We start from the raw sequence: 120,606 nt of genomic DNA, 5'->3' as shown, positions 1-120,606 counted from the left end.
AGAAAATAGCACACATGGTTACTTAAAATAGGTCATACGACCAGTAATAAACTTTTAATCTTAACTATTTATATTAGTTGTGGTCCTTTCGTCGATAACAAGAACTTTAAGAAAACATATACGTAGAAAATTGGAAAATTAGGTGGGTAACGTGTTTCGTCACGCATGAACGCAAGCTTTCTCAAAAAGTTTCACCGTTCAAAACGAAGGTTTGGTATGTCTTAATTTAATTAAACAATAATATAATCATATAAATATAACGGTATATACCTAACATATGGAGAATGTCAATTTCTTATACTTTGGTAGTTCTCTTATGTTTAAACTTCTATTTTGGTTGAGACCTTAAGGCATAAAGTCAAGCACACAGTAAAAGCGTATATATAAAGTTTCAACTCAAATAATGTGTTTTACAAAAATGTTAATTTTTTTTATCAACAAAAAATTAATTCAATTAAAAAAATATTTTAGAGTGTTTCAACCTTATAAAAAAATAACTTCATTTTAAATCTAAAATCAACATAAAGTAACCCAATTCATATATCGTATTTGATCCAAAAAAATATAAATTGGGCTGTATGTTGATTTCATTTGTAATTTATGTAAAAAATGTTGGTGCGGGGGTTGTTTATAAAAAGAGGGTTTTACTTTAGCAACATGACACGTTTGCTTTCATGGTTTTTTTTATTCATTTATTTCTACTTTTACGTAGTTTTCTAATGATATATATAATCTATGCGCAGTTATCAAATATTTCACGTGGGTTAAAACTAACAAAAACCAATGGTTTTCCCCTCTTGGGGTATATATACCATATATTAATCTTTCTTTTTACTCTTCTTTCGTTCTTTTTTTTATTTCTCTTAATATTATTAGTTTTTATTTCTGACTTCTCTTTGTTAAGAACTATGGATTCAAGATGTAATTAATATTTATACCCAAAATATTTTTATTAACTGACAATGTATAGAATTTCATATTGATAATATATTAACTTAACAAAACAATCCATTTCTCCATCATTCATTTCCTTAATTCACAAATAACTAATATTTTAAAGTTCATTCATAACTTATCCACTATTTTATAAAATTTAATGATCTAATCAATACTCATTGGATTAAAATTAACCTAATTTTTTTTTCTACAATTAAACCTTTCTTATATTTATTTTTTATTTTTTTAAAATATATTTCAAAAATTTGTTTTAGATAATGAAAAGTAATTAATTTTTAAAATATACTACCTTCAATGCTCTCTCTGTACGTACATACACACACATATATATATATATATATATATAAAAGGAAATAGGATTTTTTGTTATCCTAGATATGTGAAACATATGTCCACTTTCAAATGGATTAATTGTTAATATTGTTTTATATTATTAGTTTATTGTTAAAATTATGAATGAGATATTCACCTGTTTCTCATAAAAGTAAAACAAATAATTCAATTTTATTGTTGGTTGGAAAATGATTTATTAAGTTATGAGTAATATTATTAAATATAATTATTAATAAAATAGTTAATTGCAATAATATCCTTGAAATAAAATTTAAATTTATAATATCATTGATTAAAATTAACCAATTTAACTATTTTTATTATTTTTCACAAATTAAATATTTTTTCTTTCATACAAGATGAATTGAATATCTGTTCATGAAGAAATTATTAATCAATAGATTAAATAATTTTTTAATAGATCAAAATAAATTATTTGTATTTAATTTATCATAATTTGACTTCACTATATTAGATATGAAGTTTTTTCTACATTACGATTTTATAATATTGTGGACTTAGAATTTTGTGTGAGAGAGTTTTGATAATTTTCTTTTTGTCTTATTAGAAAAGTAAGCTGAAACAATATTTTTGTCTTATTAGAAAAGTAATCTGAAACAGGAAAAAAAATGAAAGTCAAATACATAATGGAAATATAGAATGTTTCAGCACATGAAAATTTAGAACTTGCCACTGACTGAGATTTTTCGTCCTATATATGCAGTAGCAGAATAAAACAGCTTAAAACATATAATATTTTAACAATTGTTTTAAGGAAAAATATAAAATAATTTGTCTTATGAACTAAATTAACTTATCGTTAAGTTAAAAATAAAATTTTACAGAAAATTGTGTAAAAAAATTATACAAATGAATTTTATCTTAATAAAAAATAGTTAATATTAATTCTTTTAAAAAAACTTAGAGCTGTATTATTTATTTGGCCACAGAGATGTTACGGATGGTTATGGAGATGGTAGGTTTGATATACCAAAAGAAGTTGAAAATTTCAATATTCAAAAGTAATTTATTCTTAATTTCTAATTTGTTTTTGACCCTTTCAAGTGTGTTCATCTTTGTTGATGTTGCAAATTTGGCAACTGCAAATTGTCACATTAATACATCAATGATACAGACTAAATTTAAGCTTTGATTTGTTTGTTCGCCTATCTTGGCCAAAAAAAAATCTGGTCAAATTTACAATTTACAATTTATAATAAATACAATTGAGGTTTTTATAAGATTCATATGCGAGTTTAAATAGGATTAGATGCAACTATAAATTAAAAAGTTGGTATAATTTTTTATACTTTTTTATAATAATAATAAATAATATTAAAATAATAAAATAACATCATATATGGTATATGTATTTAACAATACTACTTAGTATAAAACATGTCATATATCTCTATAAGATTAAAAAAATAGAGAGAGCCTAACAAAATATTAAATTCATACATTAGAAATTTAGAAAGTTATAAAAAAGAGTAGTCACAATTTATAAGAAAAGATTATTGGATCTAATTTTAAAAAAAATGTCACGATACATACTAAGTTTAAGTTTAGATGTGATTTACAAGAAGTGTGGATCATATATGAAGATTAAACACAATCTGCATAAGATGCATAAGAGCAAAAAAATCGTTCATCGTATATGAAGATTATACTGATAGGTATCAAATGAGTCAACATTTAACCGATCGATTGGGTTGAAACACATTTAAAACAGTTATAATAAATATTAATTAAGACACTCGCAGAGACTTCATGATAATCAGGACCACATCCTATTAAAATGGATAATGTCCCATGAAATCAAGGAACCTCCCTAGAATTCAATTAACAATAATATTTGATAAATTCAACCATCGTAACAGATAGCTCATGACCAAACACTATAAATAAACCATCTGCAAATGAGTAATGTACGTTTTTTTTATTAATATATACTCTAAATATCAAGCACTTACTTGATCGTCAGAGTATCTTTTGTTGGTCAACCCCGATCGAACACCAACAAATTGGGGAATGACCCTTAAAATCTTAATGAGTAAAGTATTGAAAACCAAAAGAGTGACCGAATCGACACTAACGATAATTGTTACAGTCAGTCTTAGGTATTATTTAAGTCCACTTTGTTTATACAAATACAAAGATTAAACACAATCTACACAAGCAAAAGAGAACATGCATTACTTGAAGAGTAGACAAAAAAATTGTATAACAAACAAGTGAAAAGAAAGTAGACAAAGTCTACACATGAAAATCACAATATATATTTGTAAATGCATGAACATCTAACAATCACACAAGTTGACTCACATTTCGGAGATGATTTTGACACAACCGGTCTATTTTACAAGTTTGTATGCTCAATTTAATGTATCCTATATTAAGTATGTTGAGGGTAATTGTAAAAATCGTGTAGTGAAACTTATGCAAAAAAATATGAATGTTCTATACATTACAAGAAAATCATTGAATAGAAACCAATTTTAGAAACAAAAAATAATTAGTTGATATATTAACTAAATTAGAGACCATTTTAGAGACTAAATTTTTTTTTTGATTTCTATATTAGTTTATATTTTTTATAAATAGTTTCTAAATTGGTATCTAATTAGCTATCAAGGTTTTTGCTACCAAATTTAGAATCTAAATTGGCAGTTAAAACCTTGGTAGTTAATTAGATATCAATTTAGAAACTATTAATCAATAATAGAAACTAATTTAAAAACCAATAATTTTTTTTCCTTTAAAATGATTTATAATTTAGTCACTATAATAATTAATTATTTTTTATCTCTAAAATTAATTTATATTTAGTGACTTTTACGCAAAATATGTAAATCCTTGCATGCACAGATATTCATAAGTTTTTAGGATTAAATTAAAAGATTATTTGTTATACTACTCAAAATTCATAATATTCTTTTATATTTCAAATTACACAAATTACACAATCCGAACTATAATATAAAATTTGTATTTCATATATTGTATAATCTTAAGTACAAAATTTTGTATTTCCGTAAAAGAAAGCATGACTCTCCTTGGTTTGAGGTACCGAAGCACTACCATATCCACCTAGAGTACTATTAGCATTGTGAGAAGTGAAAGTGTTAGAAAGCCATTTGGTCCTTTCGTCCCCAAATTTAACAGTACGGGAATGAGTAGGTGGGAAAGTAAAAATAGTTTCAGTGGGTAGGAGTCATAAGAGTGATGATGAATAGAAGGATGAACATGGAACAAACCTTGGTCTTCCTTCCCCACGTGAAGCTTATTGGGGCCACTGCTCCCAGCCCAAACCTTATAAAGAGATGAAGAAGGAGTGTGACTGAGAAGATGAAGAAGATGAAAATAGTAATTTTACCACTCTTGTGGGAGTGCAGGATGAAACCATAGGGGTGGAGAAGGAAATTTCCAAGAATTGGATGTTAAGATTTTAAAATTACATCTACAATATTTATTTAAAAACAAAAGAGGACGGTCCAGGAAATTTAAAAGATAAAAATAGACCCCAGAAAATATGAAAAAAAAAACATAACATAATATGGTAAGGACTGAAAACAAAAATGTCCTAATGTTGCTATTTGCCTATGTCAAAAATTGGTACTTATATTTAACATTACTTTTTTTATTTTATTTTAAGAAACCTATATTTTAATACATAGATAAAAAAAACTTATTTTTTTATCATATCATGGGGATAATAAAGTTTGAAGTTTTTTTTTATAAATAAAGTTTTCATGTTAGGCATTATTATGCAACTTGACATCTCAGCAAAGTTGACACCCCAAGTAACAACAATCATCGACCATCACATAAAAATAATATTAAAAAAAGAAAAAAAAGGAAAATACAAAAAAAATATGGTGAGATTAGACCAAAACCGATATGTTAACAAAAATGATATATAGGTAAATTATACATATTCATAAAGAACTCTAAGAATATACTAAATGGAAGTCTATTATACTAATGAAATGAATCTCTATGAATGAATCCTAAGTTAGCCAGCTTATTCGCACCGCACATGCATTCCCTCACGAAAAATATGAGTAACCCTAAACCTTATTTGTCCACAGTAATTAAGACAAGTGTTCCACCGATTACGAAGCATCCACGAAATCTTAGTCCTAGACGTAAATGCACCACTAACCAAGACATAATCACATTCAAGCCATACATTAGTAAAACCCATCTTTTGAGCTTCCTCTATAACATATATAACTCCATAAAACTCGACAACTAAAGCAATCTGAACGTTAATAAATGCAGAAAACCACCAATAAACTCCCTCATACTCCCATAGAAAATACCTCCACAAGTAGCAAGACCAGAATAACCCCTAGTCGCACCATCAGTGTTAATTTTAACTCAACCTAGTGAAGGAAACTCTCATCTAACAAGAAGATGACGAAAAACTTTACCACTACGAGTATTAATACCAAAAAAATTAATCACATCGGAATCCAACATATCATTTTTCATTAAAGCTTTAGACGAATTTCCCACTAGACACGTGAAATCTTTAATGACCGAAATAGCCCGAGAAACAACAATCTTATCCTGAAATCTAGCATAATTCTTCATACGCCATATCATCCAAATAGATAAGTGATTACAACAAACTTAATCAATTTAACCAAAGGACCATCATCACTCTTAATAAAAGAAAGAAGATCATCATTAGTAAAGAAATGAGAATTAATAAAAATCTGTCGAACCCAACTCCAAATATGTAAAGCAATAGAACATTCAAAAAAATAAATGTGGAATAGATGCAAACCTCTATTATGAATATGCTTATCTGTAAGAAGCTGCCCATGAAAAACTTTCCAGAGTACTAGAGTTTTGGAAGGAGGAATATATGAAGACCAAATGATTTTACCCCAACCATAGGGAACTCTTGGATCTAAGAAAAAATCCTAGCCGATTTAAGAATGAAACGACCAGACTCATCTATAGTCCAATTAGGAATATCATGTTCCTCCCTAATCATTAGTAAAAAGATGAGGCATATGCTTTAAAGACAAGAGAATATTCCAATCACAACCAATCCAAAATTGGGATACTGTATCCGGAATACTAGCACCATCAGATAATCATGAAATGTTTGATAAAGTAGTAGAATACCATTTATCATTCCAAAAATTAATAAGTGTACGTGTATCAATAGTCCAATTAGTATGATCAAGAATGGTTTCTTAAAATTGCTTAATTCTAGACCAAATAGAGGAGGATCTATAAACCATTTTAAGCTTATATTTTGATTTAAGAACTTCCTTTTAGGAGAAGAGACCAATACTTATTATTATAAGTAAAATTCCAAAGCAAGCTTAAGAAGATACACATTATTTTTATGATGGATGTTAATAATCTTCAAACCTCCATTATCAAGAGGAGAACAAATCTTAGCCCAATTAACTATAGTTATGCCTTTTTTTAAAATATCACTTGTCCAAATAAAATTTCTACACCACTGCTCGACTTGCTTAAGAATTGAAACATGCCATTTATACACATTAAAACTATAAGCTAGAAAGCCAATAATGACCGTATTAACCAACTGAATTTGACCCATCATGCTAATAGATTTTCCTTTTCAAGATGCTAGCTTCAATTTGAATTTATCCACCAAAGGTTGCAGAAAACGAAACTTTGGAGCACCAACAAAGATAGGCACCCCTAAATAATTAAAAGGTAAACAACCATGACTACAAGAGAAAAGACGTTGAATTTTGACAATAAATCTTGTAGAACTATCCATGGTGAAAAAACTACTCTTAGAATTATTAACATATTAACCTGAAAAAATCATCATATATTTTACTGAAGTACTTAAATTTTTATAAGAGACCTATTATCCTAAAAAAAAACAAAAATGTCTTCTATATGTAAAATACGAGAGAAAGTGATATAAGTTTGAAGTTTGTACTTCATGCAAATCATATAAACTTCACCACTATTAAGGTACTTGACCCTAAATTTACAGATAAAATTATAATAATAGGTAACTTATAATTTTTTTTAGATAAATAATGAGTGAATTATAAAACTAAAAGTGTAATATCTTATAATAAAAAATATAGGATAAAGAAAACATTATAAAGACAATTTTACATGATTTATAAATAAATAAGTGAATTAATTATAAATATACTAAACTATAAAATATATAAATGATACAAGAGATTATAGTAAAGAAAATAAATAGAATATAAGGACAAAATAATAAATATTGGGATATAACTTCCTCCACAATATACTCAATTAGGATATTATTTATCATGATAATCTTTATAAAAAATTATAACAAATAAAAGTGAATAAATCTATTGAGTTCTAGATAAATTGTGAAGAGTTATATATAATAATAATAATAATAATAATAATAAGATGTATATTTTTCTTTGAAATTTGTATAAATAATATAAATCTTTAGATTATTGACTTGTTTATTTTGATCAAATCTATTTAATAGATAAGATTATTTTATTCTACGTTAAGAAAAAAGATTTGATATTATTTTTCACTTTAATATTGGATGCATATTTTATCAAATGTTATTGTAATGCAAAAGATTTTATCCTATGTTAAAAAAAGATATTTTTTTCCTAAAATGTAAAAAAAAAAAAAAAAAAAACTTCTTTTACACTTTAAATACTGTGGTTAGTGCATATTTTACGTGTTATTCCCTTTTGCGTTTTTTAGTAAGTTTTATTAAATAAATCTATTTTGATTTCATTAAAAGCACTCAGTTTTGTTTCCATAACTATATCACTTTATTTGCAACACAAACACACCACGCTGACAACCCTAGAAATCAATTCCACATTATATAGAAAAAAAGAGCAAAGTTTTAATTATGTTAATGTGTATTCGTATTATATGTTTTGCATGTGCAAAAAAGTATAATTAATATAACTATTTTTGTGTGTAAATTATTCTAATTTTTTAAAATGACAAATATTTGTTGCAAATCAAAATGAGTCATTAGAATTTTTCTTCTATGAATATACTCAGACTATATTTTGCAACAAGATGAACTTGTTCTTACTAATTATACATTGAGAAAAAAATATTTTAAAAATTTAGTTTAAATTTAATAATAGACTATTTAACAAAATACGCACTAATGATTACAAGAAAAATTACAGAAAAAGTCAACACATACTAGAAAATTTATTGATCCTTGAAGATGACATTTCTGACATCCTGACAAAATGTATCACATAGTTCACTTGAAAATCCAGTAATAGCAGTTCTACAGCACGAGCATGAATCATAGTACCTATCCATTTGTTTGATGTAATGTTACTAAAGATTTTATTTATAATATTCATATTTGTTATTTTGATAATGTTTTGAACGGTGAATATGATATATTGAAACTTAATAAGGAATATTAACACTATTTTTGTTAGGTTCTTTTCTTTGGTTTATGTTGTAACCATGCTATACCAGTGATAATAAAGGAGAATGAAGAAGTAAATACATTAAACCATTTTACATTTTATAGCACTTACAAACATATATAAGTATGGAATTATTCTGATCCGACATCAGCTTCCCAGGCCACATCATTCTCTATAAATGTGGGGGAAAAACAAAAAATACAAAATTACAGTATAAAAAATCCATGTTTTTTTGTTATGTTCTTCTTCCATTATGCTATAATTGATGATGCTGTTGTTGTTGAAGGTTGACTAATTTAAAGTATGGTCCATTTTTATTCTCTATGAGACTTGAATGAGTCCCTTGCTCAATTATCTTTCCATCCTGTAAAACTGAGATTTGGTCTGCATTTCTTATGGTGGAGAGCCTATGTGCCACCATAACTGTTGTTCTGTTCTGCATTAATCTGTCCAATGCTTGCTGCACCACACGCTCTGACTCCACATCAAGTGCACTAGTGGCTTCATCAAGAAGCAAGATTTCAGGGTTCTTTAGAACTGCTCTTGCAATGGCTACCCTTTGTCTCTGGCCACCAGATAGTTGCACTCCTCGTTCACCTACTTTGGTGGAGTAGCCCTCAGGAAGACCACTGATGAAGTTATGAGCATTGGCAAGCTTAGCTGCTTCAATCACTTCTGAATCAGAGGCACCTTCTTTTCCATAAAGTATGTTTTCATAAATTGATGTGGCAAAAAGAGCTGGCTCTTGTTGCACAAGACCAATGTGTCTCCTAAGAGATTTCAGATTAAGTTTCGTGATGTCTTTGCCTGTAACAGTTTCATTTATTATTGTTAGAAGAATGTTACAGGCACCTTGCTTATGCATGCAAATGGGTCCACAAAACTTACAATGAAGATAAGAAAGTAAACTAAATTGACTCTTTCCTTTATGTTTTATGCAGTCCAATTTTTAGAGAAATAAGAAAAGTTTTATAAAAAACTTTGGAAAATTTATCTTATGATAATCTGTTTATCTGTGTATTGAACAAAGTATTTGGAGCTCGAAATCTTACCATCAATTAACACCCTTCCGGATATTGGATCATAAAATCTGAGGATAAGGGAGATCACAGAGCTTTTACCAGAACCACTTTGCCCCACTAGAGCAACACTCTTGCCTGCGGGAACTCTTAGACTGAAATCCTTGAAAATAATCACATCTGGCCTTGAAGGGTAGCTGAAATTGATTCTTTTGAGGTCAATTGTTCCCTCCACTGTTTTCAATTCTTCTCCTACATCTCCTACTATTCCTGACTTTCTATCCATCACTTCAAAAACTGATGCAACCATTTGGTTCCCTTTCAAAAGGTCTGGGGCCAGGGCCAAAGTCTCCCCCATAGCCAGTGCTGTTACTATCAAAACCATAAATGACTTCATAATTGATTTAAAGCTAGCAAGCTCCTTTGCCATCAAAGTAGATCCATACCTGCAAAAGTTTACACTCTAAGCACAAATGTAACCAGCATTTGGTGAGAGATTAATCCTACAAGTAGCCTATTTAAGACAGAATAAAGTTAAAACATCTACCACAAGGCAAGGCCATAAGATGAGAAAATAAAGAACTGGGAAACGCCATAGAATATGCCAGCAATTTGGCCTCGTTTAAATGACCGCTTAGAGGGGTCAACAAGCTCATTAGCATAAAGGTCAAGGACCTTTTCTTCAGAACAAAATGCAGCGACAGTGCGTATATTGCTCACAGCCTCTCCAGCGAGCATGTTGGCTTTTAGATATGCTTTGCTCAAGTTGCCACCATATCCTTTCATAAAAAGTTTCTGAAATGAACACAGGGAAGTGTTAAAACGCAGACAGATATGCTAGTTCTTTACTGTTGAAATGTTAAATAAGAAGGAAAATCACCTCACTGATATGACCACTAATGACAAAAGGATATGTAGCTATGACAATAAGTGTTATTCTCCAGTTCAAGATGAAGGCAATAATAAATGAAGCAACAACCAAACCAATATTCTGTAACAGAATTGTTGAGCGATCAACGACTATAGTTCTTAACAATGTTGCATCAGTCTCTAACTGCGATGAAAGCATAGAACTTGTGTTGTTTGTATCATCAAACCATCCAATTTCGTTCTTCAAGATAGCTGCACCCAGATGAAAAAGGGAACTTAATTGAGAGAGAGATCATCATGTTTGAGCCCCGATAGCTATGTATATAGTTTTCAGCTTTATATATATCAAAAGTAAAAAAGGCAATAATATATTGAATACTGAAAATACAAATGCCCCTTCAAAACATAATTCATCAGAAAATGGATTGATCAATTATATTACTGACCATGATTCACCGAATCCTTAAAATGTGTAACAACACATTATATACACTACAAAATAATGGACTTTTTGATACTTTCTCATTCAGTGTGAAATTGATTGGTGTAAGAAGCTTGAAAGGAAACATTTCATGACAAGAAATGTGCACGAGTGATGAAGAAAGTAATAATCAATTGATAAAAATTACCTGAAAACATCTTTTCTCTCACACGAAGGGTAAGTCGCTCTCCCATGATTCCAAAAGAAAGATGTTCAATAGCATGGACAGTGATAGTTATAACTGCTCCTCCACAGAAGAGGAAAGCAATTTTTTTTACTTCGCGACATGTTGTGTCCCAGTCCATATAGTATGATACAAGTGCATGAGAAATTCCAAGTGCAAAAAGTGGCATTTGTGCTCCAGCAATAAATGCGCATAAGGTCCCAAAAACCCCATAAAACCAGTCAGGACCAACCATAGAATACAGTCTTGCTGCTGAAACATGCCTTTTCTTGCCAGAATTTTCTGTTTCTTCAGCACAAACCCGGCCAATAGAGTCTTTATCTGATCGAAAACTACCTCCAAGGCTGGTGGTTGTACGGGATAACTCTCTTGAGTAGGTTATGCTGCAATCAAAAGAAATATATAATCATAAGCAGCATGTTAATGGAATTGTAATCCAAGAGGCAAATGTAAAAGACAACAGAAAGGTTAGCCTACAGAAAACATTGAACAGAAGACAGAAGCTTGAGGATTCTAATGTCAGATTTCTCTATAGAGTCACTTTACTCGACTCAAAAGTTAGACAGATAAATGTAACACTTTCCAAATAATACCATTACAAGATGGATATCAATACCTCATAAGTTACATCATACTGAACTAATCAATATGAGATGAAGAAACAACATTTTAGTTTTAAAGGAGTTTTAAACTAAAAGTATCAATTAACTTGTACTTTATGTTCAAAACTTTCATCGAAGAAGCTTTACATTGAAGTGTCCCAATAAAAATGAGAATGAAGTACCTTGGTTGGCGTCCCATGCTAGGACCAACTGATGGGAGGCGTTGCAGAGAAGCTGCCTCCTGGAGTTGAACGAGAGATGCGTATACACTAGTTGGGTTAGACATGAGCTCTTGATGGTTACCAGTTTCCACAATCTTCCCTCCCTGTACAACAGCAATCACATCTGCATTCCTAATGGTAGAAAGTCTGTGTGCCACTACAACAGTTGTTCTCCCAACCATCACACGATCAAGAGCCTCCTGCACACTCTTCTCGGACTCAGCATCCAGAGCACTCGTTGCTTCATCCAACAAAAGGATTGATGGATTTTTCACGATTGCACGAGATATTGCAATCCTCTGCTTTTGCCCTCCTGAGAGTTGTATTCCTCTCTCGCCAACCTGAACAAAAATGACTTAGTATCACCACAATCATCTCTCAAGGAAAAGAAAAACTCCACTATATCTACTTTGTGATGGAAAACCTCTTAAAGAACATACATAAATCATATATCTTACCTGAGTGTCTAGTCTATCAGGGAGATTGCCAATGAAAGACTGAGCATCTGAAAGCTTCACAGCACGCTTTAGTTCTTCGAGAGTGGCATCATCTTTTCCATAAAGTATATTCTCCTTGATGCTTGTAGCAAAAAGGGCGGGTTCTTGGTTAACCAGCCCAATTTGCTGCCTAAGCCATTTGAGATCAAGTTCCCTGATATCATTCCTGTCTAACAGTATCTGACCAGAAAGTGGTTCATAAAACCGTTCAATCAATGATATGACAGTGCTCTTTCCCGAACCACTTCCTCCCACAAGGGCTACAATTTTCCCTGAAGGAATGTCAAGAGACAGGTTGTTGAATATTGCTACATCTGGACGAGATGGGTAACTGAAACAGACATTCTTAAACTGGATGTGACCCTCCAATTTGCCCAACTTGCGACCGGTTTTTGAGCTACTTTTGCTCACTGTGTCCCTTTCTATCATCTCAAAGATTGGATAAGCTGCTGCCTTTGCTCGAATGAATGCAGTGATATCTGGTGCTGCCTGCCCAAGTGACCTGAGAAACAAAACATGACCTTCTTACATACTGTAATGTAGAAAAAAAAATGTGTAACACGAGATACAACCTTAAATTAGATCAAATCCATAGGTGCATGTGCTATCATTGAATTTCATTATATCAGCCTTATCTACCCTTCATTGCATGTATGTGCATGTGCAGATTTTTGCATGAAAATTGAAACAAAAAAAAAAACAAAGTATACAACTTATTCTACGAGGCACAATTATTATCAACTCTTATAGGATATCTTGTAAAAGATAGAAAGAGCTTACAGGCCAGAGATCACAACATTGAGCATAGTAGTGAAAGACTCGCCTCCATTTGCAATATTCTTGTGAACAACAATACTAGTGAACCAAACAAGCAAAGCCCACGATAGAAAAAGGACACAATGCATTGAGCCCAGGCCCAGGCCCTTTGCCAAACCTGCTTTTCTACCGTTTACATAAGTTTTCATGAGAGCAGCTTTATATAACTTTACTGCTCTTTCTTCTCCGGCAAAGGCTTGAACCGTTCTAACATTACCTATCACCTGAAAATCACAAAGTGTACAACATTGGGCCATGTCTAGAAGAACTAGCCACACATTATTGTTGCTACTATGATTGAAATTCATGTAAATAAGACAGTTTTCACTCTTAATTTAGTGACCTTAATTCCTGCCAATCTAATCTTCTGCATGAATTTCAATTAATAGTTCAAAAACATGTTAAAGAGTTTAATGATAACATATAATGTGTTGCTAGTTAGCATTGTTTAATGAACTATGGCAGCACCCTAAATAATTCAAACCGTATAGGTAGCAAGATTTTCTTTTATTGTACACCAGAAAGTAGAAGACAGTTGAAAACATTTTGTCAAAATTGTTAATTAATTACCTCTTCAGCGATTTCCCCAGCTCGAACATAGGCTTTTCGAACTTTTGCAATAAGGCCAATTGTGACGTATGCATAAAGACCTCCAGCAAGGGCAATCAAAGGTACAATTGAAAGCGTCACTAGACTTATCTGCCACACTCTAACAAACCCAATAATAAACCCTGCTATAAATCGGCTTATGTAGTGCATGAAGTTCCCCACCTGCAAATTCCAATCTTCAACTGTGATCAATCTTTTTACCAATGATAAAAGCATATGCATTCGTTAATTTTTAAAATACTTATTTTAGAAGTAATTCTCTATCCATGTAACGAGAAACACATCTAACGAAGTACACAGGAGAAAACCCATATGAAAAAAATAATTAATTTAGAATGTGCAACACCTTTTACAATGACAATAGGTTAAGTTAACAAGGTTTAATTGTCTTCTGATAAATAATTAATATTGAACTCTTCAAATGTTGCTCCATTATTTAAAACCATAGAAGTGGTTCAGTGAGGCACGGTGGTGGCTACGTGTCTGGTGAGAGGTCACACAACTAGTGTCGGTAGATGCTCATCATAATGGCATTCATCCTGAAGTAAGTGTTCGTTTTATTGGAGGCACATGCAGCTCAGCTAAAAAGCTCAAAACCTTAAAAACAACGCAACCATATCGACCGGGGGCATAAATGCTATCGAATGCATTAAATCCACACTGTTCGATTTTCACATATCAATGGTGTCAGAGGCAAAACAAAGGCAGAAGAAGGGTAGAACATAACCATATATAAGAAACGTCAACTGCTGAAGTTACTTTTCACCGCTTCAAGTGAAAGTCCCCAACCCACTGGCGCTGTTACCCACAGAGCATTTATTATATCTTAACTAGGTCTATTCAATGTTCTTTTTCAAAATATTTCTATTTTCAAATCTATTTTTCAGGGACATTCATTTTACTCTCATTACCCGTTATTTCTATTATCACTTTCTTAATGTTTTACATTGCACGAAGACAAATCTTCTTAAAAAAAAGTTATTTCTCTTACTGGTCTGGGGAAGCTGAAGAATTGGGGAAGGCTCATACACTAAAAATAGACCGGAAAAAGGTGAAGCGGCAATTAATAATGATTAATGAAAACCATTTTCACTAGATATATAGATTGAAGAAGCCAGAAAAAAAAACTGAATGAGGTAAAATTGAAATTGACAAGGGAATGAGATGATTAACATGAAACATATCCAAGAAATGCATGGAAGCAACAAGAAATATTAATTGCTTAAAATGCATACCTTCTCGGATAGTGCATCTTGAACAATGATAATGTCACTGGTGATGGCAGAAATAACCTCTCCCGTTGATGCTTCAGTGTCAAATAGGCTTATATCTTGATTCAACATTGACTTCAAATAAGCCATTCTCATCTTTGCAGCTTGACGTTCCCCAGTATGCATCCAACAAGCCACCTCTATATATATATAATCAATCCAACATCAATACTAATTATATTCTTTAGTTACTAAGATTTGATAAATTAAATCAACTGAGATATATAATACATGATTTTTGACTTGGCAATTTCCATACCTGCCCAAGATGAAAACAATATTGCTATACTTAGATACACAAAATCCAAAGAGTACTGCAAAATTGACAAAAAGTACCACATTTAAACATGCAGCTGGTAAGATAGTAACATTTCTTTAATGCAATAATTAAGTCCAAATTAGCCTTCACTTGATAGAAAACATCATAGTGTTGTTGTTTTTTTCCAGCCAAATAAGGTTAATTTGGAAGAGGACAGAAGAAAAGGTTGTTAGTTGTTGCTACAAACCTTGGCAACTTTGTGAGAGGCTTCCTTGGGGAAAAGATAGGCCAAGCCTATGACATTGATCAACTTGCCAAAGAAGATAAAGAAAACGGGAACAGAAGCACCATGTATACATGCCCCAACAGATCCAATGGTCATTAAGACACAGTCATAGAAGTCAGCAAAAGAAAAGAGTTTCAGTATAGAAACTTTGTGTTCCTTTTTGCTCTTAGCATCCACGGCCGAGTCACCGGAGAAGGTACCCCGGTCTGACATTTTGGCCAGAAAAAGAGAGAGAAAAAAATAGGAACAATCCTTCCCTGAAAAGTAAGCAAAAACTGGTAGTAGCTAACACCAGAAGGTGCCCTGCAAACTGCAATGTACGGTTGCAAAAGGCAGAAAGTGAAGATGAGAGAAGGGGAAAGAGGAAATGGACACGAAGTGATTTTGGTTGTGTTGTTGTATTGAAGAACGTAGCTAACGTGGAGAGAGTAGGAATGGGGTAGGAGGTGGTGGATGTGTCATAATATACAAGGTAGAAAAGAAGATGGAATATTTATTATCACCGAAGATCGATAGAATGTAAGGTTCACATTCAACTTATTAAGCTAGTAATAATAGTAACCTTAACATAATTATTATATAATAATATAATATGTACATTTTGATTTTGTTGTTTGTTACAGTTATTGAGCTCTTTCTTGGGTCATTGCGTGAGTGGTTCATACACTGATGATGATGAGCTGTGACTTTGCAGTATGCAAATGGACTCTCTTTCTTCTCTGTCTGCATTAAATTACATTGAGAGGTAGTTGTTGGAGTTTGCTATATATGTTTGCACGCAGAGTCTCCAAATAAGTTCAGCCGAGCTTGGCTGAGTCCGTGACTGAGATTCTACCATAAACTGCAACTACACAAAGCAAAGGAAGAAGGAAAGGAACCATTCAAAACCAAGCTCTGCGTGTTGCATTTTCCTTATTTCTAGCATATGAGTGCCAGATGCATAGTTCATGCAAATAAGGATATAATTACTGCAATAGTTTTGAAAAAAAAAACAAGATTCAAATATTTAAAGATGTGAAAACAACTAAGTATTAATTTTTGTTTTTACTTCTGTTGAGGTCCAATCTACGTGTACGTAATAGATTAACTCAACTCATGACACTATCTACTTACACCACAAGAGTTGACAAGGTCAAATACCTAAATGTAAGGTCAAATACCTAATGTAATCGAGTTTCTGATATACATATCCAGAAACAATAAATCATAAGTTGACTTAAGACAAAATTATTATATTTCTACGCTTTAAGCAAAGTAATATTGTCTTTCTAAAATCTTTATTCTCATGCAATACAAATTATTTAGTTCAACTTAATTAGACACTATAAATATAACCAACGTGATTGTATAAAATTTTTATTATATATTATTTAGTATAAGCATGTACTTAATCGATGCTGAATCACCTTTTCCGTAATTACACAAGAGACATGATTGAAATGTTATTTACTGGTTAAAGTATGAAAATCAATGCATAAAACTATATAATAACAATCATAGCAATACACAACAAGTTAGGTTTTGGTGGGGTTGGATATGTCGTGAACTGACTTCTTCATAGTTAGGTTTGGTCTTTTAATTTGCTTTTTTTTTATATACATGGGTTGGGGCATTTCTAGTATCTTTTTATTTTATATATTTTTATTATTTTTTATTAAGAAAACACAATAACAAAGTGACTAGCACAAAAACTAGACAATACTGGTATTAATACTCTTGCTAATTATAATAATGTAGAATGATTAGTATTATTTGACATTATTTAATGATAAGAAGAATGTGTTTTTGAAAGAAAAAAAAAATCTAGGGCATCCTTGATTGAATAGATTCACGTATCATATGTAACCATCATGTCCATGTGGGTGGGTGGCTAAGGAGAGGGATTTGAAAGCCCTATATCTTAATTAATCAAATACTAACCAGAATAAATATTTTTTTTCCGTTTTACTATTGAATTTTGGAAAACATGTTCATAATTAACATTTTTCTTATGGTATCACTGGCCATGAACTTTTTTCGTATCCAATAAAATCAAAGCCCCTTCAATTTTTGGATTCCATTGAAAACACCGAACGTAAAAGCAAAAAGAAAAAATAATTATATATGTTATATATAAACATTACCCTTACGAACTTATATTTATCAAAATAATATTTTATGAGTTGAACTAAAATATAAATGTTAGAAATGGTGTCATATTTGAATTTCATGATTATTAGATATTTATATAAGTTATCTTTATGTTAATTGTTTAGTTAATCAAAGCTTCTTTTAGAAGGTTTAATCAATCATTAAGTCCACCCGTGGAACTCAATTCCATATCTACAAGAACTACTTATAAACACTTTTGTATGGGAAATCGTCACTTTAAGAAGACATTACTCAACTAATCACAAGCCTAATTCAAATTAATTTCACATTTATATATATTGAATTAAAAAAAGGTTATTTAGAGAAGACGCAACACGTGGACAGAGAGAAAAGATATATCATTTTATTTTATCCAAACAGGTTATATTGCATGGGTGCATATAAACAACAGAAACTGTCACGCCGTAACATAAAAATGTAAAGTCACCGAATATTCGGATGCTCATAACATCTTCTACATGTACTTTCACATACCCTGCCCCATACCATGATAAACTTGTGTTCTTCTTTATTATTTGACAACCAAAATCAATATGCACAAAAACCAATCATCTCTCCTCATTTTGTTTGTTGTTGCATTGGGCATTGCAAAGAGGAATTTCTCACAAATTATGAAGAAAAAAAAAGCATTTGGGTCCGAGACTTGAATAGTCTAAATGCAACTTTAATTGCCTCTACCCAACCGTTTACCTATATTTTTTAATGCATTAATAATTGCTTTACTTTGCCCCTTCTTTTCCACAACTCCATCCAATGCTTGTGACACCGGTATCTTTTGGTTAATATAAAATATTTTTGTGTTTATATATAGTTGACCACAAGATGAACCAATAATAAATTAAACAATCTCTCATCCTATCTTTTGAAATATTGACACTTTGTCCTCCAATGGGGTGAGTTAAGAACGCATGCATATCGTACAACCTATCATATTAATTACATAGGTCCCTATTAAGTACTATTAACAAAGAAAATTAACAAGAAAAATCTTTATACACAGATGAAGATGAAAGGATGAGTATGGATCACTCATTTCAATCATTTACTTATCATTGTCATGTTGAACCCTTTAACATGATTATATTTGTGTTAATTTTTCTGGTTTCTCTCCTACGTTTTTTATAATGAAATATAGTTTGAGATTTGTTTCACCTTGAAGACTAACATGTAGTCTTTCTTAGTCAAGAGAACAATTTCACCTAGTTTAGTACAAAGAAGATTAAACCTATTTTTTGATTCTATATAGTATATATATAAGATTTTATTTTTTGAACATTTTATGTTTCTGTATGATAGTTACAAGGTAGGATGTGTTTAGATTATTGTTAATATTGATTTTATCTTGAGTTTTGCATAAATACTATAATTATGTGGATTGTAATTTTTCTTGTCATTTTTAGGAGTGTTTTTATACATAATCTTGTACACAGGTTGAGTATCGCATGTACCATTTTATTTATAAATTTTTTTTATTGATTAAAAAAAAAATTAAAAAAAATAAAAGGTTATGAAGAAGTATGAGATGGTAATTGTGTGGTAGTGGTTAGGATGGTAGGGCTTAAATGGTGAAATGGAATTAAATAGAAAGATGGACATGGCACGTTAGGAAGAAGAATATTGATGCCCTTCTAATGGGCATGAAGGGTATGTTGATCTTGAACAACGAACAACGAACATAAAGTGATGATAATTGCAGAAGTAGTAATCAATAACACAAATGGTTGAGGTATTCAAGTTCGGCTTGCAATAGTGGTTGAGGCAACCCATAAATTTTTGCTAATTAATGCACTTGTGGAAACTGATTGAGACTACTTCTCACGCTTTCTAAGTACTACTAACTCTCCATTATTAACTCTTATCTACTACATTTACCTCATTAATATTTCACTAATTCATTCATTTCAATTCCTAACTTAAACTTCTTCATTGCTTCCTTCAACTAACTCATATAAATAATTTGCTTTTTATTGCAAAAAAAATCTTATTTCATTTCATTTCAAATTTAAAAAAAACATACTCATTCATAACCACATTTAATAATAAAATTTAGTCATAAAGAAAACTCGTTAATATGTTTTAAAATTTAAATAATATATTAATATTACATTGAAATATCTTGATTATAAAAAATTACATGATTTAAAATTATTTAAGAATTAAAATTAACAGTACGTTTACACTTTTTATTCTAGGAAAATCTGTATATTATGCGTCCAGGAAATTTTAAAAAAAATCATTAATCTAAATATCCTTGAAGAAATTTGATAGATGTACAAATTGGTTTTCGACAAAAATTTATAAGAAGTAAACAATAATTCTTCATCCTGATTTTCATCAACCTTCACAGGTCTCTTGTTCTTGTACTGTATTGCATTAAATCATTAAAAATGTCTCGACCATAATAAGTAGAATATATAAGTTTATTTTTTAATGGGTTTTTGTGATTTCTCTCTAATGTGCCTTCAAAATACATTGATTTTAATATATAAAAAAATAATATATTTTAAATTATCAAAATCAATATATTTTAAAGGTACAACTGAGGAACAATACAAAAAACAAAAAATCTAAAATATAAGAAAAGTTATACTTTTTTTCCATGGATAGAACCAATATTTGTTTTTGTCTATTACCGGACAAAATCATTATTAGACTTAATTAGACTTAATTACAGGAATATAATCACTATTAATGAGTCTATAATTAGACTTAATTATAGGAATATAATCACTATTAATGGGTCTGGGTCTATAATTAGTCTTAATTACAGATGTTATGTTAGAAAAAGAATCTGTACGGTTCTGTACGGTTCTAATGCTATGGTTATATATATATGTATCATTGCTATAGATGAAAGACAGATTGAATAAAACAGAAAATATTCTTTCATGGTATCAGAGCACACAACTCTGATACCCGACAAACACAAAGCAAAGGCAACGGTGCACAACCATGGCAGATGCACTAGAAAAGAATAATGCCAACAAAGCAGAGCACGAAGGAGGAGGTGCTAAGAAGACCTACTCGCCATATGATCTCAACGCGAGTGACAATCCCGGAAACATAATCACGCAAGTCCAATTGCACGGAGAAAATTACGACGAATGGGCAAGAGCAGTAAAGATCTCGCTTCGTGCCCGGAGAAAATGGGGCTTCATTGATGGAACACATATCCAACCAGAGGATGAGGCACCCGACCTTGAAGATTGGTGGACCGTGCAGTCCATGATTGTCTCTTGGATTCTAAACACCATTGAACCAAGCTTACGATCCACAGTAGCATATGCTGAGACTGCAGATAACTTGTGGGAAGACATTAAAGAAAGATTCTCAGTCGTGAATGGACCTAGAATTCAACAACTAAGGTCGGACTTGTCAAGATGCAAGCAGGAGGGAATGGTGGTGGCAACTTACTTTGGAAAATTGAAGGTCCTTTGGGATGAGCTTGCTAACAGTGACAAAAGTCCATCTTGTACGTGTGGTGGTGGATGCAAGTGTGGGATTGGTGCTCAGTTGGAAAAACGAAGGGAGGAGGAGAAGGTTCATCAACTCCTTATGGGGTTGGATGACGCAAGCTACGGGACAGTAAGATCAAACATTCTGGCCTCAGACCCATTGTCGTCTCTGAACCGCGTATATGCTATGTTGGTACAAGAAGAAAGAGTGAGAATGATGGCCAAATCAACGGAAGAAAGGGGGTTGGTCGTGGGTCTCGCGATGCAGGCCAACTACAAAGAAAAAGGGCGTGGAGATATGGTAGAAAAATTAATGACGTGCAGTCATTGCGGTAAAAATGGTCACGACATGAAGGGATGCTTCCAATTGATCGGATATCCCGAATGGTGGGGTGACAGACCAAAAAGTGAAGGCAAATGGAACGGCAGGGGACGCCAAGGGATGCGAAACAAAGGTAACCCGACACGTGCAAATGTGGCACACGCTAGTGGAAGCAACAGTCAAGCCAACAATGACGACAAGAAACTTGAGATGGCAGGTCTGACCAATGAACAATGGAAGGTACTGGTTGATATGATCAGCAAACAAAAATCAAATGAATCAGAGAAAATGACTAGTAAGAGCATTTGAGATTTGTGGATTATTGACAGTGGGGCATCAAACCATATGACCGGGTCATTGGAAAATTTGAGTGAAAAGGAAACTATACAAGGGTGCCCCGTAGGGTTACCCGATGGTGAACGTGTTCTAGCTTGCGAACATGGAACAGTGACTCTTGAAGAAGGACTTGAATTGAAAAATGTCCTTTATGTTCCCAAATTAAAATGCAATTTACTTTCAGTACCTCAATTGACGGATGAAGAAAATTGTGTTGTAACATTCACTGATAAATTGTGTATTATACAGGACCGCACTTCGAGGACGCTGATTGGAGCAGGTGAACGGAAAGATGGGCTTTATTGGTATTGTGGGGTACGGAAGACTCAAGCATGTCATGTCAAGATGGAAAATCAACTAGCACTTTGGCACCAAAGATTAGGACATCCGTCATTTAAGATTGTGCAAATGCTTCCTGATATAAGTGGGAAATGTACTCGTGATGAGTTGAATAAAGTTTGTGAAAAATCGAAACAAACGAGAGATAAGTTTTTCTTAAGTGCGCATCAAGCTTTGAATATTTTTGATTTAATTCATTGTGACTTATGGGGTCCTTATAAAACTCCTTCATCCTGTGGTGCTTCATATTTTTTGACAATTGTGGATGATTGTTCACGGGCAGTTTGGATCTATTTGTTAAAAGAAAAAACAGAGGTATCAGTGACTTTGAAAAAAAATTTCACACTCGTTGAGAGGCAATACAACAAATGTGTTAAAATGGTTCGCTCTGACAATGGAACCGAATTCATGTGTCTAAAACAATATTTCATTCAACAAGGTATCCTTCACCAAACTTCCTGTGTCGGGACCCCGCAACAAAATGGACGCGTCGAACGCAAGCATCGGCATATTCTGAATGTTGCTCAGTCATTACGGTTTCAAGGCAATCTTCCCATTAAATTTTGGGGGGAATGCGTTTTGACTGCAGGCTACTTAATCAATCTCACACCATCCTCCATTCTAAAAGGAAAAACCCCTTATGAAGTGATCCATGGATGTGTACCCAGTTACGCGCACTTACGAGTATTTGGTTCATTATGTTATGCTCATAATCAAAATAGACAGCGGGATAAATTTGATAGTCGTAGCCGAAAATGTGTGTTTGTCGGGTATCCATATGGCCCAAAAGGATGGAAATTATTTGATTTGGAAACAGAAACTTTCTTTGTCTCTCGTGATGTACATTTTTTCGAAAATAAATTTCCATATTTTGAAGCCAAAAAGATGGACACTGCACCACCATTGCAAAACCCAATTATTGCCAACTCTTTAGAAACTGGAACGGACCCACATTTTCTTCATGAAGTTGCCTCCTCAAACCTAGATGAATGCATCGTCAACCAACCCATTGCATCTCCCATCCCAGCCAAGGAGGATGCTACCCTCACAGATGACTTCGACCACACTATCAACGACTCCGATCCGTGTATAGAAGCCTCGACGCTACCCGCGGATCCACCGCCGCGTCCGACGGAGACGGCGCCGTCGGTTTCTTCACCACCGCTGACGGCCGCGGTTCCCCTTGGGCGAGGGCATCGCGCGAAGCTGCCTTCCGTACGGTTACGCGATTTTGTCGCAGCCACCACGATACCGTCAAGCCCCTCTGTTCCGTCACCTCCTTCAACAGAATCCTCAGGTGTTTCGTATCCTATACATGATTTTGTGAATTGTGATTCCTTTTCTAAACATCATCAAAGTTTTCTTGCCTCTTTACACACCGAGCAGGAACCCCTGTTCTTTTCTCAAGCGGTCCGAGAACCCCGGTGGCGTGATGCTATGGCATAGGAGATTCATGCTCTCGAACTCAATGACACCTGGAAACTCACCGCTCTCCCTCCGGGAAAGAAGGCACTTGGGTGTAAATGGATCTACAAAATCAAATACAACTCGGATGGAACAATTGAAAGATTCAAGGCTCGATTGGTAATTCTTGGCAATCATCAAGTGGAGGGTTTGGATTACAACGAGACGTTTTCTCCTGTCGTAAAGACGGTAACCATTCGCACAACTCTACCAGTAACAGCCGCAAAAGATTGGGAGCTTCATCAGATGGACGTTCACAATGCGTTTCTCCATGGTGATCTTGATGATGAGGTTTATATGAAACTCCCTCCTGGCTTCCAAGAATCTCAACCAGGGGCAGTGTGCAAGCTTCAAAAGTCTCTATATGGCCTCCGACAGGCCCCCAGGTGTTGGTTTGCTAAACTATCTTCTTCTCTCACTCGTTACGGCTTCCAACAATCCCCGAAGGATCATTCCCTGTTTACTCTCAATAATAATGAGATACAGTTGGTTGTGCTAGTCTACGTTGATGATCTTGTGATTGCAGGGAATAATGGTACTGTCATCCAATGTTTTAAAGGCTACTTAAATCAATGCTTTCATATGAAAGATTTAGGCCGCCTCAAGTACTTCCTGGGGGTTGAAGTTGCTCGCTCCCCCAACGGAATCTTCCTTTGTCAGAGGAAATATGCCTTAGATATCATTACTGAAGTCGGATTGTTGGGTGTGAAGCCCGCCACTACACCATGTGAAGAAAATCACAAATTGAGCTCCGCTACTGGTTCTTTTCTTTCTGACCCGGCTACTTATCGTAGACTTGTTGGGAGGTTAATTTATCTGTGTTTCACTCGACCTGACCTTGCCTACAGTGTCCAAGCTTTATCTCAATTTATGCAAAATCCACGCTCCGAGCATTGGCAAGCTGCTCTTCGTGTTGTTCGATATTTAAAGGGGCATCCAGGACAAGGAATACTCCTACCTCGAGAGAACAACTTACAACTCTTTGGGTGGTGTGATTCTGATTGGGCAAGTTGTCCACTGACACGGAAATCTCTCACCGGATGGTTTATTCAACTCGGCACTTCCCCAATCTCTTGGAAAACCCAGAAACAACAAACGGTTTCTGCCTCCTCTGCTGAGGCTGAATATCGATCAATGGCTAAGACCACCCGAGAATTAAAGTGGATTAAAGACATTCTCGCTTCTCTACATGTTCCTCATCCTGACCCAATTCGTCTTTATTGTGATAGTCAAGCAGCACTTCACATTGCTAAAAACCCGATCTTCCACGAACGCACCAAACACATTGAAGTTGACTGCCACTTGTTCGAGATGAAATCATTCACAAGCGCCTTCTTCCATCCTATGTGCCCACACATACACAACTAGCTGACCTTTTCACCAAAGCTCTCGGTGCTAAAAAGTTTGGAGCCATCTTGGTCAAGTTGGGCATTCAAGACTTACATGCTCCAACTTGAGGGGATATTACCGGACAAAATCATTATTAGACTTAATTAGACTTAATTACAGGAATATAATCACTATTAATGAGTCTATAATTAGACTTAATTATAGGAATATAATCACTATTAATGGGTCTATAATTAGTCTTAATTACAGATGTTATGTTAGAAAAAGAATCTGTACGATTCTAATGCTATGGTTATATATATATATATATATATATATATATATAATTGCTATAGATGAAAGACAGATTGAATAAAACAGAAAATATTCTTTCATTGTCCATTCAAAAAAACAATAAAAAACACAAAAAAATATCATTTTTTATTTTGTAAAATAATAAAAATATTTAAACCGAAGAAAATATGCAAAATATTTTAATAAACTCGAATAGAAAATTGAAAAAAAAAAATGTATAAATCTAGAGATTGTTGATCAGTAGTATTTTGGATTTGCCTCCTTATAACTAAGTAAATTCTGTACATCTCGAAATTGCCAAACTTTTAAATAAGGTTTTGAAATTTATCATTTTTTCATCTAAATTTTTAAATTTAAGCATATACTACATTTTAGTCTCTAAAGATATATTAACACTATCACTTAATTCACATTTTAATTCAAATTTTAGACTGACAAATTACACATTTAAATTTATTAAAAAAAGTTCTTGATTGTATAAATTAATGTAACAACAGTTGTAAAAACAAAAATGTGGTTTACTTCTTCACATGAAAAAGATATACGTTTTGTACTCGACAAATCCATTCCCTAAATATGCTTAGAGTGAATTTAATGCTTTGCTTTGTTTTTCCCCTTTTCTTTCATTTACTAGGGGGTCCTTTCAACATTAAGAGATATTTTTTAAAAGATGTAGAAAAGTAAAAAAAAATCTATTTTTCTTATTTTAAAAATTATAAAATAAAAGATTCCGTATTTAAAAAAAAATAAAAACCTGTGGGTATACTCTTCTTTCTTTATTACTAGGTTAATAATAATTTTTATTAAATAAAAATTAAATTTAAAAATAAAAAATAATTAATTATTATATTAACTAAACTAATACTCTTTTATACACTATCATCAATTATTAATAATTAAATTAATTTCTATTATTAATAAATAGTTTATAAATTAATATCTAATTATCTATATCAAGATTTTAGTTATAAATTTAGAATTTAAATTAAATAATTGGTAGCTAAACTTGATAGTTAATTACATATCAATTTAAAAATTATTTATTAATAATATAAACTAATTTAAATACTAATAGTTTTTTTTTATCTAATATAGTAATTAATAATTTTTTATTTTTAAAATTGGTATTAGGTATTCTTATATTGTCTTTACACTGTTTATATATAAACATCTATATAAAAAAAATTAATATTAACTTATCAAAGGAAGCTTCTTTTTCTCTTAATCTCTTTTAAGTTGTTGCTCAAATTTCATATTTCAATCAAGTGTAAACATAATGATAGTCTTCAAATGTGTGTGGAGGCAAGATAAGAAGAAATTTCCAAAGTGAAAGATATTGCTAATCAACATTAATTGCCATGTGCAATATTATTTCACAGAATGTGCAAGGTTTTGCTTGGGTATCACCGTCATTTATTTGCATGGTCCTCAGTCATGTGGTGAAGATGATGATGAATATGAGGGTGTAACTTCAATCACTCTTGCCAGATAGCTAGCTCATTGCAGAGCATATGATATATACCATCACATCACATTTTTTATCTGTTTAAATTACACACTATTTAGTATTTGTCCTATGCTAACTTTTTAATTCTGTTCAGCCGTCAAAACCTAGTTATAGGTTCAACCCCATGCCCAAATACCCAACTACTTGAGTAGAGTAGAGTTTATTAATATTTATTTATGACATGCAAAGTGGGTCACATATTTAGGTTACATCCATCAAGTTCGAAAGAGAATAACTATGCATAAACTTGTACTCTATAGTTCCTTTCTTTCTGTATGAAGAATTTATTTTAAATCACTAGCTTGTGCCATAAATTATGTGGGGAGCAAAAGGTTTTTTTTTTTCAATAGTAGGTAAAATTGCCGAGTTTAAAAAAAAAAAGGAGGTGGGGGGTTGTCAAAGTTAGGCCTTGTTCAACAAGAGAGACCTAGATAGTCATTGCTATGTGTGGGAAAATGTGGGGTTAGTCTTACATTTTATTTAAAAATTGTATAATAACGTGTGTGGAGATGCTACATTATTTTTCAAGTTAAATTAACAAGTAACATATGCATTACAAATAATCTATATATAAGCCTATTTTATGAATAACATTATTTCTTCACATGTTATAAGATATTAACAAAAAAACGCTTCTAAGAACATCCCATAACAAAACAACAAGGACACATAGAATACGTTTGTAAGAAAGCATTTTTTCTAAATCAAATCAGAGAAAACAAAAAGACAAAAAGCCAAGATTCATATTGATAAATAATTCATTAACATATAGTTGATGGTTTTGTCAACATAACAACGTGCAAAGGATGTTATAGTTGAGAAAAAAAAATCATCAAAAATTATAATTGGAGTTAGTTTTGTTGGAGATCCCACGTCGAATAGAGATTAGGACATTTCATCGTATATAAGTGGGTGCAACCCTCACTCTATGAGCCGGTTTTATGGGGTTGAGTTAGGCTTAAAGCCCACTTCTTAACAAGTTTCCAACAAATATTATACTGAGCTTGATGGGGAGCTATTGTTATAGCTCCCAAATAGGCCTTTCAACTCTCAACCTTTACCATAACCTACAAAACCGAAAAACTACCACAAACATAATAACATCAAAACACTCTTGTTTAGAAGCATATTCCTACAGATCTTCCTTACCCACCTCAGGTTGCTACCTCGTTGAAGAATTTGACACAACAGATAAAAATCTCATACAACCCAAAATGACAACAATCCACATGCATATCCAAATTTTGTTTCCTTTTTTCCTTAGATTACATATATCAAACTGATTAAAATGCAGATTTGGCACATTATAATGCACAAAGGATCTGCCAATCCACTTATCACATTCTTGTCACACGTTGGTAGCCACCTTACAGTAAAAAACAATGACATTGTGTCTCTTGCTGAGTTTTGCATAAAAAGTAGTCTTTGACCTACCTGAACGCCCTAGCTTAGAAGAAGCTTTAGATATGCATATTTAGTTGTATGTATTGGATTTGTCATCCCTCCAAAGCCACTCATCATTCCCTTGATTTCTCATTTTAACTCTTTAGTTCATTCATAAATGAAGCCACCGTCTCATGCTCCCATTCAAACCACTATCTTCTCTAGGCTACTTTCCACTGCCACTGATCATCACCCCAAGTTCCAAATTTATCCATTGTCCCTTCTTTACTTACCGATTTTGAAAATACCCTAAATTTTCTGATTTATCATAACCTGCTTTGTTTTTTGGATTTTCGAAGCAATCAGTAGGTCGATGCATAAGCATGAATATTCAAGTTCATCATAGTTTAATATTTTTTTTATCAATATCTATTAGGTGGGAAAAATTTATCATAATTAATTCTGGTTCATAATTAATAATGGTTCTCTTATCTGCACTTCAGTTTCTAGAATTGAAATCACAATCATCGCATCCCCTACATGTCGTTTGAGTTGTGAAACATGAAACACATTATGAATTTTAGATTGGGAAGGAAGTTGTAGCTTGTATGCCACTGCTCCTATCTTGTCGTCAATTGGAAAAGGACCAAAGTATTTCGGTGCGAGCTTAGCATTCTTTCGGAAAGCTACCGAAGTTTGGCGATAAGGATGCAACTTGACATAAACTATGCCACCAATTTCAAATGTTTTATTACTCTTGTGTTTGTCCGCTTATTGTTTCATCCTGTTTTGAGCCCCTTTTCATGTGAAACTTAATCAATTTCAATGCTTCTTATCTCTTTTGCAAGCTTCTATCAACTAATTCAATTCTTGATTCACCTGGAAAATAAGGGAGATAAAGGGGAGGTTGCTGGCCATACACCACTTCATAAGGATTGAACCTAATGACACTCTAGTATGTAGTATTATACCACCATTCAGTCAATGATAACCATTTATACCACTCGCAAGGAACATGTAAACACATGCATCGCAAAAATGTCTCCAAACATCTATTAACAATCTCTGTTTGGCCATCCGTTTGTGGATGATATGCAGTAGACAATTGAACCTGCACACCTTGAAAAGCCATTAAATCCTTCCAGAATTGACTCACAAAAACTGCATCTCTATCACTAGTAATAGAGTCAGAAACCCATGCAATTTAAACACATTATCAAGAAAAGATTGGGCTAGTTCAACAGCAGAATAAGGATGACTTAAAGACATAAAGTGGGTTGATTTGCTCAACCTATCTACAACCACATAATTGACATTTTTACCATTTGAAGAAGACATTCCTTTTATAAAATCCATTGTAATATGCTGCCAAATTCTTCCAGGTATAGGTAAAGGTTGCAGCAGTCCTGGAGATGCAGTTGCATCATATTTGCATTGTTGGCAAATTTCACACTGCATAACAAAAGATTTGACATCTTTTGTCTTTCCTTTCCAATAAAAGACAACTTGCAATTTTTTTAGAGTAGCATCTCTACCTAAATGGTCACCCACAGCAGAAGAATGTAACCAAAGAAGAATATCCCTTCTGAACTCAACATATTTGCCCACCACTAATCGGCCTTTTCTGAGCATAATACCTTGATGTCATGTATAATGTCTATGAGTGGCTGCCATAGATTGGATATCATGTATGAGTTGTTGTAAGAATATGTCTTGTTGCCATGACAATATAATTTTTTCCATTAAGTCAGCGTTAGGAGTAAGGGTAGTGATAACCATGTTTTCCACTATATCCTTCCTAGATAAAGCATCTGTAGCCACATTTGTATGACCCTGTTTGAATTCAATAGAGAAATCAAACTCCATGAGTTTGACCAACCATTTCTGCAGGAAGGGTGTGATCAATCGTTGACTCAATATGTATTGGAGATTTTTATGATCCGTTTTTATAATGAAGTGAAGAGAAAGCAAATAATGTCTCCACTTTTGTACTGCAAAAACCAAGGTTAGCAATTCTTTTTCATAAGTGAAAAGAGATTGTTGCTATGAATTCAAGGCACGACTAATAAAGGCTACAGGATGGTATTCCAAACTAGCTTTTATATTCTGAAAGGTAGCTTTAGCTTCTGCAAACCAACAGAAACTATTTTTCTTTAACATATTTGTTAAGGGTTTAGCAATAGTTCCTTACCCTTTCACAATTCTTCTGTAATAACCTGCTTAGGGGTGGCAAAGCGGGTTGGCCCGTCCCGCATAGGCCCGCAAAATGCAGGCCAGTTTTCGTGACCCGCCCCACGTGCGGGCTGGCCCACGGACTTGCGGACTGACCCACATAACTTTTACAAATAAAATATTATATATATATATATATGTAATATGAAATTATGAATTAATCAAACCTGCGGTGTACTAGAAAGTATGACAAACAAATACACCTCACAAATTCTGAAATTGATTATACAAGGTGGCCAAAAAACAAGTACACATCATCAATAGTTACAAGATATTTGATGAATTCAAAAACAACACTGAATAAATAAGCAACTGACATCAATTAACAATCAAGAGCAGTTATCACATCAAACACTTGTTATGCAGTTGTTATTATGTCATCTTCTTCAACTTCAAGAACATTAGATGCAACCTTAGAAGAGCTTTCATCTACTAGTTTTTTATAATTATAATCTTTTCCATCATCTGCATACATTTGAACAATGATAATGAAAGAATGAATTTACCCTAAAAAAATTCTTGCTTCCAAAAATAATAGAATAACAATATAATTGGTTAAAATAAATAAATTACCTTCAAAAAATTCATGCTTCCAACTAGAAGTACAAATAATTGCTTCCACATTTTCAGGCAAAAGAGAATTCTTATACTTGTTAAGAATTCGAGAACCAATGCTAAATGCATATTCTGATGCAACTGTGGTTATAGGAATACTCAAAAAAATCTCTAGTCATTAAAGCAAGATCCAAAAAACGTTGACTATTATTTTTCCACCACTCTAACACATCCATATGCTCCAAAAAATCAAAATCCAAAGTTGGCTCATTCAAATAAGTGTCAAGTTGTGTTTTTCCACTTTGATTAGCTACTTGAAGCTTACGCATTTTTAATTCCTATTATAGATGTAATAAGTTAGTAACATGGGGCAAGTACAACAAAAACTAAAAAATGAACTGAAGTACATTCAAGTAAGCAACTTACATAAAAAAAGACTTGGTTTAGAAGTAGACGAGGATGAAGATTGTCCTTGCTTACGCTTTAGAGTATTTGATGTTGTTGCTCTCAAACCTTTGCTAGAATATTCGGCAAAAAGTTTGTATAATTTTTGCTTGATGTTTTCCAATTTCAACTCCCAAGTCAATGAATCAATTTTTTCAAAGCAAAAACTCAATGTTTCTAACTTCATCCTTAGGTCAAAAATTGCATCAAATGCAAGTACAACACTATATCCATCCCAATATTTTTGAAATTTGACTATCATCAATTCAGCCATATTCTTAATTAGTGCATCTTCATCTTTCACATTTTCTATCAACAAGCTTTGAATTTTCCAAACTTGTAAAAAATACAAGTTGGAAGTTGGATAACTTGTAGCAGAAATCAAGGTAGTGATATCATAAAAGGGTAACAAGAACTTACAAATTTTTTTCCTCTCTCCCAATCTTCCTCTGAAGGGCAATATTTATAAGATTCATCAACCAAGTGCAAGCTTTCAAAAACACGTTGATATTTAAAAGCACTTTTAAGCATAAAGTAAGTTGAGTTCCACCTTGTAGGGACATCAAGACACAAACCACATGATGCATCAATATCACTAAACTTTTCCAGGCATTGTTTGAATTTCACCATTCTACTCTCTGAACCCCTCACATATTTGATGTTATTTCTAATTTAGTTCAAAGGCTCACCACGCACCTTTAAATTTAACATATGTGCACAACAACGAACATGAAAGAATTCACCACCACATATCAAACCGTTTTGTAAAAGAAGTTGGCTTCTTAGAGTATTTTGGAGAACATCATTAGTAGAAGCATTATCCAAAGTGATAGAAAATATTTTTTTCTCTAATCCTCAATCTTGTAAAAAATCATAAATTTTCTTAGACAACTCAAAACCTGTATGGGGGGCGACATATGACAAAAGTTGAGTAGCTTGCTATTTAACTTCCAATTTAGGTCAACAAAATGAGCATTCAATGATATGAAACCTTCAGTATTAATAGATGTCCATAAATCAGAAGTTAAGCATATCCTTCTAGGAATAGAAACAAGCAATTCCTTAAGCATTGTCTTTTCTTTGGTATACATTCTCTCAATATCAGCCTTAACAGTGTTTCTAAAAATCATAATTGCATCAGGACACAAATAGCTTATCCAAGTCCTAAGTTCGGGATACTCAACAAATTTATGAGGCAAATTATGTCTAATAATTAGATTAGACAATAATTCACGATGTACAACTTGATCTATCTTTTTTCCTTTCAACTTTCCCTGCATATCTAAAATCATTTGACCCACATCTTCAGTTTTTCTTTTATCACATTTCATAATATGACAATTTAAATGAGAAGTGCCATATTTTCTTCCACCAGTTAGATATATTCTATTGCAACTATTGCACCTTGCCCTTTCTTTTCCATCTTTATCCACCCCAATCTTAGTAAAGTACTTCCAACAATCAGTGGTGGTAGTCTTATCCCTTTTCTTTTTGTCACCTTCAACAGTTTCGGATTGGTTTTCAAAATCATCTTTTTCAATTTCATTTTCACATTCGGGAATATTAATATCCTCTTCTTCAGGCCATTCCAATTTCAAAATTAAGATCATGATTAATTAATAGCATAAACATAAGAACCTATCTAAACATAACCATAGATACAAAGAGATAAATGCAACAGAGCCAACATGATGTAGAATTTAAAAATTACCCCAAAGTAGAAAGTTGTCACCTACAAAGCCAATACTATAACAGATACAAACAAGTTGTTGCTCCACAAATCTTGAATTACCAAAATCCTAAAACTGCAGAAAAAGGTAATGGAAAAAAAATATTCTCATGAGTAAAAATGGCGTTTGCAGATGGTGGAAGGTTAAGGAGGAAGGGATAGAACCTGGAGGAAGACGACGGTGGAGGGCGACGGTCGCAGATGGTGGTGTTGGCAGTGGAGGACGACGGTCGGAGAGAAGGAATCGGGAGATGGTGGTCTCAGTGGTGGAGGTGGTCGCAGATAATGGTGTTGACAGTGGAAGACGACGAAAACAGACAGTGGTGTTCGTGGAGGAAGAATGGCAGCGGCGGCAGCTGTCGCTCGCAGTCACGGATGCTGTTTGTATTTTAGAGTTTCAAAATGATTGTGAATTTGGGAAAGAAAAAAAAAAAGGACACCAGCAACAACACATGCACAGCACACATCAGGACTCACATTCAGCAGCGGGTTGACGGATCAGCCTGCCCCACCCCGTCGTAAGCTCGCATGGGCCGCGGGTTATGCAAGGCGGGCTTAAGTGGGTTGGCAGGTCAAAAAAGGGAACCCGCCCCGCGTTTTTTTGGTGCGAGCTGCGGGCCGACCCATGCAGCCCGCCCCGTTTTGCCACCCCTAAACCTGCTAGCCCAAGGAATCCACACAATTGTTTAATTGGTTTGGGCATTGGCCACTATTTTGCAGCCATAATCTTTTCTGGATTAGTGACTACTCCTTGTTTAGAAATAATGTGACCCAAGTATTCTACTTGTTCTACTCCAAAATAGCATTTAGATTCTTTTTTAAAATAGAGATTGTTGTCGCATAGTCATTAACACTTGTTCTAGATGAATCACTTGATCTTCCAATGTTGCACTGTAAATCAAGATATCATCCAAAAATATTAACAAAAATTTCCTTAGGAATTTGCTAAATACCTCATTCATTAACCCTTGAAATGTTGTTGGAGCATTGGTGAGGCCAAATGGCATAACTAAATGTTCAAAATATCCAGCATGAGTCTTGAAGGTTGTTTTATGGACATCGGCTTCATCCATGCGGACTTGATTGTAACCAACTTAGAGGTCAATTCTTGAAACGAGAGTTAATCCATGCAGCTCATCTAGAAGGTCATCCACAAGAGGTATAGGAAATTTTTCCTTTACAGTTTGTTTATTAAGGTCCCTATAGTCAACACATAATCTCCATGTACCATCCTTCTTGCCCACCAAAATGACTGGACTCGCATAAGAACTGATGTTGTTTTGAATAACCCTACTCTTGAGATACTCTTGAACCAATATGTCAATAATATCTTTCTACTGTTTAGCATATTTGTATGGTCTTTTTTTTACTGGAAGTGCATGACGGACTAAGGGAATGCGATGGTTATGCCCAACTATGTTTGGTGGCAAGGTGGTTGGCTCCAAAAAGATATCTTGGAATTGCAGCAACAATTCTGCAATCTGTGTAATCTCTGGACTGGGAGAAGCATGAGTTGTTAAAGAATGCAGCAGTGTGACATCTTATGGAACACATATATGAAGCATAGAGATATGAACCCCCGAATCAATTGTTTTCTCCAACTATTTTCTTCGTACAGTTTTCAGTCCTTCTTTAGAAGACCCACGCAGTACAAACTTTCTTCCTTTAATCGAAAACTGCATAATTAACTTTTCAAAGTTCCAAGTAATATCACCCAAGGTGATTAACCATTCTATGCCTAGGAGTAGATCACAACAACCTAACGAAAGTAATAACATATCAGAAGTAAAAGCAGTCCCTTGAATGGTCCAAGAAAGTTGTTTTACCATAGAGTTTATAGTGACCTTTGCCCATCTGCAACTGATAGTTGTCGTTTTGTTGTCAAATTAACATGATTCTAGCATAGACTTGTCTAACACTAGAGAGATGATATTGTAATTGTGGTCAGATGGCCCTAAGTCGTCTCCCAAAGAATCCAATAGTAAAATCAGTAGATCAATATTTAGAATTTATCTACAAGCAATAAAAGTTAGCAATAACAATAATAATAATAAAAAGGGGTTGAAATAGTTGTGCAAAAAATATAAAAGAGATTTGAAACAACAAATAAAAAGCGATTGATCCCCAAGTTCTTCCACCATTGAATTCTTCACAGGTTCTCTAAAGATTAATCTTTTCTCAATCCTCCAACAGAGTTAAACCAGATTGAACATGCGTCAATCTAATTCAACTGAAACTCACCAGTAAAACATGCGTCTACTGGTTTAATCAATACCCACTTTGTTTCATGTGTATACTCCATGGGAATGCTTACCTCCTCTCTCTTGAATCATGCGTCCAAGAAATTAATTAGAACAATGCGAACTAACTAAGAAACAAAAGTTTAAGACAAGGAAGACTCTCAATCATGCGTTCAAGTACAACCTCTCACAAAAACTAGTTTTCCAGGAGATTAGACAATAAAAACAACTGCTATAGAGAATTAAAAATCAAAACTTTTATTGAACAAAACCTCCGAACTCAATGGAAAATTACAAAGGAATCAACCAAAAAGGTTTAGCCTTCCATGCGGAGGCAAACCAAAAGAATTACAAAAATGAAAATAAACTAAGAAAACCCTATGAAACTCTCCATTTCTCCTTGATGTTAGTATCCTTTTATAGGCTTTTTTGCTCCAAGGATCTTGGGAAAATATTGTAATTTATATTTTGTTAACAGTTTCCAACTTTCTAGAATTCTTGTATTTTGCAGAAGATTTGCTTCCAATTCTGTTTTTGAGATATTACAAATTTTATTTTCTCTTCTCCTCAGAATTTGTTTTCTGTTTTGGTTTAAGAAGCAACTTGGACTTTTGCATATTTGGCCTATTCACAAAGGTAGATGTTTCCTCGAGATAATTTACTCTAAAAATACAAAAATAATAGTTAAGGCTCAAATAAACCCAATTATAAGAATATCAATTAAAACAATGGACTTATTTATTATTATAGTCCAATAATCTATGATTAAGGTTATTGAGTTTGAATAAATATATGTTCATCAGCAACCACCACGTTCAAGGGCGGAATTTCTTTAAGTAAGCAACCCATTTTTGTAGCCAATTGGGCATCAAGAAAATTGTGGGTGTTGCCATTGTCAATAAGGATGTGGATTGGTCGTTTCTTGAAATACCCCGTTACTCTCAGTTTTAAAATTTGCAACACCCATAAAAGCATGAACACAAATGTGAGGGTCCAGGATCCGTGAGAAAATTTTGAGGTGAATCCTCCTCCTCCAAATCTGATGATCGATCATCATTGACTTCACATGAATTTCTAACTTTTTGTGGGTTAGAGCATGTGTAGGTGTAAAAGGTTCATCACAAAAATAACAAAGACCCTTAGATCTTCTTTCACTCATAAAAGCATGTGTGAGGCTTTTGTAGGGTTGCGAATTGAGTTAGGTTCGATTTTTGGTAGATGTAAAATCCCTTTTGTTGGAAGAAGGAAGAGATAAGAGTGGCTTGGTTACAACATTGTTCTTGGGAAACTTCAAGAATTGTTTAGGTGGAGAGGCAGAGGTTGTTGCAGATTCATTTAACTTTGTTAGTTGTGCTGCTTTCAAAACGGTGGTCGGCTAGAACATCTGAACCGTAATCTGAATGTCATGTTTTAACCCACTCAAGAAACAACTAATTTTATATTCTTCGAATAGGTGTAATCTAGAAACCACGAATTCAAAAAAATTCTTGATATTCAGCAACCAATCCCGTCTGTTGCAAGCGTAATAGATCCACCATTGGGTCATCGTAAATAACTTTGAATCGTTCTGTCAACACTGCCTTAAATTCTGTCCAAATAATGAGGTTGTCCAGGGAAAAAGATTTCACCATAGATGTGTGCCATCGTAAAGCTTTGCCTTCAAGATTAACAACGATGAGCTTTGTTTTAATCTCCTCAGGCGTACCGTCAATGGCAAAGTAAGTTTTGCAACGATAAATCCATTGCTTCACGTCATCATCATTATAGCGGGGAAATTCGATTCAGGCCAATCTTGTTCCACACGAATAAGTGGAAGAACTGCGGTGTGGTTGCGTCGGTTGGAAATCTGGGCAAACAAGATGAGTCTTGAAACATTCTTGAACGTGTTCTGCCATAGCGGAGTCCAGTGTTTATCTCATGGAGGTCATTATCTCCATGAATCTTGCTTCCAATCTTGCTTCGAGACGATCTTCTTGTTCAAGTAACAATGCGGTTTGACTACGTGTTGCTTCTTCCATACTCTTGATAGGAAGGTGCCCACCTGATACCACTAATGTAGTTAATTCTATGAGCTTAAGGTCACTGGAAGGATTTAGGAAATGAAGGGAAGTCCAATAGAAGAATGGATTCCGATTTGTATTGAGTTAAGAGGAAGAATTCAGGAATTACAATTAAAGTTTTTTTCTATGTTCTTTCATTCTCATAAGAGCCTTATATAACTATCTATACAACTTCCTACCAATAGGAAAACATAACAGAAAAACCGAACAATGTAACTGTCAAACCTGAAATACATTTATCATGACCTGCTTTGTTTTTGGATTTTGAAAGCAATCAGTATGCGGATGCATAAACAAGAATATTCAAATTTATCGTAGTTTAATATTTTTTTTATAATATCTATTAGGTTAGAAAAAGTTATCATAATGCTTGCAAAGCAATCCCAGTCCCAGCTCCATAGATGAATCGGAACCCCCCAACACCTTACCATACTCTTCTATGTCCAATGCAATCTTCATTGTTCCAAGGGATATAATTTTAAAGAACCCTTCTAGCCAATCTTTGTTTTCCATAATAGCCTCTTCAAGATTTTGCTCCCATCTCTCAAAAGAAGCATAGTATCACCCATATACCTTAAATGAATAAAGTTGCACAAGAAGAATCTAAGTCAGTACGGGAAAATGATTATTCATGAACTTAATATAAGGTTAGTAGTTTATCTTACTATTATCTATTATCTAAGTAAAAAACATAATTTATCTTTAAAATAATTTTTTTAATTTGTTGTAGAATACATTTATAATTTGTTGAATTTTTGTAAATAATACGTAAAAAACAACTAGTTGCATGTATTTATGACATTATTATTTATAAATGTCGTTAAATAGTGTCCTAAGATAATCAATTAATAAATAAAAGTATTATATTATATAAATATATGTTGAAAGTACATTAGAATTCATGACAAAAAAAAATATTAATAATATATTCAATAAAAGAAAGTAATTTTTTTTATTAACCAATTTCCTTAAATATTTTTATAACATTTACATTAATTTATTTATCAACTTCTTAATTAGTATCCCTTTCTAACGTCAAGATGTGAAAATGTTACATTTTGTTTTCGATTAGAACAAAAGCAAGAGAAATTTACAAATTTGGATTAATTTTTTTTTTCTATTTTTATAAAAATAAATAAGTTTTTAAAAAATTATAAAAATAAATAAGTTATGTGAGAAATAATGATTTTAATTTGAAGAAATCATTATATGCACGACTTCGATTTTGATGATTTTTTTTTCGAATAAAAAATATGTTCCAAAAGATGATTTGTAATTTTTTATTTTAACTGTGTTTTGAAGCATGACTTGTGTTTTTTTTTTAATTACACTGATTTTTTTTTTCTTTTTCGTTTTTTAATTTTTTAATTTTTCAATTTTATTATTATATTATTACTAATATTTATTTAAATTAAAATAAAAGATCATTAATTACTTAAACTAATTAAATATTTATTTAAATTAAAATAAATTATATGTATTATATTTAATTACAAATAATTAAATACATAATTTCAAAATTAAATAAATAAATAAATAACTTAAATTAACTAAATATTTGTTTAAATTATAGTAATAGACTATTAAATTAGATTCAATTACAAATAATTAAAAATACAATTTTAAAAATAAATAACATAAACAAATTCAACATGCATTTGCTTCTTAAGTTTAATTTATATACCATTATCATATATTCAATCAGATTTTATTTTTTTTCTTATTATAGAAAATTTATCATTATAATTTAATTTATTTATAAAATTTGTTTTTATTTATTAATAATTAAATATAATTTAGATAATTTATTATTGTAAGTTATTTAATTAGCTTTAATATTTAATTTTTTATAATGTAAACAAATATTTAATAATAACATAATAAAAAAATTAAAAGACTGACACAAAATTATAATAATTTGAAAAGAGATAAAAATAGTCATAAGTCACAACTTCAGTTAAAAAAATAATAAATTATAAATTATCTTGAAAGCACCACTTCTGATTGAAAAAAATAAAATCATCGAAAGTGATACATGTGGCCAAGACTTTTTCAAATTAAAATGGGTGGCTTACCCTTTTTTATAATTTTTTATAACTTACCTGTATTTGTAAAAACAGGACCCCATATTTGTAAATTTCCCAAAGAAAGTCAACTGTTCTCATAAATGTTTTAAAAGCCCACTTGCAAAAGACTATAACCATAGTTTCTAAATGCCGTTCATGAGTGAAGCACATTTGTCCACAGTTTTTTTGTTAACGTCCTCAATTTTGTTGGGATAAGATTGTAACTACCAGGAGAAACTCAGTAAAAAAAAAACTACCAGCAGAAACACACTCAACTAGAAATAGCAGTGGACAGTACTTCAGCAGTGGAAACTGTGTAACTCTTGTTATCGTCCTATCAATCTCGATGCTTATAATCATTCCGTTAGATTGTGTGTGTGTAAGCTAAAACAACTGGTTTGCACTTTGCCCCTTTCCATTTTTAGTAGAGAGGTACATATGCTTTAAATGAAAGTTGTTGCACCACTTAATTTCTGCATTTGAAGCAACTACATAATATGAAAGAGAGGAGTAATCTACAGCCCAAGAAAATGGGCAAAATCCAACTAAAAACTTTAAAATTCTGACGATGCTTGTTGGAACAAACAAAAATACAGAGAAAAGCACGAAAATCATATTAATATCAATTTATTCTCACGCCTTTACCAAATTCAATTGGCTCTATTTAGCAAGAAAAGCATACGAATTGTGTGATACTACTACATGGAAAAAAAATCTTTAAAAGTTTAGTAATTAGTAGTTAGTGAGAAACGCTTTCACATCCTGCAAACTAGATGTATTCCAAATCTCTTCTAATAAACTTAATCTTCTAATCTTTTTTTCCTTTTGAAAAAGGAAGAATAACAATCATTTAACCTATAAAAACACTCCGAAAATGCAGAGAGAACTTAAGTATAGTACAACTATTAAGGACCAATTGGTTACATGAGTCTACCAACATAGGTAGCTCGGGGATATTGCCGTTGCAGCTGTTGCCACTGAACGAAAAGTTGATCAGCCATCCGGAACTTGTACAGGAGCAAGCCACTCAAGGAGAGCCTTCTCACTCTTGCAATACTCTCAACATAGAAAATTGATGACCATCTGATTCCCAGTAACTGCACAAGAGAAGCTTGGGCTATTTCAGTAGCATTAGAAATTATCAAATGAAGTAGATAAATTAAATTATGGAACTGATAAAAAATAACGAGAGGAAAGAACCTTAAATATGAATGCAATTGCACAGAGGGGAATGCAAGTTCCAGGTCCATTACAAAGTATCTGGATAGTAGCATACAGAATTACCTCAAATTTTAACAGTAAAAAATAATAACAGAAGCAAATAATGTTTGGTATGGTACCACTTCAGGTCTAATTTTAATCATTAGCCAAAGCGCGTGAACCATTGCAATTAATGTAGTCCAAATTGAGGTTATATACGATTGACCAACTTCCCTACTCCGATATATCTTCATGAACTGTGCAGTATCGGTGACCCTTGTTGCATTCTGCAGTAAAATTTATGTCTGATCAGAATCTGTAAACCAGCAACAAGCAGAAGTGAAAATACACAGTAAGATATATTATCTTTTTCCAGACCCAAGTCTGCAACTGGAAAAGATTCAAGAAAAAATCAACAACAAAAAATATACCATAAAAAATGCAGACACTTACATTATTTTTTTATAAATTCCATCAAGGTAGCAGCTATTAAAAACTACAAACTTCTTGTAACAATAAGCTAGTTTACACTCCTAGATACCTCTTGCAAAAAGCCTACATTGCAGCATTGCTTTTGGTCTACCTTATTGCAAACAACAGTAATCACGTTTGTATCCAACAACAATAATTACTGTCACGTCCAATTCTACAGGACTTCAGCCAATATACTATCCCCAAACAAAAAGTTCTATTTCCCTATAACTACCAAATGACAATATATGACATAATATTTTGAGCACCAATTACTAAAGGCATTAACATACCTCATTTTTTATCCATATATAGCAAAAAAGGGGCATCGTGTTAAAAACTATCCAATTTTATATTGTAGAACTTCCCCACCCGCCCTAATAAAAGGTACTTCTTCAAACAAAGTAAAATATAGAACCTCAGTAGCCAGGGAGTTTTCGAACAACTGAGCTTTTTCGAGACTCATATTATCAGTAGCAGCAGCAATGTAGAATCTTGGATTAAATCTATCTTTTCGTAACACTGCCAATAGATTAAGCATCTCAGCAGTATGACCACCTACAGCAGATAAAACTATTAGTTTCTGGAATTGTCATGAGATGTTTTAATATGGATGAAAAATAAGGGAAAGTAAGTTAAAACCTGATCCTAAAATAATGAGGGTACTGACAGGTTTTGAAGCCCTTTTGCTCAAGGGCCTGCGACTGTGATATATGACATAAAGGAGACGAACCAAAATCAAGGAGACAACAAAAATGGCACTTGAAAAGACAGCAATTGAAGCCACATTAGAGAACCCGCAGCCATTGCATTTGTCCATCAGAGGTAGGTTCAAGATTTCAGTCAGAGGTACGCTTACATCTTCACTGCAGAATTCAGGAGAAAATCAATGTTGTAGATATTATTAGTTTCATAAGCAATTAAGCTTGTATTTATACTTGCAAGTTGTAGTTCTGTAAATACATTAATGGAAGAAGGGATGCATTGCTATAACAAACACATGGAAGAAGACTAGATTTTACATAAGCCAGTATAGGAGACAAGACAAAAGGGCAGAAACAGAAATACAAATAAATGTACACACGCACACACGAAGTTATGATGATGATCTTGCCAAATCAGATTACCATCCCGAGTACAAATCCCAGTCACCAACCATCCCCTCTCCCTCAATTTTTTTGTGAAATCCTTGAACTTAACAATAGTATCCTCAAGATCAAGACATTTAGCACGATATTTATGTACAACTAAAATCAACTTTAGAGCCTAATAGATATTATTGCATATAATGGGGGAAAAGGTTAGTACTACATCAGTTTCAGGTCAATACTATAAATGGGAAATAGAGGTGGCAATGAAGGCTGAGAGAAATACTCACAAGATCAAAATATCAAAATAATAATAATAAAAATAATAACCACTCTAGAAAAGTTGAGAAGGAATGCAGAGAAAAATATTAAAGAATGTAAAAACTTGGCCAAATCCCAAAACATTACGGCTGGAAACCAATAAGCATATCATGTAGTTCAGTTTTAGAGTACCAAACTACTTTCTTACAAAACAAGTTTGGAGTTTTTCAGAACCAATTTGAAATTGGTTTTAGAAACCAGGAATTGATTGGTTCAAAGCCAATTTTAAATCTGGTTCAATTACAAACCTGGTTCTGATCTAAAACCAGTTCCAAAAGCATGAACCAATGACCTGGTTCTAAAACCTGGGTTTAGGTTCAGAACTAGTTTCAAAATTAGTGTTGAATATTTTTTTCCCAACAAAACCAATTTTAAATGGAAAAAAGGGAAAATATACCCTGTACCGAAGTTTTGTCGTTGAATCATGATTTATGAAAGTGTGCATCATACAGTGTTTCAAATGGTGCGATATGGCAGAGGGCTGAAATTTCGGCATATAAACACGCCATTGCAGCCTATGACACTGCCAAAACGGGCATCCCTTCACAAATTGGAGAGTTAATAGCTCCCAACTCTTAGCACGTCATAATTGAGAGATCAAATAACTCTATTAATACTGGATTTCAGCACAATAATATTTCAAAAACAGATTTCAACGAACAATGCGAGTGCATGTTCAGGAAGTGATTCCAGTGAATAACACCAATAATAATACAATAAATTAATTAAAATCAAGCAACAATTCCCAATCTCGGAATTTAAATAATAATACGAGGGAAGTAATTATAAAATTAAGAAGAGTAATTTACAAAAAAAAAATCCAGAAAGAAATAACAGCATAGAAATCTATGAACGATTTTACTCACTGTGATCCAATAGAAAGATTAAGAAAGAACGGATCTTACCGAAGACGATGTTAGCCAGATTTATGGCGGCGCAAGAACACCTCTGTTCTCTACTCTGCTCCTGGTGGCGTTCCGATTCGGTTCCAGGGTCTCTTTCTGGATACAGAAGATGTAATTTACCGAATCCCTGTGAAAATTTGATACGTGTTCCACAACTTTTACCAAAGGAATCATAAGTAAATTTAAGAGGATATATTCTTACATAGAAATTGAAGTCAATTGATAATTGCAAGAGAAATTCACACTCACATTCTGAATTTAGTTAATTATTAATTATACTCATTATTCATACTTCGAAAACCAATATAATATACCTAAACAATATAAAATGGCATTCAGTGTAATTAAATTATTTTGCTGTTTTACCTTTAATAATATTTTAAAACTATAATATAAAATTCATAATAAAATATGTTCGTATAATAAAATGAAAAAAAAAACTTAAAACATAATAAAGTAAAAGAAGAAAACAGAAAATAAATTAATGTATAATAGAAAGAGAGTTCACATAAATTTAAAAGAATAATTATTCATATTTTAGATATAATTAAGAGATAAGTATTAAAAAAAAATTACATAATTTTTTTCCTTTATTACAACAGCGAGAACATGTCAAAAAGTGAATGTGTGTTCACACTTTTATCAATTAAAAAATACATAATTCTATGAGTAATTAATTAAAAAATAGAAAAGTAATATAGTTTCATAAAAATAGTATTATTTAATTATATAAAAATGGTATTATAAAATTATATAACTTTTACTTCTGAAAATAAAATTTATTTAATTGTTTTAAAATAAAAATATTATTTAATTATATATTTTATTAAATAAAAAAATATTTTTTAATTATTAAAAATAAAATTGTCCAAATTAAAAGATGGTAAACTAATTTATCAAATAGTATATCTCTTTATATAATAATATATGAAACTGACATAACACTAAATATTAAAAGAAAATAGAAATTAAGTGTAATTTCAACTTATAGATGTCTAGGGTTTGAAGCCTGGCCCAAAAATTCATTTTTAAATAAACTGGTAAATCTGGCCCCAAAATAAATAAATGGCCGGATTAAAAATATATTCTGCTTAAAGTTAATTAACGAAAATGTGGTATCCGATTATAAGATATTCTTAAATAGTTATCAAACTGTCCAATTATAAGATATTCTTAAATGCTGAAATAAGTAAGAATTACATTTTAAAAATATTCAATGAGTAAAACATAAATTGAGTGAGTACTCACGAATTAAGTTATACTTATGTTTTGGACCTCTTTACTGATTTTATATGCCATTTTTAAAAGCTAGTAACCCTAGTACTGTGTAATTATATATCTTATTAAATAAAAATGTATTTTTATTTATTAAAATCTAAATTTGTTTAATAAAAAATTAGGATAAAAATAATTAAAAATATTAAATATATAATACTAACCTCTTGCACTTGTGTATATGCATTTTTATTTTTATTATTATTATTATTATTATTATTATATTATTATATATGTATTTGTATCTTTTAAATATTAAATATTATTAAAAAAAATAAGTTATAAACATTTTCTCTCATCAGTTATGAGTTTTAACATACAATTTTAATAATTAAGTTAAATTAAAAAATATATTAAATAAATTTAAATTTATAACACAATGAACATAATTATATTAAAGCAATTACATAATATGTTTCATTCTCAAAGACATGTAAATTTCTAATTTTGATTTGTTACTAATAAAAGAATAAAAAGAATAAATATAATAATAAAAAAAAATAAGATGAGAAAAAACAAATCATAAGCTCAGAATACATTTATCCTTCCCCGTTGCAAAAATTTGAATAATCTATAAATATAACAAATAGAAGGCACTTCCAGGGTAAGTTTTAAAAAAAATTCAAAAAGAAAAAAATTCAAATTTTAACTAAAAATAGCAAGCTGAAACTCATTCTGGAAGTGACAAGTGGCACTCTATATGACTTACACGTGTGCAAAACCCCATTTCTTTAAATACTACCTTTCTTTATATACACTTTCAGCCTTTCTCTCTCCTATTACTCAACTTCCCCGATCTCTCTTCGTTTTCCCTTACATTTGGTTTCTTCTTCTTTGGGTTTCCTTTATGGTTCTTCATTTCATTTCTGCTTTCTCCTTCTCCAGGTGACTATTTCTTCCGTTATGTGGATTCTGTTCATCTCATTTACGATTTCTTTGTTCCACCGCATAAATATGAAAACTTTTTTTTGTTTTTCTTATCAAAGTTTCGTTCTTTTCATGTTTCTGATGATTTTTTTCTTCTCTGGGTTTCCTGCACGGTTCTTCTCTGGGTTTTCCTGCGGTTCTCTCCTATTTCTCCAGGTTATTATTTCTTCTTTTTGGGTTTTTCTTATCAAAGTTTCGTTTTTCTGATGATTTTTTTTCTTCTTTGGGTTTCCTGCACGGATCTTCTCTGGGTTTCCTGCGGTTCTCTCCTATTTCTCCAGGTTATTATTTCTTCTTTTTGGGTTTTTCTTATCAAGGTTTCGTTCTTTTCATGTTTCTACCGTTTATTTGCCTCTTTGTTGTTCACATGGTTGATTCTGTGTTTTCACATTTACGATTTCTTTGTTCCACAGCATAAAAATGAAATATTTTTTGGTTTTTCTTATCAAAGTTTCGTTATTTTCATGTTTCTACAGTTTATTTGTTTCTTTGTTGTTCACATAGTTGATTCTGTGTTTTTTGATAATTTTGACAGCATCAAAATGATATTCATCTACATTTCAGTTTCTGCAGCAACCAGTAGTGGTAGTGGAATGGATTTTCAAGCACCAAGGTGAGATCTTTTCCTTCCTCTGTTCGTCTGTCCTCATGTTTTTTTTCCATTTTTCACTTTTCTGTTGATTTAATCTTTTCTGAAGTTTTTCCATCTACATTTCAGTTTCTGCAGCAACCGGTAGTGGAAGTGGAATGGAATTTTCGTTCATATCAACCATGTTCAAGCACCAAGGTGGATTTTGTTCATCTCATTTACGATTTCTTTGTTCCACCGCATAAAAATAAAATCTTTTTTTGTTTTTCTTATCAAATTTTCGTTCTTTTCATGTTTCTACCGTTTATTTGTTTCTTTGTTGTTCACATGGTTGATTCTGTGTTTTTTTTATACTTTTGACAGCATCAAAATGATATTCATCTACATTTCAGTTTCTGCAGCAACCGGTAGTGGAAGTGGAATGGATTTTCAAGCACCAAGGTGAGATCTTTTCCTTCCTCTGTTCGTCTGTCCTCATGTTTTTTTTCCATTTTTCACTTTTCTGTTGATTTAATCTTTTCTGGAGTTTTTCCATCTACATTTCAGTTTCTGCAGCAACCGGTAGTGGAAGTGGAATGGAATTTTCGTTCATATCAACCATGTTCAAGCACCAAGGTGGATTTTGTTCATCTCATTTACGATTTCTTTGTTCCACCGCATAAAAATAAAATCTTTTTTTGTTTTTCTTATCAAATTTTCGTTCTTTTCATGTTTCTACCGTTTATTTGTTTCTTTGTTGTTCACATGGTTGATTCTGTGTTTTTTTTATACTTTTGACAGCATCAAAATGATATTCATCTACATTTCAGTTTCTGCAGCAACCGGTAGTGGAAGTGGAATGGATTTTCAAGCACCAAGGTGAGATCTTTTCCTTCCTCTGTTCGTCTGTCCTCATGTTTTTTTTCCATTTTTCACTTTTCTGTTGATTTAATCTTTTCTGGAGTTTTTCCATCTACATTTCAGTTTCTGCAGCAACCGGTAGTGGAAGTGGAATGGAATTTTCGTTCATATCAACCATGTTCAAGCACCAAGGTGGATTTTGTTCATCTCATTTACGATTTCTTTGTTCCACCGCATAAAAATAAAATCTTTTTTTGTTTTTCTTATCAAATTTTCGTTCTTTTCATGTTTCTACCGTTTATTTGTTTCTTTGTTGTTCACATGGTTGATTCTGTGTTTTTTTATACTTTTGACAGCATCAAAATGATATTCATCTACATTTCAGTTTCTGCAGCAATCGGTAGTGGAAGTGGAATGGATTTTCAAGCACCAAGGTGAGATCTTTTCCTTCCTCTGTTCGTCTGTACTCATGTTTTTTTTTCATTTTTCACTTTTCTGTTGATTTAATCTTTTCTGGAGTTTTTCCATCTACATTTCAGTTTCTGCAGCAACCGGTAGTGGAAGTGGAATGGGATTTTCGTTCATATCAACCATGTTCAAGCACCAAGGTGGATTTTGTTCATCTCATTTACGATTTCTTTGTTCCACCGCATAAAAATGAATTTTTTTTTTTGTTTTTCTTATCAAATTTTCGTTCTTTTCATGTTTATACTGTTTATTTGTTTCTTTGTTGTTCACATGGTTGATTCTGTGTTTTTTGATACTTTTGACAGCATCAAAATGATATTCATCTACATTTCAGTTTCTGCAGCAACCGGTAGTGGAAGTGGAATGGATTTTCAAGCACCAAGGTGAGATCTTTTCCTTCCTCTGTTCGTCTGTCCTCATGTTTTTTTTCCATTTTTCACTTTTCTGTTGATTTAATCTTTTCTGGAGTTTTTCCATCTACATTTCAGTTTCTGCAGCAACCGGTAGTGGAAGTGGAATGGGATTTTCGTTCATATCCATCTTTTTTTTTCAGCATCAAGGTGAAATCTTTTCCTTCCTTGGTTCTCATTGTTGTTTTCATTGTTTATTTTTTTTGCTGATAAAATCTTTAATGGTGTTTTTTGTGTTTATTTCATAAATCTCATACATGTGTTTATTTTCTTTTAGGATCTTTATCATAAGGCCAAAAAAGCTTCTGTTAAATTTGGTTGTGGATGGAGGAAATTTTGTCAGATACATGCACTGTGTGAAGACCACAAATTGATCTTTGAAAGTGGACTAACCCCAATTCATATGATGGTGTTGTTAGTGCTTCAAAATTCAATATTGTATTCAGAATTTATTTTTCCAAGGACAATGTTCTGATTATATAGATTCAAATACTATTTTAGATAGATGTAATTTGCAAATTGTTGTAATGTCGAGTATAGAAAATTAATTCTTTACTTTATTTTAGTTATCTATTTTGTTTTAAATTTTGTTTTAAATACATGGTCAAATTTTGTAATCTAATATTAAATATTTTTATGGAATGTTATTTTGTATAGTTTACTTTTAAAAGAGACATTTATTTAATGTATTTAATTTTTTTATTCGCATTAATGTACTCTTCAGACAAACTTTAACCTTAAGATTATTCGCATTATATTATTCTTCAAAATTCAAATTCAAATTCAAATCTATAAATACATTTAAAAGTCCAAGATCATTAATTACCTTTTTGATTCAGATCTTCTTCTGAATCATATCTTCTTTTTCTGACTTATTTTGTTGTTGCCGCACACTTTTTTTGAATTCCAAGATTATTATTATTATTATTATTATTATTATTATTATTATTATTATTATTATTATTATTATTATTATTATTATTATTATTATTATTAATCTGCAAATATTTAATTTTTGATATTTTCAAATTGTTTAATTCCAAGATCATTAATTTCCTTTTTGATTCATATATTCTTTTTATGACTTCTCTGCTTCTGCCCACTTATTTTCAATTCTCAGATTTTTATTATTAATAATCTTCAAATATTTAATTATTCATATTTTCAAATTTTACAATTCCAAAGATCATTAATTACCTCTCTGATTCATATATTCTTTTTCTGACTTCTCTGCTTCTGCACACTTATTTCCAATTCCCAGATTATTAATTACCTTTTTGATTCATATATTCTTTTTCTGACTTCTCTGCTTCTGCCCCACTTATTTCCAATTCCCAGATTATTATTATTAATAATCTCCAAATATTTAATTATTCATATTTTCAAATTTTACAATTCCAAAGATCATTAATTATCTCTCTGATTCATATCTTCTTTTTCTGACTTATCTGCTTCTGCCCCACTTATTTCCAATTCCCAGATTATTAATTACCTTTTTGATTCATATATTCTTTTTCTGACTTCTCTGCTTCTGCCCCACTTATTTCCAATTCCCAAATATTTATAGATTCATATTTTCAAATTTTACAATTCCAAAGATCATTAATTACCTTTCTGATTCAAATCTTCTTTTTCTGATTTATCTGCTTTTTGCACACTTATTTTCAATTCCTAGATTATTATTATTAATAATCTTCAAATATTTAATTATTCATATTTTCAAATTTTACAATTTCAAAGATCATTAATTACCTCTCTGATTCATATCTTCTTTTTCTGACTTCTCTGCTTCTGCACACTTATTTCCAATTCCCAGATTATTATTATTATTATTAATATTTTTCAAATATTTAATTTTTCATATTTTCAAATTTTACAATTCCAAGATCATTAATTACTTTTTTATTTGTATCTTCTTTTTCTGACTTCTTCTGCACACTTATAATTCCAAGATTATTATTATTACTAATAAACTTCAAATATTTAATTTTTCAGATTTTCAAATTTAAAAATTTAAAAATTTCAACAACATTATTAACATTAATTACCTTTTTTTATTCATATCTTCTTTTTCTGACTGCCACACAATATTTCTGATTCCAAGATTATTATTATTATTACAAATGTTCAAGTATTTAGTTTTTCAGAATTTCAAATTTTAAAATTTTAACAAATACCATTAGAATTTAAAATTTATAAATATCAAATACCATTAAATACATGAAGTTTTCAGTCATTTAGATTTTTCAACTCATGATTGTGGTTTTCCTGTACTCCTTTGATTGTTATTTCAGCTCCATGTGAAGTTCATTTATTTTTGTTTGGGTTTGTTTTCTTAATAGTCAAGGTAGGATCACAGGTTTGTGGTTAACAATGAGGCTGAAAGGGAATAAAGGTTTCATCTTTTGTCTTTTTTAAGAGAAAGTGTTAAGAAAGTTTGTATTATAGATAGATTCAAGTCAAACATATCCCATTTGGTTCAAAACTTTTCTAAACTTTTAAGATCTGACACTCTAAATCCTTAATCTAACATGTTCCCACATAAAAATGAGGGCTACATAATAATAGTCAAAGATTTTCATTTCTTGAAGTCATCTTTATCATCAAGGGGAATTGGTCTGTTCCTCCAAAACACAGCAAGAATACTCTCACCGAGCTGCATGAAACCATACTTTCAGTAAACTTAGATCTGATTTTAAACCTTTACCCGCGTGCGTTGTATTGGTTTTTTTGTTTCTATTACCTTCTTGGCTTAAGTCATTAATGTTGTTCTGTGCTCTTTGTATCCAACCTTTTCTCTTCTTTGATTTCCTTTCCTTTTTCATGAATCTGTCAACCCCACAGCTACTTTCAGAGGTTTGTATCTTCATTTTCCTGTTTTGCTAAGTAAGTATTAAAAAGTTTTCATTTTTTCAAATATCATTTTGTAGAGATCTGATTTTATACTTCTGCCCACTTTCTTTCATTTGGTTCTTTTGTTTTTATTACCTGATTATGTTAAGTCATTATCTCACTTTTTCTCCTTTTTGATTTGTTTACGGTTTCAGTAATCTGTCAACGGCACCGCTACTTTTATAGGTTTGTTTCTTGATTTTCATGTTTTCAAATTGATTCCCCAGTATATCAAGCACCAAGGAAAGATTTTTTCCTTCTTTCGTCCGCATGCAAAAGCAAGAGTCTATGGTTATATGAAATTGGTAAGATTTCTCTGTTAGGGTTTCCACTTTCTGTCTATCTGTGTATTATTTCAGAAATTTCAAAGTAAGGGTTTTTTTTATGCTAAACAAGAATCCTCTTTTTCAAATCTCCTTTGAAAACGTACCTAAAATTCCATTTATTTGCATAGAAGGGTTTTCCGATCATGCTAGCAATTTCAAAAATTGTGTACTTTCAACCTTACTTTTCAAATTCAAACCACAATTTCATTAATCGCAATCCTGGAAGTTGAAATGTTTGCACTTTTTACAATTTCGATTTTTTATAGGTTTAATCTCTTCTATATGAAACCTGACATGCTTAACTTCGTTTTTGTCATTCATTGAACTTTTGTCATCCATCTTTATTCTTAGCTAAAAAAACTATATCCGATTTGAAAATTGGAATGTTTGTTTTTGTCTCACAATATTGTTATACTTTATTATGTTTTCTTACTATTTCCACCTATTTCACTTTGAAATTGTAAATTTGTTTTTTTGATATTTTTGAAAATAATTTCGTACCACCTCCTCAGTATATATATATATATATATATATATATATATACACACACACGTATATGGGTATGTTTTGTGTTTCACATTGACCATTGCATTCTACATTTTCCTTTTACTCAAAGGTCACCCTTACAATGTCTGTGTCAAGACAAAATACAAATTGTGTGAAAGATGTTAATCCACAAAGTGAAAATTGGATCCTGATAGCAAGGGTTATACGTTTGTGGTTTGTTTCTGATTTCAAGAAAACAAAGTTTCCATTCTCCATGGAAATGGTCATACAATACAAAGATGTAAAATACTTTATCATTTTCTTTCATATTTTTTTTATTACAGTTTAATGTAATTTTTATTAATCATGCTTAATGTTTGTTGCTATCTTTCAGGGTGATAGAATTCATGTTTCCGTTAGAAGAACTCTAATTTATAAATTTCAAAATGATATTTTTTAGGATAAAGTTTATTCCTTCAATTTCTTTAGTGTGTATACTAATTCAGGATCTTATCGCACTACCTGTCACCAATACAAAATCAATTTTCAGTTTGGAACCAAAGTAACCTCTATTGGTAATGATCTGGTCTCATGTCCAAAACCTCATTACACACCAATTTCTGTGTTAAAGGCGCCTAGATTTGATACGGACTACTTAGTCGGTTAGTAATATTCTTTTACTTGAACAGATTTCTTTGAACATGTTTTTAAATGAATATGTTTTTACATATGTTATTGGAATATTAACTGGTGTGGGAACTGAAAGAGAGCTGAATAGATCAGGGTCAACAACTAAGTTAAATGCCTTTTCTATTGAAGCTGATGGGTAAGCTAATATTTTGTACCATAACTAATCCAAAATATTTGTTCTTACAATTGTAATTTTAACTTACAACAGCTACCACATTGAGTGTACTTTATTTGGTAACTATGTTGATGAGCTCAATGCATTTCTGTCATTTGGAGAGCTGGAAAATATTGTCATCAGTGTGCATTTTGCTAAAGTAAAATTTTTTCAGGGTATGTGAAGTGGTGAATTTCTAATTTATTTATATTTTTTATTTTATTATTTTATTTACATTATATTTTAATGTAGACAAGGTTTTTATACAAAATTGCTTGGAATGTACGAAAATAATATATAATGATAAGTCTAAAGATGCAACCGAACTCAAGAAAAGGTTAGTTTAATATATTATTTTTCGATAATTAAAATGTATGAACCTTTCTAACTACAACTTTTACATCTGTAGGATGATTGAAAGTACGGATTCTCCTACACAGGGACTCAGTCAATTGTGTGACTCTGGAAAACAGAATGTTGAGGATGAATTCATCACCTTCATTCATAGAAATACTATAAAAGGCCTGAAAGATTGCAAAGAGGTATTACTAATGTTTTTTAACAGTTTATTGAAATCGATTATTAATATTTGAAGATCATTTTTTTTTCTTTTTACAGGAAAGCACTTTTGTTATCTTAGCTACAATAAAACATATTGTGACTGATGACGATTGGTGGTACACAGCTTGCTTATGCGGTAAAGTTGTTTACCCTGATTCCAAAATGTTTTTTTGTGAGAAATGTAACAAACATGTTATCAAAGTCCAACACAGGTAGTGTTTGTACTTGCATGAATTTATTTTTAATTACATATTACATATTTCTTAATACTTATTATATTATTATATTAATTATTTTTTACTTATTTTAATTAATAATTTGTTAATAATTAACTATTAATTATTTTCGTTAAATTATAGATATAATTTGTAAACCTTTATGTATTTTATATTTCAGGTATAAGCTGAAGCTGCGAGTGATTGATGAAACGGATTCTACGACTTTCGTTCTATTTGACAGGGATGCCACTACACTGATCAATAAATCTTGCGCCGAATCATTTGAAAGTCATGATAAGGTAAATTATCGAACCATGCATTTGTTTATTTATGCATATAAGAAAAGGTTATTATATTCATTGATATTTTTTTTTAATATTTAGAACGGTGATTCTGGTGTACTACCAAAAGACTTTGATCTTTTGATTGACAAAGTTGTGTTGTTTAAAGTTGGTTGTGTTAAAGATCAATCTCTTAGGTTTGATCAATCATTTTGTGTCAAAAAAGTTTGTATTGATGATAGTACTATACAAAGGTTTTGTGAAGGTCGTGTTGAAAATGTGGTATGTTTCCTAATTTGAGTGTATTCTTACTTACATTTTACCCTTAAATTGGTTATTTGTACTGTTTTTGCTTAATTTAATTTACTTATCATTTTGTGAAGGAACTTCATTCTCAGAAGAAAAGACTGTGTACTATTAAAGATGTCCAACAGGATGAGTCTTCTGTACCACTTTCTCAGGTAATTATCATTTAAAGTATTAACTTAAAAAAGTGAATAATTTACTCTTACTAATATGTTTTGTTATCATCGCAAGATTTATTTAATAAATTCTCCACTGAAGTTGCTGAATTGCAATCTAAAACTATTGATTTAGGCAATGATAGTGTGTTAGGTACTGCTACTGAATTTGTTGTTCCACGGGTTACAAGAGATTTTGCTTCACCTGCTCACACACCTGATGATGATATCCCGCTTAGGGTATTAAGGAAAAATATCAAGATCGAAAAGGAAGTACTATAATTTCATACTATTTCTCTAACGTTTTGTAACTTGAATGATTTATTTTCATGTATTGTAGACTTTCTTTAATTTCTATGTAGAACATGTTATGATGTATTAGTACAATTCTATTTTTAAATCTCTTTATGTAATATTGTTAGTTTCATATGTTGACATTATCTTTGAGGTACGTACTGACTTTATAGTTCATTTTGAAGTTGTTATATTTTTGTTTTTTTTTCAATTTTATGTCTACATTTTAATTTATTTAATGAGTTTGTTTTGTGTAATTCATATTATTGCATACTTTTTGTAACTCTATTTTGTAACAATGGTTCTTTCATTAAATATCAGAATCGTAATGGTAAGTGCCTCGACTTTTACTTTTTCTTTAATTCATAAATTTATATAGAATTATATAATATTTTAATAATTATAATTTGTATTTTTTTTTAAGGTTATTGAAATATTGTTTTCCTTTCCGAGGGAATTTTTTCCTTTATTACAGGTATTGTTTTCCTTTATTAGAGTTATTCTTTTTTCGTCAATTCATTTTTTATACATAATATCTTAGTATGTGATAAAAAATAAATCTTTGTGTAATGATATGTTTGTCCTTATGAGAAAGATTTTTTTTAAAAAAAAATTCCCCTTACACTCAACCTCTAAGGATTCAAACGGATATAGACGATAGCATTAACTACGTGTCAGAGCAATTAATGCATCACTTCATTTTTTAATTTTTATTTTTGCATAAACGGTCTCTTTTGTATCTTTTACACTTTTTTCAAAGTATTCATTTCATCTTCTAAGACTAATTTATTAAAAATTATGGATAGAAGTAATAATTACAGAAGTTAAAAATATTATATTTTAAATTCAATATGAAATTATATTTTCAATTTTAAATTTTAATTACAGGTATGTTATTTAATGTTAGACGTTTAAGTATTTAATTTAAATATATGTATATATATAATATGATATATTAATAATAATATATAACATATATAATATATTATTTAATATGTTTAATATATTTTCTATATTTTATATTATATTTATTTTATACTTATGTATATATTTATTTATTTATTTATTATTTATTTAGATATAATACAGTTTTATGTTCACTATTTTAATTTATTATTATATAATGCTAATTAATTATTAATTATACGTGTCATTAATATTCATTTTATTTATCTATTGAAATAGTTGTATTTTTATTAATTTTTTATTTTGTTAATAACTTATTTAAACTGAAAAAACACTGTTGTATAAGGCAATGTAAAATGGAAACGTCAAAGAATAATTACAGGTAACAACTAACCTACTATGCTTTTTAAAGTTTTGTCTTTTCATATTTATTTTTCTTTACTTTAATATTATTTATTTATTTATTAATTATGAATATTTTTTCTTAATTTATTTTACTATCATTATTGGATTTTAATTATTTTTTTTTATTATTTAATTTAGTAACTGAAAAGACATGTTGCTTCAGAGGAAATTTAGCGTAGATTTGTGACTGAAAAGGTATGATTGCTATATATAAGTAACGTAGGGCTTTCTATTACTCACAAACCTATTGTTATTAGTCTTTTATACTTCTTCGCTACTTCCATTATCTTCATCTTTCTTTTTCTCATTGTCATGGCTGTCATTCCTGAAGAGATCGTAAAACTTTGTGGTAAAGGTTTATTTACAACAGTTAACATTCGTGGGGAGGTATGTTTTTGGTTCTGAAATTCCTTACTTTTCATAGTTTTTTCAGTTCTTTGAGTATTTTTATGGTTTTAAAATGGATAGAATGGACACGTGGATCGTGCATTCGCCATCGAGTTTGAAAATGAATTGGAGGAGGAATGGACCCTCAGCAACAATCAAGGCAATATTCATATAGTATATTATAACAAAGATATACTTTGTCCCCAAATTGTGTATGGATGGTCCCGTCTGAGTGATTTTTATGGGTTTAAAGGTGACCACAATATATTGTTTCGTTACGTGGGTAATAACTCCTTCCATATAACTATTTTTATGGGGGATTTATGTGAAATGATTTTGAAAAAATTTCTGAAGGAAGTTGAAGGGAGGTTGCCGCTCAACAATGGCCCCTTTATACATTTTGGCTTAAAGTTGAGTTCAAAACAGGTCTTTGGAGGATATGTGGTAAGTTTACCATCCTTTCTTTTTAAATGGATATTAATATATTCTATTTCTTTTATTAACTAATTATTAACTAATATTTTCGTTATTGTTTAAGGATCTGCCTTCTCCTTTTTCTGAATATATTCGTAGAGGGAAGTTCAAGAAGGTTAATCTACATGGATGGCTACAAGTTGTTGAATGCACCATTTTCAAGTCCAGGTTTTCTTCCAGAAGCGTTACACTCTGTAGCGGGTGGAAACAATTTTGTCGTCTTCATTCTATTCGTGAAGATGACAAAATTATATTTGAATGTTATAACAAGAAGCCCTCTTCTGATATCAGGGTTCTACTACTGATGACGTGTCACTACAAAAGACTTAGTGCTTAGGATAATCAGTTATTGTTTTGAACTATATTAATTTGTTTAAGTTAATTTATTTTTGCAAGTATTGCTTCTTTTTGTTGGGAAGTATCCAGTTTCCACTTTGAGGAAACAAGAACAGTTTATTTTGTTTACTCTTTATTTTTATTTGATTGTGGTTCTGTTTAATTAGCTCATCTTATTTCTTTGTATTTATTGTTTAGTGTTTCTTTCTTTTCAATATGTATATGTATATATATGCTTTTAATTTTTCATTTCTTATCTGGCATATTAATAATGTGTTGGCATTTCTAAATATGCTCAATGCTATAAGAATTGCCAGTATATTAAAAAAATCATAAGTCTGGTTTAGATTGTGGAATGCATGCATATTAATTGGATTTTCTATACAATGTTTATGTTTATATTTTTTATTATTAATTATTAGTTTATTAGTTATTGTTGTATTAACTATTTATTTTATCTCGAAACCTTTTGATGTACATTTGTTTGTTTTTCTGTATCATTTTTCTAATTTTTTAAAATTTTTATGAATACTATTTCATTTTCAAAATATTTCTTATATATTTCTGGAGGTGACTTCATAGTTCAATATGAATTTGCCTACAATCTGTTTCTATTGGAAGAAACACACATTTTTTTATTTACAAGGACTTGATTTGGTATAATGTAATGAATTATACTTTTACTTGCACTAATTATTTTGGAGTATTTTTTTTTGCAGGTTGAACTTAACGAAGGAAGTTGGTCTTTAATACTTTATTTTTTATGTATATATATCTTATGGGAACATAGTATAAGAAATCGTTTTATTTAATTTAAATTAGTTTAAATTGTAATGTATTGTAATTTACAAGTCATTGTAAAATTATGTAATTTTAATGTTAATTTTTTGTGTGTATTATATTTAATTAAATTAAATTTAAACTTCTGAATTTCACTATTTCTATATTTCTATATTTCTATATTTATATATTCCTCACTTTCACAATTTTTATATTTAACCAGACTTATTATAATGTTAAAGTTCAATAAAAAAAAGTTAAAATGTTAAATAGCATAAAAATATTATTAAGAAAAATTAAAAAACCCGAAGAAAGGAAATATATCTTATTTTCAAAAAAAAAAAGTTGTATAAAGTAATATTTAAGAATTCGAGAACTTTCAAGTAATCATTAGTTCCACACTGACTACAAATTTCGAAGTTAAATTAAATATTAAAAATAAAAACAAATTAAAATAAATATAATATTAGTGCAGATTCAAAATAACTTAATAACACAATTTTCACTGTAAATCATTAACAAAATGACTGAAGAAGTTTCTGGAAAAGCACATAAAGTTGGTTCTCCTAATATTAGTTCAAACTCATTTGTCCCTTATCATCTTCATCTTCTTCGACATTCATAAGCCAACTGATATCTATTTTTTACATTTTAGAAACAACCTTTGTCTCAACATCTTCTTTTTGTTCATTATATTAGATATCAGATACCAGATCTGCTCTCCATGGTCTACTATGTTTCTGCTTGGTTCTGGAAGATACAACTGAAACGCTGTAGAACGGAAAAGGTAATTAAAGCTTGGATTTTTTTCATTTCGACCATAAATATTAATTAAAGGTGCATGCATTTAAGACATAAAAACTCTTTCTTTTCTTCTTTGATTTCCCAGTATAGAACTTGGTAACAATAGGCACTGTAGAGGTATCCATGGAATGGAAAAGGTAATTAAAGTTTGGATCTTTTTTCATCCTAACCCTAAATATTGATTAAAGTTTCCATTTTTAAGTGTTTTAAGTTCACAGATTTAAGGTATATACATTTCATAAAAAAAATGTGCTTATAATAATTATTTTAAGTTCTGTTTTAGTGAAATTAGTAAATACAAAATGAGAATATCTGTTTTAGTCACTTTTTTTTGCGGTATACATATACTACATGTTCTTGCATGTTGTGTATTATTTCAGATATATCCAATGGAAGGATTCCTTTTTTTTGTTAAACAGAAAAGCTGTTCTAGAATGGTGCAAAAGAAAGTTAGCCAAAGTTCCTTTTTTTTGCTTAATAGGGTTGTCAGATCAGGGTATATTTTTTAAATTGATGTACTTTATGTTTCTGTTTTTGGAGGTTGCTTCGTTCTTCTGTGGTTTAAGAGATGATTGTTCCTAGATAAATGTCCGTCCAGATATATTACTATATTTATTATTTACTATATATATTATTATATATACAATCTGATAAATTTATTCCCTACAGATTTCCTTTTTCAAAAGTCAACCAACAATTCATTAATGAGAATGCTTAAAGTAGAACGTTGTTCTTTTGCACTGGAATAGGAAATTGTTTTCATATCTTAAAAGTTAAGTTCCCCTTTTTCACAACAACTTCTACATATGCATTGCATGACCTTTCTTCATCGAACATTGATACTACCTAAATTTTTAAATTTTTTATTGTTCTTACATTTCGAAGTTTGATTGTTTATTATGCAAAATATAGAAAAATTGTGCAAGTGTTATCCCTTTTGAAAGGTAAATTTTTGGTTTAACATTTTTAAGTATTAAATATAATTATTATATAATTATATAAATAGATATGATTATTATATAAAAATATTACACATTTTTTTTCAATATTTTAATATTTAATTAATAAATTTATTATGTCAAAGTAATAACATAAAAGGGAGTTTCGTGCGTGACCATATACCGTCAAAATTGGCGCCAAAACAAACGGCCAAAACAAACGGCCAAAACAAAGCTACTGTGAACAATATATTTTACATACTTACTCCTGAAAACAGTACATACTTTTATGGCTGAAATAATTGTTCTTACTACAATACTCCCTAAAGTTCAATCATTCAACTTTCAATAGTTATGGAGAAACTGAAGCAAAATATTAATAGAAGAAATAGGATTGTTAGCCTTTCTCAAACAAATTCTAATGCATCAGATATAGCAACTACAATGTATATTTATATTTTTAAGTGTCATATATACATACATATAGATATAGATATATATTTCAAAATTATTTTCAGAAAACAATTTCATAGTCTATTATCATCTATATATAATCAACTATCACGCCAATTTATGGTAAAAATATATAAAAAATAAATGGTATGTTATAGTTCTTAATAGATTTATTGTTTGTTTATGATTTGACCTATTTTTTTAAATGATTTTTATTTTCCAGAGAGTCAAAATCCAAACACAACATGCATATCTGAATCCCGCAATGGTAAGCATAACTTTAAGTATATTGTTTACTTCAAAGTACTCTATGTTATTTATTTATCATTTTCACTGTAATTTTTTTTTTTTAGTGCTCGCAGTTGATAAAGGAAAATATGCCAGAAGAAAAAGAAAAAATATATTGTATGAATTGCGAAGAGAGAATGTCAAAACAACATGTAGTCAACATAATTACCTTTTTTTTATCATTAATAATACTAAATGTCAAAATTTATCCATGTATTTTTATTTTGAAACAAGTTAATCCAAATGCAATACACTTAACTCATAATTCTATGAACTTAATTTTACTGGTATCTAATTTTTTTATTATATATATTTAAAAATTAGGTTCATAAAAGAAGTTAATAATCAGTTATGATGTAAGAGTGAATCAACTCTCAACACAATTTATGGTAAAAATATATAAAAAAATAGATTGTATGTTATAGTTTTTAACAACTTATTATTTTACATGGGTTTTATTCTCCAGAGAATCAAAATCCAAACACAACATGCATATCTGATTCCAACAATGGTAAGTGTAACTTTAAGAATATTCTTTACTTTCAAAGTACTTTATCCTATTTATATATGATTTTCGTTGTAATTTTTTTTTATTTTAGTTCTCGATGCTGATAATGGAAAATATAACAGAAGAAAAAGAAGAAATATATTATATGAACTGCGCAGCAAAAAAGTTAAAACAACAAGTAGTGAAACCTAAATACCTTCTTTTTATATATATTTAGATTTAAATTTAGATTTAAAATATAATTAACATTATTTGTCATCCCTTTACCTTATTTATCACCAATTCTGACTTATTGTTGTAGGTGGAAGTACTCCTAACTCATGTGAAGATCTTGGTTCTCCAACATCAGGAATTATGATAACAAATATCCCTGTTTATGAGAAGTTTACTCCCAACAATCAATTAATGCATTCAACAACCAAAGTATTGTCATCAATGAGTACTGTTAGTAATGTAGAATTGCTTCAAGGTTAGTGAAAACGTATTATAAATTTTATTCATTACAATTTAAACTAATACTACATCAATAAACATTTGAATTTTTATATATACTGTTTTTGTGGAATCAATTTTTTTTTTATATTAATCAGATGTTGCCAAATCTGCAAAGGTAGAAGGGGGAAACTTCATTTATGATCAGCGAGAAAAGGTTGATCAAACAAGAGGTAATAACAATGACATTTTATTTCATTTAACTCTCGCAATATGTCATTCAATGAAATTTGTAATTATATTACTAAAGTCAAATCTTATGCCTAATTTATTTTTTTGTAGGTCAAACTATTGTGAACTCAAGTAAGAAATTTTTGTGTCAAACTTCTCAAAATACAAGCATAAATGATTCTATCTGTGCAAAACTGACTCCTGATAATGAATTCAACACCATGCATTCAATTCCAAAGGTATTGTCATCAATGAGTACAATTAGTAATGAATAATTTGGGCTTACAGTGCAACTTCATGGTTAGTTCTAATGGATCATTCAACTGTTTTCATTACAATTATAGTATTATTACAAATATACAGAGAGTTTAGATTTATTAAGTATAGTACTAATTTATGTTTTACTATATTTTTTCTAAATCAGCTGAAATCATTAAGTAGTAATAATTATCATATATATATGATTCAAACACACTCAAATGCTAAAGTTCTTCAAATCATTTTTCAAAGATTAACTTTAATGTAAAATAATTTATAAGTTCTTATATACTGATGTTAATTGATTTATCTTATTCGATCACTCATTGAAAGTTTTTGTTGTAGGTCAAAGTACTCTTAAATCAAGTCAGGATTTTGCTTCTCAGACATCTGGAATTACAGGCTCAAATTTCCTTTCTTCTCATAAGCTTACTCCTAAAAATCACTTAAACATGATGAATTCTACTACCAAAGCAATGTCATCAATGCAAACAATTACTCATGGAGACATTACCCTCACTCAACTTCCTCATGGTTAGTTTACGATCAATGATTCGTTATATTTGATTACAATATCTAGCAATAACACATTATAATTTTATTTCTTTATTTTTTGAAAAAAATATTTTTTTTTCTTTGATTTTGTGCACATTTTGGTAAAGCTGCAAAAGGGTGATCAAGCTAGAGGTAGTAGAAATATAGACTGAATGAAAATTCATTTAATGAAAAACACTTTTTTAACCAAAATCATTGTGTTTCGCAATCAGTGACCCCTAAGAATCATTTGAACGTGATGGATGCAACTTCTCAATCATTGTCATGTTTACAAACAATTTGTACTACCCCTAAATTTCAAGGTTAGTTCAGGAAACCAATGTAAATTATTTTTCGTTGATCTTTTTTGTCAATTAAATTTCAAAATCATACTCATGTTTTAGTACTAATTAATTGTTGCTTTGGAACATATTTTTTCCAGGTAATTCAGTTGCAGGGAGTTTAGGGTATGTATTTAGTAACACACTAAACTTACATAACAAGTCCGGTACACACAGTGTTGAAATCATTGAATCAGTGACTCAGAGATTGAATTTTGACGAAGATATCCAAAATGAAGAAAATAATGGTACTAAAAATTGTTAATTTATAATTCTTTTTTTTATAAATTTTGTAACAACCACTTTCTTTTATTATTTTTTGTTTCAGATGACACCAGACAAGTTTATAGTTCTGAATTATATTCAAAAGCTGAAAATGAAGGTGCATATCTTTAACTATAACTTCTTCACTTCTTCATGAAACTAAATCAATTTATATCAGAAAAGTAATAGATCACCTTTCTTAATTTTCTGAAAATAGCTACTGTTGAATTTGGACAACCTACTATTCAATGTGAATACTGCTTGGGCGAGGTTTGGTATGAAGAAAGATCTCAGAAATCTAAGATTTATGTTAAGGTTGATTTTTCTATTTGTTGTCAAAAGGGAAAAGTACAACTCCCTTTCTTACAATAACCTCCTAAATTGTTGTTAGATTTATTAAATGGGAAAGATAGTCGAAGTCAACACTATCTACAAAATATTAGAAGTTACAATAGTATGTTTTCATTTACTTCAATTGGAGGGAATATTCACTCTTCGATAAATGATGGATCTGGCCCTCCTCAAGTTATTCTGCATGGACAAAACTATCATAGGATTGGAAGCTTGCTCCCTAATAGTGGATCATCTCCTAAGTTTGCACAACTTTACATATATGACACTCAAAATGAAGTGTCAAATAGATTATCTCACTTTGGGTATGCGTTATTTTTAGTTACTTTAATGACTTACTTTCTATTTACTGGATTAATTCAAAGATCATTTTTAATGATATATTTTTAAAAATTGCATGTAGGTCAAAAGTGAAAAATGTGAAGTTTGACAAATCCTTGATTGAAGATCTTACCAAGATGATTGATGACAACAATGTTTTGGCAAAAACTTTTAGAAGAGTAAGAGAATTTCTACATGATGATGTAAATTCAGATTTTGCATTGAGGTTATTTAGACACCGATGCAAAGATCCAAGAGTGTACAATACCCCCTACAACAGATGAGATAGTTGCATTATTGTGGGTGATATGAGCAACATGGATGTAGGGCGAGATATCATAGTGAAAAAAATATTCAAGACAAATGTATAGACTCCATGAAACACATACAGCCTTTATTCCATTACAATATCCATTAATATTCCCCTTTGGAGAGGATGGGTATCAAGAATAGATTCCAATACGAAATTCTGGAAGTAATAGCAGAGAACGTAAGAGAAGTCGTATTTCATTAGGGGAATTTATTGCATTTAGAATTCAAGAAAGAAATGTGGAGTTTGGGAATATAGTCCATTCACGTCGATTGTTTCAACAATTTTTGGTTGATGCATATACAATGGTTGAAGCTCAAAGATTGTCTTTTATAAGGCTAAACCAAAAAACAATCCGTTGTGATATTTTGCAAGGTGTACAAGAAGCAATGAATCGAGGAGAAACAAATTCTTCTGCAATTGGAAAGCGGATAGTTTTACCTTCATCTTTTACAGGAGGAATGAGATATATGTTCAACAATTGCCAAGATGCTATGGCCATTTGCAAAACATTTGGATATCCGGATTTATTTATCACTATTACCTGCAACGTAAATTGGTCAGAAATACGTAACTTTGTTACCTCAAAAGGATTAACTGTTGCTGATAGGTCAGACATTGTTTGTAGAGTTTTCAAGATGAAATTAGATCAAATGATGATTGACTTCAAAAAAATGACTATTTTGGCAAAGTTAATGCAGGTAATCCACATTAACCCATATTTAACAGTTTGTTTGCTATATTATTATGTATTACATTTTGAAGATTTTTTTTCATATTCTTTCAGGTATGTACACTGTGGAATTTCAAAAAAAAGGGGTTTACCTCATGCCCACATACTACTGTGGTTGGATGGAGAGAATAAGTTAAGAAATCCAACAGATATTGATGGAGTCATTTCTGCAGAATTACCCGATGCATTTTTATATCCTAAATTGTCAAAGGCAGTGACAACCTACATGATACATGGCCCTTGCGGTGTAAGTCGAATAAGTTCACCTTGCATGATTAATGGTAGATGTTCAAAATTTTACCCAAAGAAATTTAAACTGTTGACTACTATTGATGAGGATGGATATGCATGTTATAAACGTCAAGATAATGGAACATTCATTCTTAAAAATGGAATTAAGTTGGACAATAGAAATGTTGTGCCATATAGCCCTTTGCTACTACTGAGGTATCAAGCCCATGTTAACACATAATATTGCAACAAATCAAATTCAATCAAGTATTTGTTTAAATATGTGAACAAGGGTCCAGATAGAGCCAATTTGAAAATTACTACTGCTGATAAAGACTCTACAGAGACCCCAGTTATTGATGAAATTAAACAGTATTATGATTGTAGATACATATCTCCATGTGAAGCTGTGTGGAGAATATTTGCCTTTGATATCCATCATAGATGGCCTCCAGTTCAACGATTAACTTTTCATCTATTGTACGAGCAACCAATTCTTTTTAAAGACAATGAAGACATTGATGAAATATTGAACTTCAATCAACATAAAACAACAATGTTTTTAGCTTGGTTTGAAGCTAATAAAATTTATCCACTGGGAAAAAATTTGACTTACTGTGAATACCCTAGATATTTTGTTTGGATGGCAGACAGAAGAGAGTGGAAGCCAAGAAAAAATGGTGTTTGTATTGGAAGGTTAACATATATTCCTGCAGGGTCAAGGGAATTATATTATCTGAGGTTATTGTTGAATTATCAAAAGGGTTGCTGTAACTATGATAATATCAAAACTGTTAATGGTTTCATTCACAAAACATATAAAGAGGCATGCTATGCAATGGGGCTATTGGCAGATGATAAAGAGTTTATTGATGCAATTATAGAGTGCAGTGACCTTGCTTCAGGAAATCAGTTGAGAAGACTCTTTGTTACCCTTTTAATGATGAATACTATGTGTAGACCAGATGAAGTGTGGAACAAAACATGGAAGTTGTTATCAGATGATATTTTATACCAAAAAAGAAAGGAGTTTGTCCTACCAAGTATAATTTTTTTTTTATTTGAAATTTATAATTTTATAATTGCTATATGACATATAATTTCTTTTCTAGGTCTTAGAATTGAAGATGCTCAAATTCAAAACCTTTGTCTTCTACAAGTAGAAGAGTTATTAATTTCAAATGGTAAGTGTTTGAAAGATTTTCAAAGTCTGCCAGAACCTATTCATTCTGATTCCTTTATTTATCAAAATAGATTCATTATTGATGAATTGAATTATGACAAAATAGAAATGTCTGAAATGCATTGTTCTCTTTTTCAAACTCTTACTCTTGAGCAAGTGGAAGTCTATGAGAATATAATGACAACAGTCCTGTCACACCTTGGTGGTTTTTTTTTCTTATATGGTTATGGGGGAACTAGAAAAACTTTCATGTGGAAAACTTTGTCCACTGGTCTTAGATCAAAAGGGTTTATTGTTTTAAATGTAGCTTCTAGCGGTATAACTTCTTTGTTACTTCCAGGAGGAAAAATAGCTCATTCTACCTTTTGCATTCCTTTTGTAATAAATGAAGAGTCAACCCGCAATATTCCTCAAGGAAGTCTTAGGGCCAAATTGTTGATCAAAACGAAATTAATTATATGGGATGAAGCCCCAATGATTAATAGGTTATGTTTTGAAGCCCTAGATAGAACTTTAAGGGATGTCATGAGAGCTGTAAGTGAAGAAAATGCTCTTAAACCTTTTGGTGGTAAAGTAATTGTATTGGGAGGAGACTTTCGTCAGATATTACCTGTTGTCAAAAATGGATCAAAGTATGACATTGTGAAGGCAACAGTAAATTACTCTAACTTATGGAAACATTGCAAAATCTTAAAACTTACAGAGAATATGAGATTAAAGAGTGATACATCAATTCAAAGTAAAACATAAATAAAAGAGTTTGTTGATTGGATACTTCACATTGGAGATGGAGATATGGAGTTAAATGAGTTGGGACAAGGAATGATTGAAATACCGGAAGAGAATTTAATTTTAGATGTTGAACAACCTTTACTGCAGTTTTGAGTTTGTTTATCCCTCCTACATAAACAATGTGACATCTGATGATTCTTTTGATGATGGTGCAATATTATGTCCAACAAAAGAATGTGTGGATCAAGTGAATGAATTCATTTTATCATTAATACCAGGATCTGAAGTTACTTATTTAAGTTCAGACAGTCCTTGCGAATGTGAAGAACAAGAAAATGCTCAAGCTGAGTGGTTTACAACTGAATTTTTAAATGAGATCAAATGCTCTGGAATTCCCAATCACTGTGTTAAATTAAAAGTCGGAGTTCCAATAATGCTTCTAAGAAATATTGATCAAGCCAATGGACTTTGCAATGGAACAAGATTACAAGTAACTCACTTGGGGAAAAATGTTATTGGTGCCAAAGTTATTACTGGGAAAAATATAGGTGATCAAATATTTATTCCGAGAATGAACTTGACTCCTTCAGAAACAGGTTTGCCATTTATGTTTCAAAGAAGGCAATTTCCAATATCTTTGTGTTTTGCCATGACAATAAATAAAAGTCAAGGTCAAACTCTGAATAAAGTTGGTCTATATCTATCCCGTCCAGTCTTTACACACGGACAATTATATGTTGCTCTTTTAAGAGTAAAATCTAAGAAAGGGTTGAAGATATTGATTTTGGATGATAATGGTATTGCCACAAATTTCACTACTAACGTGGTTTACAAAGAAATATTCAAAAATGTTTGAAGTATTAACTTACAGCGTTACATATGAGGTATGAAAATTATTTAATTATTTGAAATATATTTTTATTTATCATATATTTTTTTGTAATATATGAACAACAATTTAAGAACTGATATACACTATCTCTGATAGGTTTTGATCAATGTTTTAGTTTGACACAAATATTCTTGGTCATCTTGAAAGTATGGTACGTATTTTTTATCAATTTTAGAATGTGTTAGATCTTATTTTGACATATCTTTGTCAAGGTTGGTTAATTTAATTAATGTTTTACATGAATTACTTATAAGAAGAAATAGTTTTGTAAAATTAAAGTTCAGAAATGATGAATCTCTAAAGCACTTGATGAGGTATGCTTACTTAAATTATTAATTTACATAATTTATTATTACTATTACAAATTTCGTGTATCTATTTGTGTACTTAATCTTTTATTCAGGCTCTTGAAAGGCAATGTGAAATTCTTGATTTATGGAGTCAAATTCTATTGAGGGTTGCGTACTGGATGATCATATCTCATTCAAGATATTAAGGACAAATATCAACATTGATTCAAAAGGAAGTAATTTTAATGAAGAAATTTGATGTAGTATTAGCACTGCTTGGACAGTTTTACAGTCTATTCGTTACTCTCTGCATATTATTTAATTTATATTCACACTATATTTTGATGATTTGTAGAATTACTCTTTCACATTTCTTTGTATAATGTTTCGGTTTCATCACAGGACACAATGTTTCAGGTACTCTTAATATTAGAGTTAAAACAATTTCTTAAATTTCAATACGTTTATATATTATATATATATAAATTTTTATTATTATCTTATTTTAATCAGTATTTTTTTTTATAACTGATATAATAAATTTTTATCTTGAATATTTCAGGTGAGTTATTTGTTTCAAGAACCTTTATAGGTATTGTCATCATTTTTGTGTACATTTTAACAGTTTATTTTAATAGTAATAACTATGTGTTTTATTAATTTTTAGCGGTTTTACTATTTGGACAGTTTTAATTTCTTTGTGTAATGTGTTGGTTTCATCATTGGACAAATTGTTTCAGGTCTCCTTAATATTGCAATTAAAACAATTTGTTATAGTAATTACGTTACTTTAAAAAAATTATTTATAACTGATATAATAATATAATAAAATATTTTTCTCAAAATTTTATGTAACATTGTTTATCTTTAGAAACTTTACAGGTGTGTCAATTACATTATAGTTATTCTTCAAATACATGTACTAAATTGAATAATTAATTATTATTTAAATGGTCGATAAATTGAATATAATATTGTTACGACAAATTGCATGCTCTGTCTAACAATGATTTGTTATTTAATCATGTTCTGTTTTTATTACTTATAACTTATACCTTAAATGATTATATAAGTTATTGTGCTCATATTATATCAACATTATGGTCAACAAGATAAAAGGTAGATCATTTCTTATTTTCAAGCCTTTTGTTTATTGATACATGGTTGCATTAAATAGGTATCAGAATAATTAACTCAATAATTTATTTTATTCTTTTTGAGATAGAGTGTGCCCTTTGTATTTTCCTGATACACTTTTTTCGAAATTTAATTGCTTTTTCCTATGTAAAGTTGATGAAGCAGGTAATCATTTCATCTCAATTTCCAAATTTTAGGATTTCAAAATTTATTTTTTTACAAAATAATTTATTTTAAACATTATTTAAATTTTAACCGTTGGATTTACATGCTTATTATTATTATTATTTATGTCAAATAATTATATGTTGTGAGAATTGATTTTTTTTCTGGGACGAATTCTTTTTATGTTATATTTCTCATCATCAAACTTCTTAAAAATGAACAAATTCATTATTCAAAAATATTTATTAAATAAAACAATTTTTTTAAATAAAAAAAAATATTTAAAGGCTTTATTTATTGATACATGCGTGTTTTCCATATATCTGATAGCAATCAACTCACAAATTTACAGATTGTACTTTTTTAGATTGAGTCTGACTTACTTGATTTTGTATTTTTTCAGATACACGTGGCTAATGTAATCTCTCTTACACAGTTGTCAAAATATTCATTTCTCTTCCCTTTTGGTAGATATAGATAATCATTTCAACATTAAACATTAATAGTTTAAATTTAAATTTCGCTTCCCAACAATCATTTCTTTATATAATTAAAATTTAATTCAATTTCAATATTATTTAAATTTAACTTTATTCTTATTATAATTAAATATTAAAAAATTTATATACATAATATATAATGTTATATATATATATATATATATTATAATTACGTATTCTGTATTATTATATTGTAGTATGTCTGTTATAATTCAGTTTAATTGTTATTTTTAATATTATTAAATGATTATTAATTAATTAATGATGTACTTGAAATGAAAGATACACTGGACAAACCAAAGGTCATAACATTGTGGTGTTTTTTATTATTCACAACCGTACTCATTTCTACCAAATCTTCTATAAAATATCCTCCTCTGCTACTTTTTTTCTGGTGCTCTACTACTTTCTTTCTAGTGGTTTCTCTAATATTCTTTTTCTCTCCTACTGAGTTCTTGGTGTTTTCTCCACTACTCATTTAATGGCGCCCAGTGCTGAAGAAATCATTAGACTTCAAACAAGAGGAGTCTTTTGGTGCATGAACAGCCGTGGTGAAGTATGTATATTTATCTTTTTTTCCAAAATTTCTTCTTTTCAACATTTTCTTCATTTCCTGACATTTTTTTTTCTTTATTTCATAAAAAATAGCTTGGTTATTTAGATCGGGCTTTCGCCATCGAGTTTCAAAAAGAACTGGGAAAGGAGTGGACCCTGGCTGATTCAGAAGGAAACCTCCATATAGTGGAATATAACGAAAATTTATTGTCGCCGAAAATATTGAGTGGATGGTTTAATTTATTTGATTTTTATGGTTTCATAGATGATAACTACATTTTATTCCATTATGTGGGTCACAACGCCTTCCATATAACTGTTTATATGGATGACGTCCCTCAGAGTGGAGTAAATCGTTATTTGGAAGAAATTGAAGGGAAGGAACCCTTAAGCATTGGTCCCTTTGATCATTTTTCCATAAAGTTGTCTCGATTAAGTATCAAACTCAGTTATCTGGTTAGTATAAAATTGATTTATTTAAAAATGTTTTGTATTTTATTCTACTTCATTTCTATTTTCTTATTATTTCAATATTGTTGTAGGATCTTCCTGCTAAATTTTCACAATATATTCGACAAGGGAGATTCAACAAGGTTACTCTGCATGGTCTACTAATGGATGTGGAATGCAAGGTCTTGAAAGGGAAGCCTCCTTCTAGACGGATTAAACTTGGAAAAGGGTGGAAGAATTTCTGTAGTCTTCATTCTTTTCGTGAAGGAGACAAGATTATCTTCGAATGTGATACGAGAAATCCTTCTTCTCATATCAGGGTTTTGTTACTTACTTCTATTCACCATTTAAGTTATCCTGCATAATTTCGTTTATTATTCTCATAGCATAATAGTTACCAGTGACTAAGAAAGTTCATACATATTTATGTTTCTGCTTGGACTTTTTTGGAAAACTGAACAGTTAGGTACTCTTTATGTTTATATTATATTCACTATATGTTTCTATTTAGTAGTGTTCATATTCTATTTGTTCCTCTGTTTATTACAAATTTGTTTCATTATCTGGTATATTTATAATAGGTTGGCATTATTACATATGCTTAACACTATAACAATTGTCAGTATATTAAAGTCAGAAAAATCTTTTATCATATTTTTTATTATATATATTTTGTGTTAATATTACAGAATGCTTATATTCGTTTTATTCTTTGTATATTGTCTATTATTAATTAGTCATTCAAGTATTAATTGTTGCTTTTTTTATATATAGAAACCTAATGATGTATATATGTTTATTATTGTTGTATGGTTTTTAAGATCTTTAGTTATTTATATAATAGTATTTCATTATGTTTTAGTTGTATTATATTACATTACATTTTAATTTAATTTATATCATTAAAGGTGAATTCATAATTTAATATGATTTTGCCTACAATCTGTTTATTGAAGAAACACACATTTACTTATAGTTTTTTGTAATAATTGTACTTGGTATCTCCTTAATTCTATTTTTTAATTGCAAAGATTTTTTGGAGAGTTTATTCTATTTTTTAATTGCAAAGATTTTTTGGAGAATTTTTTTGCAGATTAAATTACAGTTTGAAGATAGGTGAAGAGGACTTCACCATAAATACGTAATGGATACATAGTATTAGATAATTGTTTATATAATAATGTATTTGTTCAAATTATTTTATTGTATTGATATTGTATTGTAATGTATTTATTATGGCCAAAATATATTCATGAATTTTTAATTACTTATGTTATATTATATTAAATTCATTAATATACTAAAAGTATATAAATTTATACTATTGCAATATATTTAATTTCATTTCATCAACTTAATAATTTATATATATCTAAATAAATTTATTATTTTTAATATTAATATTTAAATATAAAAAATTTGAAAAAGTCACGTGCGTTGCACGGGTCAACGTACTAGTAAATATAACAAATAGAAGGCACTTCCGGGGTAAGTTTTAAAAAAAATTCAAAAAGAAAAAAAATCAAATTTTAACTAAAAATAGCAAACTGAAACTCATTCTGGGAGTAACAAGTGGCACTCTATATGACTTACACGTGTGCAAAACCCCATTTCTTTAAATACTCCCTTTCTTTATACACACTTTCAGCGTTTCTCTCTCCTATTACTCAACTTCCCCAGTTTCTCTTCTCTGGGTTTCATGTGGTTCTCTCATATTTCTCCAGGTTATTATTTATTCTTTTTGGGTTTTTCTTATCAATCGTTCTTTTCATGTTTCTGATGATTATTTTCTTCTTTGGGTTTCCTGCATGGTTCTTCTCTGAGTTTCCTATGGTTCTCTCCTATTTCTCCAGGTTATTATTTCTTCTTTTTGGCTTTTTCTTATCAAAGTTTCGTTCTTTTCATGTTTCTGATGATTTTTTTCTTCTCTGGATTTCCTGCACGGTTCTTCTCAAGGTTTCCTGCGGTTCTCTCCTATTTCTCCAGGTTATTACTTCTTCTTTTTGGATTTTTCTTATCAAAGTTTCGTTCTTTTCATGTTTCTGATGATTTGTTTCTTCTCTGGTTTCCTACACGGTTCTTCTCTGGGGTTTCCTGCTGTTCTCTCTTATTTCTCCAGGTTATTATTTTTTCTTTTTGGGTTTTTCTTATCAAAGTTTTGTTCTTTTCATGTTTCTGCTTTTTTTTTTTCATCTACATTTCATTTCAGTTTCTTTTTTTCATCTACATTTCATTTCAGTTTCTTCCGCAACCACCGCAACCAGTAGTGGAATGGATTTTCGTTCATATCCATTGTATGTTCAAGCACCAAGGTAAAATCTTTTCCAGGGTTTGTCCTCATGGTTTGGACTTCCACTCAGAGATATTTTTTTGGGATTTGCTTATCAAAGTTTTGTTTTTTTCATGTCTCTGCTGATTATTTTCATCTATTTTACGGTTTCTTTGCTTCTTTGTTCTTGACATTGTTGATTATGTTTTTTTTTTACGTCTCATGGCATAAAAATGATATTTTTTTTTTCTTATCAAAGTTTCAATATTGTCATGTTTCTGCGGATTATGTTCATCTCTTTTACCGTTTCTTGCTTCTTTGTTCTTCACATTGTTGATTCTGTGTTTTGTTGTTACGTTTCATAACATAAAAATGATATTTTTTTTGGTTTTTCTTATCAAAGTTTCATTATTTTCATGTTTCTGCTTATTCTTTTCATCTCTTTTACCACTTCTTTGTTTCTTTGCTGATAAAATCGTTAATGGAGTTTTTTTTTACTTAGGATTTGGACTTCCACTCAAAGAGATCTCCTTTTTGTTGTTAAACTTTCTTTGGCAAATTTTTTACACCTTTTTTTCATCTATATTTCAGTTTGTGCAGCTTCCTGTAGTGGAAGTGGAATGGATTTTCGTTCATATCAATAGTATGTTCAAGCATCAAGGTGAAATCTTTTTCTTCCTCTTTTCTCATAGTTGTTTTCATTGTTCATTTTTTTTTCTGATAAAATCGTTAATGAAGTTATTTTTGGGCTACTTAGGGTTTTGACTTCCTCTCAAAGATGTGCATGCAGCAAAATTTTGTTGGGATGGAGGATATTTTGTCAAATCCATGCACTTTGTGAAACCACAAATTGATCTTTCATAGTGGAATTCATATGATGGTGTTGTAAGTGCTGTGAAAATTCAAGATTGTATTCTTCTGAATTTAATTTTCCAAAGACAATGTTTTGATTATAGAGATTCCATTACTATTATAGAGTTATGTAATTTGCAAATTGTTGTAATGTCCACCGGAGAAAATTAATTGTTTACTTTATTTTAGTTATCAAGTTTTGTTTAGATACATGGTCAAATTTTATAATTTCATATTAAATATTATTATGGAATGTTATTTTGTATTTTTTATTTCAATATTTTACTTTATAGTTTACTTTGAAAAGAGACATGAAATGTGTGTTATTTGTTTGTAATAATGTGTTGGCATGAATAAGTTAAACTTCATAAAAAATTATTCTTCAATTTAATGTATTTAATTATATTTAATGTATTTAATTTTATTATTCGCATTAATGTATTCTTCCGAAAAACTTTAACGTTAAGATTATTCGCATTATATTATTCTTCAAAATTCAAATTTCAAAATTCAAATTCAAATTCAAAATTCAAATTCAAAACTTTAATGTATTTAATATTCAAAATTTAATATTTCAAGATCACTAATTACCTTTCTGACTCATATCTTCTTTTTTCTTACTTATTCTGTTGCACACTTATTTCCAATTACAAGATTATTATTATTAATCTTAAAATATTTTCAAATTTTACAATTCCAATATCATTAATTACCTTTCTGATTCCTATCTTCTTTTTCTGACTTCTTCTGCTGCACACTTATTTCCAATTCCAAGATTATTATTATTATTATTAATTTTAAAATATTTAATTTTTCATATTTTCAAATTTTACAATTCCAAGATCATTAATTACTTTTCTGATTCATATCTTCTTTTTCTAACTTCTTCTTCTGGCACACTTATTTCCAATTCCAAGATTATTATTATTATTAATAATAATCTTCAAATATTTAATTTTTCAGATTTTAAAATTTTAAAATTTCAACAACATTAATTACCTTTCTGACAATACTTTCATTATGTTTTCTTACTATTTTTGTCCTGTTATTTATTTTCTACTTAAATAAAAATATAAAATTTATCAATTTTTCAACATCCTAAATAAATATAAATTCACTCAATTTTAATGACATTCTTAAATAAAAATCGAAAATCAATAAAGTTAGTAGATTATTCAAAATTCTAAATAAATACATATCTCAAATAAATAAAACATTTATAAGTTTTCAAAATACTCAATAATAAAAAAATATTAAATTATTTTATTTCCAACTTAAATAAAAAACTAAAATAAAGGAAATTTATAGGATTTTCAAAATCAAATAAATATAAGTCCAAAAAATATTTAATGTCATTCTTAAATAAAAATTCAAAATAATACAATTCCTAAATCATTTAATCTCATTCTTAAATAAAAACTGAAAATCGATAAAATTTCTAAATTATTTAATGTGATTCTTAAATGAAAATCTAAATTAATTAAATTTTTATGTTTTTCAAATTTCTAAATGAATACAAATCCTAAATAATAAATAACATTTATAAAGTTTTAAAAATCCTAAATAAATACAAAATCTAAATGATTTAATATTTTAAATAAATAATTTTTTAAAATAAATTAAATTTCTAAATTATTCAAAATCCTAAATGGAAATAAAAAATGTCATACTTAATTTAATGGAAATAAAAAAAATCCTAAATTATTTAAAATTATAAAAGAAATACAAATATTAAATTAATAAATGTAGTACTTAAATAAAAATTTGCAATAAATAAAATACATAAATTATTGAAAATTAGAAATAAATACAAATTCTAATTATTAATGTCATACTTAAATAAAAATTTATAATAAATAAAATTCTTAAATTATTTAAAAATATAAATAAACACAAATCCTAAATTATTGAATGTCATACTTGGATAAAAATTTATAATAATAATATTTTTAAATAATTTAAGAATTTTAAACACATAAAAATCCTAAATTATTTAATGTCCTACTTAAATAAATAATTTTTTTAATTATTCTAAATATCAAAATAATAATAATTATTATAAATTATTTAATCCCTATTTAAATGAAAATTTGAAATAAATAAAATTTCTAAAATATCCAAAATCTTAAATAAACACAAATCATTACTTATGTCATACATAAATAAAACTTCAAAAGTTTTTTAAAATCCTAAATAAGTATAAAATCATAAATTATTTTATTTCCTACTTAAATAAAAATTTAAATTGTTCAAAATCTTAAATAAATAAATATCTAAAGATTTGTAATATCATTTTAGGATAAAATCAAAAAATAATTAAAATTTATAAATTAATCAAAATTCTCAATAAATTCATATCCTAAATTATTTAATTTCATTCTTAGATAGAAATATAAAATTAATAAATTTTTACATTTTCTAAAATCCTAAAGAAATATAAACCCTAAATTATTTTATCTCCTAAATAATAATCTCAAAGAAATAAATTTTCTCAAATTACTTATTTGAATATACTTATCTTTATTTCTTATATATTAATATTTCCATTGTATTATAGGATGAGTCCTTTTTTACATATAACTGTTTATTGTTACTAACTTTCTTAACAAATTTTGTCAGTTTGTAATACTTTAATTATTTATCTCTCTGTATTATTTAGGTTCATGTATTGTATATATTATTTTAGTCTGTTTATTTATTTATTTATTCGCATATGCTAATGATTATTTCTTATATATTTGTAATTTTTTTTATTTTGTCACTTACATATTTATATATATATATATATATATATATATATATATAAAATAAATACAAATACTAAATAAGTGAATGTGATACTTAAATAAAAATTTACAACATATAAAATTTCTAAATTGTTTAAAATTTTAAATAAATAAAATTCTAAAATTATTCAAAAAAATATTTATAAATAATATTTCTAAATTATTTAATACCCTACTTAAATAAAAAATTTAAATAAATAAAATTTCTAAAATATCCCAAATCTAGATATACAATATTTTTCTGGAAGAAACACACATTTTTTATTACTTTTACTGTAACTGTAATTGGTATAATATAATGAATTAATTTTTTAATTAAAATAATTATTCTGAGAGATTTTTAAATATGAACGTAACATGAAGTTGGTGAACAGTACTTCGTAAATATCTTATGGGAACATAATATTAGATAATTATTTATATAATGTAAATTTGTTAAAATTATTTTTTTCTATTGTAATGTATTTGTTATGGAAAAAATTTATTCATTCCTTTTTATTTATAATTAATTTGTGGACTATTAATCTATTTAGCATAGCCACGAACACGGGAACACGTGGACACGGGAACACGAGGACACGGGGACACGGGACATGAGGCCACAGGTACACAAGGACACGGATCTATATATTAAATAATTGTGAATTATATAAATTGACAATAAAGATTTATGTGCACAAATATTAATTTATATGACAAAATGTGACTTCATAATTTAATATGATTTTCGCCTACAATATGTTTCTGGAAAAAATACACATTTTTTATTACTTTTACTATAACTGTACTTGGTATAATATAATGAATTAATTTTTTAATTGCAATAATTATTTTGAGAGATTTTTGCATATTAATTTAACATGAAGTCAGTGGAACGTACTTCATTTTTTTCGTAAATATATTATGAGAACATAATATTAGATAGTTATTTATATAATGTAAATTTGTTCAAATTATTTTTTTCTATTGTAGTGTATTTGTTATGACAAAAAATTATTCATTCCTTTTTATTTATAATTAATTTGTGGACTACTAATCTATGTAGCATAGACACGAACACGGGAACACGAGGATACGGGGACACACGGACACGAATCTATATATTATATAATTACGAATTATATAAATTGACAATAAAGATTTATTTACACAAGTATTAATTTATATGACAAAATGTAACTTCAAAGTTTAATATGATTTTCGCCTGCAACATGTTTCTAGAAGAAATACACATTTTTTTATTACTTTTACTATAATTGTACTTGGTATAATATAATGAATTAATTTTTAAAATGCAATAATTATTCTGAGAGATTTTTGCATATTAACTTAGAATGAAGTTGGTGAACAATACTTCATTTCCTTCGTTAATATCTTATGGGAACATAATATTAGATAATTTTTTATATATTGTAAATTTGTTCAAATTATTTTTTTCTATTCTAATGTATTTGTTATTAGAAAAATTTATTCATTTTTTTTTATTTATAACTAATTTCTGGACTACTAATCTATGTAGCATAGACACTGACACAGGGACACGGGACACGGGGAAAAAGGAACACGGGGACACAAGGACACAGATCTATAAATTATATAATTATGAGTTATATAAATTGACAATAAAGATTTATGTGCACAAGTATTAATTTATATGACAAAATGTGACTTCATAATTTAATATCATTTTCGCCTATAATATGTTTCTGGAAGAAATACACATTTTTTATTACTTTTACCATAACAGTACTTGGTATATAAAATTAATTAATTTTTAATTGCAATAATTATTTTGAGGGATTTTTGCTTATTAACTTAGCATGAATTTGGTGAAGAGTACTTGATTTTCTTCGTAAATATCTTATGGGAACATATTATTAGATAATTATTTATATAATGTAAATTTGTTAAAATTATTTTTTTCTATTGTAATGTATTTGTTATGGAAAAAAAATTTCATTCCTTTTTATTTATAATTAATTTGTGGACTACTAATCTATTTAGCATAGTCACGGACACGGGAACACGAGGACACGGAAACACGAGGACATGGGGACACGGGACTTGAGGACACAGGTACAAGAGGTAACGGATCTATATATTAAATAATTGTGAATTATATAAATTGACAATAAATATTTATGTGCACAAATATTAATTTATATGACAAAATGTGACTTCATAATTTAATATGATTTTCGCCTACAATATGTTTCTGGAAAAAATACACATTTTTTATTACTTTTACTATAACTGTACTTGGTATAATATAATGAATTAATTTTTTAATTGCAATAATTATTATGAGAGATTTTTGCATATTAATTTAACATGAAGTCGGTGAAACATACTTCATTTTTTTGGTAAATATCTTATGGGAACATAATATTAGATAATTATTTATATAATGTAAATTTGTTCAAATTATTTTTTTCTATTGTAGTGTATTTGTTATGACAAAAATTTATTCATTCCTTTTTATTTATAATTAATTTGTGGACTACTAATCTATGTAGCATAGACACGAACACGGGGACACGAGGATACGGGGACACACGAACACGGATCTATATATTATATAATTATGAATAATGAAAATTTACAAAAAAAAATTATGTGCACAAGTATTAATTTATATGACAAAATGTGACTTCATAATTTAATATGATTATCGCCTACAATATGTTTCTGGAAGAAACACACATTTTTTATTACTTTTACTATAACTATAATTGGTATAATATAATGAATTAATTTTTTAATTGCAATAAGTATTCTGAGAGATTATTGCATATTAACTTAGCATGAAGTTGGTAACCAGTACTTCATTTTCTTCGTAAATATCTTATGGGAACAAAATATTATATAATTATTTAAATATTGTAAATTTGTTCAAATTATTTTTTTTCTATTGTAATGTATTTGTTATGACAAAAATTTATCCATTCCTTTTTATTTATAACTAATTTGTGGACTACTAATCTATGTAGCATAGACACTGACACGGGGACACGGTGAAACAGGGACACGGGGACACTGAGACACACGGATCTATGTATTATATAATTATCAATTATATAAATTGACAATAAAGATTTATGTGCACAAGTATTAATTTATATGACAAAATGTGACTTCATAATTTAATATCATTTTCGCTTATAATATGTTTATGGAAGAAATACACATTTTTTATTACTTTTACCATAACAGTACTTGTTATAATATAATGAATTAATTTTTTAATTGCAATAATTATTCTGAGAGATTTTTGCATATTAACTTAGCATGAAGTTGGTGAACAGTACTTCATTTTCTTCGTAAATATCTTATGGGAACATAATATTAGACAATTATTTATATAATGTAAATTTGTTCAAATTTTTGTTTTTCTATTGTAATGTATTCGTTAAGGCAAAAATTTATTCATTCCTTTTTATTTATAATTAATTTGTAGACTACTAATCTATGTAGCATAGACATTGACACAGGAAAACGGGACACTAGGACACGAATCTATATATTATATAATTATGAATTATATAAATTGACAATAAAGATTTATGTGCACAAGTATTAATTTATTTGACAAAATGTGACTTCATAATTTAATATCATTTTGCCTTACAATATGTTTCTGGAAGAAACACACATTTTTTATTACTTTTATTATAACTGTAATTGGTATAATATAATGAATTAATTTTTTAATTGCAATAATTATTCTGAGAGATTTTTGCATATTAACTTAGCATGAAGTTTGTGAACAGTACTTCATTTTCTTCGTAAATATCTTATGGGAACATAATATTAGATATTTATTTATATAATGTAAATTTGTTCAAATTATTTTTTTCTATTGTAATGTATTTGTTATTACAAAAATTTATTCATTCCTTTTTATTTATTATTAATATGTGCACTACTAATCTATGTAGCATAGACACTGACACGGGGACACGGGGACACAAATCTATATATTATATAATTATGAATTATATAAGTTGATAATAAATATATATGTGCACAAGTATTAATTTATATTACAAAATCTGATTTCATAATTTAATATGATTTTCGCTTACAATATGTTTCTGGAAGAAACACACATTTTTTTATTACATTTTCTATAAATGTACTTGGTATAATATAATGAATTAATTTTTAAATTGCAATAATTATTCTGAGAGATATCTGCATATTAACTTAGCATGAAGTTGGTGAACAACACTTCATTTTCTTCGTAAATATCTTACAGGAACATAATATTAGATAATTATTTATATAATGTAAATTTGTTCAAATTATTTTTTTCTATTGTAATGTATTTGTTAAGGCAAAAATCTATTCATTCCTTTTTATTTATAATTAATTTGTAGACTACTAATTTATGTAGCATAGACAGTGACACGGGGACACAGGGACACGGGACACGTGGACACAGATCTATATATTAAATAATTATGAATTATAGAAATTGACAATAAAGATTTATGTGAACAAGTATTAATTTATATGACAAAATGTGACCTCATAATTTAATATGATTTTCGCCTACAATATATTTATGGAAGAAACACACATTTTTTTTATTACTTTTGCTATAACTGTACTTGGTATAATATAATGAATTAATTTTTTAATTGCAATAATTATTCTGAGAGATATTTGCATATTAACTTAGCATGAAGTTGGTGAACAATACTTCATTTTCTTCGTTAATATCTTGTGGGAACATAATATTAGATAATTATTTATATAATGCAAATTTGTTCAAATTTTTTTTTCTATTGTAATGTATTTTTTATGACAAAAATTTATTCATTCCTTTTTATTTATAATTAATTTTTGCACTACTAATCTATGTAGCATAGACGGTGACACGAGGACACGGGGACACGGGACACGTGGACACAGATATATATATTAAATAATTATGAATTATAGAAATTGACAATAAATATTTATGTGCACAAGTATTAATTTATATTACAAAATGTGACTTCATAATTTAATATGATTTTCGCCTACAATATGTTTATGGAAGAAACACACATTTTTTATTACTTTTATTATCACTTTAATTGATATAATATAATGGATTAATTTTGTAATTGCAATAATTATTCTAAGAGATTTTTGCATATTAACTTAGCATGAAGTTGGTGAACAGTACTTATTTTCTTCGTAAATATCTTATGGGAACATTCTATTAGATAATTATTTATATAATATAAATCTGTTCAAATTATTTTTTTTCTATTGTAACGTATTTGTTAAGGCAAAAATTTATGAATTCATTTTTATTAATAATTAATTTATGGACTACTAATCTATGTAGCATAGACATTGACACGGGACACGGGGAAACTGGATCACAAGGACACAAATCTATATATTACATAATAAAGAATAATATAACTTGACAATAAAGATTTATGTGCACAACTATTAATTTATATGACTAAATGTGACTTCATAATTTAATATGATTATCGCCTACAATATGTTTCTGGAATAAACATACACTTTTTATTACTTTTACTATAACTATAATTGGTATAATATAATGAATTAATTTTTTAATTGCAATAAGTATTCTGAGAGATTATTGCATATTAACTTAGCATGAAGTTGGTGACCAGTACTTCATTTTCTTCGTAAATATCTTATGGGAACATAATATTAGATAATTATTTAAATATTGTAAATTTTTTCAAATTATTTTTTTTCTATTGTAATGTATTTGTTATGACAAAAATTTATCCATTCCTTTTTATTTATAATTAATTTGTGGACTACTAATCTATGTAGCATAGACACTGACACGGGGACACGGTGAAACAGGGACACGGGGATACTGAGACACACGGATCTATATATTATATAATTATCAATTATATAAATTGACAATAAAGATTTATGTGCACAAGTATTAATTTATATGACAAAATGTGACTTCATAATTTAATATCATTTTCGCTTATAATATGTTTATGGAAGAAATACACATTTTTTATTACTTTTACAATAACAATACTTGGTATAATATAATGAATTAATTTTTTAATTGCAATAATTATTCTGAGAGATTTTTGCATATTAACTTAGCATGAAGGTTGTGAACAGTACTTCATTTTCTTCGTAAATATCTTATGGGAACATAATATTAGACAATTATTTATATAATGTAAATTTGTTCAAATTTTTGTTTTTCTATTGTAATGTATTCGTTAAGGCAAAAATTTATTCATTCATTTTTATTTATAATTAATTTGTAGACTACTAATCTATGTAGCATAGACATTGACACAGGGAAACGGGACACTAGGACACGAATCTATATATTATATAATTATGAATTATATAAATTGACAATAAAGATTTATGTGCACAAGTATTAATTTATTTGACAAAATGTGACTTCATAATTTAATATCATTTTGCCTTACAATATGTTTCTGGAAGAAACACACATTTTTTATTACTTTTATTATAACTGTAATTGGTATAATATAATGAATTAATTTTTTAATTGCAATAATTATTCTGAGAGATTTTTGCATATTAACTTAGCATGAAGTTTGTGAACAGTACTTCATTTTCTTCGTAAATATCTTATGGGAACATAATATTAGATATTTATTTATATAATGTAAATTTGTTCAAATTATTTTTTTCTATTGTAATGTATTTGTTATTACAAAAATTTATTCATTCCTTTTTATTTATTATTAATATGTGCACTACTAATCTATGTAGCATAGACACTGACACGGGGACACGGGGACACAAATCTATATATTATATAATTATGAATTATATAAATTGATAATAAATATATATGTGCACAAGTATTAATTTATATTACAAAATCTGATTTCATAATTTAATATGATTTTCGCCTACAATATGTTTTTGGAAGAAACACACATTTTTTTATTACTTTTTCTATAAATGTACTTGGTATAATATAATGAATTAATTTTTAAATTGCAATAATTATTCTGAGAGATATATGCATATTAACTTAGCATGAAGTTGGTGAACAATACTTCATTTTCTTCGTAAATATCTTACGGGAACATATTATTAGATAATTATTTATATAATGTAAATTTGTTCAAATTATTTTTTTCTATTGTAATGTATTTGTTAAGGCAAAAATTTATTCATTCCTTTTTATTTATAATTAATTTGTAGACTACTAATTTATGTAGCATAGACAGTGACACGGGGACACAGGACATGTGAACACAGATCTATATATTAAATAATTATGAATTATAGAAATTGACAATAAAGATTTATGTGAACAAGTATTAATTTATATGACAAAATGTGACTTCATAATTTAATATGATTTTCGCCTACAATATATTTATAGAAGAAACACACATTTTTTTTATTACTTTTGCTATAACTGTACTCGGTATAATATAATGAATTAATTTTTTAATTGCAATAATTATTCTGAGAGATATTTGCATATTAACTTAGCATGAAGTTGGTGAACAATACTTCATTTTCTTCGTAAATATCTTATGGGAACATAATATTAGATCATTATTTATATAATGCAAATTTGTTCAATTTTTTTTTCTATTGTAATGTATTTTTTATGACAAAAATTTATTCATTCCTTTTTATTTATAATTAATTTTTGTACTACTAATCTATGTAGCATAGACAGTGACACGAGGACACGGGACACGTGGACACAGATCTATATATTAAATAATTATGAATTATAGAAATTGACAATAAAGATTTATGAATTATACACTTTCATTCTTCTCCAGTCACAACAATAAAGCAATTTCATCAATTAAGCATGTGTGAAAGAGTTGACGAGAAGATTCATTTGTATTTGACGTTTAGAGTGTGTGAAAATTATTATTTTTTAGTTTTGTATTCAATTTTTGCACCTTGTTGGGGTTTTTCTTTTGGTTAGGTGGTTTCTAGAAATATGAAATAAAAATAAGGGAAAGAAAATATATCTACCACCAATAAAAACATCACAAAACTTATATCAATTATCAATGTTCACCATCAACCACCATTATTTGAAAATGAAGAAAAAAACATCATACTCTCCATGAATAACTATTGTTAGAATTTAAAAAAATATGAAAGTACACTAGAAAGATATGAAAGTGTAGGAAGAATTTATGATGTAGTAAATATATCAATAAATAATTGAAAGAGAGGGTAATACACAAAGTTTTACATAGATAACATCACTTGAAAATAAAGAAAAAAATATCATACCCTCTATTAAGAAATACTCTTAGAATTGAAAAAAATATGAAGATGCACGTGAAAGATATAAAAGGGCAGAGAGAATTTGTGATGTAACAAATATATCAATGAATAATTGAAAGAGATTAATACACAAAGTTTTATATAAATGATTGTATAATGGTCTTAAATAAAATAATCTTTTTAAGATTCTGGACCATCTTCAATAAAATTAAATTACATTTTTAAATTTGAAATTTTATTTAAAGAATTTGAGTAACTTTCGACTTGAACAAATAATGAATTGGTAATTTTCTATACAATTTGTTAATATAATTTATCATTTATAAACTGTGTTACTTAAATTAAACTGTATTTAGATGTTCACGAAAAGCTAAAAAAAATAGTTAATTAATTCTAAAAAAAAAGTGAAAGCCCACATGGTAAATTAGTTAGGGTTAAAGCCCAATTGAAAGAAAAGTAAACGACGAGGCAAAACATAAGGCGGCTAGTAATTGCAGGTCAAAAGTTTACTTTTAGGAGGTGCCAGAACACAACAACCTCATCTCGCACAAAACAGTCTGAATATTAATCCATGGTGATGGAATTAAGATATTTTATAACTGAAAACAGAATAAGTTGCAAATGCAACGGCATAGTTCACACCACAGTAACATTCCTCCAATTGGTTCTCCATGAGAGGGAAACAGCAACGTGGAGCGGAAGACTCGTTCTTCGCTCCAAACCCTTCTGCCACTCAGCACAATTTGGGCTTACCAAACCACCGCAGGCCCGCACGTAGGAACCGAGGCCCACACCAACCGAACTTGAAATACCGTGTCGTGAACAAGCCCGAAGCGGTTTCTTCCTCCAACTCTCACTCCGTTGAGGATGCCAACGTGGACGTTACTGTCGCATGCCTAAATCTCCATGGCGAGGACGCTGGCGGCGCCTCCGAGCTCAACATCGTTGACGGCACCGACCGTGTGGCTTGTTTCAGCAAGGTCGAGGAAGGAGGCGGCAATGATGATGATGATGATGGTGGTGGTGGTGGTGATAATGACGATATTCAGACAAGGCTTGATAAGCTGCTCTGTGAAATTGAGGAACCTGATTTGTCCGAGGAGCAGATCAGAATCAATGATCAATTGCAACAAGATGAGGTAGAGATAACGCTGTAGAAATTGAATCTTTGATCGCTTGGTTACCGTTGTTTTGTGACATTAATGATTTGGGCAAAACGATCGGAATTAATGTTTTATGCTCGGGACAAAACTTAGGTGCTTTTGGAAATGTTCTTCTATAGAGTTGTAGTTACAGCTCTATTTGCATTGAAGTTGACAGAAAAACTAGGAATAACTTTTTAGGCACATCTACAATGTTCTCTTATTAGAATTGTAGTTGCACCTCTATTTGCATTGGAGTTAGGACAACGCTACTAAACTCTTAGGTGCTTTTAGTAATGCTCTCTAATTTCAGTTTATTTCGGTAATTATGTTAATTAGTAATGTGAACTTTTATCACGAGGATTGGTGAAACTTTAATTTGATTGAGAACAACACCAAAAACACCTCAAAAGCTGCAAGTAAGTTTGCTTTTAAAGTTAACATAGGTTGCCAGTTAAAACCCAATTCTCACTGAAAAACAGCAAAAAATAACGGTTAAGAACTTCATTAAGTTTGGATGTATTGCTTTGAAGCAGAATTATTATGGCATGTGATATCTATGTTGCAGATACTTGTGGTGGAGTCAATTTATGGAGAAAATGTTTTCGGCCTTGAGAGATGGAAAGGCTTGCGTTGTTTTCAGGTCTTGCTATAAACCTAATTATTCAGTTTTGGTTTTGTTTCGTTACAATGCAAATTTTCTGAAACCTAATACTGAGTCTCTCTTTTCTTTTTGCCTTCCCTCAGATACATATACACATTGATGTTTTGGGTGAAATTGCCATCACTGCTAAGTTGAACTGTCTTAATCGACTTGAGACTGTAAGCAGCAGTTCAGATGAATTCTTATACACTTTCAAAGTCCAATATCTTCCACCGATTGTTTTGACTTGTTTATTACCTAAGTCGTACCCTAGCCACCAGCCACCAATTTTTACACTCTCTGTTAAGTGGTTGGAACCTGTGAAGATTCTGAGACTGTGCTCCAAGTTGGATTCAATATGGGCTGAACAACAAGGGCAGGAAGTAATTTACCCTTGGGTAGAATGGTTGCATGGTTCTTCTCTTTCTCATCTGGGATTTGATGAGGAAATAACACTTGGGCCTTATGGCATGAACGTTGTTCAGGATGAGCATGTTGTTTCAGGTGCTGAATGCATTGATATGGATATTCCTTTTTTACGAAATTACAATGATCAGAGACACAATGAGAACTTCCTCAAAGAATTACATCAATGTAACATTTGCTTTGGTGAATATACAGGTAATTTCCTATTTATGCCTGACATAATTTATAAACATTATCACTCTGCATGGGAAAGCCTGACTTAGTCCTTTACAAAGATGCAACTAATTTACCTTCTCTTGTTGAGACTCAAAACTGTATGTCTGATCATCTCCATTCATAAAAAGTTTCTTTGAACTTTATTGGTGGCAAATCATTAACAGTTCAATTAATTTTAATAATTGGAGCTCTATTACTTAGCAGATCATCTATGATGCACGGATACAATATGGGTATTGAAAACGATTAATCTCTTCTTGAAAAATATAGGCGATGATATGTTTAGTTACTTTTAAAGTATATATTTATGCATATGCATACTTCACAAAATAAAATAAATGTTATTGTAATTTAAAAAAAAATTACTAAAATAGAAACTTATTACTAATATTATTCAAATTGAACATACTAAATACACTAAACTCAAATGTATATATGAACTAGAAATGATAAAGAAATGAAATGCACTTTGTCATGCACTCTTCTTAAGAATTGAATACAAACACCCCTTCAAATAATTTTCTATTCTATACAGCTTCAAATCATTTTCATTTGCTCACCATTTTCGTCTGTGATGTTGCTTTTGACCTAAATCCCTTTACAGTCTTTGGCTCTTTGCTATGATAGAAAACTGAATCATACTCCTTGTCTTCTCTATAATTTTTGCTCCAACTTACGGACTTAGTAGAGAAGCTAATGCTGTATCACATCACTGCTTGAGCTAATGCGGTCCTACTTCTTTCTATTGACAGCAAGGATAATATAATCTGCATTGTTGATTTCTAAAGACGTTTTCATTCCAATATGCTTTATTATTTATATGCATGACCTGATTCTAATTTTTTCAGTGTTTGGTCAAATAAAGTTAATATTGAACATGGTTCTTATGTCTGCCACTTTATCTATCAGGTTCTGAGTTTATCCGGTTACCATGTATGCATTTTTTTTGCCTCAAGTGTTTGCAGACCTTTGCCCAGATACATGTAAAGGAAGGCACTGTTAGTAATCTTCAATGTCCTGAAGCAAAATGTACAGTCATGATTCCACCTGGCCTTCTAAAGCACTTGCTAGATGACAAAGATTATGAGCGCTGGGAATCCATGATGTTGGAAAAAACACTTGCTTCAATGTCTGATATTGTTTATTGTCCAAGATGTGAAACCCCCTGTATAGAGGATGAAGACCAGCATGCTCAATGCCCAAAATGTTATTTTAGCTTTTGTACCCTTTGCAGGGAACGGCGACATGTTGGCATAGCATGCATGAGTCTAGATATGAAGCTTCAGATTTTGCAGGTATGTTATTTGGATCCAAAATTGAATAAATGGTTTAGTTGTTAATTGTTATCATAGACTCACACCTATGAAATGTCCTTTTGGTGAATACATAGGGGTATATACTTTTATAACCAACATCTAATTATATTTTAAAGGCATATTATTACATTAAAATGTAGTTGAATGATGACATTTTTTTAACGTGATCTACTTGTGAGAACTATTAAACTAATGTTAGATTGATGAAAGTCAATGTCAATAAAAAATTACTGAGTGGACTAAGTATAATGATACTGATAGGAAGGGAAGTATCGAGAGGGGTTGGAAAGTGTATTATAGGAAGAAATTTAAAAGTAAAAGTAGTTAAGAAGTTAGTTGTTATGGGGTGAGACATTTTTAGAAAGTCTATATACAGTCTTATCTTGTGGGCAAAAGTAGGTTGGAAGGATGGGCCAATGAACAAGGTTGTTGTAGAGTTGAAAGCAGATATGGCTAGAATGAAACATAGCCTGCCAGACATTAAAGAAATCAAAGAACTTCTATCTGAAATCAAGAAAAATGAGAAGTTGTTAGAAGGAGGGGAGAATTCAGTTAATGATGAAGAGAAGAAGGAAGAAGGATCTGTACATGGTAACAATTCAGATGAGGAGTGAGGGAGAAGAATTGTTGAGGTGAGGCCTTGGACTAAAAGGGTGGAATTGCCCACTTTTGAAGGGAATGATCTGTTAGGATGGATAACAAGAGCTGCGTTAGAAGATTGCCCAGCTGCGTTGAATAGAAGATTTGGAGGCAGGGAGCGTAGTACTATTTTTGAAAGTTTAACTGCGATAAGACAGGATGAGAAGGTGGATGATTACATTCAGGAGTTTGAAATACTGTCACAAGCTCCACATACATTTGAAGAACAACTGTTGGAGTATTTCTTTGCAGAAAGGTTGAGTGAAGTGGCATAGTGCGGTCACCTCTACGGCGATGCATGATAGGGACTTTGTGTTGGGAATCTCTACCATGACCTTTTAGTTTCTTGGTCATTTCTTTGTCATGATGTGAGTCTAGTATGTTTGCTAGTTTGTATTGCTCTTTATGTTCAAAAGGGCATGTGTTTTGAGTTGCGTTTTTTCTATTCTATTATCATTTTTCTTAATTTTTAACCAAAAACAGGATTCCAGTTTTCTGATTTTTATCTTACTATAGGACCGTCAAAATTCATCCCATTTAAAGGAAGATCAAAAGCGTAGGGAACGTGAAAAGATTAATGAAATGCTCAGTATGAAAGAAATTCATCGTGATTCCAAGCTATGCCCTTCTTGTGACATGGCAATTTCTCGAACTGAGGGTTGTAACAAAATGAAATGTGGTAACTGTGAACAATACTTCTGTTACCGCTGCAACAAGGCAATTGATCCATCAGATCCGTATGGTCATTTCAGGTATTTGGCTTTTTAAACGTAATAGCACTTGCAAAATTCTATTGCATGATTTGCATCTGCCAGGATTCAAATTGCTAATTCTTATGGAACCCATTTTTCATTCTTTCAAGGGATGGTTCATGTGAGCTGTTTCCACGAGAAATGGTTGAATCCTGGCAAGAGCGAATAAATCATCGCCAGGCAGTAGGACAATTACAGGCTGAGCTTTTTCCTCAACGAGGCTTGACATGTCCTAATTGTCGTCAATTTAATGCAAAGGTGAGTAAGGCTTTCTGTTTGTTTCTTGCAAAAATATTACATGAAAGTGTCTGTTTTAATTGGATGAGAATTGTTGAGTTACTGAATTAATGAAGTCTATGCGTTGATTGAGATTATAGATTTGATTAGCCTGTGACACAGCTGAGAGGAGCTCTATTTTAATATCTACTACAGAAGTGACCTTCCAGTTTTTATAGTGCATTATATATTTTGACATACGTGTAGTACAAGGAAAGAACAGGAAGGCACCCTCGTGCATTATACTTGAAATTGAATATTCTTATGTTTGCCTCCATTTACACTAGATCTGCTATTTCTTAGAAATCATTCAAGGATTTTCCTATTCTCATTGTGTACTTTTGCATCTCTAAGGAATACCTTTTGTGAATGAATGTTATGGTTTCAACTTACGAACTCGTACAATATGACCAAAAACCTGTTACCGGTAGTAAATTGGTTTAAGGAGGGTTATTCCAGGGCAAACTGCTCATTTCGGGGTCTTAACAATCGAAGAGTCCCTATTTTGTTGTTGGAAGATAGTTTGTTTGTCATCACTAACTACTTTCTCAATTGCCATTTTGAATTTAAAAACAGATTGGAAATAATAATCACTTGTTTTGCTGGGCATGCCAAAGCCACTACTGCTACTTGTGCAAAGAGATTGTCAGGCGCGGCACCAAGCATTATGGACCCAAGGGCTGCAAACAGCATTCCGACGGATAGTATAAGCATAATGCCTTAAAAATTTTGTTATGTTTTGTTTACTTTTGGCACTGGGAAATGCTGCAGGTTCAATAGGTTTTTCCAGACTGGTGAAGCTACCGTGATTGAATGCATAGGTCGAAACCATCTCCAGTGAGTTCAATTCTATTTTGCAGCAAAATAAAGTATAGATAGGATGTGTTTCAAATTCATACATTTTTGTTTTCGCAAGAGGAAAAGTGTAAAAGGAAAAAGTGTCAATCTTTTTTCATTTTTTATTTTAAAAAAAAATCCTCTACACCAAATTACATTATTATTTTGTGAGAAAATATTACAACTTCATGGAATATGTTGGTTGTATTGGAAGTGTTCGATATCTGTCTACCATGATACTTGGTGATAAAATTCTGCGGGTGGCCTTTGCCCAGGATTTCGTACTCTCAAAAACTCATTCTATAGATTCACAAACGCACATGCAACACCCAATTCATCTAAAGTATCTAAAATTTAAAAAACCTATTCACACCATGCTAGGTAGTAAAAATTACGAATTCTTAGATGTTAAACTTGATGGTTTTTTTGAATAATTACTTAAAAAATTTTAAATCAACAATATATTTATTTTATCTTGTTTATTCTTAACTTAATCATCAATATATTTTGATATCAATCAAGGTTTTGTTGATTGGATCTTGAGTTTAATTTTTAAAACTTTTGTAAAACATTTATGTAACAAAGGAGAGACTAGACATTTTCATCGAACAGAAGGAGGTCTTGTTCAGATCAGATCTTGAATGGATGAATTTAATTTTTTATCTCCATTAGATTTATTGGTGTTTTGTAAATTTACAACTAATTGATCACGTTATTTTCTTTAAAATTTTAACTTGAAGCATACATTTTAAATAGATCATATATTAAGATATTAAATATATATTCATGCAATACATAATAAATTGAAAAAGTTAAGAATAAAATCATAGTTATAGTTAAATGCATACTTTGAAGTTCGTTATTTAATTATTTTATACTATAAATATTTTAACTATTAAAATAATATTTTATATATAAAAAAATGTAAATTAATATATAAAAAAGAGGACAGTGGTATAAGTTCATCAGTTTGGATTAGTACTTATGAGTTTAAATTTATCCCTTTAAAAGACCTCATACTCATAAATTTTAGAAGAACTTTTTTAGTTAGTTGTATCAAAATTTTGAATATTTGATAGCGTAAATCCTTAGGAATATGCTTGTTGGATAAAATCTAAAATTAAACCTATATATTTTGATTCAAACTTTTTCTAATAAATTAAATCCATTATTTGTGTTTTAAGTGAAATTTTGTTTTATTTTAAAAATCTTTAAATGTAGTATAAAATCCATATATTTTATCTCATTCTAATATATATCTGACAAAAGTGCTAGCAATAAAATACTCTTCTTTGATGGAATGCGAAGTAAGAAACCAAAACCAACTTCTAATCTTCGAATTGAGTCCGAGTAAATAAGATTGGGTTGGATTTATTTTAGAATTTAAAACAAAAAAAAAATTAATGAGGAAAAAAATTTACAAAGGAGAAGAAACATGTGAAAGGAAAAAAAAATAGAAGATGAATAGTGATTTGGATGAGTAATATGTGATAAAAATTAAAAAATTAACTCTATTTATGGATGTATAAAAAATATTATAAAATTTAAACATAATTAAGTATGTTGTATACATAATTATTATTTTCTAAAACCAACAATTTTTTTTAACTATAATTTATTATCTTTATTTTTTTTCTCTTTTTATTATTATCATTAATAATAAATAAACTATTAATATTAATAATAAAGAAATACAATCTGTATTTTTATTTATTTCTTTCTAACTACATATCTCTTTTCCTTTTTTTATACATTTATTTCTTATTTACTTTTGTTCTCTCTTTATTTTCATGTCTTCTTTCAATCTCCCCGTATCTAAACCAACAGGAAAAACCTTTTGAAACTACAGTTTTGTTTCTACATCCTTATAACAACCCTGGATATACGAAAAAAAAAATTAATTAAAATATGAATTAAATTATTGACTTGTAAAAGTAATAAATATAAGTTTGTAGAGCAGTGATAAAAAAAATTGTGAGGAGTCAACAAATGACAGTCCAAACCAATAATGTTTGACAGAACAAAGTACAGGAATACATGACATAAGGGTAAAACTGTAAGTATCTTGATATTTAAAAATCTAACTTTTTTTATATATCTACTTAACAATATTATTTTTTAATTATTTTTATATAATTTTATTACAAATTCACTTTTTATTATATATAATTTTTTTTAAATCATCACATCAAAATTTTGTATACAATTCTGTTAGTATCAAACATTTAATTTTTTTCAAACCCTAAACATTGGGAGTTCTGTTTTCACCCTTTTACACAAATTTGTTCAACTTCAGAAAAACATATTTTGTTTGTTTGTTTAAGATAACCCTCTTTGTATCTCTTCTTTTGTTTCAACTACAGTTCTTCTATATTATCAATGTTCTTCTATGCCTTGTGCTTGTTTAGTTGTTCCAACTGGGTATTGATGGGTGTATCTTGATGTCGGTAATATGCGTTCATGGGTGTGGTTTGCTCCGCCGCCAACGCCAAGGCTTGTTCAGTTTATTTTCTTCCTCTGCTTCTTCTGCACTGCTGACGGAAGACCACATGTTTGATGAAAGTCCAAAATCTTATGCTAGTTTTGTGATTGATAGGTCTGTGCCCCATGTTCCCGTAACAAGGAGGGAGTATTTTCCTTTAGTGTCTAGGGTGCTCAAATCACTGAGTTGGAGGGTGGCTAGGGAAGTAAGGTTTGGGAGTTGGGTTGAAAGTCATGGATTTTCTCATTCAATCAATTGCTTTAGAATTATCGTTCATGCGTTTGCTTTGGCGGGGATGCGTTTGGAAGTGTTTGCTTTGCTTAGAGATGTTGTTGGGTTCTGTAATGAGGCCAACTATGACACCTTTGAATTGTTTTCAGTTTTGCTGGATTCACCCCACCATGTTGAAAGATCCGGCGTAGTATTTGATGTGCTTATAAAAGTGTTTGCGTCCAACTCTATGTTGGAAAATTCTCTAAATGTGTTTGTGAATGCTAAGCATGTTGGACTTGAGCCTAGTATAAGGACCTGCAATTTCTTGTTGAAATGTTTGGTTAAAGCGAATAGAGCGGAGTGTGTTAGATGGTTTTTTGAGGAATTGAAGGACCGTGGTCCATCGCCAAATATCCACACCTATACAATCATGATGAACTTTTATTGTAGTTATGTTGTGTGTGATTCAGATATGAGACGGGCTGCTGTGTTTCTAGGGAAAATATTTCAGATTGGGGAAAAACCCACTTTTGTTACATATAGTACTTATATTCATGGACTTTGTAAAGTTGGTTGTGTTGAGGCAGCGCTGATGTTAATTCGCAACTTGTACACAAAAAAACAGCTTCTCAATAGTCATTCTTTTAATTCTGTAATTTATGGGTTTTGTAAAAGAGGTGACGTGTGTGAGGCTTTGCAAGTTTTGGTAGAAATGAAGAGGTATGGGATATTGCCAGATGTTTACAGCTACAGCATATTAATTGATACATTCTGCAAGAAAGGGGACCTAATAAAATCTTTTGACTTGTTGGAGGAAATGCAACGCTCCCAGCTAAAACCATCCATTGTTAGCTACACCTCCCTCATCCATGGTCTGTGCAAGAAAAATCTGATACAGCATGCAGTGGAAATATTCCGCAGTATGGGTGCTTCTAGTGTCAAATATGATCAGATTGTTTATGAAACTTTAATTGATGGATTTTGCACGCAAGGTGATGTTGATTCAGCCATCAAGCTTTTAAAGGAGATGACCAGCTATAATTTGGTTCCTACTGCTTTTAGTTACGGCAGTCTAATTAAGGGATACTACAAACTAGGACTCTTCGATCCGGCATTGGATGTTTTTGAAACCATGGTACGATATGGTATTTGGCCAGATACTAGCGCTTGCAATTATATTCTTGGTGTATCTTGTAGGGCAGGTTACCTCAACGCAGCCTTGACGATGTTGGAGAACTTCGAAGAACATGGATTTAACCTCAACCCACATTCATATAATGCAATCATCAATGAACTTTGTAAAGAAGGCTATCCAGAAAGAGCATTGGAGCTCCTGCCAAGAATGCTTAAAAGGAATGTACCTCCGGTAGCTGTTAATTATATAAATCTTATAACTGGCTTTACCAAACAGTCAAATATAAAAAGGGCTTTGAAGTTATTCAAGAGAATGACAGAACTGGGGAAGACTTTCAACACTGTCACATATACAATTCTTATGAGTATATTTAGTCATTGTAGCAGAATGCATGAAGCATATGGCATTTTTAAGGAAATGAAAGAGAGGGGTTTGCGTCCAGATCAGATTTCATATACAACTTTAATGGCTGGCTTTGGTAATATTGGAGAATGGAAAAAGGCCTGGGCATTATTTGGAGAAATGTCGAGGGAAGGCATTTTTCCAAATGAATTTACTTATACTTGCATGATTGATGGATTTTGTAAGTCAAACCGAATAGATTTGGCCACCTGGCTGTTTGATAAAATGAACAGAGATTCAGTTATTCCTGATGTTGCAACTTACACTGTCCTCATTGCTTGGTACCATAAACATGGATACATCGATGAAGCACATAAGCTATATGATATAATGAAGGAAAAGGGTGTTTTGCCAGATGTATTTACTTATACTTGCATGATTGATGGATTTTGCAAGTCAAACCGAATAGATTTGGCAACCAGGCTGTTCGATGAAATGAACAGAGATTCAGTTATTCCCAATGTTGCAACTTACACTGTCCTCATTGCTTGGTACCATAGACATGGGTACACAGATCAAGCACATAAGCTATATGATATAATGAAGGAAAATGGTGTTTTGCCAGATGATATAACTCGTAAGGTTCTAGGTATGAATGTGCAGTTCACGAAGTCTAGGAAGCTGTATCAGGGCTCCCATGATATCAAGCTGGTATGTGTTTTGACATAATTTCTTGTATTTGACATTTTTATTACCATATGACCTGTTATAAAAAGCTTTTCTGTTAATTGATAATGATAATCCACTTCAAATAGAAGTACTAAAATTATTACTATTAATCTACTAGTATAATTGTCAGCATTTTGGCTTGCCATGTGTGTCACAGGATAAGAAGATTAAATATTTATTTCTGGCACTGAGATCCAAACGAGACATGTAGCTGGTAAAGAGAGTCAAATTTGGTAAGTTATGTGGCAGCCTATCAATACATCGGTTTTATTTGGTGATTTCATGAGTAAAAGTAATTTGTCTTACCATCCAAACAAAACTCATTTTTCCATTTTTTTTGTTTCCAAAGTTGATTCTACTTAAAAGTTCTAAACTGATTATCCAACCATACACATATCTGACTAACTAACCTTATGCTGTAGTAGGCTCATATGAAATGGTTCATTTTGTTAGATGAAATGTGTTTGGCTTGTTTTCTTCTTAATCAAGTTCGTGGCTTGTATTACTTTTGACCTAAATCCCTTTACAGTCTTTGGCTCTTTGCTCAAGTGGAAAAATGGATCTCATTCCTGGTCTACTCTATAATTTTTGCCCCAACTTATAGACTTTATAATTTTGATATGTGGAAAAGCTAATGCTATATCACATCACCACTTAAGCTAATGCAGTGCTACTTCTTTACATTGAAATCAATATCTTTTGCAGTGTTGGCTTCTAAAGACATTTTCTTTCCAACATGCTTTATCATTTATACGCATGACTTGATTCTACTGTTTTCGATGTTTGGTCAAATAGAGTTAATATTGAATATATTTCTTATATCCGCCACTTTATCTATCAGGTTTTGAGTTTATCCAATGTAAGCATTTTTTTTTGCCTCAAATGCTTGCAGACCTTTGCCCATATACACGTAAAGGAAGGGACTGTTTGTAATCTTCAATGTCCTGAAGCAAATGTACAGTCATGATTCCACCTTGCCTTTTAAAACACTTGCTAGATGACAAAGATTATGAGCGCTGGGAGTGCAGGTGTTGGAAAAAACACTTGCATGAATATCTGATGTTGTTTGTTGTCCAAGATGTGAAACCCCATGTATAGAGGATGAAGACCAGCATACTCTATGCCCAAAATGTTTGGTGAATGCATAGGTAATATACTCTTATAACCACCATTTACTTATATTTTACTGGTATACTATATACATTATAATGTAGTCGAATGATGATGAGATTTTAAAACTTGATCTGCTTATGAGAACTATTCATCTGTTGTTAGATTGATGAAAGTCAATGTCAATAAGAAGTTATTGGGTGGAGTAAGAGTAAGTATCATACTTAATTTCTTAACCATAGTGCCACCCATTCGTTGGTTCTTTTGAATTCTTAATTTCTTAATTACTAGCTTAGTCTTTATCCTTTTTTTTCATCTGCTAGATCGCAACAGAAAAGGGAAAGATAGAGAAAACTAGTAAGGGAGATTGATTGAAAATGAGGGTGATACAAAACCATCTGTGATTATTTATAGAGCTTTTATTATCAAATGTGGCGGACAATATCAAATGAATTACATTCAAAATCATAGGTAAGAGATACAAATATAATGGAGAAGCTGTAATCAAATTGGCCAATTACAAATCCCATGGTGGGAGCAATCAACAGTTACTATCATAGGCAAAATACTTAACCAGTAGGCATAGCTGTTAATAGTGCTATTGTGTTGTTGTGTCCCCATCTGTTCCTGTAACCTCAGTCACCTTGCTCCTGACAATCATTGCTGGAGAGATGCTTTTCTCAGCAAAAATTGCAACCATTTGTATCAGATCCTGGCACTATTACTCTCAGTTGTTGCAGATCGTTCTGCCCCTAAAATCAGTGTTGTTTTATGGGGTTTTTTTTTTTTGGGGGGGGGGGGGGGGGACTCGGAAACTTGCCCACCCTAATAATCTGACCACTTTTCTCATTACTTCTTTCTGCCCTAGCCTGTTATTTGTTCTGCCTTGCTCATATACATCTATCTAGCCTAGCTCTGTTATCTGGCTCCATCGCTGACTTATTAGTCTGTTGCTTCAACCCAGTTCACTCTCACTGTTCCTTGGTCTCTCCTAATTATTGTTGTGTTAGGATCCAATTTAAATGTGCGAGACCTGAGTCTCCTAATGCGGGGGGTTAATTAGGCCTTGCCTCTTCAACAACAACAACTACCTTTTGATGCAGTTCTCTCCTAAGGTTTTTATCAGTGGTATCAAAGTTGGTTGGTAATAACTTTGAGAAGGCTATCTATTGAGGGGCTCAGCACAAAGGTTGAGTGAAATGGCTTATAGTGCAGTCGCCTCTAGGGCGATGCAATGATATGAACTTGTGTTGGGAATCTCTAGCATCGGATTGTAGTTTCTTGGTCATTTATTTGTCTTGATGTGAGTCTGGTATGTTGCTAGTTTCTATTGCTCTTGATGTTCAAAAGGCATGTACTGTGAAATGTATCTTTCTATTCTGTTATCCTTTTTCTTGATTTTTGGCTGTAAATTTTTAAACAAAAAAGGCTTCCAGTTTTTTGCTTTTTGTCTTACTATAGAACCGTCAAAATTTATCTTATTTAGAGGAAGATCGAAAGCGTAGGGAATGTGAAAAGATTAATGAAATGCTCAGTATGAAAGAAATTCATTGTGGTTCCAAGCTACGCCCTTCTTGTGACATGGCAATTTGTCGAACTGAAGGTTGTAACAAAATGAAATGTGGTATCTGTTACCGCTGCAACAAAGCAATTGATCCATCAGATCCGTATGGACATTCCAGGTATTTGACTTCTTAAAAGTAAAAGCACAGTCAAAATTCTTTTGCATGATTTGCATCTGCCAAGATTCAAATTACAGAATTCTTCATGAACTCACTTTTTCCTTCTTTCAAGGGACCGTTCATGTGAGCTGTTCCCACGAGAAATGGTTGAGTCCTGGCAAGGGCGCAAAAATCATCGCCAGGCGGTAGAACGTTTACAGGCTGAGCTTTTACCACAGCATGGCTTGGCATGTCCTAATTGTCGTCAATTTAATGCAAAGGTGAGTAAAGTTTTCTGTTTGTTTCTTACAATTACATGAAACTACATGTTGGAATGAAATGATCATTGTTGAGTTACTGAATTAATGGAGTCTATGGATTGATTGAGATTATGAATTTTGTAAGCCTGTGATACAGCTGCGGGGAGCTCTATTTTAATATCTACTACAGAAGTGGACCTTCCAGTTTTCTCAACCCTCGGTGTTAATCTTCTTAAAAAAATACTAAAGAAAGAACAAACAAGTGATGATTCCTGAATAAAAATTCTATATCAATGAAAAAAACAAAAGGAAAAAATTTATTCAGAATTCTATTGTTACCTACTTACCTTCCTTTCTTTGCAACATCACAAGTGCAGATGGTTTTCGAGGATAAACTAAGGCAAATGTGGTTAGTGGAAGGAGATATTTGCTGAATCCCAAATTATTGTTCTCCAGAGTTGCCGTATACACACACATATATGTTTCTCCCTTTTCTTAAGGACAATTTTTTTTTTGAATGAAATATGTTCAGAGGTGTATATATGTATGAACATGAAATTATTCCAGTACCTGTATATTTTTTTCGAATGGGTACTAGAACGGTTATATTATTTAAATGTATATAATGAAATTAACACTAATAGTGAATTTACAAAACTTAATTTGATTAACCCTTTTTAGCTGGTAGGAATATGGTTGGGACAGAGAAGTTGAAAGAAACGTATTGATGTTGTTAATTTCAGTTAGGTGCAAGTAACATTATATCTAAAACCCTAATAAGAGTCTAATGTTGTTATGTTCCATATTACATAATGAGACCAGAATTCAGGCATCTGATTCAAGTGAGGGGGGAGAGAGAGAAGAGAGTTTGCAATGATCTTGCTGGCCCGTTAAGTACAATCGAGTAAATAAAAGCGTATCAATAAAGATTTTCAGATGCTTATACCAGCAAAAGGAATATAAGTGTGAGAAAGCTTGAAGTTTAAATATTTTATGCTTCCGAATTTGAAAATTTAATGATTGTAACCACAATCTGCTATATTGATACAGATTTAAGTGTTGAAAGTGAGATATCATGTAATTTGAGGTTTAATTGGATTGTAAATGGTTTTTTTATTCTTGATCTTGTTTTGGTTAAGTAGATAATTCATTTGAAAGCGTTTCAGTAATGTTAAATTATGTTTTAGTATATTAAAGGTGTTTTAATCCTTTAAAATGTTTTTAGACTTGTTATGCTCGTAAGAAAAAACATTTTAATTGATTAAAAATATTAAATTATGAATTAAAACCATTTAAACATTTTAAAGTCTAAAGGTGTCCTTGTTTTAATTAATTGAAAACAACATTTTAATGGATTAAAATCACTAAAAAGTTGTGAAATAGAAAAAATATATAAGAATTGGAAGTTAAATCGTGTCTTTAAGATTTTTAAATATTTTTGTAGAATCACTACTTAGACAATCTTGTAACTTGACAAATGCATTGGGAAGAGGTTTTTGTAAGATTAATGTATTAGAAGATGGTTAAACGCAATTTTAACGTGATACACGTATTGTTAAAAGTTTTCCTAAATCTCGTTTAAAAATAATTATCATTTAATCGGTTGCAACTAAAAGAGATTTAAGTAAATACTATATTAGTTTATTTGTAAAATTAGATTATATATTTTCTTACATATCAAGTTTTATTGTCAAACTATTGTTACAAAGTACAAGATGAATATTCTTTGTCAAACTATTGTTACAAAGTACAAGATGAATATTCTTTGAGCCTCAGTCACTCTCATATAAAACTAAGTATTATTTAGAATGCAACCTCTTTTTGAATAAGATTGATATTATTTAAAAAATAACAATTTTTGATTAAGACTGAGTATTATTTAGAATGCAATCACTTATAACTAAGATCGAATATTATTTGGAATGCAGTTATTCCTGCCTAAGAATAAGTTTTCTTTGGAACATTGTTACTCTTTGCTAAGGCTAGATATTTTTTGGATCATAGTCACTCCTAACTAAGAATGATCATTCTTTGTATCATAGTCACTCCTAATTAAGAATGATCATTCTATGGATCACAAACACTCCTAATTAAGAATGAACATTCTTTAGATCACATTCACTCCTGGTTAAATAACTGTTTACAAAGAAAGTGATATAAAATATCACAAGTTCATTCACTAAAAGAGGAGTAATGTCCTTAGACGAATACAAATGAAGTTCATTATTCTAAATTAGTTAAAGAACATAAATAGTGTTCTTTCTCACAACTAGGGCACAATGATCGCTTAAATATTGCAAAAAAATTTAAAAATGTTATCGTTGCCAACATTTCTTCTTCAAGGGTATCGGATTTGAAGAAAGAGTCGTTGATAATTATTTTCTAACGTCTTCATATAAATTTTCTTCTTCATATTGCATTTGTCCAAGTTCAAACATAGAGATGCATTAGATGTTTTTCATTTGACGTTAATTGCATATCTCTTTTTCAAGCAACATTATGAGGACCTAGGTTAACTCTTATCCAAACTGGAGTAAAGCACGAAACTGTACAAGGCTTCGCAGAGCTGACATTCCACTTTTTCAAAAAATTTGTTCGCGTGAATGAGTAGTGCATTCTTCAAAAGATATTTGATGTTGGCATGTCTTTGCAAGATCCTCTTGCATGTAGAACAAAAGAGACACTATCTACAATATAGAATAAGCATCTATAATATTCAAGTTAAACCATGAAATGTTTAAAACTACGTATCTCTATAGTATGGTATCTTCAAGTGTTACTTTATCAAATGAAGATATGTATACAAGATGTTATGCATTTATTTGTTAGAAGAATCACTTGTATTTGTCATGATATAATGTTGTGACAAAAAAAATCTACACGTTCTATATTTTGTTTTATGATACTTAATATAATAAATTGGAGTTTGATGAACTTTTATCAAACAGAAATTACTTTATTTGATCAAAAATATGTTTTAATGGATTAAAAACTTGTAGCCAAGACATTATTATCTTATGGATTCAAACAAATTTTAATCTATTAAAACCAATAATTTTATGTTAGAGTTATCTTAATCAATCTATGTACAATCTATTTGAAAAATTAGTTGAAATAATTTCTAAACATTGAGATAAGTTTTACAAATTAAAAAAAACATTTCTTGAAGTTATTTTATTTAACCAATTTAAGATCATCAATTGAACAAATTACATTATGATCAACTTTGTATATTTTCTTCTCATCTTGAGCTACAAGTGCCAAAAGATCTTGTTCGGGTCAAGATTTCTTTGTATTTTTTGTTTTTTTAAACATTTTTATAAATTTTAAAATATGATGAATTTGTTTAAGTAGATTGATTAGATAATTGAATATATATTATAATAGAGTGAACAAATATTTGTGTTTTTCTCTTTTAAAATATCTTTATAATTGATATATTTTTCATTACATTTTTGTTTTCTTAGAATTTAAAACATTCTTAATACTACATCTCAAATTCTAATAAAACTTGTTTTACAAATTTTAAAATTAATCATTTAAAAAAAATGATTTCGTAATTCATTTCCCTTTTACTCTATATTTATTTATTACAAGAGATATATTAGAATGTGTGTCATAATTATCACCCATCATCATTAAAGAGAAAGAAGAGTTGAAAAACAAGAATCCATCATTTCTCATTGATGGTTGACAATTAGTTTTTGTGGGATCCTTGAATCAAGTTACTCTCTACAACAATATTGTTTGTGTACTTTGTTGGGTGTATATGCATGTGAGTGTCTTAATATGTTAATTACATTTTTGTACATAATACTTTATGGTGTAGGAAGATCTTGTGGAGAGATATTTTTTGAATCCATAACATGTTGCTTTATATACATTCTCCAAGCCAACAATTCACTTGGAAAATGAGTAAGAGTATTTATATTATTATTAAATATAATAGTAAGTACATTTTATATCTTGGAAAAATAATAATAAATACTTTCTTTGTTTAGCACCCATTAGTTTCAAAGTTGTCCTTGCTTTCACATTCTTCTATTCCAAACTCGTTTACAAATTTTGAGTTTTATTAATTTTTTATTTTACTTACAACCCTATTTAAAATAAATAAATTTATCTTTATGAGAAATTCATCCCTTACAACTTTTTTTATAATTTGTTTACGAAGACTATATAAAATCTTGCATTCACATATTATATTAAATAAGGATATTTTAGACTAGGTATATTAATGCTTTATATCTATTATTCAGTTTTCTTTAACCATTTCACAAACAAAAAGGAATTGACGATTTGCATGCTTTTTCGTATTATTCTTGAAATTATCATTCTTTTAACATCTTTCTATCTAATTAATTCATCTATCTTTACTTAAAGTATTACTTAAAGTACCAAGGACAGTTATGTTTAACATTACTAAATTACATACAATACAAAGGTTCCTACATTTTCATTTGGTAAAAGCTACTTAAAATAATAGTAATAATAATAATAATATATTAAAAAGGCATTGGTATTATTTGTGTAGCATGGGCACGAAACATTTGAATGTATAAATATGATGTAGGTATGTTGGGAGGATACAGAATGAGTAATTGGAGGGCACAAAGTCCTTAATTCAATCCATTTACTATTCCTCTTCAAACCCATTCCTTTTTCTTTCCTTCTCATTCTCAAATCTAATTAATTCAATTCCTCTTTCTTCTCCAACAACTTAGGGTTTCTTTTTTTCCAACAATGCCACGCATATTTCCCTAATTATCCTCTTTTCCCCCTTTTTTTTGTTACTTAAATTCAATTTCCCGACATGGATAGCGGTGGGTCCGCTCCGGCGGCGCCGATTCCGAACGCCAACGCGCCGCCGCCGTTTTTGAGCAAGACTTACGACATGGTGGAAGACCCTTCCACCGACGCGATCGTGTCGTGGAGCGCCACCAACAACAGCTTCATCGTGTGGGACCCACCCGAATTCGCCAGAGACCTTTTGCCCAAGTACTTCAAACACAACAACTTCTCCAGCTTCGTTAGACAGTTAAACACTTATGTGTGTTTCTTCTCCCTCTCTTTTTTTCTCCATTTCGCTTTCTTCACTCCACTCTGCTAATAGTGGCTGATTGCTTTCTATGATGCTGTGTTGTTTATTATTATGATTCATAAGTTTGATGTTTCTAAATGTTTGTTTGCCATATAATATATGGAGGAGTGCTGTGGTGGGATAAGGATTTGTGATTTTGTTTCTTTTTATGAAAATAATGACAGCAGTTTTGAGATCTTGTCCTCCTTGTTTCAGTAAATAGATGAAGCGGAAGATGAAAATAAACCAACAAAGCTGTTCTGAGGTTAATCAGTTACTTTGTTATTGGTAGTTTAGTGATGAGTTGTATATCAGGTTTCACATATTGTGTGAAGGATAGACCTGTCACCTAACGAATTGTTGTGAAGAGGAATTGGGGGTCTGTGGAAAGATTCTTGCTATAAAGTTATGATGATATCCACAGATCGTTCTATGGTTTGCTGGTTTTTTTTTTGTACAATTACATTAGCCCTTTGTTTCCAGAGGCTGTGTTTATGTTTCTTTATAGATACTTGATTAATTTTTGTGAAGCAGAAACTTTTGATACTTGGTAGTGTTGTTATCAATTCAATTTTTATAGGAAGAATCATAAAGATGACCAGAGGATTAGGATTTGTAAACAACAAGGCAGGCCTGTTTGATAACTGATTGCATTTAGGAAGAGTGTGCAAACTTTGCAACTATGTTGTGGATTTTATCAGTTGTCATAGAGGTAGGTCTGTGTGTTTCGGATAGTATGAAGATGTTGTATTCATATGAACTTATGAAGCACAAATACATCTCTTGATTGAAAAGTTGCAGTTTCTCGACGTGTTAAACACTCTTCAATAGGTGTCCAATTAAAAAAAAAATTGTGTGCTCAGACACTTGAGTTGACACTATAATAAGACTTGGATACTTAAGTCAATACTTCCATGTGATTATTATTTAAAAAAAAATCAAACTTCAGAAAAATCAACTTAAAGTATGCTATGAACTATTAAAAAATTATGTCTTACTCTTACTCTTTTGTGAGGCTTATTATCATAGAAAAAGTTGAGTATACAAGAATATGCAGATATTCTTTTGTTAATTTTGATATTTGGTTATATTGTGGATATTTCATTTCATTTTAGTGCCTCTGTGTGTATGAACAAGCATATTACTTTTAAACTACTAGCAATTTTCTTATAATAGGAGGATAATACATATGTAGTCTCTTGCTGAGTTAAGCATAATTTATATTATCAAAAAGCTATTGAGGCCTGAATCAGGGTTGCAGTAAGTTCTTTTAGTCTTCCCGTTAACATAGAAAGCTACCTACCTGCCTGTGTATTTTGTTATTGCCACTACTTCAGATTTTCTGAATTCTGTTGGAAGAGGAATTTGAATTTCATTTATTAGTTTAGTTCCTTTCTTCAGATTCCAGATCAGTTTCACATAAATAATTTATTTATTTTGGTGGGGATTTGATTAGCTATGTCATATTTAATTCCTGCAGAATTCTTGAAAAGGCTGAAGTTGTTGAGACATGAGTTCCATTGCTTCTTATTGCAGAAATGAATTGACCTTAAATGAGTTAACTAATAACTAGTGAAAATAAGATGTATACTCAAGACTGTCCCCAGCCTAATTGAGTAAATAAGTGGCAGACTTTTTTGGTTGTAAAAGTGGTCTATATGTATATCCCTTGTGGGTTTGGTAAACATCTACGTCTAGATTATCCCCTCTCTGAACCTGGGTTGAGAGTTTAGTGCATAACATTTCAGCTTTCATTTAAACGTTGGTTCCAGGTGCACAACGTTTAATTGAAGTTAGATTTTTTTTTTTCATAGTTAGGCTTTCTTGCATTCTTGTGCTATATTGTTGTTGAACTTTGTTTATCATCTAAATCTATTTTTTAGGTTTAGCTATGCATACTTTACTGTTTTATATAACAATCAAGTTCTGTGCTGTTTCTGAGTGTGTCAACGTCTGTCCTGTCTTTTTCCCTCACTAACAATCAATTCATTATCATTATGCAGGGTTTCAGGAAGGTCGATCCAGATCGTTGGGAATTTGCAAATGAGGGTTTTTTGAGGGGTCAAAAGCACTTGCTTAGGAATATAACACGACGAAAACCTGCCCATGGTCAAAATCATCAACAGGCTCAGCAACCCCATGGACAGAGTTCATCAGTAGGGGCATGTGTTGAAGTGGGAAAGTTTGGGCTTGAGGAAGAGGTTGAGAGGCTTCAAAGAGATAAGAATGTGCTCATGCAAGAGCTTGTGAGATTGAGGCAGCAGCAACAGACCACTGATAACCAGTTGCAAACAATGGTTCAGCGTCTTCAGGGAATGGAGCAAAGACAGCAGCAAATGATGTCATTCCTTGCAAAAGCTGTCCAGAGCCCTGGATTCTTTGCTCAGTTTGTACAACAACAAAATGAGAGCAATAAGCGCATAACTGAAGTCAACAAAAAGCGTAGGCTTAAGCGGGAAGGTAATGCAGAAACAGAGTGTGCTGCTAATCCAGATGGACGAATTGTTAAATATCAACCTCTGGTGAATGAAGCTGCAAAAGCCATTCTCAAGCAAATCATGAAATGGGATACTTCTCATGTAGAATCTTTTAATAAAAACCCCGATGACTACATGATTGGTGATGCTTCATCATCTTCCAGTGGAATGGACAGTAGTGGCTCTTCAGGCTGGACTTCTGGAGTTACTCTTAAGGAGGTATCTCCAGCTTCGGTGCAGTCTTCACACGTTCCAGCTGCTACTGGGACCCAAGGGCATGTCCGCCCAACTGTTAAACCTGAAATTTCATCTGTACCACAAGCAGTAGCTTCTGAAAATGTTACAATGGATGGAGGATATGTTGCGCCTTCTATCCCTGTTTCTCGAGCAGATGTGGTGATCCCTGATCTTCCTCCAATAACACAGATGGTGACAGGAAATATTCTTGATATTCCCGAAGAAAATTATATGGCAACTGAGACGGATGAGGGATATATGGATCCTTCATTGGGCGCTGCTGGGTCATTTCCCATTGATTTTGAAGTCATTTCACCTGATAACATTGATGATTTGTTAGGAAATCCTTCTATTTGGGATGAAATTTTGCAAACACCAGTTCCAGAGGATATCGAGACCAGTATTGCCGATGTATCCAACGGGAATGAGGTCCAGCCAACGGAAAATGGATGGAACAAAACTCAACGTATGGATCACCTTACAGAGCAGATGGGTCTTCTTTCTTCTGATACAAAACGAGTATGATCATGTATGAAATTTATATTAATCTTTCATTTTGTCCAAGGCCTGACACAAACTATACACGACTGTAGTGATGTCTATATTATATATAATTTCACTCCCACTTGGTCACTGAAAGACAATGTTTTTCGTTTGGTCGTCTATGGATTTAGTCTGTCGTGCATTTAAGGCAAAATCTAACTATCTCGTTGATATAGACATACAAAGTCTTGTATTACATATGTGCTTTTACATTGATTTTTCATTTGACTTGGGTTGAAAACAAGTTACGAACTTGTGGCCTTGTCGTGGACTACTTGGGGAGTGTTTGTGGTTATCTGATCAGTTTTTCCAATGTTATAGGAAATCTATGAAGTTGACTTATATGTGAATTAGATTGCAGTTCTTTCTCCATTTTCCTCGTTTCTTTGGCGAGGAGGAAAATGGGAAAAAGAAAAGACGTTGATAATGATTACTCGATGTGTCTGAAAAATGTACGGTGGCTGACAGCAGTGGTACGATATTAAGCTGCCGGCCGTTTGTTTCTAGGTGATTCTTATTTGGTCCTCTCCATGGTTGTTTCAACTGATGGAAAATAGAAGGAATGAAATTGAAAGACATAAGTGGTTGCTCCCTCTTCCCTTTCTTTTCATTCTAACCAATTATATTGTGTAAGAAGAATTATGCATGTTTATTGTTTAACATGATAAATAATTTTAACATTGAATGAGTATATTTTACTCTCTTTTTTTCCTATTAGAATCTTTTAAACTTTTTTGTTATCAACTATTACGATTACGCGAACATGTTCTATTCAAGAATGTAGTGTATGAAGAATTGTAAATATTTTTTATCGAGATTACATGTACTGTAGTACTTTTTTTAATCTCGTAAGCAATATGAAATACTCCCTGATGCACTTTTATAAGTCACTTTTATAAGCCATGCTTTGAAAAAAAAAGTTGGTCTTTAATATAAACACTTTACAATTTCAATAAATGTAACTATTTATTTTCTTGATATGTTCCTATTAAATATATGATTATATGTGTCATCCTAATATGTGTATTACAATTAATTAATTTAATCATATTTAATAAAAGTAGAATTAGAAGAATAGTAAAAATAAGATGAATTATTGATTTTTTTTCTGCTGTAATATATATATAAATTTTCAATCAACTTTGTAACTGTTAAGGTATTATTATTGTATATTCATAGGTACCCTTGAGGCTAAAATTAAATACAAGCTTTAAAAGAGATTTCTAACTTCATTTGAGACTTTCTCAAATTAAAGATTGATCAAGTATGAGATGGGTAGGGATGATATCTTTCTAATTATATACTATATTTAGTTGACTAAGTTCAAAAAATTTGAAAGAATTAAACAGGTAGATTGGCTTATGTTAGTAGGGAGTTGAAACAAGGACAATGTTGATGTTGGTAGAAATATCTTTTGGAAGAAGAAAAATTAATATACTAGTAACTTTTCTATTTATATTGGGATACTATGTTGAATGTGTTGTTGACAACTATTGTGTGTTGAGTTTGTGTCAAATCTCCATAACCTATATGTTTTTGTTCCTTAGTACATTAAAGATTGTTAGATTAAATGTGTGGAGTTATAATATATTGTTAAAGTTTTTCATATTTAGATAAAAAAAAAAGCAGAGATAAGAATCATGTATGACTAATCTAATGTTGACAATATATTAGACTTCCTCTAGTATGATGAGTTACATCCTCCTGTTAGGATTAATCTTTATTTGAATAAATACAATTTTATTGAATTTAAGCTTTAGATAGTTGCTCTTTTGTTTTTTCATCCCGTACTTTTATATCTTCTTCTTTTTTTATGGTATTTGAGATATCAATCTAGTTAGGATTTCAAATTTTCTTAGTAATGTTGAGAATGTTTGTAGAAAATTAATATTATTAATGTATCATAAAAAAATTACATTATCATTACTACAATAATTATTTTTCTATGTAGAGACATCTTTGGAAGAAGAAAAAGTACACTACAAGAAAATCACGAAATAAAGACCAATTTTTTAAGATCAAAATAATTAGTTACAATAGAAACTAAAATAGAGACCATTTTAGAAACTAAAAAAATTAGTTTCTAAATTAGTTTATATTATTTTCTATTATTGTTAAATAGTTTCTAAATTGGTATCTGATTAGCAACTAAGGTTTTAGATACCAATTATTTAGTTTCTAAATTTAGTCTCTAAAACCTTGGTTGCTAATTAGATACCAATTTAGAAACTATTTAACAATAATAGAAAATAATAGAAACTAATTTAGAAACCAAATTTCTTTTTAGTTTATAAAATGGTCTCTAATTTAGTTACTATTGCAACTAATTATTTTGGTTTCTAGAAATTGGTTTCTATTTCATGTTTTTCTTGTAGTGGTATACTAGTAATTTTTTTATTTATATTGGAACAATATGTAGAATTAGTTGTTGACAACTATTGAGATCATTATGGATAATAATTTTTGTGAGATATATAAATTGAGTGTGACTCGAGTTGCAGTGTGTCAAGTCCTTCATAATCTATTGTATTTGGAGTTATAATATAATTTTTAAAGTTTCTCATATTTAGATAAATAAAAATAGAGGTAAGAATCATATATGATCAATCTAATGTTGACAATATACTAGATTTCCTCTAGTATGATGAGTTAAATCCTAATACAATTTTATTGAATTTAAGCTTTAGATAGTTGCTCTTTTGTTTTTCATCTCCGTACTTTTATATTTTTTTTTCTCCTTTTTTTATGGTATTTGAGATATCAAATTCCAAATTTTCTTAGTAATGCTTGAGAATTTTTTGTAGAAAATTAATATTATTAATGTATCATAAAAAATTTACATTATCATTACTACAATAATTATTTTTCTATGTATTAATTGAATCATCAAATAATGAAAGATTTTAGTTTCTTTGCATGTTAATGTAAAACTTAGTTTCGATTCGATAAGTATAAAATGCATGTCGGCTACATTGACAATATATTATTTTATGCAATGTATGTTTATGTAAAGATGCGTATTATTATTGTATTATTCCATTGACTTAGGAGTTTGCATTGATTGGGATGAATATCATGAAGTTAACACCCCCCATGTGTTCCACAGAGTGCCCAGCAATAATACTTTTTTTTTAATTTAAAAAAATGTTAAAATTGCATGTCTATATCTTTTATCAATTACCAATTTATGTTGAACAATTTAGTATTATTTAGTGGAGTTTTTCTCTTATCTACATTTTGTTTGATTTGCAAGTTTAAATTTAAAACGTGGCTTAAAGAATTTGAATCCAGTACCTTTTACATCAACAACTTAAGATTTGTACTGATATTTTTAATTTAACTTATTAAATGTATTCAGATTTTTGCACCTAACTTTTACCTTCAGAAACGATGCATATCTAATAAGAAAAAAAAATGCCAACAACATACTCTTTTAAACACTATTATTGACTGAAACTTTATTAAAATTACAGAAAATTATAAATCTCACTTCTTAACAAGTCTCTATCATCAGTTTATAATTTGTAATAAAATATATTAGAAGTGCCTTGAAAAATGTGTTGTTATGTAGTGAGCAAATATTCATAAAAAAATGTGTCTGCAACAACTATTATACTTGGTTTTCTTCTTTTCCCCTGCACAGTTATCTTCCATCTGAAGACAATTTGCTTTACTTTATATTTCCTTTTAAATCATGACACCATATTTTTCACCAAAATCTCAGTTTCCAGTAAAAAATGTGCAGAATTTGTAAATGGTGAGTGAAAAGCAGAATGTTATTTGGTTTGGCCTTGAAGTTAGGTTTATGATCCGAAAAATCTTATATAAGGATCCTGACTGCTCGGGAATTCTATTATTTCATCTGGGTTTATGTCACTGCTTTGCATGCTCATGACTTGATTATAGGCATCTCCATTCATCATTCCTTTATAATAATTTCTCCAACTTACACACTATAGTTAGGTGTAGATGATGCACACCTTCATCCTAACTTTAACAAACACCGCAGGGTTGAGATGCACATGTTTAACGAGAACCATGAAATTTGAGATTTTAACTAAATTTGGAACCTAAACTGAATTCAAGTAAATTGTTAAAAAAGATAAATAAACAACAATTATCACAACCATGCAGTGATAAGCTCTGATATCACCACCAAAACCTCACCTGTCCATCCATTTCGGTAACACTTGTCATCACTCTTATAAGCCAAACTTTACAGACAAGCACGTGGCTTTGTTTTATGAAAAATTTCCCATTCTTCCATTCTTTAAACCCCATGTTTCTTTTTCTTTTGTTTAGGCTCAGAGAGTGTTTTCAAGTGTGAACCAGGTAAATGACATTGGTTATCAGAGAGAGAAGACACAAGCAAGCTCTAAGCCTTTCATTACCAAAATCTCCTTCGATTTCAATTCCATCACATTCAGATTTCCCTCACCAAATCCACGTACCAGCACTGCTCACATCCCCGTCTTCCCATGTAGACTCTTCTCCAGGCATTATCAAGGACCTTTCGGACCTTGAGAAGCTTTCAGTTCTTGGCCATGGCAATGGTGGCACAGTCTACAAAGTTTATCACAACAGTAGCCGCTCCTTCTATGCCTTGAAAGTGCTACGCTTGAATGAGAACGATCTTGGCATTCGAAAACCCGCTACACTAGAGGCAGAGATTCTGAAGCGAGTGGATTCACCATATATAGTAAGGTGTCATGCAGTTTTTGAGAATGGTTATAGCAATAACAATGATGGTGACAAGGGAGGTGACATTAGGTTTGTTATGGAATACATGGAAGGAGGGTCGTTGCATGATGTGTTGAGAGAGCATCATAGACTGCCAGAAGAGGTTATCTGTGTTTTGGCAAGGCGTGTTTTGGAAGGACTTGGGTATCTACATGGCATGAACATTGTGCATAGAGATATTAAACCATCAAACTTACTTGTGAATGAAAAAGGGGAGGTAAAGATTGCAGATTTTGGAGTGAGTCATGTGGTGGAAGGTAGGTTTGAAGGAAATGAGTATGATGCAGGGACTTGTGCTTACATGAGTCCAGAAAGGATTGATCCAGAAAGATGGGGTGGTGAGAATGCAGATGAGTTTGCAGGAGATGTGTGGTCAATGGGAGTGGTGATGTTGGAATGTCTTTTGGGTTATTTTCCATTGATTGGTGCAGGGCAGAGAGCAGATTGGGCAACTTTGATGTGTGCAATTTGCTTTGGTGAGAAGCTGGAGATGCCAGAAAAAGCATCTCCAGAGTTTCAAAATTTTGTGAGGAGATGTCTTGAGAAGAATTGGAGGAAGAGAGCAACAGTATTAGAACTTCTCCACCACCCTTTTCTCACTCCAAAATTCCGTTGCTCTTAGGGGTTAAGTTCACTACATTTTTATTCTTATTTTTAACTTTTACCAATACTCTTCACTTCATTATTTTCTACACCATCACAAAATAATTAGGGTTCACAAATAGGGTTCAGATTTTGGAATTTTGAGGACATAATATTAAAAACTTACTGGCAACAATTGTGGAAATTACTGTCAGCAAATAAATCATGTTTTTTGGACGATGAATTGAAGAAATAATTGCCTTAGCAAATTGCTTCACCCACCTACCAAATTTTAACATGCACCCTATTATTGAACTGAACACCCTATCATTGAACTGAAATAACCAAAATATCCTTGTAGTTTTTAAATAATAGTGAAGGACGTTGGTTAAATGTATACTGATTTGTTATTCCAGAGTAAATTTCTGGATTTTGGTATTTCATAATATATTTTTGGATTTTTTTTTTATAATATTTTTGGATTTTAAATTTTTTCAAATTATCTTTCTAGATTTTTTTTAGGAATGTATTTTTTTTTATTTTGAAATTACTTTTCTAAAATGGGATTTAGATTTTCTAATTCTATTCTAGAATTTCATTTTTTTTAAATTATATTTTGTTCAGAATATATTTTTAGTTTCGGATTTTGAATTTTTTATTGTAGAATGAAAGACAATTTTAGAATTTCAAATTAAGACATTAAAAAAATTAAAAAATATCTTAAAAAATACAAATATAATTAATAATTTTAAATTTAATCAAATAAAATATTACTATTTTTTTATTCTGAAATACTTTTCTTTTCTAGAATGAGATTTTGGTTTTCCAAAGTTGGAATTTTATTTCTAAAATACGAAAAACTTATTCTAGATTTCTTTTTCCAAAATATATTTTTTGATTATGGATTATCAATTCTAAAATGGAAGACAATTTTAAAATTTTAAAAGTTCATTAAGATATTAAAAAAGATTATTAAATAAAAAACGGTATTAAATGTTTTAAAAAATACAAATATAATTAATACTTCTAAATTTAAGCAAATAAATATTACTATTTTTTTATTCTTAAATTACTTTTTTAAAATGTGATTTTGATTTTCTAATTTTATTTTTAGTAATAGATCTTTTTTTTCAAAATATATTTTTTAATTTCGAATTTTCAATTCTGAAAGGGAATTTTAGAATTTCAAAAGTATATTAAGACATTAAAAAAGATTATTAAATAAAAATACGGTATTAAATATCTTAGAAAATACAAATATAATTAATACTTTCAAATTTAAGCAAATAAATATTACTAATAATTTTTTCCGATCTTTATTATTAGACACATTTGAAAAAAATTATACATTTTTAAAAGATATTTTATAATTTTGATACTATTTTAAATTTATATATTCTTTTAATACAAGAGTATTTGTGTTTTTATTGTTGAATAGTTACAAAATTGTAAAATCATTAATAATGAAAGTTAATTTAATACATTGATATTTTTAAAAATATTCAACTAAATTAATTACTTTTATTAATATCCGTGATCAAGTTAGAAGTTTCTTTTGTATATTATTTTATTCATTATAATATATGTGCTATTAACTCAAGGACATTGACCTCCTTCCAAAAAAAAGAAATTGATAAATTTCAGAATAATAATGATTAACAAACTTATTTAAATCTATAATTAAATGACAATTTCATTTTATTAATTAGTCGTTTCTTTATATTATTATTTTATTATAATAGAGTTGTTGAGAGACGACTTTAGTTATCAATTTCACCAAAATTTTAAAAAAGTTGAAACTTTAAAGAATGTTGATATGTTAACTATCCATCATCATATGACAAATAAAAAAACAATTTTTTTCAGATAAGAAACAATTTATAAATTATATTGATTAAATCACAATTATAAAATAATATCTTTAATACAGTTATTAAAGTAATATTTTCCAATTTTAAAACAAAGTATCGCCAATTACTTTTAATCATAAAAAAAGAAAAAAAAAATTGTTGACACTCTTTCAAAAAAATAACATTCGACAAACCACTTTTATAATATAATAATATATATTCAAATTTTAAATTAAAGATCAATCAAATGTTTTTAAAATATTATTATTTAGAAATGTCATATTATTGTACAGTGCCAAAAAATTTGTGTCCACGCACAAACAACAGGAATGAATTCGTTAGCCACTCGTAAATAGTAATGTTAATCTTTTCTTTATAAAATCAATAGTCTAGCTTATACATTAAAATACCTTCAGTTTTGCAACAATCAACTGCAATTATTAATTGATCCCTCAAAATTAGAACAATAATACCATACTGTATAAATATTAAAAACACTAGCTTCCAATGCAGGCTAGAAAGACTAACACAAAATGTGAGTGACAATCTTGCATGGAAAGAACCTTCGTTTGCAATAATCATGCTCTTCCAGAGTCTGAAGATGTAGAGTAACAGCTGTGTTTTCAGGTGAAAAACAAATATGGCTTAAGAGTTCTTATCTGTTTCCAGATCACAGCCATAATCAATTCAGAATAGAAGAATAGTGCTTTGAGGTGAGTGTTCCAACTATTTTGGGGGAGTCAAATTCCAATTCTTTGAAATTTCTGTGGGCCTATAGAGATGACCACCTGCAAAAAAATGTTCACCACAAACAAAGCCTAAGTGTCAGGCTCGGGAAAAATGGGATACGTTCGTCTCCTATCTATGACATGAAAAGGAAACGGATACTCAACAACACAAACCATGATGCGAGGACCATAAAAAGAGCTATACATGGCTACATATCATTCTACTTATGTCAAAGAAATCAGCAAATGAAATGTTATGGTAAACGTTGAAAGCAAAGTTGAAAGTTTAGAACACGGATTGATAAGCGTAAACTAATAAAAGGGAATTCTTTTCTTATTTTATTATTACTGATAACAGTTCTTACACAGGACAAGTTATTTTCTATCAAATATTCTAACAATACTATACTGCTTATAGGTCCAAACTTCTGCCCATAACTGCTCCTAAGTCACATGATTAGTGACTACTACTCAAGAATTATGATAGTTATTATCAGTCCCCATCAAAAAACTTTATCACATGGAATTTTGATATGAACAGATGAGTTTAAAGTAAATATCACAGCACATGTTGACAATCATCAGTAATACCAGATTTCAACCATGTACCAAGAAAGTATATATTTTCAAGACTTCATTATTATATCATATAATAAATATATTAGGTATGTTTGGATTCCACTTTGGGGTGCTCCATACTCGGTTTGGATAGTTAACTCCATTTTGTGACACGTTTAGTTTTCCTCAAAAGTACATTTGCACACTAAAATTTTGCCTGAGGCCAATTTTCCATAAAAGCAAAACTTGGGTATCTTGGATATTTGTTGCAGACTCAGTTTGCAAAATGAAAACTACTTCAAGACTAGGTTTCCCAACTTTAACCCAAATACACGCTTAGTTAGGGAGCCAAACTAGGTGGGGAACCTTGAGTTGAGCACTAGGCTGCCCTTGCTATGCCAAATGCATAACTGCATACGTATCACAGGAAAATACACATCAATACTGATATTTAACACCATGAAATCAAGGATATGAGCATCAAGCCATCGACTGAAGTAGGTAGCATCAATTGATTAAATCCAAGGATAAACTAAGATTTTATGGTGGTCACATTTTATGTTTTAATCAACGGAACAAAAAAGTACCTAAATATTGTTCTAAAATATTCCAAGAAACTTAGAACATATCATAACAAAATCATTAAGAGATCGATAAACAACCCACCTCGATGTGATACAAGGTGAATCCGCGAACGAGGCCCTTCAAACTTCCAGTTATCTTCAACCAACGATTTAACCTCCTTGTCAAGTGCAGCCATGAGATCTGATTTCAGAACTGTGAAATATGAATCCAGAATGACAAAATGAATGCCTCATACGCAAGTTCAGGAAGAACAGACAACCGAATACACTCTAATTTTGATCCAAAACTACACGGAAAGATGTTGCACTCCAAGTGAAGCAAAGTTTATCTTTCCCTTTCCTTCTTTTCAAAACCAATACATGGTGAATGAACATAGGAAACCAGATCAGAAAGGCCAGGCTGGTATAAATCCTACCCAGAATGTAATTTAAGACCACATATTAATTCAAACCCGAGAAACCCCAAAGGAGAACACAAAGAAAATAAATAAATAATCTATATCCAACGCCAAAATCATTAGCCGTAAACAATAATTGAGAGTAACTCAGGAATCTCAGTAGTTGCAATGCTAAATAAGTACAGCAGAAAAGAAGGAAGTAAACTTGAGACTAAAGACACTGAAAAGAAATCACATTAAAATAAAATAGTCAGAAAGGGACAGTTCGAAGAACTTCACCCTAATAGCTAACGGGTATGATATACATGTCAATGGTGAAATGACCGCAAAGGTTCAATTTTGAAAGAAGATCACAACAAAGGAAGTAGAATGAATGAAGCCCACCTATCATGGTTTCGTCTTTACGCTCTAGCGATGACATATGATCAGACGGAAAAATAAAATCGTCACCGGATACAGTCGCGTTGCTGCCGCCGCCTCCTCCTCCTCCACCACCTACAACTGCCGTCGTTGATAGTGAAGAATGAGCCGGTGATGAATTATTCATCGTTCCCCCAAAATTGATTTTTCAGCGGTTGGTCTTCTGAATATGAATAAGAACCAGTGTGATACTGATGCTTTTTGAGCTTGCGTTCAGATTCGAAACTGTGTAATCAAGTTTTGCTTTGATCGTGGGAAGGATCGAGCCACCAAGTTTTGAAATTTGAATCAACCCTTTTTCCTTTTCTTCCACCCACATCCACACAAGGCTCTGGCCAAAAGAACAAAAATGCTTTAAATTTTTGAAAAGTAGTTATTTTAAATGAAACTAAAATATTTGGTTTTATTTTAAGAATAGAAATTTTTTGAAAAAAAAATGTTTTTTAAACAATTTCGTATTTTAAAAACATTTCTAATAAACTATAAAAAATGAGTTTATTAATTTCAATTCCTTTACTTCAGTTTCACCAGGGTGTATAAATTATTATAAACTTTAATTATATGTATTCAATTATTATAGATGAAAACAAATCTCTGTCCTTTTTTTCCGGCTTATAACATTTTGGATAATAATATCTTTACATCACTTCCATCCACTTTACATAGAAAAAATTATTACTTTATTATAATATAATTTTATTTCAAAAATTTGAGTGGTTACTATTATAATTAAAGAAACTTTATTCTAATATCTTTATGTAAAGTTGAAGAAATTTTATTCTAATATCTTTATGTAAAGTTGATGTTGTGGAGGCAACTATCACTCCCAGGTGATATTCATATTTGCATTTAATAAAAGAAAAGCACTTTTTGGACAATTAATTATTCCAATTAATAATTTAAAATGTGTTAATATAAGAAGAATATAGTCTGCTCTCAAAATAGTGTAGTGTGCATTCTTATTTTTGAGATAATGAAAGATAAATTATTCTAATATGTAATTTCTTTAAATATTTAACATTTAAGAAAGTTGTACAGTGTGACTTTTGATAATATATATTTTTATTGTGTTGTATATTTTACAATTTTTCTTTATATAGGATGATTCAAAAACTTATTCGGATTTATATTTTATCTTTAAAAACATTTCTTCTAATCATTGAGGTTTTTCTTTTTTTACTCTTTTTTTTTATGATTACGTAATTTCTTTTTAGGTGTTCCTTCATTCTCTTCTTTAAAAGAAAGGAACTAAGACAGAGATAATAAATCTGTTTACCTCTTCTAAAAACTCCCTACGTTTAACATCTGAATAATTCAAATTTGAATTATTTATTAAAAATGTTATACCATTAATGAAATGAGAAAAGAGGAAATTAATTTAATATCTCTAAAATAATTTTTATAACTTTAATATATTTATAACCTAATAATTATCGCATTATGTATCTTTTCACATTATGTATCTTTTCATTAAAGTCACTATACAAATTATATGAATCATTATTAAATTAAAATAATTTAACATTATTTCGCTTGATTTGTGTAATGACTTGAAAATCCAATATTAAATTTTAAGTGTACATATTATATATATTGAAGTTTCATTAAATTAATTTATATAATTATATCATGATGATTCCAAGCCATAATATGGTTGGAGTTAAAAAGTTATACTTAAGTATTTATTAGTATGAAAAATTTATAATTAAACACTAAAGTTTAATATTTAAAAGTATAACACAACTTTGTGACTTGTCCTCCTATATATATTATGTAAACAATATATATTATTTTCAACAATATTTTTCTAATCAATTGGTCGTTAGAAATAATTGATATTATTCACAACAATTTCTCCATTAACAATGTACTTTGAGAATCAAATTTGTTACATTAGCTTTAATACCTTTTATGGATCTCAAATCATTCAATTTTAATTTATATTATAATATGTATTTTAATTTTCTTTCAAAAGACATATCTTATCATTTAAAAAAAAACAAAAATGTATATAATGTAATGTGAATGAAAAAAAAACGAGTATAATTAAATCGAGAGCAATACTAACATAACAACTTCAAATTACATTATCCATATTATCATTTTAATATGATGAATTAATATTTTGGATGATAGACATTTAGTTAACACTATGCTATTATTAAATAAGTATGTAATAATATGCTCAATTGTACTTTTTTTTATGTAACACATGCTTCAAGTTTATATGTTTTACTCTTTTCAGTATTTATCATTCTTAGAAGAAAGAAAAACAATTACAAAATTATTATAATAAATTTTCAACGGTCTCGTTACATTGTCGAAACTATCAAATTTTGAAATAAAGTTATGTCATCACAATGCTAGAATTGTGCCTGACATTCTTCCTCCATGACAATGAGAGATTATTTTGCATTTTTCCATGATATCACTCCTCGAGCATAAAGAAAGATGTATCCAAATATAAATTTTATTAATCCACACATAACAAACTGCAATGCCTATTTTACAGGTTAGGCTTCCTCCAAAAGATAATAAAATACTGGATAATTCTGTATTTTCCTTACTGTCAAAGTTTCCATACATATAACCAAAACAAAACAGAAACTACCAACTCAGCAAAACAGAATGACAAAACAAAGAAAAAAAGATATGCCTCAAAAGAAAAACAAATCTATAGAATCCTAACAATTTGGGAAAATACTACTCTACTTTTTGTTTCAATTCAAATTCTCAACCATTACTTTCTTTTGCCTTTCACAATACAATCATAATCATCAAAATATTTAAGCTTGGTGCTTTGTCTTTTGGGTCTGCTCTTTGCTATTGGGTTGCTTATTGATGTTTCATCATGATCTTCAATTGCATTCTCTTGGGCCATAACATTCCCTTCCTCTTCAACAAACACCTTGTCCTCAAGGTGCAATGTTGGATAATCCTTAAGTGGCGTCTTCAGGGTACAAATCTTGCCACTGAACTAATATTTTTGTTGCATCAGAAATTGCAGAAATTCGCCAATCAAGTACAACAAGGGGTTGCACTTTAGGTTGATTATTGAAAATTGTTGAAGGGAGTTCCAACTGAGGTGTCTCATTTCGATTATGAAATAGTTCCAGCTTTGAAATATGAAAACATGATGAATTTGAACTCATGGAGGTAATTCCAATTCAAATGCCACTTCCCCAATTTGTTTGACAATGCGAAAAGGACCATAAAATCGTTGGGCCAACTTTGAGAATTGATAGTTTCTTAAGT

General features: G+C 30.2%; 8 protein-coding genes, 1 long non-coding RNA gene and 1 pseudogene across 16 annotated transcripts; 7 read left to right on the top strand and 3 right to left on the bottom strand.

Annotated features, from left to right (window-relative positions):
* Positions 1-8,769: 8,769 nt before the first annotated feature.
* On the bottom strand, positions 8,770-16,566 carry LOC137811249 (ABC transporter B family member 2). 2 transcript variants are annotated; one of them, XM_068612919.2, is made up of 12 exons: positions 15,791-16,566; positions 15,544-15,598; positions 15,249-15,424; positions 13,975-14,175; positions 13,369-13,628; positions 12,550-13,090; positions 12,053-12,432; positions 11,233-11,651; positions 10,614-10,855; positions 10,281-10,528; positions 9,767-10,179; positions 8,770-9,521 (listed from the first exon to the last, which is right to left on the bottom strand). In XM_068612919.2, exons 1-12 carry the CDS (start codon positions 16,040-16,042, stop codon positions 8,971-8,973), a joined length of 3,738 nt encoding a protein of 1,245 aa, XP_068469020.1. In that variant the 5' UTR covers positions 16,043-16,566; the 3' UTR covers positions 8,770-8,970. The 2 variants fall into 2 exon arrangements, with proteins under 2 accessions (XP_068469020.1, XP_068469021.1); XM_068612920.2 differs by lacking the exon at positions 15,544-15,598 and having other exon boundaries at positions 15,791-16,296.
* A 23,897-nt stretch (positions 16,567-40,463) lies between these two features.
* Positions 40,464-44,001, bottom strand: LOC137811248 (UDP-N-acetylglucosamine transferase subunit ALG14-like protein). 3 transcript variants are annotated; one of them, XM_068612916.2, is made up of 6 exons: positions 43,742-44,001; positions 42,070-42,293; positions 41,846-41,985; positions 41,097-41,243; positions 40,957-41,016; positions 40,464-40,853 (listed from the first exon to the last, which is right to left on the bottom strand). In XM_068612916.2, the coding sequence occupies exons 2-6, from the start codon at positions 42,245-42,247 to the stop codon at positions 40,677-40,679; spliced, it is 702 nt and encodes a 233-aa protein (XP_068469017.1). In that variant the 5' UTR covers positions 42,248-42,293; positions 43,742-44,001; the 3' UTR covers positions 40,464-40,676. The 3 variants fall into 3 exon arrangements, with proteins under 3 accessions (XP_068469017.1, XP_090154632.1, XP_068469018.1); XM_090298506.1 differs by having other exon boundaries at positions 40,464-40,873; positions 43,742-43,988; XM_068612917.2 differs by having other exon boundaries at positions 42,070-42,288; positions 43,742-43,936.
* Positions 44,002-47,906: 3,905 nt separating this feature from the next.
* On the top strand, positions 47,907-48,735 carry LOC137809679 (uncharacterized). Its single transcript, XR_011080796.2, has 3 exons — positions 47,907-47,980; positions 48,146-48,400; positions 48,528-48,735. It is a non-coding gene; the product is annotated as an uncharacterized LOC137809679 (long non-coding RNA).
* A 3,362-nt stretch (positions 48,736-52,097) lies between these two features.
* LOC137809315 (uncharacterized) lies at positions 52,098-54,702 on the top strand. The gene is made up of 9 exons (XM_068610444.1): positions 52,098-52,238; positions 52,350-52,370; positions 52,645-52,781; positions 53,209-53,341; positions 53,418-53,572; positions 53,757-53,877; positions 53,962-54,141; positions 54,243-54,320; positions 54,661-54,702. The coding sequence occupies exons 1-9, from the start codon at positions 52,098-52,100 to the stop codon at positions 54,700-54,702; spliced, it is 1,008 nt and encodes a 335-aa protein (XP_068466545.1).
* Positions 54,703-56,237: 1,535 nt separating this feature from the next.
* On the top strand, positions 56,238-67,670 carry LOC137809678 (uncharacterized; annotated as a pseudogene).
* A 17,853-nt stretch (positions 67,671-85,523) lies between these two features.
* On the top strand, positions 85,524-91,435 carry NHL8 (NDR1/HIN1-like 8). Of its 2 annotated transcripts, none has more exons than XM_068612915.2 (7): positions 85,524-86,114; positions 86,686-86,760; positions 86,865-87,381; positions 88,312-88,697; positions 89,874-90,109; positions 90,220-90,367; positions 90,962-91,435. In XM_068612915.2, the coding sequence occupies exons 1-7, from the start codon at positions 85,647-85,649 to the stop codon at positions 91,088-91,090; spliced, it is 1,959 nt and encodes a 652-aa protein (XP_068469016.2). In that variant the 5' UTR covers positions 85,524-85,646; the 3' UTR covers positions 91,091-91,435. The 2 variants fall into 2 exon arrangements, with proteins under 2 accessions (XP_068469016.2, XP_090154631.1); XM_090298505.1 differs by having other exon boundaries at positions 85,567-86,114; positions 88,359-88,697.
* Positions 91,436-93,466: 2,031 nt separating this feature from the next.
* LOC137811246 (uncharacterized) lies at positions 93,467-99,816 on the top strand. 3 transcript variants are annotated; one of them, XM_068612911.1, is made up of 6 exons: positions 93,467-96,105; positions 96,281-96,356; positions 97,016-97,271; positions 98,720-98,915; positions 99,028-99,175; positions 99,532-99,816. In XM_068612911.1, the coding sequence occupies exons 1-2, from the start codon at positions 93,664-93,666 to the stop codon at positions 96,332-96,334; spliced, it is 2,496 nt and encodes an 831-aa protein (XP_068469012.1). In that variant the 5' UTR covers positions 93,467-93,663; the 3' UTR covers positions 96,335-96,356; positions 97,016-97,271; positions 98,720-98,915; positions 99,028-99,175; positions 99,532-99,816. The 3 variants fall into 3 exon arrangements, with proteins under 3 accessions (XP_068469012.1, XP_068469013.1, XP_068469015.1); XM_068612912.1 differs by having other exon boundaries at positions 93,477-96,105; positions 99,312-99,816; XM_068612914.2 differs by lacking the exons at positions 98,720-98,915; positions 99,028-99,175; positions 99,532-99,816 and adding an exon at positions 97,399-97,483 and having other exon boundaries at positions 93,477-96,105.
* Positions 99,817-103,684: 3,868 nt separating this feature from the next.
* Positions 103,685-107,736, top strand: HSFA1D (heat shock transcription factor A1D). The gene is made up of 2 exons (XM_068612908.2): positions 103,685-104,204; positions 106,238-107,736. Exons 1-2 carry the CDS (start codon positions 103,968-103,970, stop codon positions 107,471-107,473), a joined length of 1,473 nt encoding a protein of 490 aa, XP_068469009.1. The 5' UTR covers positions 103,685-103,967; the 3' UTR covers positions 107,474-107,736.
* A 4,091-nt stretch (positions 107,737-111,827) lies between these two features.
* MKK10 (MAP kinase kinase 10) lies at positions 111,828-113,057 on the top strand. Its single transcript, XM_068610777.2, has one exon. It carries the CDS (start codon positions 111,828-111,830, stop codon positions 112,851-112,853), a length of 1,026 nt encoding a protein of 341 aa, XP_068466878.1. The 3' UTR covers positions 112,854-113,057.
* Positions 113,058-115,012: 1,955 nt separating this feature from the next.
* Positions 115,013-117,704, bottom strand: SAMBA (valine-tRNA ligase). Of its 2 annotated transcripts, none has more exons than XM_068612907.1 (3): positions 117,316-117,704; positions 116,616-116,714; positions 115,013-115,451 (listed from the first exon to the last, which is right to left on the bottom strand). In XM_068612907.1, exons 1-3 carry the CDS (start codon positions 117,476-117,478, stop codon positions 115,390-115,392), a joined length of 324 nt encoding a protein of 107 aa, XP_068469008.1. In that variant the 5' UTR covers positions 117,479-117,704; the 3' UTR covers positions 115,013-115,389. The 2 variants fall into 2 exon arrangements, with proteins under 2 accessions (XP_068469008.1, XP_068469007.1); XM_068612906.1 differs by having other exon boundaries at positions 116,616-116,726; positions 117,316-117,702.
* Positions 117,705-120,606: the final 2,902 nt, after the last annotated feature.

This window comes from Phaseolus vulgaris, chromosome 2 (genome assembly GCF_051622355.1).
Source record: "Phaseolus vulgaris cultivar YP4 chromosome 2, ASM5162235v1, whole genome shotgun sequence".
Classification (NCBI taxonomy): Eukaryota; Viridiplantae; Streptophyta; class Magnoliopsida; order Fabales; family Fabaceae; genus Phaseolus; species Phaseolus vulgaris.
The sequence above is the reverse complement of the archived record's forward strand: the minus strand, read 5'-3'. Positions and strand labels throughout refer to the sequence as shown.

Bases quoted from the DNA above. Each gene is read 5' to 3' on its own strand.
- LOC137811249 (XM_068612919.2), bottom strand. From the start codon at position 16,042: ATGTCAGACCGGGGTACCTTCTCCGGTGACTCGGCCGTGGATGCTAAG. The intron at 15,425-15,543 runs GTATGGAAATTG...ATATATATATAG, and splicing joins ATTGTTTTCATCTTGGGCAG to AGGTGGCTTGTTGGATGCAT. The intron at 9,522-9,766 runs GTAAGATTTCGA...AAACTGTTACAG, and splicing joins CGGAAGGGTGTTAATTGATG to GCAAAGACATCACGAAACTT.
- LOC137811248 (XM_068612916.2), bottom strand. From the start codon at position 42,247: ATGGACAAATGCAATGGCTGCGGGTTCTCTAATGTGGCTTCAATTGCT. The intron at 41,244-41,845 runs GTTCTATATTTT...ATTTTACTGCAG, and splicing joins AAAACTCCCTGGCTACTGAG to AATGCAACAAGGGTCACCGA. The intron at 40,854-40,956 runs GTTCTTTCCTCT...TCTCTTGTGCAG, and splicing joins CAATTGCATTCATATTTAAG to TTACTGGGAATCAGATGGTC.
- LOC137809315 (XM_068610444.1), top strand. From the start codon at position 52,098: ATGTCTGTGTCAAGACAAAATACAAATTGTGTGAAAGATGTTAATCCA. The intron at 53,878-53,961 runs GTAAATTATCGA...TTTAATATTTAG, and splicing joins CATTTGAAAGTCATGATAAG to AACGGTGATTCTGGTGTACT. The intron at 54,321-54,660 runs GTAATTATCATT...CATGTATTGTAG, and splicing joins CTTCTGTACCACTTTCTCAG to ACTTTCTTTAATTTCTATGT.
- NHL8 (XM_068612915.2), top strand. From the start codon at position 85,647: ATGAGAGGGAAACAGCAACGTGGAGCGGAAGACTCGTTCTTCGCTCCA. The intron at 87,382-88,311 runs GTAATTTCCTAT...TTTATCTATCAG, and splicing joins TTGCTTTGGTGAATATACAG to GTTCTGAGTTTATCCGGTTA. The intron at 90,368-90,961 runs GTGAGTAAGGCT...ATTTAAAAACAG, and splicing joins GTCGTCAATTTAATGCAAAG to ATTGGAAATAATAATCACTT.
- LOC137811246 (XM_068612911.1), top strand. From the start codon at position 93,664: ATGTCGGTAATATGCGTTCATGGGTGTGGTTTGCTCCGCCGCCAACGC. The intron at 96,106-96,280 runs GTATGTGTTTTG...TGTGTGTCACAG, and splicing joins GCTCCCATGATATCAAGCTG to GATAAGAAGATTAAATATTT.
- HSFA1D (XM_068612908.2), top strand. From the start codon at position 103,968: ATGGATAGCGGTGGGTCCGCTCCGGCGGCGCCGATTCCGAACGCCAAC. The intron at 104,205-106,237 runs GTGTGTTTCTTC...ATCATTATGCAG, and splicing joins TTAGACAGTTAAACACTTAT to GGTTTCAGGAAGGTCGATCC.
- MKK10 (XM_068610777.2), top strand. From the start codon at position 111,828: ATGACATTGGTTATCAGAGAGAGAAGACACAAGCAAGCTCTAAGCCTT.
- SAMBA (XM_068612906.1), bottom strand. From the start codon at position 117,478: ATGAATAATTCATCACCGGCTCATTCTTCACTATCAACGACGGCAGTT. The intron at 116,727-117,315 runs GTGGGCTTCATT...CATATTTCACAG, and splicing joins TAAAGACGAAACCATGATAG to TTCTGAAATCAGATCTCATG. The intron at 115,452-116,615 runs GTGGGTTGTTTA...ATTTTTTTGCAG, and splicing joins TCACCTTGTATCACATCGAG to GTGGTCATCTCTATAGGCCC.